Source organism: Diabrotica virgifera, chromosome 9 (genome assembly GCF_917563875.1).
Source record: "Diabrotica virgifera virgifera chromosome 9, PGI_DIABVI_V3a".
Lineage (NCBI taxonomy): Eukaryota > Metazoa > Arthropoda > Insecta > Coleoptera > Chrysomelidae > Diabrotica > Diabrotica virgifera.
In genome coordinates, this window is record NC_065451.1 from 49,907,291 (window position 1) to 50,051,469 (window position 144,179).

Sequence of the window (144,179 nt, forward strand, 5' to 3'; positions counted from 1 at the left end):
AAGGAAATAAAAAATAATTCGTATCCTTGTTAGTCTGGAGCAATCAAAAGAAAAAATCCTTTGAAATTGACGAATCTTAGTCGAGCAATACAAAAGTATACGTCCCTGAAAATCGAGAAAATAATATACAAAACATCAACAATCGGTAAATTGATGGATATTTTTCAATATCGCCGTTATTATGAAAAGGGTATAGGAGCCGTTTTTTAAAAATATTTTTTCATCGTGTTTTTACTGCATTCTTGTGAAATGTATTTATTAGCTCTCTAAGATAATTACAAAAAAACAAACGAAGGTGCATATAAAGCACGTTTCTAGACAAAAAGATAAAAATCGTAGTAAAAAGCTCTATTGGATCGTTGCTATCCAATTAAAGAAACAAATGTCTGTTTATAAGCGTTTTTAATTTGCACCGGATAGCTGTAATAGTCGGAGAAATAGAAGCGGATTTTGTGCGTGATAAGTAATATGGAAAAACTATACGGGGATATGTTGAATCGGTTGTGTACATGACTTTCACCAACGGCCGGAAACCAGAGTGGGGGCCGAGGGTAGTTATAAGGGGTCAAAGTCGCGGTTTTTATTATTTTTTTGTGACGCTCATGATCGAGATAATGCACCAAAATTTGGGAATAAATAGGTCATGACGTAACTAAGTAAAATCTCTAGGGGCGGAACGCTGCGTGGCCGACAAAGGGGTGGGGGTAGGGGTGAATATAAAAAATATAAAGGGTTTTTTGCGACGTTCGTGTTTAAGATAGTGGACCAAAATTTGGGAATAAGTAGACCATGACATTATTAAGTAAAATCCCCAGAGCCGGAAACCAGAGTGGGGGACGAGGGTAGTTATAAGGGTCAAAGTTGTCGTTTTTATTATTTTTTTTTGTGACGCTCATGATCGAGATAGTGCACCAAAATTTGGGAATAAGTAGGTCATGACGTAACTAAGTAAAATCTCCAGGGGTGGCACGCTGCGTGGGCGACCAAGGGGTGGGGCAGGGGTAAATACAAAAAATATAAGGGGTTTTTTGCGACGTTCTTGGTTGAGAGAGTGCACCAAAATTTGGGAATAAGTAGACTATGACATAACTAAGTAAAATCCTCGGAGCCGGAAACCCGTGGTGGGGGACGAGGGTAGTTATAAGGGGTCAAAATCGCGGATTTATTTTTTTTGTGACGTTCATGATCGAGATACTGCAGCAAAATTTGGGAATAAATAGGTCATGATGTAACTAAGTACAGTCTCCAGGAGTGAAACGCTGCGTGGCCGATAAAGGGGTGGGGGTAGGTGTGAATATAAAAAATATAAGGGGTTTTTTGCGACGTGCTAGATTGAGATAGTGCACCAAAATTTGGGAATAAGTAGACCATGACATAAATAAGTAAAATCCCCAGAGCCGGAAACCAGAGTGGCGGACGAGGGTAGTTATAAGGGGTAAAAGTCTCTTTTCCGCACTCGACTGCTTGCCGAACTCCCGCCTCGCGTCGTTCAGCAAACTGCAGTCGCGTGCGGAAAAGTATGACTTTCTGCACTTGTTAGGAAAATAACTATTTCATTTTGATGCATTAGTGTCCGCAGTCATATAAACCAGTGGCGGCTGGTCAGGGTTGGCAGGGTCGGCTGTGCCGACCCACACATTTATGAACACATTATAGATTTTGTTAAATATATAAGTTAATCAGAGTTGATGATATTCGTTTCTGTGAAATAAAAAAATATCTGTGAGATAATACAGACTAAATTTTATTCATTGTTTTTAAAAGAATTCGAACGATCTGATACGTTAAGTCAGGGCTTCCCAAACTTATTCGTACTGTGACGCCCTTGGGACTTTGCTATTTTTTTGCGACGCCGCTCAACCCAACCCCCAATAATACTTACCAATTTTAGTACTAGCCTAGTAACAGGTTATTTATAATTTTTATAGAAATTAAGAAAGAAATCAAAACATAGGCACAAAAATAAAAAGGGATATTTATTTATGTAACTGTCTGGTTAATGTGAGGGGTGTGCTTGCTTTTTTGAGCATAGCTTATGAAACCGGGGCTCCAATTTGGAAATTGTCACTCTAATTTCTTTTTCTAAGCTTATGTTTGACCTGTACTTGTTTTTAATTACTGCAACTGCAGAAAAGCCCGTTTCGCACAAGTACGAAGTCGCAAATGGTAATAAAACCTTTAATGCAGCAGTGCCGATGGCATGATATTCATGAGAAACTGAGCTCCAAAATTCAAACAGGTCCTTGTCGTGTTGAAGCTTTAGGCTGGAATCACAGGACAATAATTCTGTCGGTTGTTCTTCTTCCTCTGTTGAAAGTGTCGATGGTGTGAATGACTAGACTAGGGAGGGATTCTGTCTGACCCAGTCATATTGCTCCAGAGTTTTGGGAAAATATTTCTGTGTTCGTTCAATGATAACATGTGTTGTGTAAACATATTTTTTAAAGAGGAACCGAGGATTTCTATCGATTTTTCTTGTAGAATACTTTGTAAAGCAGGAACACAGTAAATTTCTTGATCTTCTAATTTTCTCTTCCATAAGAGCAACTTCTGAAACCCAGTAATTTTATCTGCCAATTGCTGGATATGAATATATGAGTATTATTTCCCTGTAATTTAATTTGTTAAATATGTCACAGGGGTATGCTAATTTTATTATAAACTCTGAATTACTAAAGTTTTGATCATTATGGGATTATGTATGGCATGTACGTTGCCTTTGGACAGCCAACGAGAGTTGCAATAATACATTAAAGAGGTGTGCTCGGCCCCCATTTCTTCACAATGTTTATGGAAAAGGCTTGATTTCACGGGTCATGTTTTAATGTAGTTCACCACTTTAATAATGCTATCCATCACAACACGTAATTCAGGTGTAATGTTCTTTGCTGCTAAGGCCTCTCTATGTATGACACAATGTGTCCATTTTACACTTGGAGCCTTGGTTTTGATGAGAGCTTGTAGTCCTGCATACTATCCAGACAAATATATTTTATGTATTAAAAGTCCGCGCTGAAAAGCGACGCCCCTGGGACAACGCCACGACGCCCCAGGGCGTCGCGACGCACAGTTTGGGAAGCCCAGCGTTAAGTGATCCCTGTGCGCTGTGCGTAAGAGACATTTCAAATTAAGGATCCTAGCCAGCCATACACCCGACTGCGATTGTGTGAATTCATGGCCCGCTTCGGCTCATGCTTCGGCTAGCCGTACCCAGTTGAGCATTTGCTTGTAATAAGACGCTATGGAATATTAGCCGATAGGCAACCAATTATACATTCACCGTATTTATTTGAATGACAAGTACGGCAGAAAAACAATCTGCCGAGCACAGAGGTGATCTGCAAACGGCAACAAAACACGTACTTAAACGTTGAGATTTAATTTGGACGTTGAGAGGTGACTCATATTTGTTTGCAGAAATTGCTTGAAAATAACTCATATAATAATATTTGAGTTATCCTCCCACTCAAAAAGGTCCGAAACATTGTTTAAATAATCAAAATGTCAAAAAATAAAGGAAAATTTCGATTTTTTCCTTCATTTTTTGATTATAACTTTAAAAGTATTCATTTTGGAGAAAAGTTGCACTGACATAAAAGTTGTGTAATTAAATTTTCTATAATAAAAGATTAGCTAAAAATTTTAAAAATTGTCACCCTTGTTTCAAAATAGCAATAAATGCGAAAAAATCATAAAAAACAAGTATTCGCATTTTACGTTTTTCAACCGTTTATGCTACCCTTAAGACCTTCATAATTTTACCCAGAAAAACTATATCATATAATAAAAAAATACTGTGAATTTCATTAAGACCAATTCAATAGATTTGGCAAGATAAATTTTGCAATCCAGCTTTCGCAAAAAAATTAATTTTTTCAAAATGTTGCAGAACTGAAAATAAAGCAGACAGCAAGTTGAATTTATTTTTACGTATAGAAGAATACCGTACCTTTCTTCTATATGTAAAAAAATTCAACTTGCTATCTGCTTTACTGTCAGTACTGCAACATTTTGAAAAAATTAATTTTTTTTGCAAAAGCTAGATTGCAAAATTTATTTTGCAAAATGTTTTGAATCGATCTTAATAAAATTTACAGTATTGTTTTAATATATCATAAAGGTTTTCTGGTTAAAATATGAAGGTCGGAAGTGTTAGCATAAATGGTTGAAAAACGTATAATGCGAATACTTATTTTTTATGTTTTTTTCGCAATTATTGCTGTATTGCAAAAAGGATGACACTTTTTAAAATTTTTAACCAATCCTATATTGTAGGAAATTTACTGCAATTCATTAGGTACAACAAACTGTTCCCGAATTTAATAAATTATTGTGCTCAAATGTGGGCAAATTCTGCCTCAAATGAACGGGATTTCTCTTGTCTCAAAAAAGTCAAAACGTATTGTCGAAACACCATGAAACAAGAGAGAATGTCAAACTTGTCTCAAATGTCAATAGAAAAAAAAAACTTTTAAAACCTCTCCAAAACAATAATAAATTTTACAATGATGTTATAACCCATTTTGCTACTTCGAACCATCATAGACTAGAGTTAATTTATAAACAGGTTTACAAAAAAAAAAAACAAAAAAAAATAAAAAAAAAATAAAAAAAAATCAAAAATCTTCTATGAAATTGAAGCCTTTTAATTAGATGGCTTACCTATCTGAGGAGACAAAACCTTGCCGACCCTGTCCCTAAAGCCACGAGCCGCCACTGATATAAACCCAAAAAACAACAAACATTTTGATGCAAAATAAAATTTTAGTTTTATTTTAAACGATTTTTTCATAATATTTGCTAAATTTGAAGTAAAACGCGTCACCTATATTCATGCAAATCGATGGAGGTTTAAAAAATAGGAGGTGAAAACCTTTAATGACTGCACTAACTTTCCCCTTTCATCCCTTATTGCTACTTCCTATATCCACTGAAGTGTCCGCCTGAAAGTGGTCATAATTGTCAATATACAATGGACACATTTCACAGGAAAAACTCCATATTACTTATGACGATGATTTTTCGGCTCTAGCTCTCCGTCTATTTGGAAAAACGCTCATAGATTGGACACAAAAAGAGCAAAGAGTAGCGATCAACAGGTAGCAACAAACGAGTTCCAAGATTGCGGCTCTAATTTTGAATATTTTGTCGAGATATTTGGCACACATATTCGTAATATAATAAAGAATGGCGGTACAGAGCCCAATTTCAGAAATATGTTTGTATGTGGAAATTACTCTATAACTAAATAAAATATTGAAAAAAGGAGCCTGTACCGTTATTAAGAAAGACAAAAAAATATACACGTTCATCAAATAAACTTTTTTCGCGCCTATGTGTATAAAAATTGTGGTTTATCTACTCTACCGGGTGGTGAATTGGAAAGCGGGCCATAGGAAACTCAATGTAAAATTCTAAGCTGTTAAATTCCTGCTTCCCTAATTATTTTACATCAAAAGTCATCAGAAACTATTTGTAGAGAATTGAATTCTCTATTGAAAACAACTGTTAATATTGTTCTATGAACAATAATTATTCAAAATTTTGTAAAAATATAATACAATTTTCAGAGTAATACGCCAAAGCTAGGCCACACACAATACAATAATGTGTATAAGATTGCATTTGTTGACAATGAATTTATTATATTAACAATTAGAACTGTCAATTTTTTTAATTATTTTATCATTTTTTGTTTAAAACACAATAAAGTTGATAAGATACCCTTAGTTAAGGAGAAAATATTAATAATAAAGATATTTTCTTCAGTCAATAATGTGCTCACTGTCAGTTAAATAGTAACGTGTGGCCTAACATACCCACACATACCTACTGCGGTAAATACATTATATTTTTCAAAATTTTGGAATGTGTTTAAATCGTAGAACAATTGTAACTTCTGTTTTTAATACAGATTTCAATCCTCTACAAATAACTTCTCATGACTTTTGATGTAACATAATTAGGGAAGCAGGAATTCAACAGTTTAGAATTTTACATTGAGTTTCCTATGGCCCGTTTTCCGATTCACCACCCGGTATGTCATAATATGTATAAGTTTTTAGTTTGTGAAAACTGTCATTATAGATAGCAGTGCGTGAAGGGTTTAAAGTGTGCGTGAAGTAACAATGTATTTTAAATAGGATTTACTTTTTCGCACACTTTTAATCGGTTTTTTGGCACACTTTCATATAATCAAATACCCTTAACTTTCGCGTTGTCATGGTGATGATAATATGAGCAATGACTTACAACAAAATTTTTGACAGTTTTGTGTTTTGAAAGTAGTTAGGATTTTTAAATGTCAAAGTTCTAAAAATTGTAGAATAGGGCTTTTCATCGATTGTCATTTGTTTCGAACTTCTGTCATGTGTCACATAATATTAATATATCTATGCCATGTGTATTTGGTTTGTATCATTGTTATACACCAATAACGTATGACGTAGATATATTATTATTATGTGACACATGACAGAAGCTCGAAACAAATGACTGTGAATGAAAAGCCCTATAGAAATGAATTCTAGTGACGAAGAGTTACAGTTTATTTATTTGTTTACCATAGATAAAATATTGTATGAAACTGTGCGTGAAGTACTTTTTGCGAACTTACGTGATTTATAGCACTCGCTCCGTTGTCGCTCGTGCTCTAAAAATCGCGTGCGTTCGTAAAAAGCATACTTCACGAATTGTTTCATAAATTACTATTTTGATAGTATAAACGTCACTGTCAGTGTCGAATTACCGACGCACTGTTGCCTCACTTTTGAAAGTTCGCAGAACTTTCGCAATCTTGGACCGCGTTTGTTGCTACCTGTTGATCGCTACTGTGTGCTCTTAATGTGAAACAGTAGCGATCAACAGGTAGCGAAAACGCGTTCCAAGATTGCGGCTGTAATTTTGAATATTTTTTCGAGATATTTGGCACACGTATTCGTAATATAATAAAGAATGGCGGTACAGAGCCCAATTTGAAAAATATATTAATATGTGGAAATTACTCGGTAATTAAATACAATATTAAAAAAACGAGCCTCTACGCCATTGAGAAGAACAAAAAAATACACTTTCTTCAAATAAACTTTTTTATCCGATGCCTACATTTTGTGTCATTTTGGAACTACTAATTAAATAAAAAATTTTAGTAGTTCTAAAATGACAAAATCTAGGCATCGGATAAAAAATTATATTTGAAGAAAGTGTATTTTTTTTGTTCTTCTTAATGGCGGTACAGGCTCGTTTTTTTAATATTGTATTTAATTACAGAGTAATTTACACATACTAATATATTTCTGAAATTGGGCTCTGTGCCGCCATTCTTTATTATATTACAAATACGTGTGCCAAATATCTCGAAAAAATGTTCAAAATTACAGCCGCAATCTTGGAACGCGTTTTTGCTACCTGTTGATCGGTACTGTTTCCTCTTAAGGCAGACCGTTAAATGTAAATAAGAAACTTAATTTTTGCGAATAAATACTTGATTTATAAAAGCATATCGCATAATACTTAGAAAAAATAATTGTTTGTCATTTACTATTAATATTTAATATTTCCTCCTCGGGCTCATACGATAGGCTGCACATAATATGTATGTCTTGGCATTCTAGTAATTAAATTTTGAACGTGAAGTTGGTGCAATTCATCCCACATTGTTTAATGAATCCCAATATGCTCAGGCAATTTGTTTGCGCAGATTAGCCAAACCTGAATTCATCTTCCTAGTGGTTCTCATAGATGTTCGATAGATATTGGGTGGAATGCATAAAACGTAGTAGATACTATTGCTTCAGCAAATAGTATCTAATTTGTAGCATTTTCTTTTACATAAAAGTAGGTGCTTTGCTGAGAAGACAGTACTACACAACCGAAGTACTTGCTATTGACCTGAAGGATCTACTACTAAACGTAGCGCCAGCCGTAGTGCCCTTGTGCGCATCACACCAATCGTATTAGAACTAAATAGTTTTTCATGTGCTTTTGTGTTTTGTGAATTCACGTTTTTACGTACCAAATTATTATTAGAATAAGTGAGTAGTGAGTAAACATGAGTGGGCCAGATTCTGAAGCGACAAAAGAGTTAGGCGAGGATAAAAATGAACAAGTATTGTTTGTTAATCTGCTTGAAAACTATCAAATTTTATTTGATAAAAGAATGGTCCCAAAAATTAAAAATGAAAAAGAAGCTACATTGAATAAATTAACTGTTGCCTTTAATGAAATAATCGAAAAAAACCTAGATTCAAAACAGATTTTGAAGAAATTCAACAACATGAAAACAAAAGTTCAAAAAATTGTTGACGTAAAAAAAGCTGGTAAAAAATCGAACTGACTTTCAAAGAAAATTCTATGAGTTATGGAACATTGGAGAAAATTCAGTCTTGCACAGAGTACCAGGTGCTTGTCAGGCTGATGTAACAGAGGAGATTGGAGTTTCATCACAAAAAAAATGATGAAAACGTTCTTTTAGCTCCAATTCTGGTTGCCAAAAACTAACAGGCAGAGCTCTAAAATATCCTAGTGCGAAGGAGGAGTCGCTGATTAAACTACAGAAGACCTGCTTACGAAAACGAATTGAAGCAGCCGAAGCTCAAATTTCTTGTACTCGAGCTCAACAGTCTTCGGCAGAAGCTCAGAACGAGCCGCCAATGCATTGATAAAGTTTGCTGAAGCTGGTGAGCAGTTAGTCAACCATATAGAAATGTTCTTTTGGATGATATACCTATTTGAAATTAAAAATCATACTAAATTTTCTCTTCGTTTTCACCCCTGTAACTTATTTAAATAAACAATATAGAAGTTTTTATATGGACTTTCGGCCCTCGGTAATAATTGTAATCTTTTATTCTGCGTTTAAAATTTTCAAAAATTCTTATTAGTTTTCTCAGGATTGAATGCTGCCATTTTTAACAAAAAACACCTACGCCGAAGTCGTTCATCCACCAACTTCACCTAAACTGAAGCAAATTCTACTAAACTAGCAAATACTTCAAAAGCGTAGTACATCCTTCTATGTATCTGGTAAATAGTAGCAGATGCTAGGGAGGAAAGCAAATCCTTTGTAAGTGTAGCAAATTCTTCAAAAATGTAGTACGTACTCGAAGCATTAGCAGATACTACGTTTTATGCATTCCACCCATTATATAGATAGATAAAGCATTCTGTAAAATTTAGATACAATATCGCACTAATAATACAATAGTGTCGTAACTCAAAAAAGATGATTTTTCAGAATCAACGTAAAACTTATTACTCATTTCCTATTGCAGGCAAACAAAAAATTAATGCATAATATGTTTCTAATTAATATTAAAGGAAGTTTCTTTGTATTCTTAGTTAAATAAAAAATACTGTCAGTGAAGTTATTTAAGAATTTTGAGTTAAAACGGTATTGTTCTAAGCAAAATATTCAAAATGAAATATTATTTTTAGTTATGATATTATTTATGAAATATTTTGTGTTACTACAATTTGATTTACTAATTTTTTTTTTTCGGTTTACATCACTTTTTGGGAAATTTTGCGGACTCTTTGTCGCTCATTGTAACATTAAAACAGTTAGTTCTACTTTTATAAAAAAATAATAATGAAACTTGGCCTCTTGGTACTGGCAGCACAGCTTGCAGGTCATATACGGCGAATATTTTTGAATCTATGTTAGCATTTTTGTCTTTTTCTTTCTCCTTTCTGGGCAGTTCTTTTTCTTTCAAGTGGTTTTCGTACGTCACAACAATACTGTTTCTCCATCCTCATCAGCATTTTTGAAATTTTCACAAAGATTACATTGATCTTTTTTGTGTATGGAAGGAGATGTTAAAATATTTAGTAATAATGCGGTTAAAAGTAGTTGCAGACGTAAATGATTTGAAGTTTTCTTCTGTATATTTATCTTTGTAGTCTCGATATAAATCAGCTAAATACTTGTCACACTGGATATATTCCCGTGACGTCTGAGCTCTAAGGTAATGTAATTCGACGCGTGGTATAGCGTTTATAAAATGTTTGACACCTTCATCCATCTCCGGTTCCACAGTATGTTGTTTGCCATGTTTCCCGCGTAATTTGCCATGTTTTCTGCGTTTTCCAAGAGCTACTAGTAAAAGAGCTACTCGATGAAGAGCTTCTTGAAAAAGAGCTTCTTGAGGAAGAGCTACTTGATGGTTTTACTGTTCGACCTCAAAACAAACTATAGGTTTTCCTTTGTACAACAGGAACGAAATGCGGATCTTGGTCGGAGTCATCGGAATCAAAGTCGCTCTGGTCTGAGTGCACCGGTGAAATGTGATATTGCCTTTGGTTGGATTCTGTAATAGGTTTACCGTTACTGACCTTACTAAAGGTTACCGTTTACGTCAATTTCTTGAAGTACTTTGATGACTCGTAAATGGTGAAAGTATAGGTGCTGGTTGTACTTTCGTAACGTGACTGTTCTCTATCTGGGCACCAGGTTCAATATTTGTAGTCACCAGTGGGAATACCGACGGTGAAGAGTTTTCCTGCTCGCCATCCTCAACATTTGTTGCCATAGCAACAAGTAATCGCCCACGATAACTTGTTGCTATGAATCGAACCCTTAAAAATGAATTAAGTAATTATTAACATAGGTAATTGACGAAATGAACAATGTCACGAAGAGTGTGGTAACTCTAAATTTATAAAATAGTTAGTATTTAGTAAGCTTTTTTAATAACGCTGCTGCACATTTTAAATGAGTTATTCCTATACGTTGATTGACAAACAGATAATGATTAATAAATGTTTTACAAACAACAAAAAAATGGTTTAAAGTTATGATTCAGCAATAGTGTAGCATGTCAAAAATAATGAACTGAACCAATAATAGTGTCAGTAAAAATATTATTTTAAAACGTGCTTGTGTAAATCAGTAATAGTGTAAAAAGTAGAAAAACAACAATGTTATGGTTAGGTTCAAATCAACAAAAATGCAATAACTCAAAATATAGATATGCAAATTACATACCTGATTCAGCAATAACGTGGAAACTCAAAATGATAAACAAAGCGATACGTACGTTTTCGATCACTGTTGGCTGCACCTAAAAATGGCGCAATATTTTGAGGGGGATAACGACAGTCGGTCAGTCATGAATAACGTCTTATGGCGCCATCCCTTATCCATTTTTTGCACTATTAAAACGACGGTTTTATTGACATATAGGGAATTGAATTTTACGTCTGAATATGGTGTTATGTCAAATTCGAAACATTTTGAGTTACGACACTATTGCATTATTAGTGCGATATGAGTTTCATTAGGATACTTGAGAGCTATCCGACTAAAGGAGAATAAAAGAAATGATACTTGTTACTTCATACTTTGTTAAAGAAGACGTTTCCTATATGACACATCATCAGTTCATCTTCTTCTTTAAATGCCATCTCCGCGACGAATGTTGCCAATCATCATGGCTATTCTGGCCTTCGTGGCAGCTGCTACGAACAGTTGCCTTGAGGTACAACCAAACCATTGTCTCAGGTTCTTCAACCAGGGAACGCGTCTCCTTTCTACGCTTCTCCTACCCTCTATTTTTCCTTGAATTATAAGTCTCAAGATGTATCTTTCGCCTCTCATTACAAGTCCGAAATATTGCAAACTCCTTTCTTTTATTGTGTTTTCCATTTTCCTCTTTCTGCCGATTCTCCATAACACTTCTATATTCGTGACTTTATCTACCCATCAAATCCTTAACACTCTTCTAAATGTTCACATTTCAAACGCGTTAAGTCCATTTCATTGCTCTTCATCTAAAATCAGTTAGATGTGTATATGTTACAGTTCAAGTTGATTCTCAGTTAGAGTTGACTCCAACTAGTTGGAGTCAACTCCAACTGAAACGAGCAGTAAAAGTTGATTTTAAAAATTTAAATCAACTTTTACTAGTTGGAGTTGACTCTTCCTGGATCGATTCAGTAAATGTTGATTATACGAGAATCTCAAGTACATTTTTGATGAGTGTGCGTTTCTTTGTTTTGACCGTTTCAACTTCTTATTAGTACAGTCTGTAACGTCGCCCCCGTTAGGTAAATTATTCTGATTCGATTTTTTGCACAAACTTACTCAAAGAAATACATCCGTATAACAATCCTTATAACAAATACACAGGGTGTCAAGCGGTACCGCGGTCGAAAAATTGTTTAACCAATTTTAGTAAAGTCAGTCAGTAAAGTGACTCTTTATCGAACGAGTCTGATATTACGAGCAGAGGAACAGACGCGTTCGATAAAGAGTATTGAGGTGGTGCGTACAAAATTGTATCGTTAATCATAAAAAACATTAACACTTACTTACAACTTTGAGGAAATTTTTTTAATTTTAGATGAAATAAAAAATTCGTATGACAGTAATGACAGTACTGACAGATGACTTTTGCATGATGGTCGGTTTTGATGTTTAATCGATAGTTATCAATATTGTATAGGGTTTTTCATCGATTGTCATTTGTTTCGAGCTTCTGTCATAAACTGTATAATCTGTGTATAATATTAATATACACGGATTATACGACATATGACAGAAGCTCGAAACAAATGACGGTGAATTAAAAGCCCTATACCTACCTAATTACTAAATCTGTAAAGTTTTGATTTATTTTGTATGAATATAATTAGGAAATACTACAGAATTTTACTTTTTGACATAAATTTTATTAATAATAAGATAAATTTTGGACAATATTTTTAATAATTAAAGTAAATAAATTTTAATTTCACTCAAATAAATAATCGATTGCTGCCATTGACCACTTACATTCAATCTCGGTTAATTTGACTAATTATCGCGGCAGGTAAAGTAACATTCTTCTTTCAATACAACAAAGTGTTACTTTACTGCCGAAAATGAGGGCAAATGAGTACAATAATGAATGATTTTAGTGAAGTTTGGCGATAAACAATGATTTTAAACAAATTCGCAAAAATACATAGTTTTTTCACTTCGTACAATTTTTTTTAGATCCGTTGGGCCTTTTTTTTTCTCTAAAATTGACTGTTGTCGAGTTATTAGCGACTTAGAATTTGAAAAACGTCAAAATAATCATTTTCAAGGTTTAATAACTCGGTTAAAGATAATTATTGTGAAAGTCGAGCGAGCGGCCGTAGAGTAACGGCATAATCGCTGGCCTCATACGCCAGTGCACGTGGGTTCGAGCCCTGCTAAAGACAAACCATTTTCATTTTCAATAATGACACGAGCCGTCTCACCGTGCCTCGGAGAGCACGTTAAGCAGTCGGTCCCCCTGGGCTAGTGTACATCGACACTAGTTACTTGAATCAGGGTTAAAGATGTAATTGGCGCCGGAACTGTCCGAAAGGCAAAAATGCCATACGATATTATATATTATGAAAGTCAGAAACTAAAAAAATCAAAGATTAAAGCTACCTCTATAAGATCCTGAAGAAATTTTTGTCATTATTTCATTAATAATATATTATTTTTAATTATCAACAATGAGCGCTAACCGTGTATTGAGGCGCCGTCAATGTGAGTGCGAGTGAGATTCACCATTGGATGGCTGGAATGGTGCATCTCTTTAGCACTCACCATTGACGGCCGCCTAATACGCACTTAGCGCTCATTGTTAATAATTAATGATAAAGCTTAGTAATAAAATAATGACAAAAATTTCTGCTGGATCTTGTAGAGGGGGCTATAAACTTTGATTTGGTCACTTTCTGACTTTCATAATAATGGATTTTAACCGAGTTATTAAGCCTTGAAAATGGCTATTTTCGCATTTTTCAAATTTTAAATCGCGTATAACTCGTTAAGAATCAATTTTAGAGAAAAATCACAAAATACCTTTTTTTGCTCAGAATAACCCAAATGATCTAAAAAAAAAATTGTTCGAAGTGAAAAAATTATTTTTGTGAATTTGTCTAAAAAAATTGTTTAAAAAACAATTTATCGATCAAGGTACTGCCTGGCACCCAGTAGATTTGTTATAAGGACCTCCTTTTGAGTAAGTTTGTGCAAAAAATTCGAATCGGAGTAATTTACCTAACGGGGGCGACGATACAGTCTAGACTAATTTGAACATATTCAGTAATATTTAATTTCTAGAATCGGCTGTTTGTGTGAATCAGAATCAACTTTTACTAAATGGCATTGGGAAGAGTATACTTTTCCTAGTTGGAGTCTACTTTTACTAGTAAATGTTGAATATAAATCTTCATTTTATATTTATAATCAACTTTTACTGAAACCAGCCGTTAGAGTTGACTCCAACTAGTTGGAGTCAACTCCAACTGGATAATCAACGAACTGTAACATATACATTCATAAAAATTTTTTTTTTTAAATTTATAAGGTAAATGGACCAGAATTAACAAATAATATCGGTATTATCAAAAATTTATAAAATAAAAGTAAACTAATATAAAAACATCAAACCTATGATCGAAAGGAGAATTTGATTGAATGCTAAAGAGATTAGAAGTAAAAGAAGAAAGTGAAGACCGAAGATGCTGCATTATTGTATTAAACACACAACTTGCAGAAATATTTCATTTTTCTATCTATCTATCTATATATCTATGCATCTATCTTTATAATAGGCCAGGGTAATAAGACAAAAATATATCCTGTTCGTGACACTTCAGCAGCCAGGGTACTGAAGCGTTTTTTTGGTGTCAACAATTAACTGTCAAAAAAATGGCATTTTCCCGTTTTTTTTTCAAATCAACGGAAAACAGTGAAACTTATGATTTTTTTAGTACAAATAATTTCGAGATTATGGAAAAAGCTTTAAAATGACGTATTACAATTAGTGTTGCCCAAATGCAAGACCAAGACGAGACTTAGACAGTCTTGGTCTTGGTCTTGCGCCAGTACACCTGGTCTTGGTCTTGGTCTTGGTATTGCGCTCCCGGTCTTGGTCTTGGTCTTGGTATTGCAGCAAGAGTCTTGCAAGTCTCGCAGTTGCCTATTAGCCTATTACATATCTTTGAACAACGTGACAGAGGTGTACATTTTAAGCTAGAATTTCATAGCCATAGTAAAGATCAGCCAAATTAATAAATATCTAGACCAGCGGTTCTCAATTTGGGGTGCATGTACCACTGGTGGTACATATCATTATTTGCGGTGGTACACAAAACGCAAACACAGCTAAAATCAGCACCAAAATTATTATTATACTTAATTAGGTTACCTAGCTAGATACCTATTTCAGTTATTTTGTTAACCAAAATAATACAAAGTATTTTGTGGTTCATGACTCAAAAATATTGAGAATTACTGATCTGGACAACTACTGATACCGGGTGGAGTTTGAACTCATGATCTAAGTAATCCGTGCCTATGTTCTAACTAACTACAGTTTATTAGAAACTTATATATTTTATTATATTAATACAGGGTAGAAAAGCCATATCCATGATGAACGGCATTCTGTGGGACCAGGCAATATCTAAAGCGAACAAACAGCTCATATACAATAGCATACTTAAAAGTATAATCACATATGGCAGTGAAGTTTGGCCACTGAAACAAAGAACGGAGAAAATGCTACTAGTAACAGAAATGGACTTCTGGGGAAGAGCAGCAGGCAAATCAAGAAGAGATCGGATACCAAATCAAATGAGAGAATACGAGAAATGATGGGAGTCACACCTACAATAATTGATGACATAAAAACAAAACAACTAGTATGACAGATGACAGGATCCCTAAGCAGATTTTTTCATGGACACCACAAGGGAGAAGAAAAAGAGGAAGGCCGAGAAGAAGCTGGAGGGAGGTAATTGAAAAAGAACTAGAGGAAAGAGAAATCCCTCCAGGTCTATGGTTTAACAGAGAAAAATGGCGGTTAGGAGTCATAAGGCGTCGAAGAACCCTGTAAACCGATAGTAATAGTAGTAGTAGTGTATTTTATTATCCAAAATAAGCGAATGTAATGTCCAATATAAGCGAAAATGTGAGGTTATCGTTGTAATTTCAGTATTTTATAAATGCTAGAATATTCCACAAAGCGATGCTAGCTCTGTGAAAAAACACACTTTTATTGGTATACCCGGTCTACAGTGACAATAATAATTGACCTGTATAGCAACAATATTACACAGCGGTATTTATAAAAATAAGACAACGTATTAAAAAATCACTTAAATCGAACAACAGGCTTAGGAAATTCAAGACATTATCAATGACCTGTTTTTAAGGTGGTGAGTAAATTTTTTGGAGAAATGTATATCGTTAATTTCGGTATTTTATTTACACTGTTCCTTTGTCTCGTAATCATACTTTTAAATAATAGTCGCGCTGTTTCGGCAAATTTTCTGTAGCCCAGTGATCTCGTAGCATAGGTCATAGCACATTCAGCAAAAACAATAAATAATAGTCTTACTATTCTATATACCGATAAGATTAAATTTATTAGGTATATTTTTTATAAGCAAGGTGACATATTTTTAAAAAGTTTGGATACGATATATCATATTACTGTCGGCGTCGCAAAGCAAGAATGTTATGTTATGATTAGAAGGCGACTATTCTAATAATAGGTCTGGATCCCGCGTATGAAAAAAAGTTGATTAATAGCAACCTGAAAATTTGTTAAGAGCTTAAGGGTGTCTAGTCGGACAAACTTTGATATATGGGAACACTGGAACAGGGGAAGTTTTAATTGTTGAACAGGTTAAAAATTTGGAACGGTCAGACCACGAAAACGTCACATGTATTTTGTCCGACAGAACTTCCAATTGATTTGTTACCCTTTCATTAAACTCTCATGTAAAAATCAGACTGCTATTTATCACCTGTCATAATTCCTGTCATTTGACATGTTCTACGTGTTCCACTCATTATCATGCCATTTGGTGGTAAATAGCACCCTGATTTTTGCATGAGAGTTTAATGAAAGGGTAAAAAATCAATTGGAAGTTCTGTCGGACAAAATATATGTGACATTTTCGTGGTCTGACCGTTCCAAATTTTTAAACTGTTCCACAATTAAAACTTCCTCTGTTCCAGTGTTCCCATATATCAAAGTTTGTCTGACTAAACACCCTTAAGCTATTAACAAATTTTCTTAATCAACTTTTTATTCATACGCGGGATCCAGACCTATCACCCGGACAACTAATTTCAGAGAAGTCGTCTGATGGGAAGGAAAGTACACAATATTTTATTTTTACATTGTAATAATGACCTGAGTACGTGTCAAATGTGTCAAGTGTTCTTTAAATGAATATTTTGACTCGCTATGTATGTTTATGGTATTGTTCGTAGTGAACATAAGTCCAATTTTCAAAATTTTTGTTACAAATTTTTTCTTGTTTCTCATAAAGTATATAAGAATATAGCCGAACTAATATACATACTGCCTAAAACGACCCTCAGTTCTAACTGCAAGACGCAAGAGTCTCGCAGGCTAAGTATTTTTCTTGCTCAAGTCTTGCACGGTAAGTCTTGGTCTTGGTCTTGCTAAAATTAGGCGGTCTCGGTCTTGGTCTTGGCCTTGGTCTTGCGGAAACGCAAGAACAAGACCAAGACTGCATGACCAAGACCGATTTTGGGCAACACTAATTACAATGTTTGATATACTCATTTATTGTTAATATAATTGCGAAAAAAGGTCGAAATTGCAAAAAAAATTATTTTCGCAGTAACTGTTCACTAAAAATTAGTGTACAGCTCTGATATTTTTGTCAAATGAAAGTTCTTTGGTGCTTAATATGTGATAAAAATTTCAAAGCGATTCATTTAATTGTTTAAATTTTATTCAAATTGTTTATCCCAGAACCATTTTTGGCAATAACATAAGTCAGAAAAAAATGACGTTAGAACCATTCCACAGGTGTCAAATGAAAGAGCATGAGCTACACTTTCAACATGGTTTAAAAAAGTGAATAAAACATGCATTTATTAGTAATAAATAATTATGCAAAAGTATCTTCAATTTTTCTTTATAAACTTTTTGAATAACTTTTTCCAAAAAAAAATATCTTTTTTACCCTGTTTTAAGTATACAACTACCAAGTAATGTTATTTATAGCATAATTGATAAAAAATTGAAATAAATATATATAATTTCTTATATAACAAAATAAAAAGTTTAAAACGATAGATTTACGATACTTTTGCATAATTATTTATTACTAATAAATGCATTTTTTATTCACTTTTTTTAAACCAAGTTGAAAACATAGTTCATGCTCTTTCATTTGACACCTGTGGAATGGTTCTAAGGTCATTTTTTTCTTACTTATGTTATTGCAAAAAAAATGCTCTCTGGGATAAACAATTTAAATAAAATATAAACAATTGAATGAATCGCTTTGATTATCACATATTAAGCACCAAAGAACCCTTATTTGACAAAAATTTCAAAGCTGTACACTAATTTTTACCACAGTTATTGCGAAAATATTTTTTTTTTCAATTCCGATGAGTATATCAAACAATAAATGAGTATATCAAACTTTGCAATACGTCATTTTTAAGCTTTTTCCATAATCTCGAAGATATTTGTACTAAAAAAACCATAAGTCTCGCTGTTTTCTATTGATTTGAAAAAAAAGTGAAAAATGTCATTTTTTGACACTTAATTGTTTATAAATAGGGAGCGGATTTGTATGCGTTCAATTCTGATGAAATATGCGCATATATATGCAGTAAAAAATTACGAAATATGCGCAAGTTATGCACAAAAATTCAAAAAATGCGCATTTGGAGAAACCACAAATTGTCTGTTCTATTCTATTCTAGAGGTTCTTTTATAGGGGGTGGGCGGCAATCTTATTTATTATCTTTCAAATAACATCATTATTTTTTATATATTATGCAATTTATTCACATTTTCTACAAAAACTGATACCAATAGTTACCTATTTAAAATAAAGCAACAATATCACTATATATATCTTCGATTATAATTCACTGCACTGTGTTTTTCCAAATTTTTTACGAGGAAACGTTGTCTTGGATCAGATAAAATATTTTTATAACTTGAAAAACTCCTTTCAACATCAACAGAAATAATTGGGGCTATTTAAAATAACTTGTTAAAGCCGAAAATTCTGCACCAAAATCAATTTCAAAATTTCCATTAAAAATTTCGCATATGTCCTCGAAAGTTTTAAAGCCGTTTAAAGACGGGATCTGATCTAAAGCATGAATATTTCAATTTCCGTTAGAAAATCGTAAACCTATGGTTAAAGGTGTAAATTCTCGTAACAATAGGGGATTTAAAAGAATCACCAGAATTATAGGTACCTACCTAATAACTTGGGATACAAATTGTACTAAATATAATAAAAGTAAATAAAATTCGGATTTCGCGGTAAACTGTCCTTCATCATTTTAACCCTTGTAAGGCGGTGCCTAGATTCTTACGTAAATAACGGTGCGGGGTGCAATTGCACCCCATCTGTATATCCATGTTTTTTTATATGAACGTTGGAGAAATTGATTTGAAATATAATTAGGACTTGTTTTTCAAATTATGAAACATAATTTTAAAAACAAAGTACTCATTTCTTCTTAAAAACAATATTATTGCTGCAAAACAAACACATGGAATTTTTCACAGTGTGAGCAACACATAATTTTTACACACAATACAGTTATGCCGGGACTTTCGGTCTTTTTTCTCTGACATAATTAACACCGACATTGTCCCATAGTTCCGTTAGTTCCAGCAGAAACGTTTAATTCAGGATGAAATTCTCATCATTTGCACCTTGCAGTCATTTTTCCAAAAAAAAACATGTAAACGCAAAGAGTTTTAAATGCTGTAATGGGTGGAATGCGTTGAGAATTGAATTTAATGCGAATAAAAAAATTAACAAAAATCAAAAAAATATTAAAAAAGATAGATGAGAAAAACGAGGTCTGGGGTGCAGCCGCACCCCGCACCGCCTTACGAGGGTTAACATCATACAATCATTTCATAACGTCGTATGTACTATAAGCACTATTCGCTCCGAGCCTTAACAAAGTGTTAAAGCAAAATCGACCGACCTGCTCATGGTGGCGGTTGCTTGAATCTTTGTAAGGACGCTTTATTGTATGTTTAAATGGGACATTTAAAAAAAGTGCCATATCACGTTATTTGCTATGTTGTTCACTGTAAAAATACATGGAAAACTAGTGATGTGAAATACTTTTATTTTCCTCATTCCCAAAAAAAATAGATCAAAGAATAAAATTAATTAACGCTGTTATAAGGATGAAGTGAGGTTAACTTTTTCTATATATACAAAGGATGTGGCAATATACACATGATATAATAATATGATCTAGGTTTTTATAAGTTTTGTACATATTACTTACACTTTTTAGCTCTGATAAATCCGAATTTAGTCCAAATAGTACGGATACGGTACCTATGTCCTGTATAACCTCACTATCGCAAATTATATCAATAAATCTTTATTAACTACAAAAAATATTTTTGTTGAACTATAAATGACATTATAAAAGAATAACTAATGAATTCTAACAATTTGTATTTGTTTATTATCACTAGAAAATAAAATATTCAAGTTTAACAAAATAATCCCATAAGAGTCAATACTGAAACGTCCTTACAAAACTGACAGCGTGTCACGTGACTGTAAATTTCTGTAAATAGAGGGGAGACGCACGGAGCCAATAAGCACATTGTGTAAAGATCGGGAATTTTCTAAGTAAAAATGAAAAGGCAGTGAATGAGCCGTCTCTCTTCAGGTAGTTCTCGAATTAATAGATACGACAGCCTGTGCGGGGAAATATTTTGTGTCGAATTAAAAAATTAATTATTACTTAAATGTTTTTAAATAGGCTCGAAATATGCATGTTTTTTAAAAATATGCAAAATTGAGTAAAGTTCTCAAATATGCGAAATATGCATGCAATATGCATTTAGCATAAAATCCGCTCCCTATTTATAAATAAAAACGGCCGCCAGATCCTACGCAGGAAATAGTTACAATTTGCTCTTATATGTACTACCTGTCGAAAAACCGCTTCGGCACCCTGGCTGTTCAAGTGTCATGGAAAAAACCTTATTACCCTGGACTATAAGGAGTTTTAAGCTTTCGCCGCCTTCCTTTTATCAGCCAACGTCTCCAGTCGTTTCTGTTCTGCTATTCTCCGTCTATAAGGTCTCGTCTTTCTATGGCCTCATCCACTTTATCCCCATATGATCTTTGGGGTCTACCTCTTCTTCTCTGTCCTATTGGGCTCCAATCCGAAATCTTTGATATCCACCTTGTACGATCTAATCTTCTCACATCGCCGGTCCAGAATAAGAATGACGTAACTGCAAAAAGACAAATTTTTCAGGAGAGCAAGAAAATCGATTTTTTAATATTTAAAATAGAGATTAAATGAAGAGTAATCGTCGAGCAGCATCCAGTGGCGTGCTGCAACTTTTCAAGCGGCCCGGTGATTTTATAGAAAAGCGGCCTTCCATTATCATTTTACCTTCTATTTTCAGAATTTTTTGTCCGTTATTTATCAAAAAATATATATAAATTATTTTTAAATTAAACATAAAATTTTGAATTTTTAAATTGACTATGTCCTCTTATTTAAGAATAAGCAATCTTACAAATAATAATAATAGATAAATATCATCACATGAATTTCCTGAACAAATATATGAATTTAATGTAATTTAAAAAATAAAATTTTGAGAATTACATAAAATTTTGAATTTTTAAATTGACTATGTCCTCTTATTTAAGAATAAGCAATCTTACAAATAATAATAATAGATAAATATCATCACATGAATTTCCTGAACAAATATATGAATTTAATGTAATTTAAAAAATAAAATTTTGAGAATTTTTCAATTATCTAAAGTTGAATATTAGTAAATCAATTATACAAGAGAGTACATATTCAAGTACAGTATAAATACTTTAATTTAACAGTATTTAAATATTAATACAACGCAATAATCTAAACATTCTTTTGCAATTATTTTATAAAATAATTAACTCTCGATTAATAATTTTCGCAATAAAGCAAATTTTTGAGCCAATTAGTCGATTATTTCATCATTTTTAAGCTCATACAAAGCTTCTTTTTCTATAATAGCCATTAGCATAAACGTTTCCAAGTGATCTTGTGTTAAAGTACTTCTTAACCAATTTGTGTTTCAACGTTGAATAGCTTCTTTCACAAGATACTTGTGTCACCAAAAGAGTAAATAAATACTTATATACTATATTTAAATTTGGATAAGCACACTGATATAAGTTGTACTTATGCAAAACAGCGTAACAGCAAACTATACAACTATACAACCTTTACAATTTTTAGTACCACACGGAGGTAAAGTTTTCGCGGTATCAACAACATTATCATTTGTTACTTGCACAATCCTATGTTTTAATACGATTTATCATTAAAATTGACAAAAAGTCATAGCCTGTGATCTGTCTTTAAAAAGACAACCACATGCTATGAATTTTTTGTGATGGATATTCTTGAGTTGATTTCATGTAATCGAATGAACTATCTCTCAATAAAATCGTCCCAGGAGCGCAACTCATAAATATTGCCAATATCTTTTTGAAGTCTTCTACTTTAAAATAAGTATAATATATGTCTGAATTTCCGATAGAAATGAATCAGATTAAACTAAAATGTTAGAAGAATTTTTTTACTAAGCAACAACATTTTTGTTTAATTTATTAATATTTTTTATTTTGACAACGACGTCCGATCTGGTCATCGAAACGTTAATAAAATCAGTTTTTTTTGTTAAATTGTGGCTTATTTCCCATTTAAAATAGTTAATTACAAACATGCCACAAATAAACAGCTTCAAACCAACATCATTCGATTAGAAATTAAAATAAAATATTACATCTAAAATTTTTTGTAAAAAAGACTTATTTATTTGACCGGCCTCAAGAGGCCGCGGCCTCTCGGTGATTACACCGATTTATTTATAGGGCCAGCACGCCACTGGCAGCATCGGTATATTGTTTATTGTTACAATGACGGCTTTTATTTTTATCCTTAATGGTTCGAATTTCATTATCTTAATTTAATCCCCCCATTTCAGCCTTTTTACAGTTGCGTCATTCTTCGTCTAAAAATTTTTAAATATTTAAAATAGTGATTAAATAAAGAGTAAGAGCATCGGAATGGCGTTTATTCTTACAGTGATGGCTTTTAGTGTCATCCCCATTGGTTCGAATTTCATTATCTCAATTTAATCCCGCCATTTTCAACCCTCTCTACTCCACAGTTGCGTCATTCTTGATCTGAAAATTTTTTTGTACAAAAAAACTATTTTTAAATATTTATTATGCCGTTTATTCTTACAGCGATTGCTCTTATTTTCATCCCTATTGGTCCGAATTTGATTATATTAGTTTAGTCCCACTTTTTCAACCCTATTTACAGTTGCGTCATTCTTCATCTCAAACAAGGTCTAAAGTGGTGCGTATTTCAATAACGACGAATCTGTCCTGTGGTGGCTCAGCACATAGTTACAGTTCTGTCGCTTTTGTATCATCTGTATACAGTATGTTAGAAGTTAGTTAGGCAATAAACAAGAATGGACAAAATTTGCAGTTACGTTATTCTTATTCCGGACCGGCGACATGTCCATACCAAATTAAACCTTTTTTTTTTTCGATGTAGCTGATAATGTCTTGTTCTACTGCCATTGTTCGTCTTATCTCCTCATTTCTAATGCGATATATTCGTGTTACTCTGCAGCTTCTTCTCATGAACTCCATTTCAATTGCTGTAATTTTGGACCTGTTTCGTTTGTTTATTTTCCAATTCTCTCCGCACTTCTGCCTTGGCATTATGTTTTTCGGTCGCGGAGTTTGGAGCACCAGTTTGGGCAAACTCTGCTCACGCAAAGAACGTCGACGTGGCTCTAAATGAAACGGTCCGTATAATATCGGGTTGCCTGAAACCGACACCTATCGAAGAGGTATACCCCATAGCTGGAATTGCTCCACCACCTATCAGGAGGAAGGTCACGTCAGAGGTAGAACCGAAAAAGCAGGAGACGGACCGAAGACACCCCTTATATAACCACCAAACTCAGCCAAGCAGACTAAGATCTCGGAAAAGCTTCCTGAAAACATCAAGATCCATCCCCGAAGCGCCAGAGACGCGCCGAATACACCTATGGCAAGCGTCAGCTACCGCGACACATTTTCCTACCTCAGAGTAAATGGCTGCTGGACACAATTTACCGTATCCGACTTGGAAAGCGCTAAACAGACTAACGGCCGGTTTCACAAAGTAAAGTTAACTTGTGGTTAAGAGATAACCTCAAAATTACCCCAAAATATGCGTTTCAGGTTCATAATTGTTACCCTCTAGGTATACCCATAAGGGTAACCCACTCCAACCTCTAGTTAAAAATTCTGTAAGTTAATCATAATTCGCCGTTGACCTGAAACTAAAACGCATATTTTGGGGTAACCTCTGGTTATCTCTTAACCACAAGTTAACTTTACTTTGTGAAACCGGCCGTAAGAACCGGCGTTTCACGTTGTGCTAGTAAGCTGAAAAAATGGGGATACCAGGAGGACGATACCTGCGACTGTGGCGCGGTTCAGACCAGCCGGCATCTACTATAATGCACAGAGATGAGAGAGACCTACACAGAAGAAGACTTAATTATAGCAAATAACAGGGCCATCTATGTGGCCAACCATTGGAAATACAGGATTTAAAGTTGTTGGTGTTCCGGACACGGAAAATAAGTAAGTAAATTACCCAATTCTCTGCTCCATAGGTCATTACACTACGTACCAAGGTGTTATATATTATTCTCTTCTTTGTATACCCCGTTCATTTGTTTAATACATTTTTTATCTGTGCTAATCTGCTCATTTTTCTGTAAACTTCTGTAGCCGGTAGCAGGTAGGAACTCCTTTTGGATAGTCCTATCAGGGAAATTGAATCAATCCCTGCCTTCTGCAGATTCCAGGTGTTTCCTGACCCGGGAAACTAGTACCTGCTAAAGGTCCCCTGTCCAGGGTCACGGATGAAGCCCACAACGGCATCCAGGGCGGAGAAGAAGGTCTTCACAACGGTCTGGAGGACGGAGGTGGCAGCCCCCTGGTTTTAGGGCTTGTATAAAATCGAACCTGGAAATCGGCAGCTGGTTTTTCAGTATCTGTATTGAGCGGAAGTCATTTAGGCCAGAACGGTCAATACAGAATAGTACTCGGTGCGGTGGCAACCACTTAAACAGCGTGTACACAGCGGTGTAGAAAGCCAAGGGAATGACTACTACACTATTTTTCCCAGGTTAATCAATATGGCTGAGGAAATAAACGATGGCCCCGAGTACGGGCGCTTCTTAAATGGGGCAGGGGTGCGAAGAATCTCCCGCTTGGCCAAATTTGATATACAGAGAAGTTGTAGAATAGGCACATGGAATGTGCGGAGTTTATATGAACCAGGAAAAACACACAATGCCATAAATGAGATGAAAAGGCTGCAAATATCAATTCTGGGTATCAGTGAAATGCGATGGCCCGGATCTGGCCAATGCCATGTGGATGATCATGAAGTATCAGGAGAAGAGAGTAATTACCATCGTCATGGTGTAGGATTCATAGTTTCAAACGGGGTTAGCAAATGTGTTAGAGCGGTATGCCAGGTATCTGAACGAGTCATAATGATTCAGTTGAACGCGAAACCCAGAAACAAATTTAATACAAGTGTATGCACCGACAGCGGAAAGTGAACTGGAAGAACTTGACAAGTTCTACGCCGATGTAAAAACTGTTACCGACCAACTCAAGACTAGAGATCTCACCATTCTGATGGGTGACCTTAATGCTAAGATAGGAAAAGGCAGACAAAGTAATATTATTGGCTGTTATGGACTGGGCGATAGAAATGAAAGGGGAGACTATTTCGCAGATTTTTGCAAAGAACATAATCTATGTATAATGAATACCTTTTTCAAATTACCTAAAAGGAGATTATATACGTGGAAATCTCCAGCAGATCCCCCAATAATATCGTAAGAAACCAAATTGACTACATAACCATCAGTGAGCGTTACAGAAATGCAGTAAAGTCTGTAAAAACCTATCCTGGCGCCGATGTGCCATCTGATCACAATCTATTGTTAGCCGAAATAAAATTAAAACTTAAACGGATAAAACAACCACGATCCTCTAACAAACTGGATACCGATTTTATTAGAAACAACAGTCAGGGGATTTCAAACAATTTAGAGAGCAATTTTGAGAATAGCGAACAACAAGAATCCATCGAGGATCATTGGAACCAAATCAAAACGATTATAAGCAACTCAACTCCAAACTTCAAAGAGAAAAATCAAAAGAAGCAACAGTGGATGAACGATGAGATTTTGAATTTGATGGAAAAAAGACGCAAATTTAAGAATCAAAACATCGAAATGTATAAACGCATTAATAAAGAGATAAGGACTAAAATACGAGCGGCAAAAGAAACATACTTTGAAAAAAAATGTTTAGAAATTGAAGAGTTGCAGAGAAAACATGATTCATTTAATATGTATAAAAAAATAAAAGAACTCACCGGTCAGAACAAAAAACATGCAAATAACATCGTTGATAGAGACGGAAAACTGATTATCACTGATTTGGATAAAATAGACAGATGGAAAGAATACATTGAGGAACTGTTTAATGATGAAAGGCCCGAGCTTGAAATTAACGAAATAGTTACAGGACCTGACATAACTATGGACGAAATTGAACAAGCAATAAGATTAGCAAAGACCAGAAAAGCGACGGGACCAGACGAAATACCGAATGAAATAATAAAGCTCTTCGAAAATTCAGGTAAAAGATCTCTCCTTCATCTTTTTAATAAAGTTTATCAAACTGGCTATATACCAACGGATTGGCTGCTGTCGACTTTTGTGACGATACCTAAAAAAGCAAACGCGAAAAGATGTAGTGACTACCGAACCATTAGCTTGATGAGTCATGTTTTAAAGATATTTCTACGAATTTTGCACTCTAGGATGTACCAAGAAATAGAAGAACAGCTTGGTGATACACAGTTTGGATTCCGCAATAACCTTGGGACCAGAGAAGCACTGTTTAGTATTCAGGTTATGGTACAGAGATGCAGAGATGTCGGACATCCGGTTTATATGTGTTTCATTGACTTTGAGAAGGCCTTTGATCGGGTAAAACATACGGAAATGATTGCTATTCTTCAGAAAGTGGGTATTGATGATAAAGACCTACGCATTATCAAAAATCTTTACTGGCATCAACGTGCAAACATCAGGATTGGCTGGGACACGTCTGAAGAACTTCAAATACGAAGAGGAGTAAGGCAGGGCTGCATTTTGTCCCCACTAATATTTAACATCTATTCTGAGTTTGTTTTCAATAAAGCAGTGGATAATGCTCATTGTGGTATCAAAATGAATGGCGTCAATATTAATAATTTGAGATATGCGGACGACACGGTGTTAATTGCGAGCAATTATGAAGAACTTCAACATCTGATTAATAGGATTACCACAACGTGTGATGAATATGGACTCAAGCTAAACACCGCAAATACCAAGGTGATGGTTGTCAGTAAGACGCCAATACAACCGGAAGTAGTAACAGCTTATGGTGAACAATTAGAAAGAACTAACAGTATCACCTACCTTGGTTGTAATCTAAATGAGAACTGGGACATGAGCAAAGAAATTAGAATACGTATAGAGAAGGCCAGAGCTGCATTCTTTAAGATAAAGAAATTTTTATGTGGAAACAACATTACTTTAAATCTTAAAATTAGATTAGTGAGATGTTATGTGTTCTCTACTCTTTTGTACGGTGTCGAAGGTTGGACTTTAACAGATACTCTTCTCAAGAAATTGGAAGCCTTTGAAATTTGGGTATACCGAAGAATCCTACGAATAAGTTGGGTGGATAGAGTTCGTAACGAAGTTGTTTTGCACCGGATGGGAAAAGTCACAGAAGTCGTCAGAACAGTTAAAAATCGAAAACTTGAATATTTTGGCCATGTTATGCGACACTCAGAGAGATATAATATACTCCATTTAATAATACAAGGCAAGGTAGACGGAAGAAGAGGGCCAGGTCGAAGAAGAACGTCATGGCTTAAAAACCTGAGAGAATGGTATAACAGATCCTCTGCATCCCTTTTCCGAGCTGCCGTTAACAAAATTACTATAGCCAATTTGATAGCCAACGTTAGATAATCGAGCACGGCACATGAAGAAGAAGAATAGGTCATTACACTACGTACCAAGGTGTTATATATTATTCTCTTCTTTGTATACCCCGTTCATTTGTTTAATACATTTTTTGTCTGTGCTAATCTGCTCATTTTTCTGTAACCTTTTAGTTTATCTTTTATTATTTAAACATCATTTAAAAGATATTTAATGAGTATTTCACATTGATAGTTTAGTCTAAAAGTGAAGGTAGGTAACGGAAAGGTGTTCTTTAGAATTCGTGATATTTTAACAACCATAAAACATTCAACATCTAGACAGATAATCGAACATATAATTAACCATGAAGACGTGTACATTTTTAAACACCGAAACATAAAATTATAATTTAATTACTACTTAGAAAGAGAGACAGAATAATTTCAAATCGCAATTGCTTTATGATAATTACCAATGAATAATGAAGACTGTGTCTTACAAAAAAAAAAACCTAAAAAAATAATGTGTGTGTACTTTGTACGCACGTAAGAAGTTATACTTCTATTATATATGATTCCAACGAAATTAATATGTAATTTCAACAGTTTATTTATATTTTATTTCAAAATTAAACTAATTTTAATACTTAGTACTTTCCAAAAATTTTTAATAAAACACACACAAACACAGAAAAATGTCACAAAGAAATGATTTCTGAACAATAATTGTTGGCAAAAATTTTAACTAAATACGCATTTTCTGAAAAAACATTATATAACAAATATACTTACTTACAATCATAAAATGTATAAAAAAATAAAAAAAATAAAAGATTTGAAAATGAACCCTCTACTCATTAAGCCACTTTTACTTTTTGACAATTTTGAATTTAATCAAATTAGTTTTATTTTTGTGGATTTAAAATATTAAAATACAACAAAACATAGAGTAAGAAAACACTATATTAGATGAAGATATGTACAAATTTTGTTGGTAATCAAATTATGTAAATCAAAGCATTACCTACTAGATAGGTACATACATTTTCCAAATAGGTAAGTACCTATGTAATTTTTTATTTCAATACTGAAACATTTACAATTACGTACCTGTTGCTTTTAAAAATTATTTTAAAAGTCGCTACAATTATAAACTTGCTTTTTTCTCTGTCCTCACAACAATAAAAATTAATATACACAACACTTGTTTACCCATAACCGACATATTGAAAAATTGTTGACAGGTAAAATTGTGTTGTAATTACCCAATCAAAGCCCGTATAACGTATGAGCTGCGCCCAGGACCAAGACTATTGATGAATTCGCGCACATATACATTTACTCCCAAACGCGCCTAAAGAAGTATAATTTCAAAAATATTTAAATAAATAACACATCGTATGTTGACAACAAAAACTCATTAAGTGGTGTCACAAACTATTGAAATTGGGATTTAAACTGTTTTTATGTACCTACAATAATTTCACTTTGAATATGGATTTTTATAAAACTTCAAAGTTTTCAATATTTAACATTGCTTAATTATAATAAAAAGGTAATAACTTCTCTAGCGTTGATATTTCTGAAGTTTTTGGAGATTTAGTAGTTAATAATTTTTTCCTGCATCCAAATGAACTAAATTATAAAAAATAAATACAAACCAAAAATATAACTGAAATTTAACTGAAAATATTCTTCTTCAATAACACTGGGGAACAATTTGAAACTTAATTTCTGTTGAGTTAGATTTTTTAGCTGTTTTCTATAGAATTAGGTATGCTGGTTTTAAAACTGTTTTTAGTTTTCTTCTATCACGTCACGTTCGTTTTCTATGTGGGTGGGAGGAATGACGCGCTGATAACTGCAACTGGTCTAGACATGCATGTTTTTTTTTAGTTACGTCTGTTATACTCAGTTAATATTGTGGTAAAACGTTGTGTGTCGGTTAGCAGTATTTACTATTTCGTTACTGAAGTGTATAGAACTACTTAGTGTGTTTGAACCGAATCGTTTCCTTATGGCTACCTCTGCTCCTACACGTCGTAAGTGCGAAAATAGGCCACATTCGTTTTGTTATATATGTGGCAGTTTTACCATTCCCAGTCAAAGGACAAACATCAGGACGTTTATCAGACAAGCATATTTGGCCTATTTTAAAGTGAAACTTGGTGATAAAGATAAAGCATGGGCACTAGGGTGGGCCGAAAAAATTATTTGTTTAGTTTTAATACACAATACCCCCAAAAAGATGCCTTTTGGTAAGTATAATCACTGTATTTTTTTTAGGATTTTTAAAAAAACATCTTCAGCCCTCTACCACCCCTAAAGTGAACCCTAAATCAAAATTATTTAATTTAATTAGCAATACCTGTAAAAAGTTTCAATTATATGCAAAGAGTTCATGTTATTTTTTTTATACATTTAGAATAAGATATTCTACCCTCTACCAACAGATAATGATCTTGAATCAAAAATAAAAATAATAAATTCACAATTATTTCTGAAAAATTGTGTGTAAATATGGGAAACTACTGCACATTTTATAGGGTGTTGGGAAATAAAACAAAATTTGAACTGAACTAAAAGTTTATTGGAAACCGAAAACAAACAAAAATATAAATATCCTATTTTTAAACACACTAAAATGCGAAATAAAAATCAATAGAAAAATGCGTTCAGTCAATTTTAAATTGTGCTTTGTTATCGTAAGTTACAAGAAAGTCTTTTGATTTTATTTTAGATCGAATAAATCCGTCTCTGCGTTCTGGCCCTGTAACTAGCAAAGATGATTCCGAAACCAATTTCACACATCTCTCCACAGCTTGCGTGTGGCATGGATATTTTGGAAAGTCAAAGTCTGCAATTATAGAGCTATCAATTAACTGTTTCAGCTCATCATCTGGTATGTCAGCTAACATTGGTGGGGCCGTTACTTCACATTCACTCCAGTTTATTAACTCAAAATACTCCGCAGCATTAAAGTTTATTTCTGGTATTTTAAACTGCCTTATTCCGACTTTTTTCTCTTTTCTGGCTTTAATAATTCTCCGTAAAGCTAATTCTCGTACCCATTGACGATTATCTGTTAACATACATAAGAGAAGATTCTCCGGATGAATATAATAGGAGTTTCGTTGGATAACTGCATCTATAATATTTTTAAGATCATCTCTTAAATATCTTGATAGTGTAATGGATTTGAAAACATGCAAACTGGCTTGTGTGCAACTTGGATTAAGCTTTATAAAAAACCACATTGGTGCATAGACTTTAATTATAAATTGAACAAGATCTTTCAATCTTGATGTAGGATGTTCGGTTCCAACGTAGAGGCGGAGAACTCTATTTGCCATTGTCAGCCATCTGGAATGAGCTAACTTTCCAGGGCTACGATTTGCTAAATTTTCATAGACGTTGCCATTTGATATTGCTTGGCATATGTCGTACAGATATGACTGGTCTGAGCTTAATTCTTTAGATGGTATTGTTAGTTCTGGGAGATCACTTTCAATTATTTCAAAATCTACGATTGGAAGGTGTTCGCATTTTTCCAATAATTTCCCGATCACTCCAGAGAATTGACGAGGTCCAGTAGTAGCTCCATCCAAACGTTGAAATAAATGTCTCAATGGCAACTCATTAGCATGTAAGGCACACACAAACCATTGCAAAGGTCGCTTAAGTTCATTTTCGATATATGTTATAACTCCATTTTTATGTCCAGTATTCACTATGGTTCCGTCACAACCAATCGCCACTAAATTATCCAAACAGAAGTTATTTGAAATGAGAAAGTCTATTATTGCCTTTCCAATTGACTTGGCTGAGCCTGCAGATGGGGTAACGTGCCCCAAATAAACAGAATTCGGTTCTTCTATCAATGACACATGTTCTTCTGCAATAGTTCTTTTATGATATCTCTCACCTTTCTTTTCCTGCACTAAGGTTTTGTCCTTCCTGCCATCAAAGTAAATACTCTTAATGGGTTTATTTGTAGACTGAAACTCATTACTAAGGATATTTCTGTTCTTTTGACGAGCTCTTCTAACTTTATTTTTATCGATTACTTTTGAGGTATCACTATCGCAAATAATTCCCACATCTTTTAATACAGCTGTGGCAACAGCAGCTGCTGACCTGTCAGAAATTCCATATTTGTCACATATGGTACCTAATGTGGGCAACTTTATCCTCATTTGACTACAGGATGGTTTCGACGGTAAATCAATATTTGCAACACTAGGTGAGGCTTCAGATGAAGAAGAATTGTCAGAGTCTGTTGATAACCTAGTGACCTCAGTAGAACAGCTGGGCATAGAAATATTGTGAAATTCAGATTTGAATTTTTGTACTCGTTCTGTTTCTTTTGTTTGTCTCTCCGTCCTTACATTCAACTTTTTAGTTGTTTCACGATCAACAGTTCCTATAGCCATATCTCTAGTGGACCGTTGATCCAAAAGAAATTCCTGTTCCTGCTTTGGTACTTTTCTTGATTTATCACACTTGCATGCAGAAAAATCACACTTACAGGCAGCAATGTCGAACAACTTATCCCTTGTTTCCTCTTTGAAGCTGGTAATCTTTAACTCATATTGAACATTTCTTTTGCTTTTTGGATATCTGATAAGGTTTAAATATTTATTATGATATTTACGTAATAATTGCATGATGCGGTCCTTTGACACGGTTGGAATTGACGCTGATTCCCATATACTTTTGATTTTTGGCACAAGCACTTCACAAACTTCATTAAAACTTGGTTCCTTTCCAAAATATTTAGTAAACTTCAGTTCATAACGAATAAACAAATAACATCGAAGCACATGTTCTATCGTTGGTAAAACATGACAGTTTAAGTCGACTGGGTTACCGAAAATTGGACATTCTACTTTACTTCTTGTAATATTTAATTTTAAAGCAGCCATATTTATGGTCGTGCTAGGTATTCACGCAAATACAACAAACACAATCTATTCGTCTTGGCTTTCAACAAATAAACAATAAACATGCGTTTCACCCGAAAGCTTATTTCGCACTAAGAAGATAAGCGACGACAAGTACCATAACTCTCGACGATCCATCTCAGCCGGGACTGTTCGATTGTATCCGAGGCTTCACGACCAAGACCATCAGTATTAAATACTTTTATATTATATTATTATACTTTTTATGCTTTAAAGTTATACGGAGTTAATTTTACATTTTGTGTTTGGAAAAAGTTGGAAAATTGAGATTTTATTTTAGTTAGAGGGTGGTAGAGGGCTGATAAAATCATTTTAAAATAATAAGAAAAAAACAAAAGATTTATACACGGTAAAAGACAAACTTTGAGCGGTATTGTGTTCCTAATTTATTTATTTATTTTTCAAGGTCACTTAAGGGCTGGTAGAGGGCTGAAGACATTTTTTCAAAATAAAACAAAAAATCACAAGTATTTTTTACACATATACGCATCTTTTTACGGGTATTGCGTTCCTGTTTGATTCGTTTTTTTTCTGAAGTCCAGTTTCGGCCCACCCTAATGGGCACCTCATAAAGTAAGATATGGCCACTCAATGGGCACCTCAGTTTAAAAAGTTGACGTGATAGACAAAATCTGAGGTTATTCTTAGATTCGGTCGCCAAAAATTAGCGAAAAACAAGTGTCAGATCTAACTCAACAAAAAATGTGTTCCCCAGTGTAATTTATTTAATTCAAAATAGGTTCTCTACTGTTGTCAGAAAACAAAAAAATGTTTATTTGACAAATAAATATTGTTTTTTGCTTAAATTCAATGTTTATTTTACAAATAATTTTTTTCTGTTTTCTGACAGTAGCATAATGCATTTAGAATTAAATAAATTACATACATTCTTCTTTTTTTGTCAATTCCTCAGCCGTATGCCGTTTTTGTCAGCCGTATAAAATAGCCACGACCATTCTATTACGCCAGTCAGTTCTATCCATTGCCAACTGTTGCCAGTTTGCTGCTCATATTTTTCTGCTATCCTCATGTACACTATCCATTCAGGATGGTGTACATGAGGATTCACATAAGGATTCTTCTAGGATGGTTGTTCTGCTGTGATCTTGCTAGATCATTTTCACAGGTGACATCGAATATTCATCTCAGGATCCTTCGTTCAAATATAGGCAGAAGGTTTTCATCTGTCTTGGAGATGGTCTATGTCTCCGATCCATATGTCAACACTGATTGTATAAGTGTTTTGTATATGGTTATTTTTGTTTTTTGTTTTATGTCAATTAATTTAATCTAAAAAAAATGTTTTTCTACAAGCGTGCAAAAATGTCTACTTTCGCGCACTCATTTTAGTTTAGAAAGTTTCACTTTTCCGCACGCGTGTTACTTTTCCGCACGCGGTTTTTACTTTTCCGCACGCGTGTTAATTTAGATATGTTAATATGGCCTTAAAGTAATTATAATACATGCAATAAACTAATATTTAGATATTATTTACTAATTTATTTCCAATATATCTTTTTGTGTTCCTGTTTTAATGAAATTAACGCGACAATTCGATGAAATAAAATTATTTTGACATAATATTCGAAAGTCAAATCGGTAGACAATAACAGTCGTTTTGAATCATCGTCATGGAAACTAAGATCGTCGTCATGCTAACTAATTAATTTGAAAATTTGGTTTTGACAATATTGTCAAAGAATTAATTTGTGTATGTATTTTCATATTAATTAAATTAATTGATTAAGGCCCAGTTTTTCAGTGACCGGTTAAAATTTTGGTTAGCTAACCTAGTTTAAACTTTAACCAATATTTTAATCCTCGTAGCGTTTTTCAGTGCTTTAAACCAAGTTAAGGGAATCTCGGTTAGCTAACCACTTTTTTTCTTCTCTTGGTAGCAGTGACTGTACTTGCGAATGTGCAATTCGAGAAATAATGATCAGTTTGACAGAAAAATAAATAAAAAACAATTTCATAGCCAAATTAAAAAAAATATTAATGCAATATCAAGTTCGGAATCTTTATTTAGTTCATAACGTCTACATTGGTGTCATAACAGAAGAGCATTACAATTACTGGGACGATTTAGATTTTTTTGTCGATTTCGTTTGTCAAAGACCACGGTGTTATCACTATTTGAACAGATTGGCCAGGAAATAAGGAGTCAAACTGTTTGGTAAATAATTATTTTGCTGTATAGACAAATATAAAATTATCTTTTTAAAATACTACTAAGAATCATGCATTAAATCCTGTTACAGATGTGTAACCATAGGTACCTATTAAAGTTATAATATATTTCCTTATAATTCCTTCCTATGTAATAACGATAATAATTTATAATTTAAATAAAAATATATTATAATTTCTTTATAATATTAAGGAGGTAATATAGGTAAATAACATAACCCAACTAATGTCTTATGTCCGACAGGTACTCAAAATAAACATCTGATGCATTCACTGCATCCATGCGCAAGCTTAACCGCAAAATTCGGAGTTAAGGTGATACAGTAGCGATCAACAGGTAGCAAAAACGCGTTCCAAGATTGCGGCTGTAATTTTGAATATTTTTTCGAGATATTTGGCACACTTATTCGTAATATAATAAAGAATGGCGGTACAGAGCCCAATTTGAAAAATATATGAATATGTGGAAATTACTCTGTAATTAAATACAATATTTAAAAAACGAGCCTGTACCGCCATTAAGAAGAACAAAAAAATACACTTTCTTCAAATAAACTTTTTTATCCGATGCCTAGATTTTGTGTCATTTTGGAAATACTAATGAAATAAAAAATTTTAGTAGTTCCAAAATGACACAAAATCTAGGCATCGGATAAAAAAGTTTATTTGAAGAAAGTGTATTTTTTTGTTCTTCTTAATGGCGGTACAGGCTCGTTTTTTAATATTGTATTTAATTACAGAGTAATTTCCACATATTAATATATTTTTTAAATTGGGCTCTGTACCGCTATTCTTTATTATACTACGAATACGACTGCCAAATATCTCGAAAAAATATTCAAAATTACAGCCGCAATCTTGGAACGCGTTTTCGCTACCTGTTGATCGCTACTGTTTTCTCTTAACGAATCTAACGATCTAACGACGATCGGTTAAAATCTTGGTTTAGTTAAACGAGTTTAAACTCTAACCTAGTACTGAAAAACTGATTAACCATGAATATTTCGGTGACCGAAAAATAAATAGGTTAACCCAGCACTGAAAATCCGGCTATTAGATTTGGTAATTTTTTAAAGACTCTTAGAAAAAATATTGTTCCTAACTCTTGCAGAAAGTCTATTTTCCGCACTCGACTGCTTGCCGAACTCCCGCTTCGCGTCGTTCGACAAACTGCAGTCGCGTGCGGAAAAGAATGACTTTCTGCACTTGTTAGGAAATTAACTATTTTTGACACTCTGTATAAATAATTATATTAATGTTTGTATCACTAAATAGAGAATTGCATACCCTATCAAATGAGCTACCATACCCCAATTCTCATTTAAAAAATCATCGACTACGTCAGCACGTCCCGATGTATGACATCACTAGTATGATATATGTATAGGCCAAAAAATCGTGATTTCAAAATAAAAATCGACCTCTTTCCGGAAATTCTATAATTGCTATCTCAGCGAATTCAGTTGTTTATTTAGCTAATAATGAATTTATTCGATACTTTATGGACGCACTGTATTTAAAAATATTGACGTAAAACTAAAAATAACAAACACTCCGTAGATTCTTTCAATTACGAGTTTGATATCCGGATAAAATTTCCTCTTTCTTGGCACTAACAGAACGAGAAAGGATCCTGTTACAGCATTCACGTTCCCCCTCATCCAACACGTTGAGTGAATTCCGAAGTGACGTTAATAAAATATCAGATACTCTAACCAACCGATTCTATAGAAAATAAGGAACAAGAAAATTAATTTAGATGATATTCTTCTTCGTACTCACCCAAATATTTGGAAATAAGTAAACTTTGAACTAGAAATGGGTCAAGTAATTTTTTTCAGTGATCCGAAATAATGCTGATAAATCATTGGATTCATCATCAAGCAAACATTGGATTCTATTTATGGTATCGAATGCTATGCTGAATAGTAATAAATTCGATTTTTTTAGAGACGAAGTAGTTTTCAATCCTAATAGTAAATTATTAATATTGAAAATATTAAAAATATTACTAAAAGATTTTTAAATTGAAAACTTATTGGTACACTTTCCTGGTGACACCTCCAAGACTTCTACAATTTGCAAGTCAAATGGATGCTGCAGTGAAGACGAGAGGGAAGGAATTCTACACTATGCAATTCACATCCCCCGTCTGCAGCTGGTAAAGTTCCAACGGAAAAATGCACCTAGTTACTCTACGGAGTAATACGACTATAAAATAAAATAAAAATGGTATACATTTTTATTTTATTCGATTTTTTTACTTTGAGGTCGTTATCTCAAAGATGGTTCGATATAGCGAAATGCCGTTTTCAGATTTGGATTCAGGAGACAAAACTTCAAATGAAACCATCTGTCATAAATACGTGTGATGTTAATGCCTTCTGGTCCCAAATAATTAAAGCTCAGTTTATTTCGATAACATTATATTTAAATCGAACTGTCGATGATTCAACCATAAGTATAATATTAACTTGACCTATCCTATACGTGAATACTTTCCAACTACAACAATAATCATCATCTCTTTCTCGCCCGGGTTAATGTTTATATACACCTTTAAATAATAACAAACATGACAATCCAATGTTACTAGCGGTTATTGAATCCAAGAACAGATACTACATGGATTAATGACTTTGAATGAGTTTTAAACATATTTTATACAGAATGTCCTATTTTATATTACACATCAGTAGATCGGCTCCAAATATTGTAGGGCCGGCGACTCACAAACGAGCGAACGAACAGACTTTGCGAATTTATATAAATGTTATATAATTCTATTGTAAGAGATGTTATTCCATTCCATCGAGTTCTGCTGAAGCCCGAAAATAGTCGACTTTACTGAGTAGCAAGACATTTACTCAAAACATACACACTACAAATTACATTATAGTCTAATTGGAACTGGCTGAATGTATAATATTTCTGCCATTAAAAAAGTAGTTTACTAGTTCAAATTCTTAAAATTTAAAAGTTTAAAAAATTTCAAAGTTAATATCACAAGAAAGTGAGAATAAATTAAAAATAATGCGACAATTTTTCGAAAACTTGAGTGACTATTGACGAAAGGCAACAAGTTTGAGTGTTTCAATATTCGTTTTAGTATTCGAGAAGAAACTTCCTCCTCTGGGCACCACTGAGCTGTTTTGGTTAAAATCTGCTCTCTTTGTGGGTCTGTTAACATCAGCCTATTTTCAAGTATCGCGTTGATCTAGTTGCATGCAGTAGCGGATATCGCTTTTGATCCTGATGCATCATAAAGAGAATTTGGTACATTATTAAATGCGCCTTCGATATCTAGAAAGGCGATTAATGCAATTTATCCATTCTTAATGGAGTGACTGAGTTTCTAACCTATTTCGTTAAGTGAATTTTCTGTCGATTTGCCCCCTTGATATGCTTGCTGGTTGTCCTTAAGAGAATGATCTTGCAATTGCCAATTTTTTATTTCTATGAAACTATGGAATTTTTTTACGTAAAAAAATAAAAAACGATTGATTTGAAGTGAAAATTTCTTTAGGGACGTTATGCACTTTTTGGATGGGGAAAAAGCATTGAATTCGCGACAGTCATTGCGACCGTCATCGCTTCGGCAAAATAAATTTTCTACGTATTATGTGTATTGATATATAAATTATGTAGAAGTATTTAAATTTAAAATAAATGTAAAACCTATTTTTTGATAAGGAAAAAGGATTGATTTGAACATAGTATATATTCATAGTATATATTCATCGAGTATCTTGTAAAGGGAAAAGCCATTGACAGCGACTGTTACATTGCATTATTGGAGCTTTTGACGGAAAAAGTCGCGAAAAAATGGTCCCATTTGAAGAAAAAGAAAGTGCTAGTTCATGAACATGTTTTATTAACGGACCGTGTCACAAATCAATGAAAATTATAGCAAAATTTCATGTACTGAGCTTCGCAGCCACCGTGTTCACCAGATATGGTTCCCAACGACTGCCACCTGTTCGCTGACCTCAAGAGAATACTAGCACCAAATCTAGCACCTATTTAGAGATAATGGCCGACTCTGAGGCTTATTTTGAGGCTTAAGAGAAACTTTATTATAAAAATTGTATTGAAAAGTGGTATGACCGCTATAATCGTTGTATGCCCTTCGAAGGTCATCGAATAATAAAATCAAATTTTTTCAAATGTTTTTTCTATATTAGCCTACGATCTTTTCATTCAAATGATTATAAATAGGCTATTGATTATGTTCAAAATAAGAGAGCTAAAAGGAACTACAACGTTAATGGGATTTTATTATCTCATATGGTCAATGAACCTCTAAATTTGAAAAACCCGCGGAGTGCTACCATTTAAATGGGTGCGTTTTTGAGAAACGGGGTGAATTAGTCCCTAGGCACAGGGTGAATTAGGGTGAGTTCTATGCATATTTAGTACAAACACGTCTACAGGAAAATTGTTCCAAGTTAAATTTACTATCGAAATATCACGTGTAAAGTCAAAAATATTTATTTTTACAAAAATATACTCAAAAGAATAACAAGAAAACAACACAAAAGAAAGCAATTTTGTTTCTTGCCCCATAACTTTTTTCCACGGGGATATAGGTATACCTAGTCGTTGCTTCAACGAAAACTAACTACCATCCTTTCACGTTAAAATGACGTTTGGTAGAGGTCTCTAGGATTTATAGTTTCCGAAATAGGATTTTTCAAATTTCGCCGCTTACAGCATTTTTTGGCCATTTTCCCCATTATTTCGCAAACATTGTTCTGTAACTTTTTTCTACGCATTTCTAGGTATATACAGTGGAACCTCGATAACTCGGATTAATCGGGACCGCGACCGATCCGGGTTATCGAAAATCCGAGATAGCCGGAGAATATGGTAAAAATTAATAAAATACGGTATACTTACAGATAAACTCCGTTAGAATTGAAATAACATGAAATATATTTATAAATATGCACAGTATTACCTACTCATTAAAATTACTAAAAAAAACACCAAACCCAAACGTAAGCAAATGGAAGCGAACAATACAAGACACACAATACTAAAGACCATTGTTTATAAAAGAATTTTTTAAATAGTCTTTCCTAAACAATGCTGACAGATTGAAATAAAAAGGAATAGATACTACAGACAGATGGCTGTTGTTTCTGCGGCGTGTGCTATGAGTCATTTTTAATATCGCATAGTTCAAATTACACACATAAGTACATATTATCTCTCAAATATTATATTACATACATTTTTATTGTTGAAAGGTTTGTCTGATAATTAACTATTTTGATTGGAAATAAGCCACAATTAAATTGAAAAATACAAAATATTGAAAATCAAAATGTTTATCTGATGAAAATCGGTCCGGGTTAGCCGGACTTCCGGGTTATCGGGGGCCGACTTATCGAGGTTCCACTGTACAATGGTACATTTAATAGAAAGAGAAGTCAATTGCCTTTAAAATGGTCTATTGTATAAGGTTTTACGACTATTTTTGAGCAAGTTATGATTTTTCAAAGTTTTATACTTTTATCTAACAATAAAAAACTGAAAACGTTTGTTTTCTATACTTCCACAAAATTTATTATATCTAAGTGACTACAGCTGTTTCGGCGGAGTGCCTTTCTCAAGTAATATAGTTTACAATGTGTTTGCCTTTTTAATCTTCAACTGAAGAGGTTGAGGAGTGGGGAGCTGTTTGTCTCGAGTTGGTCATTCAGAATTATATCTGTATTTTTCAGTTTATTCATTTCCATAGATTCTAAAAAAGATAGCTTAAGGCCTTTATTTTGAATATGTAGAATTTTAAACTCTTCATTGAAAGAATGATTATGATCTAGAAGGTGAAGTGCGTATGTAGAAGTGTCTGTTTTTCTATTGTTGAATGCCCTTTTGTGTTCTGCTATCCGTTTGTCAAAAGTTCTGCCAGTTTGACCGATGTACGTTTTCGGACAGTCACCACAAGTTAGTTTGTACACACCACTCTGTAGTTGCTTTCTCTTTCGGCTTTTATTGTTCTTAATATATTTGCTTAAGTTGTTGTTAGTTCTGAAAGCTGGTGTTATTCCTTTCTTTTTTATGTATCTGGCTATTGTTGTTGTTATCTTGCCAGTATATGTGAGAGAGCAGAAGGTACTGGGTTCTTTCTGTGGTGGTGGATACACTAATTTCAGGGCTTTCTTATGGAGTTTTTGGTTTAAAATTTTGTTAACTGTTTGTTCGTTATAGCCGTTGTTTACTGCTATTTGTTTAATGATGTTTAGTTCTATTTCGAAGTTATTTTTTGTCATGGGAATTTCTGTCAGTCTATGTATCATGCTATGGTAGGCTGCTAATTTGTGTTGTGTAGGATGGGATGATGAATTGTGTATAGTTGTGTCAGTATGGGTAGGTTTATGATATATGGAGAACTCATGTTTGTTGTGTAGTCTGGAAATCGTTACATCTAGAAAGTTTATAGAGTTATTCTGTTCTGTTTCTACTGTAAACTCAATATTATTATGAAGTGAATTAATATATGATAGAAATTGGTCAAGTTGTCTGTTAGTTCCTGTAAAGCATACTAGTATATCATCCACGTATCTCCACCAATATAAGAACTGTTTAAATACGGGATGATTAGAAATTGTTGTTTCAAGTTGGTTCATAAATATATCTGATAGCAATGGGCTTAGAGGATCATCCCGTATTTAAACAGTTCTTATATTGGTGGAGATACGTGGATGATATACTAGTATGCTTTACAGGAACTAACAGACAACTTGACCAATTTCTATCATATATTAATTCACTTCATAATAATATTGAGTTTACAGTAGAAACAGAACAGAATAACTCTATAAACTTTCTAGATGTAACGATTTCCAGACTACACAACAAACATGAGTTCTCCATATATCATAAACCTACCCATACTGACACAACTATACACAATTCATCATCCCATCCTACACAACACAAATTAGCAGCCTACCATAGCATGATACATAGACTGACAGAAATTCCCATGACAAAAAATAACTTCGAAATAGAACTAAACATCATTAAACAAATAGCAGTAAACAACGGCTATAACGAACAAACAGTTAACAAAATTTTAAACCAAAAACTCCATAAGAAAGCCCTGAAATTAGTGTATCCACCACCACAGAAAGAACCCAGTACCTTCTGCTCTCTCACATATACTGGCAAGATAACAACAACAATAGCCAGATACATAAAAAAGAAAGGAATAACACCAGCTTTCAGAACTAACAACAACTTAAGCAAATATATTAAGAACAATAAAAGCCGAAAGAGAAAGCAACTACAGAGTGGTGTGTACAAACTAACTTGTGGTGACTGTCCGAAAACGTACATCGGTCAAACTGGCAGAACTTTTGACAAACGGATAGCAGAACACAAAAGGGCATTCAACAATAGAAAAACAGACACTTCTACATACGCACTTCACCTTCTAGATCATAATCATTCTTTCAATGAAGAGTTTAAAATTCTACATATTCAAAATAAAGGCCTTAAGCTATCTTTTTTAGAATCTATGGAAATGAATAAACTGAAAAATACAGATATAATTCTGAATGACCAACTCGAGACAAACAGCTCCCCACTCCTCAACCTCTTCAGTTGAAGATTAAAAAGGCAAACACATTGTAAACTATATTACTTGAGAAAGGCACTCCGCCGAAACAGCTGTAGTCACTTAGATATAATAAATTTTGTGGAAGTATAGAAAACAAACGTTTTCAGTTTTTTATTGTTAGATAAAATGAACTTCCATCAAGTAACGGTGGAATCCATCAATTTTATACTTTTATGATTTTTGATATTTTTTATGATTATTTTTAGAATTTTTTATTATGACTTTTTTTCTTGTACATTCAGGTATATACATTGTGAAATAAAGAAGCATATTTTATCTACTTTAAAATGTTGTACTGCAAAAAATTCTAGGACTACTTTTAAAAAAGATAGCCGTGGGATAACCAAGGGTATCCGTAATTTGAGAAAAATTTTAAAAATTTTCATTTTATTTAATTATAAGAATGTAATGGCATATTCTAACATAATTTTTAGTTCCAAATAACTTTTCTTAATAACACTTTTCGATATTTCGAAATATAAAGCTACTTTACTCTTGCGTGAAATTCATATTTTTTAACATATCTCGTACACTATTGACAAGATTTTATATCTGATGATTGTATCTTAGGTTTTAGTTATAAAAAATAACTTTTTTTTTTTCATAAAGTTGATAATAACAAAGTTTTCCATAATATGGTTCCAGCTTAGTGGGACCTATTGCATGCGTATGTGACATTTTGAAAAAGCATATCTTGTTTAACAACAGCCCTAGAGTTTTTTACAATACACAGTTTTAACGTAAATAAAATAAGTTTTATTTTTTATTGCACAATGTATATACCTAAATATACAATAAAAAAGTTATAATGAGAAATTTAAAAATAATTTTAAAATATATCAAAAATCATTAATGCCTGGTTGCACCAACAGATCTTAAGCTCCAGCTTAGCTAAGCTCTACTTATAGATAGGGCCTCCTTGAGTATCACTTAGGTTACACCTAATTTTAGATTCTTACCTTATTATCAATTATATCTATTATTATATTATGGTATTCTTATTGTAATATATTATAATTATATTATATTAATTCTTATGATATTCTCGACTTAAGCCTAATAGGGGAGTGCAATTAGAACGAAAATATACAATGTTTCGGAAAAAATCAAACAAGGTTATATTTTTCTAAAACTTTTTTTGTTAGTTTATAAATATGTTAAAGTAAAAAGTTCTACTCACAAATTTCGCCGCTAATTGTTTATTAATTGTTTAAACAATAACAATTGTTTTGTATAAATAATGTTAAGAATATGGGTGAATTCAATATTTTATTTTGATCAAAAATGTTTTCATTTTATAGGTCTGGATCCCGCGTATGAAAAAAAAGTTGATTAATAGCAAGCTGAAAATTTGTTAATAGCTTAAGGGTGTCTAGTCGAATAAACTTTGATATGTGTGAACACTGGAACAGGGGTAGTTTTAATTGTGGAACAGGTTAAAAATTTGGAACGGTCACAGCACGAAAACGGCACATTTATTTTGTCCGACAGAACAGACTTAAACTTTTCGAACAGAGATTAAACTCTCATGCAAAAATCAGACTGCTATTTATCACCAAATGGGCGTTTTAATGAGTGGAACATGTAGAATATGTCAAATGACAGGAATTATGACAGGTAATAAATAGCAGTCTGATTTTTTCATGAGAGTTTAATCTCTGTTCGGAGAGTTTAAGTCTGTTCTGTCGGACAAAATAAATGTGCCGTTTTCGTGCTGTGATCGTTCCAAATTTTTAACCTGTTTCACAATTAAAACTACCCCTGTTTCAGTGTTCCCATATATCAAAGTTTATTCGACTAGACACCCTTAAGCTATTAACAAATTTTCAGCTTGCTATTAATCAACTTTTTTTTCATACGCGGGATCCAGACCTATTAGTTTTGATTAGGCTGAATCCGAATCTGACATTACAATTTGCAAATTCAAAATGGCGGATTTTTTCCTAAAAATCCTTAAAAAGTAGTTGTAATATCCGAATTTTTTTTATAAAACGTGTTTGTTTGCATATATGTGGATATTTTTGAGAGGTTGCTGAACCTGAATCAAATTTTGATAATTTAAATTATAAAATGGCAGATCCAAAATGACGAATAACTTAAAAAATAGTTCTGAAATCATAATTTCTGTACAAAAGGTATTTATTTCTACATATATTTATTTTTGAGTGCTTTGATAAACCTAACTTAAATGTTAACATTATAAACTATAAAATGGCGGATTCAAAATGCGGATTTTCTAAAAAGAACATAAAAAAGAACATTTTTCTAAAACATTTACTGTCTTTATTTTTAACAGGTTGATGAATCTGAATTAAAGATTAAAAATTTAAATTTCAAAATGGCGGATCCAAAAACAAGTAGAATCCAATCAAACAAATATGGAATTTCATTCTAAAAAAAAGATAAACAAATAATTTTCACAGTAATATTAAAAATTAAAATGTATTAGAAAGAATATTAAAAAAAAAACAAATATTCGATTAGAAGGATATAATTACATATTGGAACATAGTTTTTAATTCAAAACAACTTTTCTTTATAAAAATTTTCAATATTGTGAAATATAAAGGTACTTTACTCTTGAGTGAAATTCATATTTTTTGACATACATCGTAAAAAATTAACAAAATTTATTATTTGATGGTTGTATCTCATGCTATATACGATGCAGAGTATTTTATAAAGAATAACTTTTTTCGTAAAGCTGATATCAAAAAAGTTATCAATAGGTTCCAAGTTACGCAGACATACTGTATAAGAGCTAAAAAAATTTTTTTGTTGAACATTTATTATTGTTGAAGCTTATTATTAAATGTATTTTAGGTAAGTTTTACAGAAAAAAGTTTTGATCACTCTGTATATACAGTTTTTCAGCTGGTAATTTTCGGTTTTTGTATTACATTTTTGTTATCTTTCTTAGTTTTCTCAAAAATAAATTGTTTATTTCATTTTTAAACTAAAATAATTCAGGGTTTTTTAAATACTACATCCCAAGCTTTAAAAAAATAGCAAAAAAATTGTATTAGATTTATTCAAACTTGAGTAATACCGTCTTAAAATGGTGGAAATTCTGTATAACTACGAAGTTTTCAAAAATTACATTTTTTGAGACATCGTATTATTTGAATTAAATTTTTGAGATTTTTTTTGAATAAAACATCGTTTAGTAAGGTGATTGAGAGTTAAGTTGTGCAAATTTGAGAGTTTTATAAGTAAAATTTTATTAGTTACACATTTTTAAATCATTTTTAAACAAAATTCATGTAAGGCTCACTTTCCGCTCACACCGTACTTATGTCCATACATTTTATTTCTTTTTATTACAACCATAAGATAGCTTATTTCATCTTATTTCAGGTCCAATTTGTAAAATTTCTTTTGATCCATTAGTTAAAGAATTACATTAAAAAAACTCAACCGTGCACTTCTTCCAACGCTAGTTTACACTGCGCCAATGTGTGTGAGAAGAATGACTTTAGCGTTAGAAATAAAAAATTACAGAAGCTAGAGATTTAATTTTAGAAAAAATTTTATATAAGGTTTTTCTTGTAAAATTTTCTGATTTTTTCAATGGTCAAGTCATTTTTTTTCTAAAGATTATATTTTCGGAGTTATTTAAAAAAACATCTAACTTCGCCGTTCATTTGTTTAATAAAAAATGAAGCACCCACTTCTCGAGTAGAACTTTTTGATATGTTGTTTATTAAACATTTCTTAATGAAATTACAAAAAGTTTTATCTTGTTTGATTTTTTCCGAAGTGAAAATCTAAATGCACTCCCCTATAAGATCTGTTGGTGAAACCGGGCATAAAAGTATACAAATTTGAAAAACCATATCTTGCTTAAAAATAGGCCCACAGTACTTTACGATAGACCATTTTAAAGATATGTAATTAATTTTTCTTCCTATTAAATGGAACATTGCTTGTACCTAAAGCTGCGTAGAAAAAAGTTACAGAACAATGTTTGCAAAGTAACAAGGAAAATGTCCCAAAATAGCTGTGAGTGGCGAACTTTGAAAAATCATAATTTGGAAACTGTAAATCATAGGGACTTATACTAAACGTCACTTTAAAGAAAAAGGATGGAAGTTTTTTTCTGTAAAGCAATGCTTATACATATTTCCCCATTGAAAAATGTTTTGGGATAAATAACAAAATTGCTATCTTTCGTGTTTTTTTTCTTGCTTTTTTTTTGAATATATTTTTGTAAAAAAAATATTTTTGACTCTAAAATAAGATAATATCTATAGTAAATTTTACCTGAAACAATTTTCCTGTAGACATGTTTGCACCAAATGTGCATAAAACTCACCCTAATTCGCCCTGTGCCTAGGGACTAATTCACACTTTTCTCAAAAACTCACCCCCTTTAAATGGTAGCACTCCGCGGTTTTTTCATACTGAGAGGTCCATTGACTATATGAAACAATAAAACCCCGTTAACGTTGTAGTTCCTTTCTAAAATACATAATAAATAGCCTAAAAGGGGGATTATTTTTATTACTTTATGATCACTTTTAAGGGGCCATTAGGATATGAAGTTTCTATATCTACAAAAGGATATATCAGTAACGTTTCTATTTAACGACTCTCTTTGAAGTGACTTATAGTCTAAGAGCTAGAGCCGAAAAATCATCGTCATAAGTAATATGGAGTTTGGCATGTGAAATGTGTCTATTGTATATTGATAATTATGACCCCTTTCAGGCTGACACCTCAGTGGATACAGGAAGTAGCAATAAGGGATGAAAGGGGAAAGTTAGTGTGGTCTTTAAAGGTTTTCACCTCCTATTTTGTTGAACCTTCATCGATTTGCATAAAATTTGGTGACTAGTTAGAGCATACCCCAAGAAATAAAAATGATTTGGTGCCAACTTGCACTTTTACCCTGGGGGTGGATACCACCCCTTCTCGGGGGTGAAAACGATTTTATTAAAAATAAACCCACAAATCGATAGACGGACAAATTATAAATAAAATTTGTTATATCATGTTATTAAAATAAATCAATACTTTTTGAGTTATTAAAGATCAAAGATTTGTCTGTTTAAGAGCACATGCGTGAAGTTACGGATGATGAAAAGAAAATATTAATTAATTGTATTTTACTAAAATATTATTTATATATTATGTCGATATTATAAATTTAGCTACCTAACCTAACAATAGAAAAACAGACACTTCTACATACGCACTTCACCTTCTAGATCATAATCATTCTTTCAATGAAGAGTTTCAAATTCTGCATATCCAAAATAAAAGCCTTAAGCTATCTTTTTTAGAATCTATGGAAATTAATAAACTGAAAAATACAGATATAATTCTGAATGACCAACTCGAGACAAATAGCTCCCCACTCCTCAACCTCTTCAGTTAGAGACTTAAAAAGGCAAACACATTGTAAATTATATCACTTGAAACAGGCACTCTGCCGAAACAGCTGTAGTCACATAGTTGTAAATAATAAATTTTGTGGAGGTATAGAAAACAAAAGTTTTCAGTGTTTTATTGTGAAATATTTGTCTGTTTAAGAGCACATGCGTGAAGTTAAGGATGATAAAAAGAACATATTAATTAATTGTATGTTACTAAAATATTATTTTTATATTATTTCGATATTATAAATTTAGCAAAAGTGTATTTGAATATGTCAAATGTACCCATTATTGGACACCCCCAGTTTCTGGACATATTTAGTCTATATTGATAGAAAAAATTCAATTAAATATCGAAATAATATAAAAATAATATTTTACTAACATACAGTTAATTAATATGATCTTTTTAACATCCCCAACTTCACGCATATGCTCTTAAATAGACAAACCTTTGATCTTTAATAACTCAAAAAGTATTGATTTATTTTAATAACATGATATAACAAATTTTAATTAAAATTTGTCCCTCTGTCGATTTGTGGGGTTATTTTTAATAAAATTGTTTTCACCCGCGGGAAGGGGTGGTATTCACCACCAGGGTAAAAGTACAAGTTGGCACCAAATCAGTTTTATTTCTTGAGGTATGCTCTAACTAGTCACCAATTTTCATTCAAATTGATGGAGGTTTAACAAAATAGTAGGTGAAAACCTTTAATGACTGCACTAACTTTCCCCTTTCATCCCTTATTGCTACTTCCTGTATCCACTGAGGTGTCAGCCTGAAAGGGGTCATAATAATTGTCAATATACAATGGACACATTTCACAGGGAAAACTCCATATTACTTATGACGATGATTTTTCGGCTCTAGCTCTCCGTCTATTACCTCTATGTGATCGAAATGAATAGTTCGACTGGAGGTGTAGGCGTAGGCTAAGAAGGATTCCTTTCTGAGCTAAGTGCTGTAATCCTTAAAGCTAATATGCTAATATTATATATCTCATACACTCGATGTGTGGGAGAAAGTGAAATTTCACACAGCATCAAACTCATGTTATAATTATGTTATTAAGAAGAAAGGAAAATAATAAAATTAGATAATGGCTTATAATCACATAACTGACTATTAGATGGTTTAACATTAAAATAAAAAAATATGAAAGAAACCTTTTTAGGAAACGCTTTTCTTTAGTTACGAGTGACTAAAATTAAAAATATTATAAAAAAATCAACTAAAAAACAAACAATATAAAAAATTAAAACTCGAAGGAATATTAGAAAAAACAAAAAAAGTTACATTCACCCTCGTAAGGCGATGCGGGGTGCAGCTGCACCCCAGACCTCGTTTTTCTCACCTATTTTTTAATAATTTTTTTTTATTTTTGTCCATTATTTTATTCGCAATAAATTAAATTCTAAACGCATTCCACCCATTACAGCATTTAAAACTCTTTACGTTTACGTGTTTTTTTTTTTTGGAAAAATGACTGTAAGGTGCAAATGATGAAAATTTCATCCTGAATTAGACCTTTATGCTGTTCCACCTGGAACTAACAGCTATGGGACAACGTTGGTGTTATTTATGTCAGAAAAAAAAGACCGAAAGTCCCGGTATAACTGTATTGTGTGTAAAAACTTTGTATTGATCACACTGTGAAAAATTTCATGTGTTTGTCTTGCAGCGATAATATTGTTTATAAGAAGAAATGAGTACTTTGTAAATTTTGTTTCATAATATGAAAAACAAGTCTTAATTATCTTTCAAATGAATTTTCCCAACTATCACATATAAAAAAATGGATATACGGATCGGGTGCAAATGCACCCCGCACCGTTGTGTACGTAAGAATCTAAGCACCATCTTACGAGGGTTGAATATACAAAAATCTCACACATTCGTTAAAAAATTGAAAAATCTTACACATTAGTTAAATAAAAGCGTGGGGCGCGTCTTAATCGAATAAACGGTTTGTCATAAATACTTTTTGTATTTTTCTCGCCCCACGCTTTTCTTTAACGAATGTGTAAGATTTTTTCAATTTTTTAACGAATGTGTGAGATTTTTGTCTATTTATTCTGTCTAACAGTTTTTTCGAATAATCCTTCGAGTTTGTATTTTTTATTTTTTTCTCTTTAGTTGATTTTTTTATAATATTTTTAATTTTAGTCACTCATTGCTGAAATTGCGTTTCTTAATTTTTTTTATATTTTCTTATTTTTTACTTTTTAGTCTCACACTTTTAGTCTCAACATTAAAATATATCCTTATGTTTAAAAAAATTATGTATTTGGTAGACACAGTTTTTGCATTTATTTCAACATTTGATACATACATTGCATATTTTCTATAATTTCTTCATACATTTCTTAAATCAAAATCATTATTTACACCTATTACAGTTTCGCAGTCTTTCCATCTCTTCTAATGCTTTACTATTGCACGGTGTAGACCCTGTTAATTTCTCGCGAATTACGAATTCTAATGTCAATTGTAGAACGAAACGTGTCTACAGGTGGTTTTTCTAAGAATACGTAAAAACACGAATTTTTTGAATTCAAGTTTTGTTTCGTATCGTATTGAAATTTGGCACGAATAAGCGCCGATGTTTATATAAACGAAGATATGAGCGTTCAAAATCGTCGCCGCTTAGGACGTTTATAAACATGATATACAAACATTAAAAGTAATCGGAATGGGCAAAAAATTTAAAATTTTATTGTGTATTTATGAAGCATAACGAAAAACAATTAACGTAAAAAGTGAAATTATGTATAGTTCATATAATTAGCTACGACCTGTAAAAGTTTCTAGTTTCTACAATGTAAAAAACAAGTAAATTTAAGCATTTTCCTTAAAATAGTTTTTTTTTATTTAAACAATTAATTAACATAAATAAAATTTTATTGACTATTCGTGTATTGTTCCCGCGAATGCATGTCTGCAAATTTTCATTCATTTGCATTGAAGAAAAGGCAGTCAAATTAACGTCTAAAGATTTGACCCAAACGATTGAACTAAAGAAAAGCGTTTAATAATAAGATTAAAAATATATCATAATGTTTTGTTTGAAATACATAGTAATATATAAGTAACTTACTTACTTACTTATCCTCTTCGTTACCACTGGAACATAGGGCATCTACTGCCATTCTCCATTTTTGCCGATATTGTGCTTTTTCTCTAACTTCTTTCCAGGTTAGGCCGACGTTTTCTGCTTCTTTAATAATTGTTTTCTTCCATGTATTTATCGGCCTCCCCTGTGAGGTTGGAATTCCAATGCTTGCTTTGTTATGTCTGTGTCTGGTTTCCGCAGAGTATGGTCCATCCATTTCCATTCTATAGGTAACTAGAGACCGGAATATATCCAAGATGGATGTTTTTGCACATCAGATATATTTTCCATCAATTTTATATATTTACAAGAAATCACATATCGTCGCTGTGAAATTAAGCCGGCATAAATGCAAAAGAGGCATTTTTCACCAGAGCGTTACAAAGATTTTGCAATTATTTTTTTATCGCTTACTACCTTATAATTCACACCGTGACCAGACACCTCGTAACGCGGCAGTTCGTAACCGGACAGTTGGTAACGGACAATTCGTAACAGCGACAGTTCGTAACGGCGACAGTTCGTAACTATACAAATTCGTAACGTCCAAATTGAATTATTATGTTTATTTTTGTTAACGTGGAAACTGTTATTACAGTTATAATTGAAATTATGTTTATCAATTTAACGAATCAGTACGGATAAACATGTTTTTGTGTAAACGGATAAACACATTTTATATTTCGTGTTTCAGAATATTTAAAAGTTTTTAAACACAAACAAATATATTTAAATAATTGATGGATTCGACCGTTACTTGATGGAAGTTCATTTTATCTAACAATAAATGAATTTTTTAGAATCTATGGAAATTAATAAACTGAAAAATACAGATATAATTCTGAATGACCAACTCGAGACAAACAGCTCCCCACTCCTCAACCTCTTCAGTTGAAGATTAAAAAGGCAAACAAATTGTAAACTATATTACTTGAGAAAGGCACTCCGCCGAAACAGCTGTAGTCACTTAGATATAATAAAATTTTGTGGAAGTATAGAAAACAAACGTTTTCGTGTTTTATTGTTAAATATATTTAAATACATAGAAACTTTTAAAATTATTTTTAAAATTTTATCACTCTTATTGTTTCCTAAATTTTCATATACCTAGACAAAGAAACAATGAAGTACTTAATTCCTGAAATCTTTAATCTGGCAAATGTCTTTAGACATTCCAAACTTTTTAAATATAAATATTTTGTAAAGGAAAGATTACAATTACATGTTATTATAATAAACCTTGTGATTGGTAATAGCTTTGGGGCATTGAACCAACGGTTATAGTTGATAAGAGAGATGGCTTGTAATACTTTAATACTTAGTTTAACTACTTTTATTATATTCTGAAACACGAAATATGAAATGCCTTAAAAATGTTTATTCTGATACTGATTCGTTAAATTGATAAACATAATTTCATTTATAACTCTAATAACAGTTAATTTCCACTTTGACAACAATAAACAGAATAATTCAATTTGGATGCTACGAATTCTCCGTTACGAATTTGTATAGTTACGAACGGTCGCCGTTACGAAGTGTCGCCGTTACGAACTGTCGCTGTTACGAATTGTCCGTTACCAACTGTCCGGATACGAACTGTCGCGTTACGAGATGTCATGGAATCAGTTCACACTAAGGGGTACGATTTGCTTGGATCAAAATATGAAAATTCCTGCTTGTTGAAGTATTGGTAGCAAATAACCGGGTTATTAAGTAAATCCAGAGAAATATGCAGATATGCCACTATGACTTTAAAATGTGATTACTGTTTGAACTTAAGCCGCAGTGTGAACACCCTTTTGTGAAGACACCTTTGAGAACACCCTGTAATGAAATAAAAAATTTTAGTAGTTCCAAAATGACACAAAATCTAGGCATCGGATAAAAAAGTTTATTTGAAGAAAGTGTATTTTTTTGTTCTTCTTAATGGCGGTACAGGCTCGTTTTTTAATATTTTATTTAATTACAGAGTAATTTCCACATATTAATATATTTTTCAAATTGGGCTCTGTACCGCCATTCTTTATTATATTACGAATACGTGTGCCAAATATCTCGAAAAAATATTCAAAATTACAGCCGCAATCTTGGAACGCGTTTTTGCTACCTGTTGATCGCTTTAAAAGCTAGTTTAAAATGTTAGTTATCCTTCGCTCTTATTATTGAGTCAATTGATTTAGTTATGTTAAAGTTATTATGAAATTGCTGAAAATAGTGAATGGCTCCAATTCGTCGGGTAATAGGAACCACAATTTATTTTAAGTTTTATCTGTATTAAATTTTTAATTTTCATAACAAAAATAGTAATACATTGTTTTTAACTCATTTTGTTTAAAAGTCACAGAGATAATCTTTAGCTGTGTCAACCCCCGAACAATCTGCATGTACCCATCGACCACAAGCTGTACAGCGATACCACAGTTCGCCGCTTTTCCCAGAATCGTAGCAGATAAAAGATATTAATACAATATTAAAGATATATCATATTATGAATATTAATTGTAATTAGCCTGTGATTAATATTATATTTAATAGCTATTTATGATATAAGTGTTAAAAGTACAATTTTAAGGCACGCATGTGAAAGTTTGCAGAATGAACGAAGCGAATTCTGCAATTCATATGAGTGCCTTAAAAATTTACTTATTAACACATGTACATACTTTGTACGCACGTAAGAAATTATACTTATATTATATGATTTCAACGAAATAAATATACTTTCAACAGGTTATTTGTATTTCAACATTAAACTTATTTTTACTTACTACTTTCCAAAAATTTTTATTAAAACAATACTAAAAATAAAAAAAAAAGTTAGACAACACACGGATTCGAACGCGCTACCACCGAGCTAAACTCCATTTGCTTTGACAGCTTACAAGATTTCTCATACATACTGACAAATTTAATAGACCAAGTGAGATATAAAAATACTTTAAAATTTATTTAATATAAATATTAATATCTCTTGGCAACATTGTTCTTCCTAAGAGTCTGTACTGAAAGGCGACCGTGGAACGCAGTATAGGAGCATAGTACAGTCACTGAAGGTGGATATGAGCTATTATCTCCGATTACGTTGAACCTCCATCGATTTGCATGAAAATTGGTGAGTGGTAAGAGGATATCTCAAGGAACAAAGGTGACATGGTGCCAACTTCCGCTTTTACCCTGGGGGTGGGTGCCACCCCTTCTCGAGAGTGAAAATTATTTGATTAAAAATAATCCCATAATTCGATAGGACAAATTCTAAGCAAAATTTGTTATATAAAGTTATTAAAATAAATCAAAACTTTTGAGTTATTAAAGATCAAAGATTTTAATTTCTCGTGAGAAAAATGCATGTTTTTAACCGATTGTTCATAATTCATAAATAATTCAAAAACTATAAGCTTTTATAAAAAAAGTTATGATTACCAAAATTTAAGCTAATAAAAATGAAATAAACCCCTTACTAGAAAAATTCTTTAATGTTAACTTTAACTGAGTTATAGTTAATTGAATGTATATTTTTTTCAGCGGGTACCCAAATATAAGTATTCAAGCTTAAATTACGGGAAAATTATGCGTTTTATAACATAAACTTATTAAACATTTGTCAAATTACTTAAAAATATCAATCAAATGAGTTCTCGAACAAGTTGATAGCATTAAAATTTATGTTCCAAAAATTGTTCAAAATTTATCTTTTAAAATTTTTTCCAAAAAATGTTATTGTTTTTTTTAATAACTCCGTTAATTTTTAGGATATCTAGTCCGCCTAGAAAACCATTTGAAAGTTAATTTCAAGGCCTATTAAACGACGTTGAACTTAATATTTTAAACCCCCTATTTTTTTAAATAATAGGTTAAATGACCCCGGTTACATGGTACTCGCAACAAAATTTAAGCTTTAAACATTTCTATCTCGGGTACTTTTTACCCTACAGAAATAAAAAAAAGTAAAATATTTGGTGTAGAAAAACTAAAATTTGGTTATATATCATTGTTTACGTATATTGAGTATTTTTGGAGTTATTATCAAAAGAAAATGAAAATTATGATAATTTTAACCTTCCGTTACTCGCGCCAATTTTTTGTGATCGAATACTCGCGCACCGTGCAGAAGACCGGGTCCAAAAATATGAGTCAGCAATATTTGAAAATTTTTTTTTTTTTGCAAAATTGTTTACAGTTATATTATTTAATGCATATATGATCATACAATTTTGTAGATATGCGTTTGTGTCAACATTATATTACTTTAATAAAAAGTATCTTTGTTCATCATCATCTTCATACGTTTCCTCGTCAGTCGATACTTCGTCCAATAATTTTAATAATCTTTTCTTCTCCTTCTCGTAATCCATATCTAAATACAAATAAAAAAATATATAAACATTAAAAATAAGAAAAATATCTCAAATTACCTTATAGTCCTGTCGCCAGGGGGTACAACGGCCTCCTGTATTCAGATGGACTTACCCAAGTTTTTTTTATGTATTTTGACCTGTAGAACACGAATTTTTGGGGTAACAGTTGATCCGGATGTCGATAAGATTGTTATAAACCAAGAAGTTGAGGAATCACATAACAGCGATTTCTCGCAAAACAAAACATTTTTTTGTATTTTTTGGGCCATTCTAACCAAAAAATGTTCCTACAAATTTTTTCGTAGGATGCATAGTTTTCGAGATAAACGCGGTTGAACTTTCATAAAATCGAAAAATTGCAATTTTTGAACCCGAATAACTTTTGATTGAAAAATAAAATAGCAATTCTGCTTAATGCATTTGAAAGTTCAAGTCAAATTATATCGGATTTAATTATTTGTATTGCTAAAAATTTATTATTTTATTGTTAAAAAAAGCTATAAACACCTAGTGCTTGAGTGATGTTTTCAATGATTTCTCATTTAAAATCGAACGAGTAGGTAGAAGAGGTAAAAGTGCAAGTGGGGCTATTTCTACGTAGCACGCATTAAAACGCATGTATTAGGCACGGGAAACACTATGTGTTTATAGTTTTTTTAACAATCAAAAAATAAATTTTTAGCAATGCAAATATTCAAAACAGATATAATTTGACTCAAACTTTTAAAGGCGGTAAGCAGAATCGCTATTTTATTTTCTATTCAAAGGTTATTCGGGTTCAAAAATTGCAATTTTTCGATTTTTTGAAAGTTCAACTGCGTTCATCTCGAAAACTATACATCCTACGAAAAAACTTGTAGGAACATTTTTTGGTTAGAATGACCCAAAAAAATATAAAAAAATGTTTTGTTTTGCGAGAAATCGCCGTTATGTAATTCCTCAACTTCTTTGTTTATAACAATCTTATCGACATCCGGATCAACTGTTACCCAAAAAATTCGTGCTCTACGGGCCAAAATACATAAAAAAACTTGGGTAAGTCCATCTGAATTAAGAAGGCCGTTGTACCCCCCTGGCGACAGGACTATTACTAATTAAAACTTACTACTTTTAATTACCTTACTAATTAATAGGTGTTGCCTAATAAACAAAGCACAATACTCTTTTTTACACTGCACGTGGACTTCACATATAGTTGACTGATCACTGAAGAGGTATATGCAGCAGCAATTCAAAATCTCCACTCAATCAGAGTTAAAGAGGTTCAGCCTTAGCCTTAGGCTGCACCTACATTGGATCCGTTTTTCTCCGATCAGATCAGATCAGATCAGATCCGACGTCGGAATAAAAAATAAACCCATAGTATTAAATGAGGGTGCCTACATTGGATCCGTTATTCTCCGATCAGATCAGATCAGATCAGATCCGATCAGATCCGACGTCGGCTGACGTCGGAATAAAAAATAAACCCATAGTATTAAATGGGAGTGCCTACATTGGATCCGTTTTTCTCCGATCCGATCAGATCAGATCAGATCCGATATCGTCCGACGTCGGGAGTAGCTTCTCCTATTCCCATCGAGAAGTGTTTGGTTTCATTCCGGTTTTTGCATATAATTAATTGAATTTTTTGTTTTAACTATTTCATGAAATAAATCAACAATAAATAGTTTCCAAATCTTAATATTTAATTTTGTAATAATGTATCTCTACAAGATAGATACTTTATAATGTTGTCTTGAATATAATGGTTACAAAATCTCTTTATTTACATTCTCGCACAGAATAGGAAACACCCTATTCTGTGCCTCTAGGTAAATAATTTTATTGGGATGGATACTAGTTTGTAATAAATCAATATATTTTTTCTTTTCTTATGAATTATTTTACATTCTTGTGACGAAAAAATGGGAAATAGGATTTTAAATTCATCAGGATAGTTACGTAGATTTTTGTTTATATTAAATTCTCCTAAAGATCTGTGTTTATTAAATGTATGCATCCATCTACTTTTTTTTTCTGCGTCTTTTAAGAAAGTTGCTTTCCAACAACAGCCAACAAATTATAACACATCTTCATCATTGTCGGTGCTCGGTGGTCGGTGGTCGGAAGATTAAATACTGAACCAATGTAGGCACCCTCGCCGGAAAACCGGTCTGATCGGATCTGATCTGATCGGAGAAATACGGATCCAATGTAGGTGCCGCCTGTCGGATCGGATCGGATTTGATCTGATCTGATCTGATCGGATAGGAGAAAAACGGATCCAATAGGGTTTTTCATTCACAGTCATTTGTTTCGAACTTCTGTCATGTGTCACATAATATTAATATATCTACGTCATACGTTATTGGTATATACCAATAATACAAACCAAAGACGTATGACGTAGATATATTAATATTATGTGACACATGACAGAAGCTCGAAACAAATGACAATCGATGAAAAGCCCTATGTAGGTGCGCTGTAATTTTCCGTCGACGAAGTGTTCTCAACCAACTTTCCTAGACCCCATTCAATTAACCACTTTGAATTAACATGAATTTAGTTCTTTTAGTGAGGAGTGTATTCAGTTTTTTATTATTTTCTATTTTGGTAATAATAACTTGTTTGTAAAAGATTATAGTTTTTGAGTTATACGTGAAAAACAGCTTTAAAACGTGCATTTTTTACGAAAAAGTAAAATCTTTGATCCTCAACAACTCAAAAAGCATTGAATTATATTAATAACTTTATATAACAAATTTTAATTAGAATTTGTCCCTATATCGATTTGTGGTATTATTTTTGATAAAATAATTTTCACCGCCCGAGAAGGGATGGCTTCCACCCCCAAGGTAAAAGCGCAAGTTTGCATCATGTCAACTTTATTGCTTGAAGTATTATTCTCTAACTACCAGTTTTCATGAAAATCCATGGAGGTTCAACGAAATCGGAGGTGAAAACCTTCAGTGCCTACACTAGCACTCCCGAATCATAATTTAAAATGTATAAACTTCGGAAATCATAATTTGGGATTTACAATGTGTATATATGTTATAGTCAAAGCCCGAATTTCAGGCACTCCTAGGTTTGACTAGGCAATTCTCAGCTCTGACTGACGGTCTTAGTCAAAGCCCGAAATAAATTAGAGTTTCGGCCTTTGACTAGTCAAACCTAGGAAAGACTGAGTTGGTCAGACAAAGGTCGAAATTTAATTTTATGGAATCGGGGTTTGACTAGTCAAACCCCGATCAGCTATTAAAATGTCGTAATTTGTTAGATTAGGTTTAATAAAACGTTATTTTTTAATTTTAATATTTATTATTTTTATATTGTCGCAATTAAAATAAAAAAATAGTGTTTATTCCCACATGTTGAGGCATAATGGCATTTAGAGTTGCACAATACGTACCTTTTAGGTACACTTACATAATTTTGAAGAACAATTCTTATTGCAGTAGCATTTTATAAAGCCTTGTCCTGCAAATTTAGAATTTTTTTTACCAATTTCTCTTTGAGACCGCTTAACGTCTGGAACATCTTCGAAACTAGAAAATTCTCTTTGTATATTTGATTTCTTGAAAAAAGTGTGTTTATTGTTCCTTATTTCGTACCAACTCTATATAAAACGTCAATTGTTTTATCTTGTATGATATCCAAAATATTTCGAGCATCTCCTTTGACCCTATCAAAGCTGGGGAGAGGTACTATTACAGTTTTTCCGATCGAAATTGAAGGAATTTTTTTCACTTAATTGGTCCATAGTATTATCCTGGGCATGAAGACCTTCAATCGCCTTTCCTTTATTTATTTTAATCTTTTCTATCTGTGCACAACCCTTGCATGTACCTTTTCTGTCAAAACATTTAAATATACACCAAAAGTGTGCTGTCAGCTCACACAACATAATTATTACAAGCATTAGTGTGTGTCAGCGCACACAACAAATACAACAAACCACGTCTGAAAAAGTAATCTGAATTGTTTGACAATTTTCTTCCTCTCCTAGTGACGACGGTCCAGGGGCGTCCTTAGTATTCTGGTGATCCTTAGTTTTTTCTCCGATTGCAATATCTTCTTTCACAGTTGACGATGACATTCCCATTCTATCTGTTTGTGCTAAAATAAAATCCATATACTTAGTCAAACCAAATTACGTTTTTCAAGAAATCAAATAAGAGAATGCAAAGAGAATTTTCTTAATTTCGAAGATGTTCCAGATGTTATGCTGTCTCTATAAAGAGAAATTTGTACAAAAGGTTCTAAATTTGGAGGACAAGGCTTTATAAAATACAACTGCAATAACAAATGCTCTTCAAAATTATGTAAGTGTAAAAGGTCTAACGTATTTTGCAACTCTTCAACTCTAAATGCCATAATGCCTCAGCATGTGAGAATAAACTCTAATTGTTTTATTTTAGTTAAGACAATATAAAAATAATAAAAATTAAAATAAAAAATGACGTTTTATTAAATCTAATCTAACAAATTACGACATTTTAATAGCTGATCTAGTCAAATAGCTTTGACATTTTAATAGCTGACTAGTCAAACCCCGATTCCATAAAATTAAATTTCGACCTTTGCCTGACCAACTTAGTCTCTCCTAGGTTTGACTAGTCAAAGGCCGAAACTCTAATTTATTTTGGGCTTTGACTAAGACCGTCAGTCAGACCTGAGGATTGCCTAGTCAAACCTAGGAGTGCCTGAAATTCAGGCTTTGACTATAACATATATACAGACATTGTAAATTATGATTCCGGAGTGCTCCTAGTAGCATTTAACGTGTCTTGGTTTGTTTATTTCTACTGCATCTTGATTGTAAATTAAGTGTAGATGAACTTTCTGTCACACTATTAGTGAAAGAGTAATAATAAAGAAAAACCTTACGTCATACATTAAATCATATATTCTGGGACCAAAAATAGTTCGATCGAACCTGACTTACCTTAGTACAAATGTGCATATAAAAAAGCCACAGCTCTTTGAAGGTACAAAGTGAAAATCGATTTTTTTTTTCAATATATCGAAACTATTAGGATCTTTTATTGAAAATGGACATGTGGTATTATTAAGGTAGGAACATGTTAAAAAAATAACAGTGAAATTTATGCACCTTATAAAAACTTGAGGGGTTTAGTTCCCTTAAACCACCTCCCCTCCCAAGCTTTTTTGTACGTTCCAATTAAATTATTATTGTGGTACCATTAGTTAAACACAATGTTTTAAAACTTTTTTGACTTTTTTCTCTTAGTAATTTTTCGATAAGCCAATTTTTATCGACATATTTTCAACATTTTTAAAAATCCATCACATATATATTATGTAAATGGTTAAATAAGATTATAGAGACCTAATAATTATATGAAAATTTATTTATAAATTACATTTTTGGTATATTTTGAAACAATACTATATTTTTTGACAAAAATTAAAACAAACGACACCACTACGGCCAACATACCCACACCAGGAGGAATCAGTCAGGGAGACAGCCTCAGTCCATTTCTGTTCAATATGCTCATGAATGAAATAATAGAATATGTGGAATCGCTACAACTAGACAGTAGAATCAGTATAGTGTGCTATATGGATGATGCAGCCCTGATTGCAGAAGACGAGGATGACTTACAAAGACAACTTTATCGATTCTATCAAGCATGTCGACGACTCAACATGAACATATCTACGCAGAAAACAAAATGCATTACCATTGCGAAAGACCCAATTAGATGCAAGGTCGTGGTAGAGGGGAAACCAATAGAACAGCTAAACCAGTTCAAATATCTAGATGTAGAGTTATTATGTTATCATGACTTAGCCAGAGACCTAAGAGGACAAATTAACAAGGCCGCTGTCTTGTCCTGATGTTTGAGAGATGTGGTCTGGAATAACCCATAAATGAGAATGCACAGCAAAGTTAGAATTTATAAAACTTGCATTAGACCTGTTATGACCTATGTCATTGAATAAATGGAAGACACCAATAAAACCAAAAGCATGCTGCGAACAGCCGAAATGAAGACACTAAGAGCAATAGCAGAGAAGACAAGAAAGATAGAATAGGAAACAACATCATCAGGGAACAATGAGGCGTGCAAGATGTAGTCAGATGGGACAGGCAAAGACGAATGGAATGGTTCAGTCACGTAAAAAGAATGGAGGAGCAAAGACTACCCAGAATTGCGCCAGAAGGAAAACCAGCAGGCAAGCGTCCACCGAGAAGATCACCAAAAAGATGAAGTGATAGCTGGAAGTCTACCTCTCCAGAAATACTTCAACGTCGGAATTAATAGATCGACAGATCTATAACAAGTATAAATAGAAAAAGAAGAATTTTTAAACATATTAAAAATATGCCAAAACTAAATAAAAACTGGAGTATCGAAAAAATACTAAGAGACAAAAAACTTTTAAAACATTGTGTTGAACTAATTGAATCATAATATTAACTAAATTGGAACTCACACAAACATTTGAGGGGTTTAAGGTAACAAAACCCCCATAAAATATTTATGTAAACATATTACAATAGAAGCCACAACTCGATAAAAACTGGCTTATCGAAAAAATACTAAAAAACAAAAAAGGTTTAAAAACATTGTATGTAACTAACTGTATCACAATAATAATTTAAAGGGAACGTACTCATTGGAAGTGGACGTGTCAAAATTTCGTGGACTGCCCGGGTCACAAATAAGGAATACCTCAGAAAAATGAAGAAGAACCGAGAGGTACTGACCACCATCAAATCTCGAAAGTTGGAATACTTTGGACACATTATGCGAAATGAATCCCGATATGCCCTCCTACGGTGGCCATCCTGCAAAGAAAAATATTTCGAAAGCGAGGTCCAGAATAAAGAAGAGCATCCTGGTTAAAGAACCTCAAACCTGATTCAACACAACATCTGTGCAGCTTTTCCGCGTTGCTGCAGAAAAAATAAAGATTTCCACGATGGTCGCCAACATTCGTCACGGATAAGCACTAACCCTTTCAGCCCTGATGGTGGCAATTCCGAAACCTATGAGATATGTCCGAAGATGATTTATACAGAGAGGTCCTAAATTATGGAATAAATTCATTTTCTCTAAAATGGACTACTATAGAGAAAAATCCGGAAATAGGTCGATTTTTGTTTTTAAATTAAAACTTTTTGACATATATTTCATACTAGTGATGTCATCCATCTGAGCGTGATGACGTAATCGATGATTTTTTTTAAATGGGAATAGGGGTTGTGTGGCACCTCATTTCAAAGGGTTTTGAATTCTCTATTGAGTAATATAAACAATAATATTATTATTTATACAGGGTGACAAAAAAATATTTTTTGAATTAAATTAATTGACGCAAAACGAAGAATGTATGCAATTTATTTTACTCAAAATACATTATAGTGCTGTCAGCAAATACAAAAAAAATGTTTATTTGACAAATAAACATTTCTTTTCGCTTAAATTAAATCACAAACAGCCTCCCACCTACCACTTGGCAGTTTGAACATTTAATTTAAGCGAAAAGCAAGGTTTATTTGCCAAATAAACATTTTTTTCTATTTCGTGACAGCGATAGAATGTATTTTGAGTTAAATAAATTGCATACATTCTTCTTTTTTCGTCAATTAATTTATTTCAAAAATTATTTTTTTGGTCACCCTGTATAAATAATGATATTAATGTTTGTATTACTGAATAGAGAATTGAACGCCCTTTCAAATAAGGTGCCACACGACGCCTATTCCCATTTAAAAAAATCATCGATTACGTCATCACGCTCAGATGGATGACGTCACTAGTATGAAATATATGCCAAAAAGTTTTAATTTAAAACAAAAATCGACCTGTTTCAGGATTTTTCTCTATAGTCGTCCATTTTAGAGAAAATGAATTTATTCCATAAATGAGGACCTCTCTGTATGTATTTAAGGCATTTGAAATGTAAACAAATTTTGTTGTTCTACTTGAAGTAATCGCGGGTGAACGAGATCCGTTTTTTCTTGGTAAGTATTTGTTTTTTGCTCTAATATTGCTATTGCGTTCAAAAAAGCTTTATGTAGCTGTTGGTATTTACTAACTAATATTATGAAAAGTTCATTTAACAATAAATTGTAATTGTTACTACATTTGCTAATTTTTGACAGGGTGCTTAAAAGCCGTACGCAAATGCCACCAGTAGGTGTGAACAGTTACAAAAGTGGATTAAATAGATTAGAATTTATGACACCATTTTCAACAATGAATTCCTTTCAGGTAATATTCCTACAATTGTATTTTACGGGAAAGGGAAAACCGAAGTTAATGCTACTCTTGCCCAAGCAAATGAAGCATTTGCTGCCCTGAATGACGACTGTTCTGATATAGAAGATGATGAAGATCCAGATTATGAAGGGGCTGATCTAGCAACATTACATGAGGATGAACTAGCATTAAGAAAAGAAGACTCAAAAGACTAAAAAAGTGAAGACACAAAAAAATATTTTGAGGAATTGAAAGGTGTACTTCCAAATCGTCCTTTCGGTCGATCAAGTGAAAGTAATTTTAGTTATGATGAAATTGATAGTTCAGAAGAGCCGGTTGTCCTGCATGGGAATTATTAATTCTCCGAGACTAAGACTTTATTGGGCTCCTTGTACTCAAATGCGTTTGATGAACGATATTGGTATGTCCCGAAACCAATTTGAAAGTTTACGTAATCATCTACATATCGCAGATGTCAACACTGACAAGAATACCAATAGTCTGGGCTGATTATCGGAGAATAGGCCATTTTTGGGAAAAGTTATTTACCAGCAATTTTATTGCTGGAATCGAATTATAAGATCCTATATATTAATAATATAGGTATGCAAAGTCCGCAGATAGTGTGCTACTTTTTTTATTAACAAAATGGCGCCCCCAAATCGTGTTTTTTCAATTTTTGCTCCATAACTCCGAACATTTTAACTTTACACCAAAAATACTCTAATAAAAATTCACCGAAATTAAATTCTGCATAAAGACATGCTTTTCCCGATCTGCTCCGATGTAAAATTTCCTCGGAAAATGCGGGTTTTCCCAACAAAATCTTTAATTTTCAACTAAACTTTTAGATAAGTAGTTGTTAATCAATAATTAAATAACTTGGCAACATAAAAGCTCTTTCCACATAAATTATAATTCCAGAAGCCGATGGAAATTGAATGAACAGGTTAGCAACAATTGAAATGTTAATTAAAAATTTACGGTCGCTATAATAACGACAATAATTATGATGCATAAGAATAACTATGATTTTTTCATAAAAAGACACTATACCTATCTAATGTACTTTACAGAATTGAAATTGGACTATTTTGGCGGCCTTTGAATGAACAGGTTAGCAACAATTGAAATGTTAATTAAAAATTTACGGTCGCTATAATAACGACAATAATTATGATGCATAAGAATAACTATGATTTTTTCATAAAAAGACACTATACCTATCTAATGTACTTTACAGAATTGAAATTGGACTATTTTGGCGGCCTCAGGAATATTTTAAAATTATAAACAATTTTTTGGCTTATAAACAAATAGAATATCTCGGGAACTGTTAAACTAAATTAAATTGTGAAAATGGTATTCGAAAGACAGTGGCAGGACGCTTCTTGTAAAGGAAAAAATGTTTAATTATGATGAGTGGTTCCTGAGATAAAACCGGTCAAAGTTGACCGAAATTTACAGCAAAGATATAAACAATAGGATCATAATTTTTAAACCATCACCTTTTTATTTTTGTTCTCTTTCTCCGCACCAATTTTCATATCTTTAAAATCCTCATAACATATATTATTATAATAAAAACTATCGATAATACGTGTGAAAATTGCCAAAAATAGCAAAATTCCAATCAAAAATTAGGTTGGAGAAAATGTAACCCTCAAAGTTCAAAATCGGTATACGTTAACAAAATGCATTTCCTCGGCTTCCCATGGAGCAATTTCCTTCATTCTTTTTTTGTTCCCAAGTAACTCGAGTAGAGCCATCGAATTAACGCATTATTAAATGTCAAACTTGCTTTTGTTTTGTTATAATAAATTAATTTATTTATTATAACACAATATTTTCAATTGTTTAAATAAAAATTGTTTAAATAATTATACAGCTTTCAAATGAGAATATTTATATTTTAACTTTAAAAGGTACACTTGTAGTAAGTTTATCTAAAAAAAGCCTACAACTGGAAAAAATATGTAATTTTCTGTTCTCATAAATTCATGTGTATGTTACACTTTGTATAGATAGTGCAAGCTGGTCGTGAAACACCTTGTATAGATATTTACCTCATGTATTCGTGACAAAAAATTATTTTCAGAAGACATTTTTTCACACCTATTTTTCACCTTTTTTCACTTTAGATTTCTTAATTATAATTACCAATTTATATTCTCATTTTAGCGGTAACTTCCCATTGTGGTACGAATAAATATTGGTTAAATTTAGATTTGAGGTTTTATATAATTCGATAATCGAATTTTTTTGCATTGACATTCATGACTGTGTTTGTGTTAAGAATAATTTCATTTATAATGGTGACAAAATAAATTCTGAAAGACTTTTACTTACTTTGGGTGTATTATAGAGTGTCACAACCAGGGCCGGATTTAAGGGGGCCCGGGAGCCCCACAAAGCCATAAACTTCAGCACATCATTCACATAGAATAATTTTTGTCAATCAATTAACTTTGATATTTCGTTACATGGAAGGTTTCTCCCCTGTTGAAAATGTATTTTTGCGGAATCATCGTCATAAAGCAAAGATATAATATATGTATTTAATTCTCTAATCACATTTTTGCACGAAGATGATATTGATTTGAAAAACTGCAGACTGCAGCGAACAGTCCTGCGAAAACATGTCAGTTATGAGTAGAAAGTACAATGGTGTTCACTGTTTTCAGGCTAAAATTAAATATACAGGGTGTAACAAAAATACAGGTCATAAATTAAACCACATATTATGGGACCAAAAATAGTTCGATTGGACCTAACTTACCTTAGTACAAATGTGCACATAAAAAAGTTACAGCCCTTTGAACTTACAAAATGAAAATCGAATTTTTCGAATATATCGAAAAATATTGGAGATTTTTTATTGAAAATGGACATGTGGCATTTTTGTGGCAGGAACATCTTAAAGAAAAATTATAGTGAAATTTGTGCACCCTATAAAAATTTTATGGGGGTTTTGTTCCCTTAAACCCCCCAAACTTTTGTGTACGTCTCAATTAAATTATTATTGTGGTACCATTAGTTAAATTCAATATTCTTAAAACTTTTTTGCCTTTTAATATTTTTTCGATAAGGCAGTTTTTATCGAGTTGAGGCTTATTTTTTAATATGTTTACATAACAATTTTATGGGGGTTTTGTTCTTTTAAACCCCTAAATGTTTGTGAACGTTCCAATTATAATATGACTGAGGTACCATTAGTTAAACACAGTGTTTTTAAAACTTTTTTGTCTCCTTGTATTTTTTCGAGAAGGCACCTTTTATCGAGATGTGGCTTCTTTTATAATATGGTTCAAAATATACCTACAAATGTAAATCATAAAACAATTTTCATATTACATATTACCAAGTCTCCATAATCGTACTTAACCCTATACAAATATGTGGTGGATTTAACAAATATTCAAAATATCTCGATAAAAACTGACTGTTTGAAAAAGTACTAAAGGGCAAAAAAGTCTTAAAAACACTGTCTTTAACTAATGGCATTACAATAATAATTTAATTGGAACGCACACAAAAGTTTGGGGGGGTTTAAAGAAACAAAACCCCCATAAAATTTTATGGGGTGTCCAAATTTGACTATAATTTTTTCTTAAGATTTTACTGCCATAAGAATGCCACATGTCTATTTTTAATAAAAAATCTCTATTAGTTTTCGATATATTGGAAAAAATCGATTTCCATTTTGTAACTTCAAAGGCTGTAACTTTTTTTATGTGCACCTTTGTACAAAGGTAAATTAGGTTCAATCGAACTAATTTGGTCCCAGAATATGTGATTATATTTATGACCTGTATTTTTTTTACACCCTGTATAGAATAATATCTTGGCGTTGTGGATTCAGTGTATCGCCCTCTCTCTAAATGTAGTTAAAAAAGCTGTAGCTGAGTGTTGTCCTGCTGCTACAGCGTTCTTTGATTTATTGGAATGACTAGGTATATGAACTATATAATATGTATTTTTTACTTCCTCTACATATAGATACAACTTGTAAATTTTGTTTTAAAAGGTCTCATTTTCTCTTTTATTACTATCTCAAAGCCAACCTTCAGTTTAGTAAAGCTAGCCCGAATTCTCACTTGAGATTTTGTCTCTCTGGGCGTTTAAATTTTTTCCTCTGAGCTAAGCCACTCTTCAATAACTTCTCTCCCAGCGTTTCTTTAATTTGCAAGCTCTTACTCTTTCTAAATCACAATACCCAGAGTATTGTGTTACAAATTGACAAAAAGCAACAAGCAAAAGTGTCTTTAAGCGAGAGCAACGCTGACCCTGGCAGAAATATTATTGTTCCTAATAGAGTAAATGTTACTAGATGGTCATCTAGAAGTGACGCCTCAAAAGAACTAGTTAAAGGTTATAATCAGATTAAAGGAGAATTATCCAACATTTCAGAAGACGATGAGCAACAATTTGAAACTCGTAGCGATGCAAATGATTTGTTTAATCGAATGGGTTTACTGTAAACAGGAATATTTGCAATATTTTGGAATGAAATGTTAGAGAGGACAAATAGAACAAGTCGTATTCTCCAAGATCCAAATATTTTAGCTGAGTGGCGGCACTTCGATCACTTAAAGAATTTATATTCTTTTTTCTACAACCGTGTTAAAAATGCAATTTTTAGCACTCCATACGAGCGTTAAAAATGCTACTTTACTTTCCACGGGCGAGAAATTGCCGTAAAACGAACTTAAGGTTCCGCGGAACGGAATAGGAATAGCCGAACTGTACCGACTACAGGACTTGTGCGTAGTCGGTTCAGTTCGGCTATTCCTATTCCGTTCCGTGGAACCTTAAGTTCGTTTTACGGCTACTGCTAGCGTCAATTTCTCGCCCGTGGAACCGTAGCAGGCACTAGTGCTTTAAATTTTTTATGGCACTGCAATTCGTATTGACCGTATAGGAAATTTTGATGTAATATCAAAAAAATATAAAAATGGAATGTCAGTCAAGTTCAAGTAAAAGTTTTTGTAGATATTGTCCTGTAATTACGTTTGTAGAAAAAACATTGTATGATGTGCGTGTTAAAAAGTACATTTTTAAGGCACTCATGTGATTTGCAGAACTCGCTATCGCGTGAAACTTTTACATGCGTGCCTTAAACGTGTACTTTTAACACTTATATCACAAATAAATTATATTAAGGAATATTTGAGAAACTGAAACGACAACATCAGAGAAATTTAAGATTTAAAATTATGACGCTATTATAGATCTCATTTCTCTATGAGAAAATTAGTGAAAACAACCCCCTAACTACTCTCCTAATTAAAAATTAGTCTTTGCCTTTCATTACTTCCTTTTACATTTGTATTATCAATACACCCAAAAAGTTTGACCTATTTAAAGGGCCTCTTTTTAGAAAAATTGGAGTTTAAAAAAAATTAATTTTTTGGAATTTCCCATTTTTCACATTTTACTTCAAAATATCTCCGAAAATACTGGAGATACGAAAAAAAAGATAGACTACTAAATTGTAGCTTTTTTAATAACTAAAATTCCTTTGTACATAGATTTTCATTACAGTGGACAGTTAGCGAGATATAGCTGTTTAAAACTTTTATTTACGAGCAAACACCCCATTATTCGAGCAATTTAAACCCACCCCAATTTAAATTCTAAGGGATCTTGCGGAATTTAGTTTACACAGTCTTATAACTCTTCAAAAATCCTACAGTTATTAAAAAAAAAATATCGCCAACAATGAAGGAGCTGTGTTTATAAAACGATTTTTTTTTTTTTTTTTGGAAAATTCGGATAGTCCGCTTATGGACAATTTTCAATGTATGTATAATACCACAGAACCGGTTCGTGTACTGGAAGATGACTAAAAAACTCTTTGTATTTCTATTTGTACATATTTGTAAATTCGTATTTTTGTGTAAATAAATGTTTTTGTAATTCTTTAATTTTCCTTTTTTTTTTCTGTATAGATCTATTAAAATATCTACTTTTAAAAAATGTAATGTTATTAAGGGTGGTTTTTAAGGGTTGAAATATTATGATATTATCTCCTAAAGTATAAAACAATCATTATTTAACCAATCAAAACCAAATTTTACCCATATTATAGTTTACAACGTTTTTATATAATTTTTTAAAATAAGGGGTAGTTTACACCCCTAAAAATAATCAACGCCCTTAAGCATAATATAGAATATGAAGTACAGGGTGAGATGATCCTAATCCCAAATTTTTATATCAATCGGTGCAAGCCGAAATTATTATTTTAGGATAAGTAATTTTTTTTATATATAGCTTCAACAAGGGTGGTTTTACGAGTTGAAATATTATGATAGTATATTAAAGCATAAATCAATCATTATGTAACTAATAAGAACCAAATGTTGACAATATTAAAGTTTAAAATGTTATTTTATAATTTTTTACAATTAGGGGTAGTTTTCACTGTATAACTAAAAGCAAGCACAAGGTCCATGGTTTATTGACGTCATATTTTTTTATTTATTGTCAAAATTTTCGTAAATGTTTTGCTAATTTTCTTTATATTGAATACAGGGTGAGTCAAAACGCAAGTACATTATTTTCTCAGTAATTTTAAATAGAACACCCTGTATTTTATATCATTATCGAAAAGTACCATTACCATACTATAATTTTTGTATAACATTCCCTATGTGTAATTTTATTAGTTTTCGAGATATTTTCATTTTTCAGAGCAACATTTTTAATAATTACGGGTCTAAACCTTTCCAAATTTTAAGCAAGCCATGACTGAATAATTGTCTATAACTTACAATTTACGATTACTGATTATCAATCTGTAATCAGAGTTGGCTACAATTTTTGTTATTATATTTTATTACTATATATTACTTATAACGGATCTACAAAGCTTTACTGACCAATCACACTGTATGGATAAATCGTTTTTTTTTAATTTCAAACTATTTTAAAAATGTGACTAATGCAATGATATTTTAAAGTACGTTAATAAATCGATATCTACAAATTGATGGTGCCTCAGTGGTATTAGACTGCAGATCGAGAGGTCCCCAGTTTAGGGGTCGACAAGACAAGAATTCTTGTCTTGATAACAACTTCTTGTCTTGTCTTGAGAAAAAATCAAGAAATTTAAAAAAATCTTGTCTTGACGTTTTCTTGACATGTTATATCTTGTTTTGACTCAAGAAATTTCAAGATCTTGAAATTTCTTGATTACCTGGTCCGCTGATTCCCCGGTGACCTTTTTATTGTGATGCGTGCTGACACGGCCTAATAAATCCCAGAATGACCTACAGAATCTAATATAGTGGAACCCCGATAAGTCGGCCCCCGAAAACCCGGAAGTTTGGCTAACCCGGACAGATTTTCATAAAACAAAACAAACATTTTTTCAGTTCGATTGAATTTTTTACCAAGAAATGAACAATACTGTATACAACTATACGTAATTTAGATGTATTGTGCATATATGTATTTCATGTTTTTGGAATTTTAATGGAGTTTATCTGTAAGTACACCGTATTTTATTAATTTTTACCATATTCTCCGGCTAACCCGGATTTTCGATAACCAACTTATCGAGGTTCCACTGTACCAGAGTCACAAATACTTAAATGAGCCTAGGTCAGAAGATGCTGAGAATCTACTTAATTGGTAGAGAAGACACGAGAATATCTGCCCGTTATTATCTAAAATAGCCAAGGATTTTCTCAGAACGCCAGCAACATATGTACCTGCAGAAAGGCTATTTTCAATAGCAGCTTTAACAATAACAAAGTCAAGAAATCGGCTAGACGTTGACTCCATAATGATGGGGCCACAGGAACGTCTAATTCCGTTACTGTGGCCTAAGCATAAGAAGTATTATCTGCCTTAATTCATGGCTTATTAATTCCGATTTAAAAATTTATGTTACATTTACATGATTTACATTTTGTAAATAATTTTAGCAAAAAAATTGTTCAATACATTAAAATACGCGATTTTATGTTAAAATATGTTGTCTTTTTCACAAATTAATACCTAATCAAGATATTTCAAGATTTCTTGATTTCTTGACAAGAAACCTTGGTATTGACAAAAAATTTCTTGCCTTGTCTTGAAGTCTAAAATTACTTCTTGTCTTGATCTTGTCTTGAAATCAAGACAAGATCAAGACAAGAAGTAATTTTAGACTTCAAGACAAGGCAAGAAATTTTTTGTCAATACCAAGGTTTCTTGTCAAGAAATCAAGAAATCTTGAAATATCTTGATTAGGTATTAATTTGTGAAAAAGACAACATATTTTAACATAAAATCGCGTATTTTAATGTATTGAACAATTTTTTTGCTAAAATTATTTACAAAATGTAAATCATGTAAATGTAACATAAATTTTTAAATCGGAATTAATAAGCCATGAATTAAGGCAGATAATACTTCTTATGCTTAGGCCACAGTAACGGAATTAGACGTTCCTGTGGCCCCATCATTATGGAGTCAACGTCTAGCCGATTTCTTGACTTTGTTATTGTTAAAGCTGCTATTGAAAATAGCCTTTCTGCAGGTACATATGTTGCTGGCGTTCTGAGAAAATCCTTGGCTATTTTAGATAATAACGGGCAGACATTCTCGTGTCTTCTCTACCAATTAAGTAGATTCTCAGCATCTTCTGACCTAGGCTCATTTAAGTATTTGTGACTCTGGTACAGTGGAACCTCGATAAGTTGGTTATCGAAAATCCGGGTTAGCCGGAGAATATGGTAAAAATTAATAAAATACGGTGTACTTACAGATAAACTCCATTAAAATTCCAAAAACATGAAATACATATATGCACAATACATCTAAATTACGTATAGTTGTATACAGTATTGTTCATTTCTTGGTAAAAAATTCAATCGAACTGAAAAAATGTTTGTTTTGTTTTATGAAAATCGGTCCGGGTTAGCCAAACTTCCGGGTTTTCGGGGGCCGACTTATCGGGGTTCCACTATATTAGATTCTGTAGGTCATTCTGGGATTTATTAGGCCGTGTCAGCACGCATCACAATAAAAAGGTCACCGGGGAATCAGCGGACCAGGTAATCAAGAAATTTCAAGATCTTGAAATTTCTTGAGTCAAAACAAGATATAACATGTCAAGAAAACGTCAAGACAAGATTTTTTTAAATTTCTTGATTTTTTCTCAAGACAAGACAAGAAGTTGTTATCAAGACAAGAATTCTTGTCTTGTCGACCCCTAAACTGGGGACCTCTCGATCTGCAGTCTAATACCACTGAGGCACCATCAATTTGTAGATATCGATTTATTAACGTACTTTAAAATATCATTGCATTAGTCACATTTTTAAAATAGTTTGAAATTAAAAAAAAACGATTTATCCATACAGTGTGATTGGTCAGTAAAGCTTTGTAGATCCGTTATAAGTAATATATAGTAATAAAATATAATAACAAAAATTGTAGCCAACTCTGATTACAGATTGATAATCAGTAATCGTAAATTGTAAGTTATAGACAATTATTCAGTCATGGCTTGCTTAAAATTTGGAAAGGTTTAGACCCGTAATTATTAAAAATGTTGCTCTGAAAAATGAAAATATCTCGAAAACTAATAAAATTACACATAGGGAATGTTATACAAAAATTATAGTATGGTAATGGTACTTTTCGATAATGATATAAAATACAGGGTGTTCTATTTAAAATTACTGAGAAAATAATGTACTTGCGTTTTGACTCACCCTGTATTCAATATAAAGAAAATTAGCAAAACATTTACGAAAATTTTGACAATAAATAAAAAAATATGACGTCAATAAACCATGGACCTTGTGCTTGCTTTTAGTTATACAGTGAAAACTACCCCTAATTGTAAAAAATTATAAAATAACATTTTAAACTTTAATATTGTCAACATTTGGTTCTTATTAGTTACATAATGATTGATTTATGTTTTAATATACTATCATAATATTTCAACTCGTAAAACCACCCTTGTTGAAGCTATATATAAAAAAAATTACTTATCCTAAAATAATAATTTCGGCTTGCACCGATTGATATAAAAATTTGGGATTAGGATCATCTCACCCTGTACTTCATATTCTATATTATGCTTAAGGGCGTTGATTATTTTTAGGGGTGTAAACTACCCCTTATTTTAAAAAATTATATAAAAACGTTGTAAACTATAATATGGGTAAAATTTGGTTTTGATTGGTTAAATAATGATTGTTTTATACTTTAGGAGATAATATCATAATATTTCAACCCTTAAAAACCACCCTTAATAACATTACATTTTTTAAAAGTAGATATTTTAATAGATCTATACAGAAAAAAAAAAGGAAAATTAAAGAATTACAAAAACATTTATTTACACAAAAATACGAATTTACAAATATGTACAAATAGAAATACAAAGAGTTTTTTAGTCATCTTCCAGTACACGAACCGGTTCTGTGGTATTATACATACATTGAAAATTGTCCATAAGCGGACTATCCGAATTTTCCAAAAAAAAAAAAAATCGTTTTATAAACACAGCTCCTTCATTGTTGGCGATATTTTTTTTTAAATAACTGTAGGATTTTTGAAGAGTTCTAAGACTGTGTAAACTAAATTCCGCAAGATCCCTTAGAATTTAAATTGGGGTGGGTTTAAATTGCTCGAATAATGGGGTGTTTGCTCGTAAATAAAAGTTTTAAACAGCTATATCTCGCTTACTGTCCACTGTAATGAAAATCTATGTACAAAGGAATTTTAGTTATTAAAAAAGCTACAATTTAGTAGTCTATCTTTTTTTTCGTATCTCCAGTATTTTCGGAGATATTTTGAAGTAAAATGTGAAAAATGGGAAATTCCAAAAAATTAATTTTTTTTAAACTCCAATTTTTCTAAAAAGAGGCCCTTTAAATAGGTCAAACTTTTTGGGTGTATTGATAATACAAATGTAAAAGGAAGTAATGAAAGGCAAAGACTAATTTTTAATTAGGAGGGTAGTTAGGGGGTTGTTTTCACTAATTTTCTCATAGAGAAATGAGATCTATAATAGCGTCATAATTTTAAATCTTAAATTTCTCTGAAGTTGTCGTTTCAGTTTCTCAAATATTCCTTAATATAATTTATTTGTGATATAAGTGTTAAAAGTACACGTTTAAGGCACGCATGTAAAAGTTTCACGCGATAGCGAGTTCTGCAAATCACATGAGTGCCTTAAAAATGTACTTTTTAACACGCACATCATACAATGTTTTTTCTACAAACGTAATTACAGGACAATATCTACAAAAACTTTTACTTGAACTTGACTGACATTCCATTTTTATATTTTTTTGATATTACATCAAAATTTCCTATACGGTCAATACGAATTGCAGTGCCATAAAAAATTTAAAGCACTAGTGCCTGCTACGGTTCCACGGGCGAGAAATTGACGCTAGCAGTAGCCGTAAAACGAACTTAAGGTTCCACGGAACGGAATAGGAATAGCCGAACTGAACCGACTACGCACAAGTCCTGTAGTCGGTACAGTTCGCCTATTCCTATTCCGTTCCGCGGAACCTTAAGTTCGTTTTACGGCAATTTCTCGCCCGTGGAAAGTAAAGTAGCATTTTTAACGCTCGTATGGAGTGCTAAAAATTGCATTTTTAACACGGTTGTAGAAAAAAGAATATAAATTCTTTAAGTGATCGAAGTGCCGCCACTCAGCTAAAATATTTGGATCTTGGAGAATACGACTTGTTCTATTTGTCCTCTCTAACATTTCATTCCAAAATATTGCAAATATTCCTGTTTACAGTAAACCCATTCGATTAAACAAATCATTTGCATCGCTACGAGTTTCAAATTGTTGCTCATCGTCTTCTGAAATGTTGGATAATTCTCCTTTAATCTGATTATAACCTTTAACTAGTTCTTTTGAGGCGTCACTTCTAGATGACCATCTAGTAACATTTACTCTATTAGGAACAATAATATTTCTGCCAGGGTCAGCGTTGCTCTCGCTTAAAGACACTTTTGCTTGTTGCTTTTTGTCAATTTGTAACACAATACTCTGGGTATTGTGATTTAGAAAGAGTAAGAGCTTGCAAATTAAAGAAACGCTGGGAGAGAAGTTATTGAAGAGTGGCTTAGCTCAGAGGAAAAAATTTAAACGTCCAGAGAGACAAAATCTCAAGTGAGAATTCGGGCTAGCTTTACTAAACTGAAGGTTGGCTTTGAGATAGTAATAAAAGAGAAAATGAGACCTTTTAAAACAAAATTTACAAGTTGTATCTATATGTAGAGGAAGTAAAAAATACATATTATATAGTTCATATACCTAGTCATTCCAATAAATCAAAGAACGCTGTAGCAGCAGGACAACACTCAGCTACAGCTTTTTTAACTACATTTAGAGAGAGGGCGATACACTGAATCCACAACGCCAAGATATTATTCTATACAGGGTGTAAAAAAAATACAGGTCATAAATATAATCACATATTCTGGGACCAAAAGTAGTTCGATTGAACCTAATTTACCTTTGTACAAAGGTGCACATAAAAAAAGTTACAGCCTTTGAAGTTACAAAATGAAAATCGATTTTTTCCAATATATCGAAAACTAATAGAGATTTTTTATTAAAAATAGACATGTGGCATTCTTATGGCAGTAAAATCTTAAGAAAAAATTATAGTCAAATTTGGACACCCCATAAAATTTTATGGGGGTTTTGTTTCTTTAAACCCCCCCAAACTTTTGTGTGCGTTCCAATTAAATTATTATTGTAATGCCATTAGTTAAAGACAGTGTTTTTAAGACTTTTTTGCCCTTTAGTACTTTTTCAAACAGTCAGTTTTTATCGAGATATTTTGAATATTTGTTAAATCCACCACATATTTGTATAGGGTTAAGTACGATTATGGAGACTTGGTAATATGTAATATGAAAATTGTTTTATGATTTACATTTGTAGGTATATTTTGAACCATATTATAAAAGAAGCCACATCTCGATAAAAGGTGCCTTCTCGAAAAAATACAAGGAGACAAAAAAGTTTTAAAAACACTGTGTTTAACTAATGGTACCGCAGTCATATTATAATTGGAACGTTCACAAACATTTAGGGGTTTAAAAGAACAAAACCCCCATAAAATTGTTATGTAAACATATTAAAAAATAAGCCTCAACTCGATAAAAACTGCCTTATCGAAAAAATATTAAAAGGCAAAAAAGTTTTAAGAATATTGAATTTAACTAATGGTACCACAATAATAATTTAATTGAGACGTACACAAAAGTTTGGGGGGTTTAAGGGAACAAAACCCCCATAAAATTTTTATAGGGTGCACAAATTTCACTATAATTTTTCTTTAAGATGTTCCTGCCACAAAAATGCCACATGTCCATTTTCAATAAAAAATCTCCAATATTTTTCGATATATTCGAAAAATTCGATTTTCATTTTGTAAGTTCAAAGGGCTGTAACTTTTTTATGTGCACATTTGTACTAAGGTAAGTTAGGTCCAATCGAACTATTTTTGGTCCCATAATATGTGGTTTAATTTATGACCTGTATTTTTGTTACACCCTGTATATTTAATTTTAGCCTGAAAACAGTGAACACCATTGTACTTTCTACTCATAACTGACATGTTTTCGCAGGACTGTTCGCTGCAGTCTGCAGTTTTTCAAATCGATATCATCTTCGTGCAAAAATGTGATTAGAGAATTAAATACATATATTATATCTTTGCTTTATGACGATGATTCCGCAAAAATACATTTTCAACAGGGGAGAAACCTTCCATGTAACGAAATATCAAAGTTAATTGATTGACAAAAATTATTCTATGTGAATGATGTGCTGAAGTTTATGGCTTTGTGGGGCTCCCGGGCCCCCTTAAAAGACAAGATCTTGAAATTTTCAAGAACTTGGCGACCTCTACCCCTGTTGCAACCCGGTTGTTGCGTATCTTTTTTTAATTGTTTTAATAAATAATTAAAACCGTGATATTATAAAAAGTACTTTTTCTACTCTATGACATATTATGTATAAGTTTTTAGTTTGTGAAAACTCTCATAGATAGCAGTGCGTGAAGGATTTAAAGTGTGCGTGAAGTAACAATGTACAGGGTGATTGATTAGTAGGGTAAAGCTCAATAACTCCGCTATAGTAATAGATAGCAATAAAAGTTAATAACAAAAATTTTAGCCACCTTTGAGCTTCATATTAGAAAATTAGTTAGAATGTTACAGGGTGTTTGATAACACAGTGGCAGACCAAACTTATGTTTTTTTTTTAATGGAACACCCTATATTTTATTTTAAATTCGAAATCCTGTTAACTTCTCCATCACAAAAATATAAAGGTTTGTTATGTTATATAGGGTATTTACAAAGTTATAACCAATTTTATATGAAAATCGTAACAAGTTCAACTCCCTGTATAAATAAAAATAAGCAAAACAACAATGGTTTATTAATGCCATATTTTTTAACGTATTGTCAAAATTTTCAAGAACGGTCGATATGGCTAATTTTCTTTATATCAAATACAGGGTGAGTCAAAACGCAAATACATTATTTTCTCAGCAATTTTAAATGGAACACCCTGTATTTTAAATCACTATTGAAAAGTACCATTATTTATTTATTAAGCGCAACAGGCCTTGTAGGCCTAGGGCTAAAATGTTTACATTTCTGATTACATAAATAATATAGTAAATAACTTAATATAACTTACATAACTTATAAATTTTATTTAAATACACTTCAGTCTTTTTATACACTCCTTCACAACCTCTCTCCATCTCCTTCTGTCCAATGCTAGTTCTTTCCATCTCTCAATGTTACTTTTCTTCAAGTCTTCATATACACTGTCCTTCCATCTTTTCCTTGGCCTGCCTTTCCTCCTCTTTTGTATTGGTCTTCGTGAAAGTACCATTTTTGGCATTCGTTTACTTCCCATTCTCTCTATGTGCCCCAAGTATCGTATTCTCTGTGCTTTGATCGTCGTCGTAATCGTTGGCTCTTGATATAGTTCTTCAAATTCTTTATTGGTTCTTCTTCTCCACTGACCTTCTATTTTCACACCTCCATATATTGCTCTTTGCATTTTTCTCTCCCATCTTTCTAACAGGTCTGTTTCTGACTTTTTGAGCACCCATGTTTCGCTTGCGTATGTTACTGTAGGTCTGATAACAGTCTTATAAATTCTTATTTTTGTTTTTCTTGATACGTATTTGGATTTCAATAATGTGCGTAATGCTCCATATTTTTTATTTCCTTTAGCTATTCTTGCCTTTATCTCCCCTTCTTCATGACCATTTTCATCTATTTTGGCTCCCAGGTAAATAATTTCTTTGGCTCTTTTAAACGAGTATGTTTTTTCTCCATCTATTTGTACTATGATGTTATTCTCATTTTCTTTTTGGATCTCTCCCATTATCATATACTTTGTCTTTTCTTCAGTTATTTTAAGTCCGAATTTTTTGGCTTCTGTTATTATGTTTTTCATTAACTTTTGTAGTTCTTTTTTGCTTGTTGCTAATAGCGTCAGATCATCTGCAAATACTATGCATTGGTGGCCGTTTTTAAATATCGTTTCTTGCATGTTTATTCTGCTTTTCCTGATTATTCCTTCCAATGTTAGATTGTATGCCATTGTTGATAGTGGGTCTCCTTGTCGTAATCCTTCCTTGGTTTCAAACTTTTTGGATGTATACCCTTTCCAAGCTATTTCGTTTGTTGTGTTTTGCATCGTCATCTTTATCATCCTGACAATTTTACTTGGTATCCCCAATTCTTTCATCAGTTCGTACATCTGCTGTCTATTTACTGTGTCGTAAGCCTGCTTGAAGTCTATGAACAAAGCATATAGTACTGTTTTATGTTCGTAACAGGTAGTCTGTATTCCTTTTAAGGTAAATATTTGGTCAGTCGTTGATCTGTTGTTTCTAAAACCTGCCTGGTATTCCCCCAGTATTTTTTCCGAATAATGACTTAGCCTTTTACTTATACTTTGTGCCAAGATTTTGTAAACTATTTCTAATAGTGCGATGCCTCTGTAGTTTTCGCATAGCATTCTATCACCTTTTTTATGTATAGGGCATATTCTTGCTATGGTCCACTCTTCTGGCATTTTTTCTACTTCCCATATTCTTTTTATCAGATCATATATCTCTTTCTGTAGTCTTTTCCCTCCTGATTTTATCATTTCGGCCGATATTTCTGTTATTCCTGGGCTTTTGTTATTTTTCAAGCTCTTTATTTCGTTCTTTATTTCTTGTTCTGTGGGTATTTCTATTGCTATTTGATCATCTTCAATTTCATGGTTTGTTTCCTTTTGTACTTCGCTCTTATTTAGCAGTTCTGTGAAATAGTTTTGCCAGTTTTCTTATTTCTTTTTTTTGAAATTTTTCTTCTATTTCTTTCAGTTTGTTCTCGTTGTATTTTCTTTTTTTGCTTCTACATTTTCTTTTCATGATTTTTCTCAATTCTCTGTATTCTTCTCTAGTGCTTTCTTCGTCATTTGTGAGATTTTTGAGTCTTACTTTTCTTATTGCTTCTGCTATTTCTTGACATTCTTCATCATACCAATCTTTTGTTTTGTGTTTTCTTTTGGTTTTCGCTAGGATTGCTTTACTTGTGTCCAAGATTGCTTCTTTGATATTTTGCCATTGTTTGTCTGGGCTTGACGTTTCTTGTTCCCTGATTAGTCTGTTGGTTATTCCCTGTTCATACTTCTTCTGTGTGTTGTTATCTTTTAGTAGTCCTATGTTAAATTGTTTTCCAATTTTTTCTGTTGTTTTATTGTTTCGCTTTATATTATGCTCGATTTTATATTCTGCTCTCACCAGGTAGTGGTCAGAGTTACAGTCCGCTCCTCTCATGCTCTTTACATTTATTACATTGTTTGCATGCTTCTTCTCTATTAAAATATGGTCTATCTGATTTACTGTCTTCTTATCAGGGGAAATCCACGTTCCTTTATATATATCTTTTCGGCGTAATTGTGTGCTTCGTATCACCATTTGTCTTTCTGTTGCAAAGCCTATTATTCTTTGGCCATTATCGTTCGACACCTCATGCTTACTATATTTCCCTATTATGTGTTCGTATATATTCTCTCTTCCTACTTTGGCGTTGCAGTCTCCCATTATTATATTGATGTCAAACCCTGGTAATTTATTATATTCTCTTTCCAATTGCTCGTAGAATGCATCTTTTTCTTCTTCTGTGGCATCTTCAATCGGTGCGTGTACATTTATTATACTTATGTTTCGTTTGTCCCCTTTTAATCTTATTGTGCATAGTCTATCTGATATTGGTTGGAAGGCCATTACTCTTTCCTTCCATTTTCGCTGTATTATAAAACCTGTTCCTAGCCTTCTGGTTTCTCCTCCGCTTTTAAAAAATACCACGTCTTCTATTTCTACTATTTCTGTTTCCAATTGTTTTGTCTCTTGTAAAGCTATTATTTCTACATTATATCTTTTAATTTCTCTAATTAATTCTTTGAGTTTTCCTGTTTCGTATGTGCCTCTTACATTCCACGTACCCAAGTTGACTTTAGTTTTCTTTTTGTTATCTTTACTTATTGCCTTGTCCATTGCCTGCGTCGTTTCCTTCTTATTTATCCCTGTTGCAAAATGTATCTTGTCATTTTTCGGCTTTTCTTTTTTATTGCTGTCTTGATTTGTTTTATTTCCATAGTTCGTTTGCATTTTTCGTCGTCATTTGTTTCCTTTCATTGCTATTGCTTAGTTTTTTGCTTTGGTCTCTACCACCAACGTTTGGTTCATTCCATCCCAGCGCCATATTTCATGATCGGCATATATTTTCTTATACCCTACTTTCACTTTTCTCCCTTCCTTTCTTAGTTCTTGCGCTTTTTGTCTGACATGTTTCTGTACAATTCTGTCGTTCTTTGATAGGTCATCGTTGATATAAACTAGACCTTCTTCTCGATTTCTCAATTTGGTTTTGTTTCGCATGATTTTTCTTTTATCTTCTTCCTTTTCAAGCTCAACCAGACAAACTTTTTCTCCTAACTTCAGAGCCTTCTCTATTTGTACATCTACTTTTAATTCTGTCTGCATAAAATTTTTCATTGCATGTTTTAGGATATCTGGCCCATTTGTATCTATGTTCAATCCCTGTATAATTATATTTTTCCGCCTTTTTTGATTTTCTAAACTTTCAAGCCGTTCTTCTATTTGATAAACTGCCTGTTTTAGTTTCGTGTTTTCTTCTCTTAATGTTACATTCTCCTGGCGTAGCTCTCTTATTTCATCTCTATATTCTTTCTGCTCTCTACGCATCTCGCTAAGTTCTCTTGATTGTTCCTCGATTTTTAGACTTACTCCTGCCATCATTTCCATAATTTTTTGTATATTCTCCTCCATTTTCTTCTTTCTGTAGGAGGGAGCTCTGCTTATTTTTCGACTTTTGTTAAAAGCCGGTTCCAATTCTTCCTCTTTTCTCTTCTTGTCGTTTTCGTCTGTCGTGGTACCGTCACTTTCTGTTCGAAATAATAGCTCTTCGTATTTTTTATCTTCTCTGCTCATTACAACTGATTCGTTTTACTGCGATAAAGGTCTCGTTCGGACTATCTCCGCGGAAACTTAACCTTTCTCAGTGTAGCGTCTAACTTTTTTTTCTTTTTTTTTTTTATAAAATTATATTGAGCAGTATATACTATTTCGCTCCTCCCTACTTACAGGACTTCCCTGTCGACACCGCGTTCCAATCAAACAAGAATCCACTTCGAATATCGTAATATCGATGACGTTTTATTTGTTTATGTGTTACGCTTACCTTTGATTTTTGCCAATTTGGAGCACAATTTCAATATTTAGTTTATTATTTTTCGTTCAGCGCGAAGATTACTCACTTAACTTCACACTTTAGCGTTTGCTGTAATTGATTTACTCTGCATTTCGCGAAAAACGGGTTTAATGCAGGAGCAAAATACAATTAATATTTACACACTCAGCGCAACGTTGCCAATCCTGAAGTAAGAATTTTAAATAGAACACCCTGTATTTTATATCATTATCGAAAAGTACCATTACCATATTATAATTTTTGTATAACATTCCCTATGTGTAATTTTATTAGTTTTCGAGATATTTTCATTTTTCAGAGCAAAATTTTTAATAATTACGGGTCTAAACCTTTCCAAATTTTAAGCAAGCCATGACTGAATAATTGTCTATAACTTACAATTTACGATTACTGATTATCAATCTGTAATCAGAGTTGGCTACAATTTTTGTTATTATATTTTATTACTATATATTACTTATAACGGATCTACAAAGCTTTACTGACCAATCACACTGTATGGATAAATCGTTTTTTTTTTAATTTCAAACTATTTTAAAAATGTGACTAATGCAATGATATTTTAAAGTACGTTAATAAATCGATATCTACAAATTGATGGTGCCTCAGTGGTATTAGACTGCAGATCGAGAGGTCCCCAGTTTAGGGGTCGACAAGACAAGAATTCTTGTCTTGATAACAACTTCTTGTCTTGTATTGAGAAAAAATCAAGAAATTTAAAAAAATCTTGTCTTGACGTTTTCTTGACATGTTATATCTTGTTTTGACTCAAGAAATTTCAAGATCTTGAAATTTCTTGATTACCTGGTCCGCTGATTCCCCGGTGACCTTTTGATTGTGATGCGTGCTGACACGGCCTAATAAATCCCAGAATGACCTACAGAATCTAATATAGTGGAACCCCGATAAGTCGGCCCCCGATAACCCGGAAGTTTGGCTAACCCGGACCGATTTTCATAAAACAAAACAAACATTTTTTCAGTTCGATTGAATTTTTTACCAAGAAATGAACAATACTGTATACAACTATACGTAATATAGATGTATTGTGCATATATGTATTTCATGTTTTTGGAATTTTAATGGAGTTTATCTGTAAGTACACCGTATTTTATTAATTTTTACCATATTCTCCGGCTAACCCGGATTTTTGATAACCAACTTATCGAGGTTCCACTGTACCAGAGTCACAAATACTTAAATGAGCCTAGGTCAGAAGATGCTGAGAATCTACTTAATTGGTAGAGAAGACACGAGAATATCTGCCCGTTATTATCTAAAATAGCCAAGGATTTTCTCAGAACGCCAGCAACATATGTACCTGCAGAAAGGCTATTTTCAATAGCAGCTTTAACAATAACAAAGTCAAGAAATCGGCTAGACGTTGACTCCATAATGATGGGGCTACAGGAACGTCTAATTCCGTTACTGTGGCCTAAGCATAAGAAGTATTATCTGCCTTAATTCATGGCTTATTAATTCCGATTTAAAAATTTATGTTACATTTACATGATTTACATTTTGTAAATAATTTTAGCAAAAAAATTGTTCAATACATTAAAATACGCGATTTTATGTTAAAATATGTTGTCTTTTTCACAAATTAATACCTAATCAAGATATTTCAAGATTTCTTGATTTCTTGACAAGAAACCTTGGTATTGACAAAAAATTTCTTGTCTTGTCTTGAAGTCTAAAATTACTTCTTGTCTTGATCTTGTCTTGAAATCAAGACAAGATCAAGACAAGATCTTGAAATTTTCAAGAACTTGGCGACCTCTACCCCTGTTGCAACCCGGTTGTTGCGTATCTTTTTTTAATTGTTTTAATAAATAATTAAAACCGTGATATTATAAAAAGTACTTTTTCTACTCTATGACATATTATGTATAAGTTTTTAGTTTGTGAAAACTCTCATAGATAGCAGTGCGTGAAGGATTTAAAGTGTGCGTGAAGTAACAATGTACAGGGTGATTGATTAGTAGGGTAAAGCTCAATAACTCCGCTATAGTAATAGATAGCAATAAAAGTTAATAACAAAAATTTTAGCCACCTTTGAGCTTCATATTAGAAAATTAGTTAGAATGTTACAGGGTGTTCGATAACACAGTGGCAGACCAAACTTATGTTTTTTTTTAATGGAACACCCTATATTTTATTTTAAATTCGAAATCCTGTTAACTTCTCCATCACAAAAATATAAAGGTTTGTTATGTTATACAGGGTATTTACAAAGTTATAACCAATTTTATATGAAAATTGTAACAAGTTCAACTCCCTGTATAAATAAAAATAAGCAAAACAACAATGGTTTATTAATGCCATATTTTTTAACGTATTGTCAAAATTTTCAAGAACGGTCGATATGGCTAATTTTCTTTATATCAAATACAGGGTGAGTCAAAACGCAAGTACATTATTTTCTCAGCAATTTTAAATGGAACACCCTGTATTTTATATCACTATTGAAAAGTACCATTACCGTACTTTAATTTTTAGATAACATTCTCTATGTCTAAATTTATTAGTTTTCGAGATATTTTAATTTTTCAATGGACCAGTAGCGTGGCCAACCAAATCATCAGGATTTAATAAACTGGACTAATTTTTTTGGGGTTACGTTAATAATGAAGTTTATAAAATACCTCCAACAACAAGGGATGAGATGAAAAATAGAATACAAAGTGTATTTCGATGTGTTAATTTACAAATGCTCCGTAGAGTAAGTAGCTCATTCAATGATCGTTTTTAGGCGTACATAAATGTGTTAGGAGATAATTTTGAACACCTTATGTAATTAAATATTAAAAATATTTTATTAAAAGTAGCTTCTAATTTTTTCAAACATGTTTTTTTGCAAAATGTATTACTGATAAATTATGTTTTGTTCTTTATTTGTTACATTGTTACATTTACATACAAAAGTAGTGTTTAATTGTCTTCACAAAATATTGTATTTTGTGTTTTTGTGTTTTTTTGTAAAATTTATTACTAATTTTCTTTGTTTATTTGTTGCATTTACATAAAAAATAGTTTTTAATTGTTTCAAAAATGTTGCATGTAGTGGTTGTGCTTTTGTTTGTAAAATGTATTACTAATAAATTATTTTTATTTCTTTATTTGCTACAGTGTCACATTGATTACCGGATTGATAATCGGTAATCTTCAATTGTCAATTTAGTCATGGCTTACTTAAAATTTAGATAAATTTAAACACCTAAAATAATTTGCTCTGAAAAATGAAAATATCTCGAAAACTAATAAATTTGGGCATAGAGAATGTTATATAAACATTAAAGTACGTTAATGTTACTTTTCAATAATGATACAAAATACAGGGTGTTCCATTTAACATTACTGAGAAAATAATGTACTTGCGTTTTGACTCACCCTGTATTTGATATAAAGAAAATTAGCAATATCAGTAATTCTTAAAAATTTTAAAAATAAATAAAATATGGCATTAATAAACCATTGCTCTTGTGCTTATTTTTATTTATACAGGGAGTTGAACTTGTTACGATTTTCATACAAAATTGGTTATAACTTTGTAAATACCCTGTATAACATTACAAACCTTTATATTTTTGTGATGGAGAAGTTAACAAGATTTCGAATATAAAATAAAATATAGGGTGTTTCATTTAAAAAAACATAAGTTAGGTCTGCCACTGTGTTATCGAACACTCTGTAACATTCTAACTAATTTTGTAATGTGAAGCTCAAAGGTTGCTAAAATTTTTGTTATTAACTTTTATTGCGATCTATTACTATAGCGGAGCTATTGAGCTTTACCCTACTAATGAATCACCCTGTATTTTAAATGGGATTTACTTTTTCGCACTGTTTTTAACTTTCGCGTTGTCATGGTGACAATCCTTAACTTTCGCGTTGTCATGGTGATGACAATATGAGCGATGAATTACAACAAAAGTTTTGACAGTTTTGTGGTTTGAAAGTAGGTAGGATTTTTAAATGTAAAAGTTCTAAAAATTGTAGAATAGAAATGAATTCCAGTGACGAAGAGTTACAGTTTTTATATTTGTTTATCGTAGATAAAATATTGTATGAAACTGTGCGTGAAGTACTTTTTGCGAACTTACGCGATTTATAGCACTCGCTCCGTTGTCGCTCGTGCTCTAAATATCGCGTGCGTTCGCAAAAAGTATACTTCACGAACTGTTTCCTAAATAACTATTTTTATTAGAGTGTAATTTTTGGAATTTTAACCATTTTATCGTTAAATCGTTTATCGTTAAATTATTTTTTATTCTCTCCTATAAATAATAAAAAGGTTTGATTATAAAAAAGTTCTTTTTTATAAAAGTGTAATTATTTAATATTTCACTGTAACAATATGCAGATCTTGTATATGCAGCAGAGCACATTCTAAGTCAGTGTGACAGTCTGGCAAATGTGCGGTTCTTTGCATTAGTAGAACAAAATCCAACGACAAATAGCTACATGGAAGGTTCAGTCTCGAAGCTATGAAGACTTTAAAAAGGGTCAGGCTAGAGAATGTTATCTAGGACTAGAGGGCCACAATAGATCTGAAAAGGTTGCAGTGGAATAGGCCAGAAAGCCACCTCTTTATATCTATCTATCTATCTATCTATACAGGGTGTCCCAGACTAATTTAGCCCCGCTATATCTCTTACACGAAGAGAGATTTACGAATGGGACAGAAAGTGGTCTATTCTACTTGTAATACACTTTAATATGGCGTACAAAAAAATCATTCCCTAAATATTCATCCGTTAGTTACAACCCCTAACTTTAACTTTTTTAATAGTACCCTGTACATTTTTTTATAGTTTTGGATGTGGTTCTATCTTCTATTCAACACATTTTTTGAAAATAAAATCGGTTCGTAAATAACCAAGAAAATATCAGTTAAGTTTTGTTAATTATGTGTCCCAGACTAATTTATCTAGGCTATATTTCTTAAACGTATAGAGATTTTCGAATGGGGCAAAAACTGATCTATTACATTTGTAATACTCTTTAATATGGCTTAGAAAAAAATTATCCCCTAAATATTCATCCCTTAGTTACAAACCCCTAACTTTATTTTTTTTAATAGCACTCTGTAAGTTAGGGATAAATATTTAGGGGATGAATATTTTCTACGCCATATGAAAGTGTATTACAAATGGAATAGATCAGTTTTTGTCCCATTCGAAAATCTCTATTCGTTTAAGAAATGAGGCGCTCAGAGCAACTCTGGCCTAACCCACATCCTACAATTTTACCAAAACGCTTTAATTACATTTTTGCACGATTAATCATTTTTGACTGTTTACTGTGACAGATTTTACGTCAGTAGGTGACATTTACTAGCAACTCGACGGTAAGTAATCCAACTCGACGGTAAGTACTCGAACTCGACAGTAAGTAATTCACTTACCGTCGACTTAAAAAATCTCTTAATTTTAATTTATTTTTTGAAAGAATAAAGAAAACTAACGAATTATTTATTAATATTGAAACTTATGGTACAATTTGTTAAATTATTTAATGAAATCCCACTTGTTTGGGCTGTGGTTTCACTTCTAACAGAAACTCCTGCAGAATCGCATACATTAGTAGTATCCAACATGTTTTCTCTTCAAATACGCGATCAAAGTTGAAAACTTGGAAATATCAATGCCATCGTAAAGAAAAACGGTGGATTTAATCATTGAATATTCTGCCCAGAGGCTTCCAGGAGCTTTCAACTGCATATGTCTTTGAACGAAATATGCTAATAGAGTCTTTTCTTCGATTCTTAAATTCTTGCCTTCGCACCATTTTTTAAAACTTTGGTAGGTATTTTGATAACGGATTTTGGATTTTTCGGGAATTATTGCGGAACACCCTTCTTCCCAGGCCCGTTCAATTTCTTCAAATTCACTTTCGCTCATATTTTAATTTATAATAATCAAAATTGTACTTAAAATTATTGACAACTAAAATAAAAACTCAATTCTCCATTTTTGTTATGCATCCTAGTTACTACCTAACAACCAAAGTACCTATCTTGATAAAATGAATGAAACTAGTCAATATGACGAAAATGTTTAATTTTATAATTTATAATGGTATTAATCGTGCAAAAAACGTTATAAGCATGTCGAACGTTAAGGGTAACCGATCTCAGACAATAATTGGAGTCGTCGCTCCGCTCCTCCTCCAAACAATTGTCTACGATCGGTATAAAACCCTTACCGTTCTCCATACTTAATATACTATAAAGTTATCCCTTATTTAAATATTTTTAGATGCAGAGTAGATCAACCAATAGTTGCTTGAGCCAATCTGCATCTGAAAATACTTAACTAATGCATAACTTTAATGTAGTAAAAGCGTTTTGGTAAAACTGTGTGATGTGGGTTAGGCCACTGTTGCTCTGAGCGCCTCAAATATAGCCTGGATAAATTAGTCTGGGACACACAATTAACAAAATAAATTGATAGTTTCTTGGTTATTTACGAACCAATGTTATTTTCAAAAAATGTGTTGAATAGACGATAAAAGACCAAATCCAAAACTATAAAAATATACAGAGTGCTATTAAAAAAATTTAGTTAGGGGTTGTAACTAAGGGATGAATATTTAGGGGATGATTTTTTTGTACGCTATATTAAAGTATCTTACAAGTAGAATATATCACTTTTTATCCCATTCGAAAATCTCCATTCGTTTAAGAGATATAACATGGCTAAATTAGTCTGGGACACCCTGTATATGGGGCCAACAGACTAATGAATACATGGAAACATGTATATGTTTTCTTTTTGACAATCCGTTAAAAAAAAGGGGTTTTGTTATTTCACAATTTTATTATTTTAAGTGCACTTTATCCATATCTATTGACACATATCAAAGCTCAAAAATATAAACTATATTACTTCAATTTACCTTTTATTATTGTGATAAATAATTTATACTCCCATCTCGTTGATTGAACTTTGACGCTGATATATTTTAATTGCATTTTAAAATATTGTTTTGCCGTGCTGTGTATGCAGACATGTATATCTACATTTTATTTATTTACATATTTCTCTATATTATAGACTATAAATAAATTGATAATTTAAAAATTGCGATGATGCAGAATAGTCCTGTCGCCAGGGGGGGTACAACGGCCTCCTTAATTCAGATGGACTTACCTAAGTTTTTTTCATGTATTTTGACCCGTAGAATACGAATTTTTTGGGTAACAGTTGATCCGGATGTCGATAAGATTGTTATAGACAAAGAAATTATTTATATGGGAAATAAGCCACAATTAAAATGAAAAAAATAATTTTATTAACGTTTCGACGCCCAAATCGGGTGCCGTTGTCAAAATCATTTTGACAACGGCACCCGATTTGGGCGTCGAAACGTTAATAAAATTATTTTTTTCATTTTAATTGTGGCTTATTTCCCATATAAATAATTAACATAAAAATGCCACAAGGAAATAGCTTCAGAACAACATTAAGAAACCGGTATGGGCCTATCGTGTGTCAAAATTTTAGGAAATTGGAAACCTTCTACGAGAAACTGGCACATTGTCAAAATTCAATAAAATTTTTAAGAAGATGTAGAAATAACAACATAATACCAAAGGGCTTGAGGTTACGGCCAGCATACTCAAGCAGAAGACTCCAAAATATTCTACATAGAGCCAGTTTGTCGATGATCCGGGAAAGGTTGCAATTTCACAGGTCAAATTTATTTTTTATCGAACAAGACATCGTAAGTATTGAAGATTTACTTTTCGGAATGATATCAAATTCTGATTTTGATCGAATTATTTTTAGTTTACACATAATTTATGAAAATTCATATCAGAAACAAAGAAATAGACAAAGAACTTGAGGAATTACATAACAGCGGTTTCTCGCAAAACAAAATATTTTTTTGTATTTTTTGGGTCATTCTAAGCAAAAAATGTTCTGGCAAGTTTTTTCGTAGGATGCATAGTTTTCGAGATAAGCGCGGTTGAACTTCCAAAAAATCGAAAAATTGCAATTTTTGAACCAGAATAACTTTTGACTAAAAAATAACATTGCAATTCTGCTTACTGCATTTGAAAGTTCAAGTCAAATTCTATCGGTTTTGATTATTTGCATTGCTAAAAATTAATTTTTTTAATCTTAAACAAAGCTATAAACAGTAATAAACACCTAGTGCGTGAGTGATGTTTTCAATGATTTCTCATTTAAAATCGAACAAGTAGATAGAGTAGGTACTAGTGCAAGCGAGGCAATATCTACGTAGGATGTATTAAAACGCATGTATTAGGTACGGGAAACACTATGTGTTTATAGCTTTGTTTGATAATAAAAAAATAAATTTTTAGCAATGAAAATAATCAAAACCGATATAATTTAACTTGAACTTTCAAATACGGTAAGCAGAATTGCTATTTTATATTTAAATCAAAAGTTATTTGGGTTCAAAAATTGCAATTTTTCGATTTTTTGAAATTTTAACAGCGGTTATCTCGAAAACTAGGAGTCCTACGAAAAAACTTGTAAAAACATTCTTTGCTTAGAATGACCCAAAAAATACGAAAAAATGTTTTGTTTTGCGAGAAATCGATGTTATGTAATTCCTCAAGTTCTTTGTTTATGACAATCTTATCGACATCCGGATCAACTGTTACCCAAAAAATTCGTGTTCTACGGGTCAAAATACATATAAAAAACTTGGGTAAGTCCATCTGAATAAAGGAGGCCGTTGTACCCCCCCTGGCGACAGGACTAGAACTACTACTTGCAAAACATGACACTTTCAACTTCCATAAAAACTCAAAGTCATAACTAATGGTAGGGGATCCCAGGCGGGGATTTTTGCAGTTACTCGAGTGCGTAAGATTATCATATGGGGGTAAATCTTGTACCCCATAAAAGTACCCTTACCATATATTGGACCTTAACACAGGGTAGTTCATTAAGGGTGGTCCGAAAAAAATATATCCTTAGAAAAACTCGAAATCGTCAGATACGATAAGTTAAATACATGCAGAACAGTGTATATTTCAAAAATCAAAATATAGTTTATAATTTAAACTAAAACAGCAATGAAACGTAATTCAAAAAGTTTTATGGAAAATTTCAAGTTAAAATATTTAACAGGAAAAAAGTTATGTGACTTTATAGGCGAGTGGCACTCCCCCCAAAAACGCTTATTTGTCGGGATATTGACCACGATGTGGTGAATGGCTAAATTTAGTATTACATAATGTTTTTGATGGTGCTGAAAACGAAAATGAGGTTTATTTTGAATTTTAGATATAGGAACATTGTCAAAATCTCAATTTTACTTTAAAAATAAAAACAAATTAAATCACATTTTTCTTAAGAGGATCGGTACGTATTTTCGGCTGCAATGCTATTCAAATGGGGATTCATTTTTTTCAAATCCTGAGAAAACTAATAAGTATTTTTGAAAAATTTAAACGCAGAATGAAAGATTACGTTATTAGCGAGGGCCGAAAGTCCCTGAGAACTTCTATAATGTTTATTTTAATAAGTTACAGGGGTGAAAAACTAAGAGAAAATTTAGTGTGATTTTTAATTTCAAATATCTCATTCAAAATAAACTTTTTATTTATTCTAAGGGACTTTCGGCCCTCGGTAATAATTTAGTCTTTCATTCTGCGTTTAAATTTTTCAAAAATATTTATTGGTTTTTTCAGGATGTGAAAAAAATGAACACAATGCCGTGGTAATATTTTCCAAATCTGTCTTTGTCTTACAACGCACTCAACCGAATATAATATTGTCAGCATATATTGTCAGTCAGACACTGACAATCAGTGACAATTTTAAATATTTGACATTGCATCGGGAATATTTTGAGAAATTGATTAAATATTATTGATATATAGTGTATTTGATAAATAATTGATTTAAGACGTGAACTTAATACAAAGTTATTTATTGTGTATTATTTGTGGAAGATCCAAGCAGAGAATACATCAGATATATCCTGTGATCCAAGTATTTTGTTGTTAGAGATGTTCAAAATTGTAAGCGTTCCAAAATATCAACATAATATTAAAAAATCACTTTAACACTTTTCCTCTTTTCTCGATTGATTATTAGTTTTTTTTTGTACAAATAAATTATTACAATCACTGAAAACATAGTTAGTGAAAACTGAAAACAGTTATCCAAGAACATTCAAAAGCCATCTCTTTAAATTAATTATGACATTTTCAAGTAGAATGACATTCTAGTAATGTTTACATATCCACACCAGTGTAAATTCTACTACACGTAATTTGCCGTGTAAAGACAGAAAAAGTAGGGATACACGTAAAATATTTGCGAATTATGTACCCATAGCCTTAAAATTGAAAGTTGCACCATTTTTTTTCTATAAAAGATTTTATTCTTTGTACCCCATATTTTAACATAAACTTGATTAAAAAGCTAAATTTTCAAATTTTTTTCACTAAATTTTGCGATTAAACTTTGCAATTCAAGAATCGGCAGTATTTCACTTTAAACAAGTCATAACTTTTATTATAATCAGAGAAACAGATTGAAACAGGTACCATTATCTTCAGAAAGGTAAGAAATGTATACTGTAAAAATTTCAGAAAAAAATATTGTTATAGCGAGTTAAACGCAAAAAAGGTGATTTCATTTTTTTTTATTTTTAGGGTAAAATTGTTATTTTGTCAGTGTTCCACCACGTAAAATTCAAAATAAACCTAATTTTCGGTTTCAGCACCATCAAAAACATACAGTATTACCAAAATTAGCCATTCACCACACCGTGGTCATCACACCACACACTATCTCGAGAAATAAGCATTTTTTGGGGTGTTACGCACGTCTATAAAGTCATATGATTCTTTTCATGAGCATTTTTCAGTGCGTCACAAATGATAGAAAAAAAGGTTAGTCCGTGCTAAATACACATTTATGGCATTTATTCTAACATGACATTTTAGTTAAATCTGACAGTTGTCAGATTTTATTTGCAATTTGGTATAAAAACAAATCAATTGTGTTTATTGAATTTATAAAATGGTATTTTCTTTGATTTGTATAGTCTTATAAATTGTACAGATTAATTTTTTTTATATAGAATAATATAATATTATTTAATATTATGTCATTAGCGCCATCTATTGACAACTAGATTAAATGATATAAATGTCATCGACGAAGTGTACTCAGCGACGTGCGTTTTTTTCTGTCACATACAATTTAGTGCGTTAGAGAGAAATCGAGAAACTGTGACGCACTGAAAAATGCTCATGAAAAGAACCATATAACTTTTTTCTAATTGAATAATTTGACTTGAAATTTTCCAAAAAACTTCTTCATGAATTATAATTTATAGCTGTGTTGGTTAAAATTATGAACTAAAAAGTTTGTCACTCAACTTTTTTAAATAAACATGAAACTAACGAAATTTGACAACAAAATGTTTAAAATTAACAACTCTATTAATTTGTTTAAACATTTTGCACAAAGCTCGTTGTTATCTAAATACTTCAAAGATGACACAGTAGAAATTTCAAAAGGAAATATTTATAGCGACCAAAGATAAAACGAGGAAAATTTGAAAAATCATCAAAATTTATTTTTCGCATTTTTGCATAAAGTTTGATTTTTGAATATGTTCCACTAACTATATACAGGGTGTCCAGAAACTCTTCCGACAAATGAAGACCGAAGATTCTTCAGATGATTTTAAGACAATTTAACCCAATTCATCTAGTCCGAAAATGCTTCCTAAGGGAGCTAGAGCTCTTTGAAGATAGCGTCTTGGAATTAGTTTTTCTTAAATATCTCCAGAACACTTCTATTTAGAAAAACGAAAACTGGTACTCTTGTTTAATTTCCAGAGATAAATCGATTCCATCCATTACGAATTTCTAGTACCACTCATAGGCGCCGGTTTTGGGTAGGGCAACGGTCATTTTATCGCATAACTTTTTTGTCTTTAACTTCTAAGCATTTCTGATACTATATTATTAAATTGTAAGGTATTCCAGTACTAAAAGGTACTCTTGCTTTTAGTCGGTAGGATTCACCGTTTTCTAGAAAAATCGATTTAAAAATTTTTCGTTTTTTTAATTGGAAAAAAATTTTAATTTTTTTTTCAAAATCGGTGTATTGCACACGGTGTGTTTTACCGACTTCAAGTAAGAGTATATTTTAGTAATAGATAAATTAATCATCAAGTGTCAAAAATGCTTAAAAATTAAAGACAAAAAAGTTATGCGATAAAATAACTGTTGACCTACCCAAAACGGACGCATATGACCGGTACTAGAATTCCGTAATTGAGGAAATCGATTTATCTCTGGAAGACAAATAAGTGTACCAGTATCCGTTTTTCTAAATAGTTTTTTTTTTGAAAATTTTAATTCAAATTCAGCAAACGAAAAATTTTCAAATCGATTTTTCTAGAAAACGGTGCCTACCGACTTAAAGCAAGAGTAAGTTTTAGGACTAGAATACCTCACAAATAAATAATCCCGTATCAGAAATGCTTAGGGGTTAAAGAAAAAAAAGTTATGCAATAAAATAACGTTGCCCTACCCAAAACGGGCGCCTATGAGTGGTACTAGAAATTCGTAATTGATGGAGTCGATTTGTCTCTGGAAACTAAATAAGTGTACCAGTTTTCGTTTCTCTAAATAGAAGCGTTCTGGAGATATCTAAGAAAAACTAATTCCAAGACGCCATCTTCAGAGGTCTAGCTCCCTTAGGAAGCATTTTTGGACCAGGAGAATTGGGTTAAATTTTCTTAAAACTATCTGAAGGATCTCCGGTCTTTGTTTGTCGGAAGAGTTTCTGGACCACCTGTATAAAAATAAACTTTATAATATTCAATTTCAGCGACCTCGATAACATAAAGAATCACCAAAATTGGCCATTCACCTTAAAGTTGATTTTCGTGGTCGGTATAATGTAATTTTAGGGGTTGCTGCCGCTCGCCTATAAAATCAGTGAGTTTATATTAGAATATAAATAGGTATATATGTTAAACTATTTTTAATGGGAATAAGCCACAATTTTACCAAAAAAATGATTTTATTAACGTTTCTAAGCCCAAATCGGGTTTCGTTGTCAAAATACAAAGTACTATTAAAATAAACAAAAATGTTGTTGCTAAGTAAAAAAATTCTTCTAATAATTTATTTAATCTGACTCATTTATATTGGCAATTCAGACGTATATTATACATTTTAAAGTAGAAGACTTTAAAATAATATCGCCAATATTCATGAGTTGCGTTCCTGAGACGACTTTACTAAAAGATAGTTCATTCGATTACATGAAATCAATCCCAACTCAAGAATATCCGTCACAAAAGAATCATAGCATGTGATCTGTCTTTAAAAAGACAATGAAATGCAACGATGACGGTAAAATTCTCGCGTTAGAGATTCCATAGTAAATCACGAGGGAAAACCAGAAAAAAACCTCGTGATACTATCCCGACATCGTAAGTATTTAGTCTTACATTTAATTTACCTTTAAAAAACTAATACCAAATTCTGACTTTAATATGTTTAAATTATAAATAATATTAATAATACATAGATATACAATAAGTTATACTAAAATATAAAATTTGTACTAACTCGATATGTTATTTACTTACTAATCGTGGTATTTTCTTTCTATTGACTTCCTCTTTCAATATGGGTAACCACATCCTACTGCATTCTACCGACATATCAATACCATATAGAAAAGGACTATCCGAGAAACTTAAAACAATTGAAAATAAATTCAACATTTCAACAACATTCAAAACAACAAACACATTGAGATCTATTCTATCTAAAACTAAACCTAACAATGAACAAGAAAGAACAAAGAATTGCATTTATAAAATACGTTGCGAATGCGAACAATTTTATTTAGGTGAAACATCAAGACCATTAAACGTTAGAATAAGTGAACATCAGTCTTATATTAAAAATAGAGAATTTTATAGATCTCAAATATGTCAACACGCATGGGAGAATGAACATAGAGTTTAGTGGAGAGATTCAAGTATAGTCCTGAAAGAATCAGATAGTAAAAAGAGAAAAATCAAAGAAGCGGCTCTAATTATGCTAAATGAAACCAATTGTGTCGCAAATTCCTCGGTAGAATGCAGTAGGATGTGGTTACCCATATTGAAAGAGGAAGTCAATAGAAAGAAAATACGACGATTAGTAAGTCAATAACATATCGAGTTAGTACGAATTTTATATTTTAGTATTACTTATTGTATATCTATGTATTTTTAATATTATTTATAATTTAAACATATTAAAGTCAGAATTTGGTATTAGTTTTTTAAGGGTAAATTAAATGTAAGACTAAATACTTGTCGGGATAGTATCACGAGGGTTTTTCCTGGTTTTCCCTCGTGATTTACTATGGAATCTCTAACGCGAGAATTTTACAGTCATCGTTGCATTTCATTGTCTTTTTAAAGACAGATCACACGCTATGATTTTTTTATGACGGATATTCTTAAGTTGGGATTGATTTCATGTAATCGAATGAACTATCTTTTAGTAAAGTCGTCCCAGGAACGCAACTCATGAATATTGGCGATATCATTTTAAAGTCTTCTACTTTAAAATGTATAATATACGCCTGAATTCCCAATATAAATGAGTCAGATTAAATAAATTATTAGAAGAATTTTTTTACTTAGCAACATTTTTGTTTATTTTAATAGTATTTTGTATTTTGACAACGAAACCCGATTTGGGCTTCGAAACGTTATTAAAATCATTTTTTTGGTAAAATTGTAGCTTATTCCCATTAAAAATAGTTTATTATAAAAATGCCACAAGGAAATAGCTTCAGAACAACATTAGGTATATTTATATGTAATGAAAATAAAAGCAAATAAAAAAGTTTTAAATATCCATTTGTTTTATAACTCTTTCTTCCCCTTTTATCTTTCAGTTAGTGGTCTTTGTGAGATTTTCAATAACAGTCGTCTGATGTTGACTTAGTGAGCTTTTCTGAGAGATAAAATATTGTCTTTGTTGTAAAATAGAAGAACATCGTAAAAGTTACGACAGGATGAGGTTTATTTTTGGAAGTGTATAAAAAGGAAGCAAACAAACAGTATTGTTCTTTCGTGTGAGCTTTATGTCCTCAAGAATAATGTTTAAATAGTTTATAGGTATTTTATTTTAAAATAAATTTATATTAATCTTAATATATAACTCATTATCACACTTGATTTAAAATTAGGTACAATTATTATAAAATTAGTAATAACTACTTTATTTGCAGGAATAGCCCGATCAAGGAACACAAAACTTTACGAAAACCTCAAAAAAAATAAAGTAAGGATGAAAATTTGGGAATAGGTAGTCGAAATTTTACATTTTAACTTTTTTTAGAGTGTTTAAAAAATGGTTTATTTTTGTTTTCTAAAAAAACTTCTAATATTAAAAGTAAGTGAATTACGCTCAAAATATTCTTGGTCGCTTTTATTTTTTGGTAAAAAGATTGCGAGAATCCCCCCCCCCCAATTAGCATCCCAAATAAAATTAATCGATACCGCCTCACAAGTTACTTTGCTTATATATTATTTATATGATTTGTAAGTTTTATTGGTTCAAAGTGCGTGTGTTTGAAAAGGCTGTAGTTAAAATGGCTTGAATGGGTCACTAATCACGAGTGTATGCAAACTTTTAAACAGTCATAGCATAACCTTTTTTGTCTAACATGAAAACAAATGAAAACAAATAATCCAAAATATTCAGAAAATCAAAACGTACATTTTATTACTCTTTGAGATTTTTAGTATTACTAATAATTTTTAAGTTATGTTGAAAAAAAAATCGTGATTCGTATGGTGGAAAATGGATGCTAAGGGGGTGATTTTCGCAATTTTTTTACCAAAAAATATAAGCGACCAACAATATTTTAAGCTTACTTATTTTAATGTTAAAAGTTTTTTTTAAAAACAAAATAAACATTTTTTAAACTTTTTAAAAAAGTTGTAATGAGTTTTCTTCGGGAATTGCTCAGTTTTTTGGTTATTTCACTTTGAAATATTCGATTTGAAATTGGACGAATAAGCAACTTTTCTTTAGGTATAACTCCGCTGTTATTACTGGGTATTAGTGCGTTCTTTAACGGTAAAATATTGCAAAACCTCTAAATTTTAAAGAACCACTTGGATTGACATGAAATTTGGCATACACGTAGCTAACGAGTCAAAGAAAAAAAGTGATATTGTGCCGATGTATGCTTTTGCCCTGGGGGTGAGTTTCACCCCTTCTACTGGGTGAAAAAAATATACTTCCAAAATAAGTCCGGAAATGGATAAACTGACTAATTTTAAGCAACTTTTATTCTACAGAGTTTTTTCATTAAGTCAATATTCTCGAGTTATTTGCGAGTGAATATGTTTATTTTTCAACTAGATAACCACGTTTTCAGACGGTTTTTAGCAAATAACTGAAAAAAAGTATTTTGTCGAGAAAAACATCCTTGACAAAAATATAGCCTGTAAAAAAGTAATAAAAATGTTGTACATATTAGGTCTCTAGATCGAGTAGAAGCAGAGATATAGCTAATGAAAAATAGGTTCATATTCGTCAAATTCCAAATCGAATATTTTAACGTTAAGTAATTAAAACACGAAGCACTTTTTGGGAAAACCTCACTACAACTTTTTTAAAGTGTTTAAAACAGCTTTATTTTTGTTCGTTAAAAAAAATTTCTAGCGTCAAAAGTAAACAAATGACGCTCAAAATAAAGCTGGTCCCTTTTTTTTTGGTAAAAAATAGTAAAAATTGCCCCCTAATATCATCTCAAATGAACTTAGTCGTTACCACTTCACAAGTTGATTTACTTGCTTATGTATTGTTTATATGATCTGTAAGTTTCTTCGGTTTAAAGTCCTTATTTTTGAAAGGATTGTAGCTGTAGATGAAAATGCTTGAAGGAGTCACTAAACACGAGTGTACTCAACATTTTGAACAGCCATATCTTTACCAATTTTTGTCCTAGAGGAAAAGCATAATCCTTTTATTGGCGAAAACCCGTCTAAAAACGTGTATATTTTGTTAAGAAATGATCATATTAACTCACAAATAGCTTGAAAAGTATTGACTTAATTAAAAAACTCTATAGGACAAAGGTTGATTAAAATTAGTCAGTTTATCCATTTCCGGACTTATTTTGGGCGTATATTTTTTCACCCGCGAGAAGGGGTGAAACCCACCCCCAGAGCAAAAGCACACATCGGCACAATATCAATTATTTTCTTTGACATGTTAGCTATGCGTATGCCAAATTTCATGTCAATCCAAGTGGTTCTTTAAAATTTACAGCAAAATCCGTGAAAGAATGTACTATATACAGGCTTCACGCATACACCATTTTGTTCAGTTTTTAAACGCCATATTTTTACTAAGAATATTTTTTTCGATAAAATTCTTACTTTTTGAGTTATTTGCGAAAAACTGTCAAAACATGTTTGTTTTTTTTTGTTAAAAATGAACATATTCACTCGCAAATAACTCGAAAAGTATTGACTTAGTGAAAAAACTCTATAGAACAAAAGTTGCTTAGAATTAGTCATTTTACCAATTTCGGACTTATTTGAATGTATATTTTTCACCCCCGAGAAGGGGTAGTGCCCTCCATTTTTGTAAAAAGGGGGGCTGTAGAATTGTAAACTTTTTCTTATATGACAATAAATAATTTCATCTTCCTATTCCCAAATTTTCATCCTTCTTTTATTTTTTTTGGGTCAGATTGTTCCTTGATCGGGCTAGAAAACAAATAAATTTTTACGTCCTTTTGTTTGTTTATTGTATATATAACAGCGCTACAGGCTTTAGAGGCCCTTCGCTAAATGTAAATTGAATAGTTTATTAGCTAAATGTGAGCTAAATGTGAATTGTTTATTGTAAATTGAATAAATAGTCCAGAAAGCCACTGCGCATCCGCTAGGAAAAATATTCTAATTCGGATTTTTTGCACAATCTTACTCAAAAAGGACTCCTTTTAACAAATTTGCTTGTTGCCAGGACCAAAAGGTGGTCAAAAATTTTTTAAAGGTTTTTTTGTTTTTCCTAATATTATTTTTTTTGCATGGGAAAAAGTTTTTTTAGATTTTTTAAATCATTCCAAACAGAAAAGGTCTTTAGTGACTTTTCTCTAAAAATGATAGTTTTTGACATATTAGCGATTAAAAATTGAAAAATTGCGAAATCGGCCATTTTTAACCCTCAAAAACTATGTGAAAAACTAAAAATTTGAATGTTGCCAAGGTAGACAGATATTCTTTAAACATCGATTGATGAGATCCCGAAGAGTTTTTTGCAATACAATATTCAAAACTCCTTTGTTTTGTAATTGCTAATCAAGCGCGCGCGACACTATTTTCCACCGACAGTATGGTGCAAATGAAAGGAATAAATTCGTTATTTCGTAAACCGGCGACTTTAAGGAAAAATCCCGAAATAGGTCGATTTTTATTTTTAAGTTATGATATTGTGGCTTATATGGGATACTAGTGACGTCATCCATCTGGACGTGATGACGTAATTATGATTTTTTTTAAACGAGAATAGGGGTCGTGTGCTAGCTCATTTGAAAGGTTATTCAATTCTCTATTCAGTAATATAAACATTTACATAATTATTTTTATAGGGTGTCCAAAAATTTTTATTAAATTAAATTATTTCACAAAAAAAGAAGTAGAAGGACACCCTGTATAAATAATTATGTAAATGTTTACATTACTGAATAGAGAATTGAAGAACCTTTCAAATGAGCTACCACACGACCCCTATTCTCATTTAAAAAAATCATCGATTACGTCATCACGCCCAGACGGATGACGTCACTAGTATACCATTATGCCACAATATCATAACTTAAAAATAAAAATCGATCTGTTTCGGGATTTTTCCTTAAAGTCGCCGGTTTACGAAATAACGAATTTATTCCTTTCATTTGCACCATAATGTCGGTGGAAAATAGTGTCGCGCACGCTTGATTAGCAATTTAAAAACAAAGGAGTTTTGAATATTGTATGGCAAAAAACTCTTCGGGATTTCGTCAATCGATGTTTAAATAATATCTACCTACCATGCCAACATTAAAATTTTCAGTTTTTCACATAGTTTTTGAGGGTTAAAATGGCCGATTTCGCAATTTTTCAATTTTTAATCGCTTATATGTCAAAAACTATCATTTTTAGAGAAAAGTCACTAGAGACCTTTTCTGTTTGGAATGATCCAAAAAACCTAAAAAAACTTTTTTCCATGGAAAAAAATAATTTTAGGAAAAAACCAAAAAAAAAAAACGTTTAAAAAATGTTTGACCACCTTTTGGTCCTGGCAACATGCAAATTTGTTAAAAGGAGTCCTTTTTGAGTAAGATTGTGCAAAAAATCCGAATTAGAATATTTTTCCTAGCGGATGCGCAGTGGCTTTCTGGACTAAAATATTTTTACGATCAGACAAGAGATGGTTTTGAAGGGTATTGATATTAGTAAAACAAAATATGGAAATGTACAAGGAAATGTCAGTGGAGGTGTCGGTTTCTTTATTCATAAAATAATTGTCAATTAATCAAATCTTAACAAGGGTGGTCTACCTAAACCTCAAAATAAGCGCAATATATATCCTTAGATCATTCAAGTATACGCCCCTATTACAGAATATCCAGAAGAAGAAGTCCAAATATTCTACGATCAAATATCCTATGCATCAAGGAAAATCTTGGTCACTTCTTAAGAACCTTAAGTAATTAGTTTTTTTTAATACCTCCAGAACGCTTCTATTTAGAAGAACGAAAACTGGGAGGCTAATTTTTGTCTTCCAGAGATAAATCGGTTCCATCAATTGCAAATTTTTAGTACCGATCATAGGCGTCGGTTTGGATAGGGCAACGGGTATTTTATCTCACAACTTTTTTGTCTTTAACTTTTCAGCATTTGAAGACGCCATCTTCAAAGGGCTCTAGCTCTCTTAGGAAGCATTTTCGGACTAGGTGATTAAATTGTCTTAAAATTATCTGAGTAATCTCCGGTTTTCTTCTGCCAGCGGCGGTTCTGGACACCCTGTATATAAATTCACAGACAGGACGTGTGTCGGATCAGCTAGTGATGTCTATTTAAATGACACACGGTGAGTAACTCGCATTAACAATAATTATTATTATTCGCAGTATTACGAGTCATTCTAACAGTAATTTAAAGCATATCATGGCGGTTTTGTTTGAAGTAAATATTAAACACCAATTCCAGCTAAAAACTAATAACTCATTAGACTGATGAGTTGACATATACGTACACATAACACAAATCAAACAGCGTTAACTCAATGGTGGCTTCTGCTTAAATACAAAATAGTACAGTCACTGTGGAGGAAAACAGGTCAATACTTCTAAATGGTTTATAGTTGAATCAATTTTGCTATAAATTTGGTATGAGGGTCATCTTACCTCCCTTTTCTAAAGTTATGCGTTAGGGGAGCTTTTTATTTTTAAGGGGTGAAAATTTCCCTTTATTAAAATAATTAATATTAAAGTATGTTATTGATTTAAGGGCAGCCAAAGTCCTAAATTGAGTTTTTAAGTTTTTTTGGGTTATGATTTAATTATTCTCTGAAATCTTCTCTTTACAATGATATATGACACAATATAGTAGACCATGTAAATATATGACACAATATTATAATCAAATAACTTACCGTGTAGGTACAGGCCAACGGCGTAACCAGGATGATCCTAAGAATCCAGAAAGCCACTGCGCATCCGCTAGGAAAAATATTCTGATTCGGATTTTTTGCACAATATCAATCAAAAAGGCCCTTTTTAATAAATTTGCATGTTGCCAGGTCCAAAAGTGAGTTTTGTTTTTTTTTCTTAGTTTTTTTTTTGCATCGAACAAAGTTTTTTTCAGTTTTTTGGATAATTCCAAACAGAAAAGGTCTTTAGTAACGTGTCTCTAAAGTTGATAGTTTTTGACATATATAAGAGATTAATAATTTAAAAATTGCGAAATCGGCCATTTTTAACTCTGAAAAACTATGTGAAAAACTGAAAATTTTAATATTGCCAAAGTAGGTAGATATTATTTAAACATCGATTAATGAAATCCCGAAGAGTTTTTGGCAACACAATATCGAAAACACCTTTGTTTTTTAATTGCTAATCAAGCGGCCGCTACACTATTTTCAACCGTTGCATGTGAATACATAGTAATATACAATATTGTATGTAATATGTGTAAATACATGTGTAGAAAAATATTCTGATTCAATTTTTTTCGCCATCTTGCTTGAAAAGATTCCCTATTAAAAATTTTGCATGTTGCCAGAGTCAAAAATGGGTGAAAAAATTTTTAAATTTTTTTTTAACTTTAAATGTTTTTCGATTACATGTAAAAACATGTAACGGCTAAAAATAGTGTCGGGCCCGCTTGATTAGCAATTAAAAATAAAAATGTGTGTGTACTTTGTACGCACGTAAGAAGTTGTACTTCTATTATAATATAATCTAACTTCATATTATGATTTCAACGAAACCAATATACCTATCTACTTTAAACAATTTTTTTGTATTGTATTTAAATATTAAACTAATTTTAGAAAGAACAAAAAGAATACCAAAAATAAAAAAAGGATATGACTTTTTCAGGATTCGAACAGGGGACCTCTCGATCCCTAGGCGAATGCTCTACCGATCAGCTACCACCGCTTTTGTATTCAGTCGATCATTTCTCGGACATAATTACAATCACGGTGACAGATACATTAATTGAAAATAAACATTTTTCTACAACCACTATTCAAAGTGCACTTTTCTGCACGGTTTTATGTTAGCAAACTTGATATTTTCTCACAGTATAAGATATTTGACATTAGTGTGCAGAAAAGTGACGTTTCTGTGCCGCAAAGTGACGTTTCTGTGCCGCAAAGTTCTTTTCTGCACAGTTGACTACCTCATTCTGAGTAACGTTATATTCTGTTTACATCCGTGGACTACCGCATTCTGAGTAACGTTATGTTCTGTTTACATCCGTGGTTAAACTTTAGACAAATATATAACCTATAAGACAATTATTATATTTAACTATAGCATAGAAACTAAATTATGGATGTTACAACTGTTTTATTTTACAATTTTATTCTTATTAAACATTTTATAATTATCAAATAACCAATAAGGATTTAGCAACCTGTGCAAGAGACGTCGAATGAAGTAGGTTTTGTGTAAATCCGTGACTGCATAAATATAATGTCAATAATGTGTAATAATTGTTTAAATTTAAACAAATTAAGGCAGTGCATTAATTTTTTAACTGATTTCTGTGCAATTTATTTAGGTATAAGGAATTTAAATTGATTAGTAAGTATTAATTAAATACAGTTTAAAATTTATCACATAGGTACCTATTATAATTAATCGTCGTTTGGAAATTGTGATTTTTATTTTTAGGAAAAACTGTGCTTGTAGAAAAAGTATAGTGTGAAACACGTGCAGAAAGGTAATTTCTCACTCGTTTGAATTGCGGCACTCGCTTGCGCTCGTACCGCAACTTTTCAAACTCGTGAGAAATTAGTACCTTTCTGCACTTGTTGCACAATATACTATTTTCTACGGCCGTGCTAAAAGAGCCACATTTCGTTTCCGAAACTTGCACTTTCCAGCACGGCGTGCGTGAAAGTAAATTCTCCCGCACGGAGTGAGGGAAAGTAAAATACCTTGTAATTTAGCATTATAATATATTATAATACATGCAATAAACTTATATTTAGATATTATTTACTAATTTATTTCAAATTTATCTTATTGTGTTCATGTTTTAATGAAATTGGCGCGATAATTCGATGAAATAAAATTATTTTGACATAATATTGTAAAGTCAGATCAATAGACAATTACAATGGTTTTGAATCGTCGTCATGGAAACCAATATCGTCGTCGTGGTAACCCATTATATTGAAAGTTTGGTTTTGACAACCTTGTCACTTTCCACACTAGTTAGGAAAATAACTATTTCAATAATACTTATAAGGAGGAAGACAAATCCACAGACATAAAATTTATAATAAATATATTTACTAAAAACACTAATATACTCTTTTCACGCACACCTTTATTTGCGCTACATAACTTAAAAGATGTAGCGACTAATACTATACTGTCGGTGTGCGCATGCGCCAGGGAATGTAAAAATTCACGTTCGTGCCAAAAGAAGTATAACTTCATCAAAAGGGTTTTCGATGTTGTATTGCAAAAAGCTCTTCGGGATTTCATCAATTGATGTTCATGGAATATCTACGTGCCTTGGTAACATTGAAATTTTCGGTTTTTTTAATAGTTTTTGAGGGTTAAAATGGTCGATTTTGCAATTTTTAAATTTTCAATCGCTTATATCTCGAAAACTATCCCATTTAGAGTCACCTTAAGATCCTTTCTATTTGGAATGATCCAAAAAACCTTAAAAAAATTTGTCCGATGCAAAAAAATAGTTTTAGGACAAACAAAAAAAAAACGTCTAAAAAATTTTGGACTGTTTTTTGATCCCGGTAACATAAAAATTTGTTAAAAGGAGATATTTTCAAGCAAGATGGTGCAAAAAAATTGAATCAGAATATTTTTCGCACATACAGTGCTAGTCATAAGTCCGTACAGCCCCTCGTATCTTTTGAACGGTTATACCTATAATAGTGAAATTTGGAGGGAGGAAATAAACGGACGTAAGCTTCTTAACTAGTTATGACAGGTGACTTAATAGTGACAGGTGACGTTACAGAGCCACTGTGACCGATAATTTTAAATGGAACCTTATGGCAAGTTATACCTCGTTTGAACGGTATTTAAAATACCTATTCAGTCATACTAATTTTTTTGGGTTTAAGTCGATTTTGATTTTGGTGAATACATTAAATAAATATAATATTGTAGTTTCGAATTTAATTAATAAAAATTCAAATGTCCGCCTATGAATTTTTTGTCAAAAAAGTTGACGTTTTTTAATTCTCTAGTAGTTTTTACGTCAACGTCAACCTGTTTGACAAGTAATCATAGGCGGAATTTTGAATTTTTATTAATTAAATGCGAAACTACAATTTTATATTTATTTCATTTGTACATCAAAATTAGCTTAAACTCAAACAAAATTAGTATGACTGAATAGGTATTTTCAATACCTTTCAAACGAGGTATCACTTGCCATAAGGTCCCATTTAAAATTATCGGTCACAGTGGCTCTGTAACGTCATCTGTCACTATTACGTCACCTGTCATGACTAGTTAAGAAGCCTACGTTCGTTTATTTGCTCCCTTCAAATTTCACCATTATAAGTATAACCGTTCAAACAATACGAGGGGGGTACGGACTTTTGACTAGCACTGTATATTTACGCATATTACATATACAACATGTTGTAGGTACATGCAACGCACGCGCACGCACAGTGGTGAATTTCGCCGAAAACCTGGCCAAAATGTAAAAATCTAAGTTTACAGGTATACCCTGAGAAATTTTATATGAACCTTGCTCTGTAGGTTTTTGAGAATCATAAACGGCCGTTAAGGGTAGAACAATACAAGCAGATCATGCATGGGCGCCCATCTAAAAATTTTTTAGAGGAGGGGCCAGACGTGAAGGTGTTGCACATTACATTTTGTATACTTTGGATGACAATATATTATAGTTTAAATTAAAGCAACAGAAAAGCTAGGGGGGCCGTGGTCATGCCCATGGGTATGGGCGCCTATGAGATCATATATTTATATTAGTGTAAAGTTGTGATTGAGCGACAGCGGACCAAATAAAAATTAAGTGTGTTATACAATAATATTGGGGCATTGTTTGTTTTTCATTTAGAACTATAGACGTGTATTATTTTGTTAGTTTATAGTGGATGCTGTATCTGGAGTCTGGAGATAAGTGGAGTATTTTAATATACTTTTTAGACTTTTTTCGTAGTAAAATAGACTTTATTTACAACATGTTTGCAAATTGGGAAGCATTTTCAATCGTTTTAAGTTTTCCACGATTTAAAAAGGGAAAAGTAAAAAAGTCTACTTTGCTCGGCAAAAATATTTTGCTTAATAAATGGTTCAAGATGTATATAAATATTCCTTAAAAAATCATCTGCAGCCAAATGCATCCTTAGCGGAATTTTTCATTTTAAAAAAATATACGTCGGCTTACTGCCAAAACCAACCAACTCCATTTTAAAAGTTTTGGGAAATCTACCTTTTAAACTTTAATTTGAAATTGAAAATCGACTGAATTTAAAAAAATTATTTAATAACTGAAAAATATTTTTGTTATACTTTTCAATTATTAAATCATTATTTAAATTCAGATGATTGTTCATTTCAAATTAAAGTTTAAAGGTAGGTTTCTCAAATATTTTAAAAATGGAGTTGGTTGGTTTTGGCAGTAAGCCGACGTATAACATGCTGGAGAATTTGTACATGATAAGACTTTAATGTTATATGGTCAGTTAATAAAGTAAGAACAAAATATGAAACATCTGATCCAGTAAATTTACAGTTTTTTTACACAAGAGCCGCCGTTTTTTGTTATTTTTTTTTGGCTTTCTTCTTCTTTTCCTTAATCTTTAAGTCCTTTTACTCTTATGTATAATCCTATGTTTTTGCTTCCTTACTTTTATATTTTTTAATAATTTTGGTCGTGTGAGCCAAAAATTTTAATTTTTTAAAAATGAAATGCATAAACGAAACTTCTTGTTAAGAAGCCACATATTGGTAGGTAATAATTATAATTAATCGGATCCATTTACAAAACAATTAAGATGTATTAAGAGTTGACCTACCTATTTTTGGCTTCTTAATATAAAGTATCGTTTATGCATTTAATTTTAAAAAAAAATGCAAAATTTTTGGACTCACACGACCAAAATTATTAAAAAATATAAAAATAAGAAAGCAAAAAGATAGACCTATACATAAAGGTAAAATGACTTAAAGATTAAAAAAGAAGAAGAAAGCAAAAAATAACAAAAACTGCGGTTCTTGTGTAAAAAAACTGTAAATTTACTGAATCAGCTGCTTCATATTTTGTTCTTACTTTATTAACTGACCATAACATTAAAGTCTCTTAATGTAGAAATTCTCCAGCATGTTAAAGTTTTTTAAAATGAAGAATTCCGATAAGTTTGCAACTTGTTGTAGATGATTTTTTGAGGAATATACATATACATATTGAATTATTTATTAAGCAAAAAATCTTTGATGACCAAAGTTGACTTTTTTACTTTTCCCATTTTAAAACTTAGTAAACAGAAAACGATTGAAGATTCTTGCCATCATTTTGTACATATGTTGTAAATAAAGTTTATGTTAGGAAAAAGAATCTAAAAAGTATATTGAAATACTCCACTTACCTCAAGAAATAGCATCCACTATAAAATAACAAAATAATACAGGTCTATAGTTTTAAACGAAAACCTAACAATACCTCAATTGTATAACACACTTTAATTTTATTCGATCCGCTTTCGTTCAATCCCAACTTTACACTAATATAAATATGTGATATGCTTGTATTGTTCTACCCTCAACGGCCGTTTATGATCCTCCGAAACCTACAGAGCAAGATTCATATAAAATTTCTCGGAATATATAAACTTAAATTTTTGCATTTTGGCCAGGTTTTCGACAAAATTCACCACTGTGGCACGGTTGAAAATAGTGTCGCGCCCGCTTGATTAGCAATTAAAAAACAAAGGGGTTTTCGATATTGTATTGCAAAAAACTCTTCGGGATTTCATCAATCGATGTTAAAAAAATATCTATCTACCTTGGCAACATTGAAATTTTCAGTTTCTCACACAGTTTTTGAGGGTTAAAATGACCGATTTCGCAATATTTAAATTTTTAATCGATTATATGTCAAAAACTATCCACTTTACAGAAAAGTTATTAAAGACCTTTTCTGTTTGGAATGATCCAAAAAACATAAAAACTTTGTTCAAAGCAAAAAAAAATAATTTTAGGAAAAAACAAAAAACACCGTTTAAAAAATTTTTGGCTCACTTTTGGACCTGGCAACATGCAAATTTGTTAAAAAGGGTCTCTTCTGAGTAATATTGTGCAAAAAATCCGAATCAGAATATTTTTTCTAGCGGATGCGCAGTAGGGTGGGCCGAAAATGGCAAATTTTTTAAAAGTCGCAAAAAATAAAGGGCGCTAGTTTGGAAAAGGTGCATATGGATATTACTCATGCAGGTAGAAAATTTTAATTTTTTAAAAAAATATTTAACCGAGCCCAGGGGCCACTTTAGGGGTCAAAATTTTTTTTCCAAAAAAATTAGGGGCGCTACCTTAAAATCTTTTTTATTTAATCAGTAATGTTACTAGAAAAAAATTAAAGAAAATAGAAAGCATTTTAACTGGCCCCATGAACCAAAACAAATTTTTAAAAATTCAATATATACCATAAATTAACATATTTGTATAAATGTGCAGTCTTTCGCTTGATTAGTATAATTTTTTATATAAAAATATACTAATCAACCCAGAACCCACCACGCGGAGGTATCTGCACCTTTTTTTTTTTTTGTTATCGAAAATGGGTAACATTTGTCGACCTTCTAACTTTAGTCGAACGTATCCGTCTCTGGACTCATCGCCACATACTTTAGTGGAGGCCTCAGTCACCAACTTCACACAGCGTTCCACTGCCTGAGTGTGACATGGGAATTTATCAAACACAAATGTGCCTTTTAAAAAATTATCTAAATCTTCATTTTTTAAAGAAACTGTCAAAGGTGGTTCTGAAATCACTGTTTTTTGCCAGTCTATTAAATCTATGTAATCCTCAGCGGCTAAGTTGATTAAAGCTACCCTAAAGACTCTCACTTCATTACTTGGGTGCATTCTGCATTTTTTTATCCTCCTTACAGCCAGTTCCTTTATATGAGGCCTTGGGTCGGTTAGCATAGCTAAGAGTAAGTTTTCAGGATGAGCAAAATATCCATTGTCGGCAAAGACTTTGTTCACTATTTTGGTAACTTTAGGTGGAAAAGTTCTGGAAAGACTAATGGCTTTCCATAAATGTCGTGCTCCATCATAGATCAGTGGTCGTGTTTTAACATTAAACCAAACAGGGGCATAAACTTTCATAATAAATTCAGATAAAATAACTAGGTTTGATATGGGTTTTTCGGTGGCTACATATAGTCGTAGTATCCTGTTGGCTGTAGTAAGCCAGCGAGCATGGGATAACTTTCCAGGATCTTTATTTGCCAAACTTTCAGAAAAATGTCCATTTTTAATAGCAGAACAAATGTTGTACAGATATTGTTGGTCAGTACTTAGAATATCTGCTGTTACTTCTGGAAGCTCCGTGTCTATAATTTTAAATTTTTTTACTGGCATTTGTTCTGGCAGTCTTTCAGTTGGGAACCCACTGGCCCTGAAAAACTATAAGGTCCCTTGGTTTCGCCATCTAAATTTTGAAGAAGATGACGTAAAGGCAATTCATTTGTATGGAGGAGACATATACTCCACTGAAGGGGTCTTCCGATATGAGTTTCCATAAGACGAATTATGCCTCCCTTCCATCCCGTATTTACATTTGTTCCATCGCAACCGATTAGAGACAAAAAACTTATATCCGTCTGATAATTATCTAAACATTTTAAAAGTTCATTTTTTATATTCACTGCAGTAGAAGCTCCTTTTGTAGATATATGTGCGAAATATATACTACCAGGTTCTTTTATAATTGAAATGTGTTCTTCTTGTTGAAGATTTTTTTTATTATTTACCATAGAAAGAGTTTGGTCCTTTCGCCCATCAAAATATAGACCTACAATAGTCTTGTTTTCCTGATTTTGTTGTAGTTTTTGTCGACTTTTACGTAATTCTCGTCTTATTTTATTTTTATCTATTACGTTCGTTTGTTCACTTGTTGAAATTAGATTAAAGTCTTCCAACACGGCATTAACAATTTTAGCTACAGCCCTGTTAGAAGTTCCAGTCTGATCTGCTATTCTGGCAGTGTTGGCTAAGCTAAGTCGCATCTGTTTGGGTTTCGACACTGATACTTGAGGATGGGATTCTTGTTTTGCTGAAACTGGACATTGGTATTCCTCCTCGCTTGAACTTTCATTAGAACTTTGGTTTATATTCATGATGTATTGCCTAGTAGTATTTACATTTGTAAGGCCACTTGTACTTGGAATTGGCTCTTCGGTTTCTTTCTTTCTTTTCAAGATGTTGTATTTTCTTTCTTCTTTTTTTTGTATCTGTTTTGTCACAAGTTGGTCAATCCCTCCAAATTGCATTTTTCTCTCAGATCTTTGGTCTTGTAAGAAGGGCCATTCTATTTTCGGAATCTTCCTATTTTTTTCGCAACAGCAAGTTTCCAAAACGAGACACTTACAAGTTGATATATCAAAAAGCTTTTTCGACTCTCCTAGAAACTTATCTAACTTAGCTTGCAAAAACTTTGAAATTTTTCCTTTTATGGGTTTAATAATGTTTTGATATTTTTTATTATAATTCAAAATTAGTTTAATTATTCTTTCATGAGTTATTATAGGTAGAGAAGCACGTTTCCACACATGCTCTACTTTATTCGCAACAATCTTGGCAACTGTAGCACTTGGCGGTTGCTTACTACCGTCGCCTTTTAACTCTAATCGAACCTCCAAATAACATTTCATCACATCCTCGTACGTCGGAAGCTGAGATGCATTTGGAAGAATGTCTTTTGAATTGCCAAATATTGGGCACGTGGCACTAGCACGAGTTTTTACTAAAGTGTTTGGCATTATAACTTTATGTCACGTTCTAATCACAATTAGAATTTATATGTCCACAAAAACACTAAAAACGTACAAAAAACAACTAAAAGTCCACAAAAACAGTCAAAACAACTACTTTTAAACGATTTGCACTCCGCAACAACATTCCGCATTAGACAAAGACTCGCAGGGAACTAAATTAAACTTAAACCAAAGGCGTTGGTCCGACTACGCATAGTTCAACGACCTTAAAATAATAGGCAGATCATATTAGAGGGCGGACTGATATTATCAGCTTAGAAAATTCGTCATGGGCCCGGCTTAAAATATTTTTTTTGTATAATATTTTTTTTGGGTAATAAGGAGGTTAAAACAATGGTTTTTTTCAGTAGCGCCCCTAAAAAAAATAATATTAAAAAAATAGCCCCTTGAAGGGCCCCTGGGCCCGGCTAAAAAGGTTTTTTTTACGTAAATTTTTTGTTAATTATTTTTTTTACATAAAAACGCACCTTTTTTGCTATAGCGTCTTTTAAAATAAAAAAAAAAGTTTTTTCGGCCCACCCTAATGCGCAGTGGCTTTCTGGACTATAAGGGCGATCATAAGATTAAGAAATAGTTTTTATTATCAACTTTTAGGATGCTGTAGGGACATCTCTTAAAGAAAAGATGAAAAGTCCAGATACAAAATATATTAAAAATAATAATTTAAAACTGAACTTTTCGTGAAAGTTTTTTATAATTCTGCTTATATACACAGTTTGGTTTCTTTTCGTTTCAGAGGTGTTAAGGTAGATCCACTGAAAATGTCTATTGACAGAAACAGTTGTCTGAGGATGCTGAACCACCTCTGAATCGAAAAGAAACCAAACTGTGTATATAAGCAGAATTATAAAAAAACTTTCACGGAAAGTTCAGTTTTAAATTATTATTTATTATTTTTAATACATTTTGTATCTGGACTTTTCTTTAAGGCAAGTCGCTACAGCACCTTTAAAGTTGATAATAAAAATTATTTAATCTTATGATCCCCCTTAGGATCATCCTGCTTACGCCGTTGACATGTACACGGTAAGTTATTTGATATACGGTTTACTATATTGTGTCATCTTAAAAATGCATTTGTTAACATATTTGCACAAAATTGTAACAGAAGAATGATCACCTATAACTCTTTTTGGTTGCAAAGTTTCAATATAATCGAACCTACCATATTCTAGAAAAAAAATAAAATGTCGCTTGGTCTACTTATGCTTTAAATATATTTTAGGAAGCTTAGCCGTTATACATTACTAGACCAACTACCATTTATGTCGTTTGGTCTATTAATGCAAAACAAAATATTGCTATATGCCATATGCCTCTTGTAAGCACTAAATAAATAAACTAGTATTTTTTTTTTATTTTTTATGTTAAACGTGTATTGCTACAACATAATCAATTAAATTATAATTAAATATATTTTTTGCATTTTATTGCTCTAAATTTATTTTACGATTCAATAGCGTTAATTCCTATGCAGTTAAAATTATATCAATAAAAAATTGGAGTATACAGAGTCTTTAAACAGGGGAAAACTAAAACTATCTAAATAGTGGTAAAATCTTTTTTTACATCTATAGCTGTTTTTATTGCCAAGACTGTTGTCATGTAACATGATATTTATTTATCTATTAACTTGCAGTAGGGACCATTGACAATTTATAAATTGAATTTTGTTGAATTGTTAAAAAGCTGTTGATATTCGAAGAGTTAGTGTACTAAACAGCGGTACATAGATACCTTTTTTATTGCTCAGCCAGTGTTAAGACTTTGTAAAATGAGATTTATTTTTTAATAACTTGCAGTCCGAACCATTTGACAATACGAATTAAATTTTGTAGAATTTTCAGTATTTTGTTTTTATACAAAGCGTTAGGGTACTTGAAGCAGTCTGAAGTGAATCGTGTTTTTTTTCTTAGAATTGTTTTATGTCTTATATATAGAAATTTTATATAGATTATTTGTATTTTTGAATTTAATTATACATAAAGACAACATTTTCACTTTAAAAAATTCGATCATTTTTTGACCGAAACTTCAAAATTAATGTGTACATTAAGGGGTACAAAAATGTTATTCTGGCCAAACGCTTAGTTTAGCATAACCAGAACAAAGACGTTTAGTCTACTATGGCGAAACTAAGAATGGCCGTCTTGTTATGCAAAACTAAAAATCCTTAATAGACAGAATGTCGCTTGGTTTAATTTTGTTTTTCTTAGTAACCGTTAACGTGACAATAACAGGGATTTTTTCCAAGATAGTTTTAGCTATGTGTGACCAGAATCCGCTGTTATCTCGATTTTAAGGAAATGGCGCTGGGTCGAGTTATGCATAACGCGTATATCGATGGAAAGAGAAGATTTCAGAGAATAATTTTCAATCACAACCCAAAAAAACTTATAAACTCAATATTAGGAAGAAGACTAAATTTTCACTCTAATGGCATATAAAACAACAGAATGCTATTCTACATCCCACCAGAATGAAAACAATGGGAACCTTCTCTGGTTACACCTCCGAGGCTTCTACAATTTGCAAGCCATACGGATGCTGAGACTAAGGAAGATGAGGGAATTCTACAATTTGCAATTCACGTCCCATCTGCTCAGCGCGGTAAAGTTCCAACGAGAATAGGTCCCTTCGTACTCCAATCGGAGTAAATGTAAATCAAAAATGAATAACCATTTTCAATTTCGTTGCAAAACGAAAACACAGCCGAACCATATTCCAGTCCAATCAGAGAGTGCAGCAAGCACCTCTACCGGTTTCGAAACTTATTAGTCTCTCATCAGGAGGCACATATGCTGCTCTCCCTGATCCAACCAAAACAATACCCCGGCATGCACTCCCGATTGCAACGAACGAAATGGCATAGATGCCCTAGCGGCAACTGCTAGCAAAAAGACTAAGTTTTCACTCTAATGGCATATAAAACAACAGAATGCTATTCTACATCCCACCAGAATGAAAACAATGGGAACCTTCTCTGGTTACACCTCCGAGGCTTCTACAATCTGCAAGCCATACGGATGCTGAGACTAAGGAAGATGAGGGAATTCTACAATTTGCAATTCACGTCCCATCGGCTCAGCGCGGTAAAGTTCCAACGAGAATAGTTCCCTTCGTACTCCAATTGGAGTAAATGTAAATAAAAAATGAATAACCATTTTCAATTTCGTTGCAAAAATGTGCCTCCTGATGAGAGACTAATAAGTTTCGAAACAGGTAGAGGTGCTTGCTGCACTCTCTGATTGGACTGGAATATGCTTCGGCTGTGTTTTCGTTTTGCAACGAAATTGAAAATGGTTATTCATTTTTTATTTACATTTACTCCGATTGAAGTACGAAGGGAACTATTCTCGTTGGAACTTTACCGCGCTGAGCAGATGGGACGTGAATTGCAAATTGTAGAATTCCCTCATCTTCATTAGTCTCAGCATCCGTATGGCTTGCAAATTGTAGAAGCCTCGGGGGTGTAACCAGAGAAGGTTCCCATTTTTTTTTTTCATTCTGGTGGGATGTAGAATAACATTCTGTTGTTTTATATGCCATTAGAGTGAAAACTTAGTCTTTTTGCTAGCAGTTGCCGCTAGGGCATCTATGCCATTTCGTTCGTTGCAATCCGGGACTGCATGCCGGGACTTTATTTTGGTTGGATCAGGGAGAGCAGCATATGTGCCTCCTGATGAGAGACTAATAAGTTTCGAAACCGGTAGAGGTGCTTGCTGCACTCTCTGATTGGACTGGAATATGGTTCGGCTGTGTTTTCGTTTTGCAACGAAATTGAAAATGGTTATTCATTTTCAATATTAGGACTCTGGCTGCCTTTAAATCAATAACATACTTTACTGTCTTTCACTTTTATCTTTAGTAAGATTTTTAAGTACTAGGAACTATCTTTCGGATATTTTCCTAGACGGATGAAGCGAAATATGACTGCATATTGTAGAATCCTCTTCGTCTTCTTTATTCGTCGACTCTTGTCTGAAAAATTGTAAAAGTCACATATTTAGGATGTTATCACAAAGTAGTTCCACGAAAAGTTCAGTTATAAATTATTATTTATTATTTTTAATAAATTTTACATCTGGACTTTTCATCTTTTCTTCATGACATTTTTTGTTTAAAATTTGTTTCTCTATCACTTCTGGGTATACCAATTATTTTGAGTGCGGTTGTTTCGAAGTTGAGTTCCATTAACTATCTAATTAGAAATTTAAAATATGTTTTGACGGAAAATCAGCTAATTATGATGTATTATGCACTCGTGGAGTCCAGGCTAAGATACGGGATATATTTTTGGGGTATGTCTGGTTATGCAAATTAGTCCTGTCGCCAGGGGGGGTACAACGGCCTTCTTAATTCAGATGGACTTACCCAAGTTTTTTTTATGTATTTTGACCCGTAGAACACGAATTTTTTGGGTAACAGTTGATCCGGATGTCGATAAGATTGTTATAAACAAAGAAGTTGAGGAATTACATAACAGCGATTTCTCTCAAAACAAAACATTTTTTTGTATTTTTTGGGTCATTCTAACCAAAAAATGTTCCTACAAGTTTTTTTCGTAGGATGCATAGTTTTCGAGATAAACGCGGTTGAACTTTCAAAAAATGGAAAAATTGCAATTTTTGAACCCGAATAACGTTTGAATAAAAAATAAAATAGCAATTCTGCTTACCGCCTTTAAAAGTTTAAGTCAAATTATATCTGTTTTGAATATTTGTATTGCTACAAATTTATTTTTTGATTGTTAAAAAAAGCTATAAACACATACTGTTTCCCGTGCCTAATACATGCGTTTTATTGCATGCTACTTAGAAATAGCCCCGCTTGCACTTTTACCTCCTCTACGTACTCGTTCGATTTTAAATGAGAAATCATTGAAACATCACTCAAGCACTAGGTGTTTATAGCTTTGTTTTAACAATAAAATAATACATTTTTGGCAATACAAATAATTAAAACCGATATAATTTGACTTGAACTTTCAAATGCGGTAAGCAGAATTGCTATTTTATTTTTTAATCAAAAGTTTTTCGGGTTCAAAAATTCCAATTTTTCGATTTTTTGAAAGTTCAACCTCGTTTATCACGAAAACTATGCATCCTACGAAAAAATTTGTAGGAACATTTTTTGGTTAAAATGGCCCAAAAAATACAAAAAAATGTTTTGTTTTGCGAGAAATCGCTGTTATGTGATTCCTCAACTTCTTGGTTTATAACAATCTTATCGACATCCGGATCAACTGTTACCCAAAAAATTCGTGTTCTACAGGTCAAAATACATAAAAAAAACTTGGGTAAGTCCATCTGAATACAGGAGGCCGTTGTACCCCCCCTGGCGACAGGACTAAATGGTATTTTCGGCATACAAAAGAAAATATTGCGTTGTGTCGCAGGTGTTTCCCGACTAACTAGTTTTAGAGAATATTTTAAAAAATATAAAATTTTAACATTGGCGTGTCTATACATTTTTGAAATATGTACTTTTATTTTTAATAACATCAGTTTAAAACGAGTGGTGATATGCATAATTTAATACTAGATATTGTAATAAACTTTATATACCATTTTCAAAAGGTGTAATTAAATTTAAATCGCCCAGGATATACAGGCTACAGGTGTTTAATCGTTTGCCCACAGTTGCAGATCTTAGATATTAGCTGTATTTCATTGAACTTTTAAATTCATTTCATGTCATGTTTAGTCTAGTTCAGTGTTTAGTTATTAGCAATGTATATTTATCACTAATTCTATACAAACTATGTTTGTCAGAAAGAAAATAAAGAATTCGAATTTTGAATTTGAATTTGACATCGACACCATATAACTTTTTGACTAATTTCCTCCCAACTGGACTAATGGTGCCCCCTCTGGTTAAATACAAAATCGATAGGTCAAATGCTTTGGCCACAGATTAGTGTATTAATACCCGAAGAGACGATTCGTGTTCAATGAAACAGACATAATTTCGTTGATTCAAAGGGGCAGTTTAGAAACTTAGGGAAATATCCCGGAAAATATAAATGGACCTCTCTCCCGGTTTCCACTTAACTCCAGAAGTTACGGTAGGTGTTGATTGAAACAGGATTGTTTTAATTAGAGAGTCCAGAGAACCGCTGAGGGGTTGCAACCATCTGGTCCAGGATAATGCTTTATTTAAAATTGGGTTCTATAACATTGACTGTGGGGATGCTTAATAATTAATACTTTTAACACGTTCACTGCCAACTACGAGATTGCGTCCTTTTCTAGTACGCCTGTAGTATTAGATTAGTAAGGACGTCTCTTAAAAACACTAAGAAAATACTATACAGGGTGTCCCGAAAAGAGTGGTCATAAATTATATCACACATTCTGGGGTCAAAAATACTTCGGTAGAACTTAACTTACCTTAGTACAAATGTGCTCATAAAAAAAGTTACAGCCCTTTAAAGTTACAAAATGAAAATCGATTTTTTTCAATATGTCGAAAACTCTCAAAGATTTTTTATTGAAAACGGGCATGTATCATTCTTATGACAGGCCCACCTTAAAACCAAATTATAGTGAAATTTTTCCACCCCATAAAAAATTTATGGGGATTTTGTTCCCTTGAACCCCCCCAAACTTTTGTGTACGTTCCAATTACTTCATTATTGTGGTACCATTAGTTGAACACAACGTTTTTAAAACTTTTTTGCCTCTTAGTATTTTTTCGATAAGCCAGTTTTTATCGAGATGCGGCTACTTTTTTACTATATTTACATAAAAAATTTATGGGGGTTTTGTTCCTTTAAACCCCCCAAATGTTTGTGTACGTTCCAATTAAACTATTATTGTGGTACCATTAGTTAAACACAGTGTTTTTAAAACTTTTTTGTCTCTTAGTCTTTTTTTGATAAGTCAACTTTTATCGAGATGTGGCTTCTTTTTCAAAATATACCAAAAAATTTAAGTTATAAATAAATTTTCAGATTATTAACAGGTGTCTATAATCATACTTAACCATATACAAATAGGTGGTGGATTCGAAAAATATTCAAAATATCTCGATAAACACTGCCTTATGAAAAAAGTACTAAGAGGCAAAAAAGTTTTAAAAATATTGTGTTTAACTAATGGTGCCACAATAATAATTTAAATGGAACGTACATAAAAGTTTGGGGAGGTTTAAGGGAACAAAACCCCCATAAAATTTTTATGGGGTACACAAATTTCACTATAATTTTTTTTTAAGATGCTGCTACCATAAAGATTCCTCATGTCCATTTTCAATAAAAAACCTATAGAAGTTTTCGATATATTAAAAAAAATCGATTTTCATTTTGTAACTTTAAAGGGCTGTAACTTTTTTGTGTGCACTATTGTATATAGGTAAGTGAGGTTTAATCAACCTATTTTTGACCCCAGAATCTGTGGTATAATTTATGACCAATCTTTTCGGGACACCCTGTATATCTAATTATATTATATTTAACAGATCGCAATATATATTTGTTTTCAATAGAAAAACTAGAGCACACATATATACAATGCGTGTGTTGTTTCATAACATTTAGGTGCACTTTATGTCAACCTTGCCTAATCAGCAGTGTTTATAAATGAGGAGGTTTAAAGCAAATCCGAATAAATCCACTAAAAACGATTTTTGAAAAAATAGGATTTTTCTGGGACGCAAAAATAATTAGGTTTTTGTTTATCTTGTTCCCAAATACTATTAGAGAAGTCATAATAAAACTTTTCCTAAAATAAAAATTTAGAAAAGTGATATTTAGTACAAAAGAAATTTTAAACAAAAGTGGATTTATTTGGTTTTGCTTAAAATTACTGAATTTATTTCATTTTGCTCAGAACTTTATTAGCAAGAATTAATAAAAGTACTATTTTTATTACTAATACATATATCAAAAGCATATGGCGTTTAGTAGACTAACAGCACATCCAATAGTGCATTTAAAAGTGAAGGCAAACTCTTCTTCTGGACAGTCACACTCATTTTTTAGCCCTTCTTCTTCCTGAGGTATTTCCTTAGTATGTTCAACTTTATTATTTTCACATAAAAGATTCGTGTACTACAAAAAAGTTTGGTCACTTTTCCACTCCTTTCCAAATTGTTTTTCCATAAGTTGTTGAACACTTTTTGGTAGAATTTGGGCAATTCGCATGTTGACTTCGGATAACAAAAAATTTTTTAAAGAGTTTTCCTTTTTGTAAATTGTGCACTTAAATACAGATTGGGCTTCAAATCGATAATGCTGAAAGCATGAAATTAAAATTTTAATTTCTTTTGTTTTTTGAATATGTGTCTTTTCCAAACAGATTCTTTTTAAGTCTGATATTCCAACAATCTTGTTAAGGTAATTTTGCAGAGGCGAATCAATCAACGACAAAATATCTGACCACCCATATTACATCGTGGCATCTCTAATAACTCCCTACTACCATTTATTGGTCGAATGAAATATTTGCATAAGAAGATAAAGTAAAAAACGCGTATTTGTTCGGTTTTGCATGAAAACATTAATATTACCATTAAAATTCAGTAGGATTTATTCGTTTTTGCACATAATATATATTTTTATACAGTGATTAGCGCGCTAATAACCGGCAAAATAGCGCGAAAGATGGAAAACTTATTAGAGAGATATTGCAAATTTAACACAGCCTACGTTGCGCTATTTACACCGCGCTATTTTGACAGAATTGACATTTCTCAGACATGTCATAAATACAGATGCTGCTCAACATTTTGGTTGCGGTATTTTTGCGGCTCGATTAAGGTTAGTTGTTTGTCTAATTTGTATGCAATTTTTGATGCAGATTTAGAAGCTCTCATTTTGGCCAAAGCTAATATTATGAAGAAGACATCGAGTTTATCATATTTTATAACATTCTGGGAGATGAACATTTAACTTATTACTATTACATGCTCAAAATAAAGAATTTGATTTAAAAATTTAAATGGAAGGAAGGTTGGAATTTTATTCCAAATATCGAGCAAAAGAAACAAATGATCCCTTGAGTGTTCTTAAAATAAAAGATTTTCCAGTTGTACTCTTCATGTTTTCCTGAACTAGGAAAGGATAGGTCAATTGATTTTGATCTAAAACTTATTTTAATAAACACAAATCGTCATTAGACGTAAATATGATTCGTTTTCTACTGTCTGAGGTACTCATTTTAGAAAATTATTACAAATAAACTCGGTTTGAATAAAATAAAACAACAAACATAACCTGAAAAGAACATAGCGCAACGAATACCGCACAGCGTAACGGCTCCCTTAATAACGGCAGGCACTATTTCCAATAGCGCAGCGTAAGCCTAATATCACAACTGCGCATGCTCTACTGTCAAAATAGCGCGTGCTGTAATACAGCAAGTGCAAAAGTGACTGTACAATATCTCTCTATTAGTGATGAACCTAGTGGAGGTGTTAAATTTAGCGACAGTAACTTACAGATTGACATTATATTGATTGATTCCCACTTTTAGACGTATATGAGGAGTATGTCAACTAAAACTGTCACTGTGAGAGTGGCATTTCTCAAACCCGTCCGATAGGTCTAAAGGTGGGAAACAGTCAATATAATGAAAATCTATAAGTTACTATCGCTAAATTTAACACCTCCACTAGGTTCATCTCGTTTTATCTCACAACTTAATATGTTTTCCATCTTTTGCGCTATTTTGCCGGTTATTAGGGCACTTATCACTGTATATTAGACCGGGAGATATTATACAGAAGTTCAGCCACGATTTTCTCAGTCCTGCCTTTTGCAATACTGGAAGGGTAGATGAAGTACTTACAATCTGTGGAAACATTCACAAATTTCCTGTGATATTTTCCTGTAAAAACTAGATTTCCCAAAAAAATAAAAATAGAGTTTTGCGATGAATTTCTGAGTCCTGCCATATCCGTAGAATGACAGGATACTATCGATTTTACGAAGAAAATTTTTTGGGCAGGAGGGTTTCAAACGGGCTAACGGAGTATACTTATATGTATACAAACATGTAAGGAAAATAATGAAATTTTCATGATTTTCTGGGTCCTGCCAACTAAATAAATTAAAGATATTTATTTTAAAATGATCAAAAAAATATTGGCATGACGTCTCCTAATGTTTAAGTATCCTTGTCGCTTGGAAAATTCTGCGGAAAATCCTCACCCAGATTCCGTGATTTTCTGAGTCCTGCCTTTAAAAAGTTTTAATACTCAAATGCAATCAATACTTTTTCAGTACTCGGTAGGAAGGTTATACGGTTCTAGTAAGATGGCAGGAGTCCTAGTATTGTAAGAAAATTCGTGAAAAATTCCACGATGTTCTGAGTCATGCCATTTTGCATATGTTTCAAGAATCTTAATATAAGTCTATTTACAAAGAGGCAGGATGGTTTTATAGTTATTTCGTATACAGGGTGGGCATTAGTGTGACAAAGTCCAATTACTCGTTTGTCGTAAGAGATACGAAAAAAAGTTATTTAGGTAAAACGTGGGGCAAAGATAGGATCATAATTTAAAAATATTTTGTAATACACAGGACTACCCGTATTGACAGGGAGACACAAACTTATGTTTTTTTAAATGGAACAACATGTACCTATATAGTTTTAAGATTACTAAGACCATTTTAAGACAATTTAACACAATTCACCTAATCCAAAAATGTTTCCTAAGGGAGCTAGAGCCCTTTGAAGATGGCACCTTGTAATTAGTTTTTTTTTACTTCTCCAGAAAGCTTCCATTTCGATACACAAAAACTGGTCCGCCTTTTTATCTTCCAGAGATAAATCGATTCCATCAATTGCGAATCTCTAGTACCAGTCATAGGAGTCCGTTTTGGGTAGGACAACGGTTATTTTATCGTATAACTTTTTGTCTTTAAGTTTTAAGCATTTTTGACACTATATTATTAAATTGTGAGGTATTGTCCGTTCGCTAAACTCAGACTCAACTGGCTAGTAATTTAGGCTAGTAATTTTGCCAATTTGATAAAATTGCCAAAAAAATAATTACTAAATATTTAATAATTACTAAATATTTAGTAATTTTGCAAATTTTGTCGAAATTGGCAAAAAACAAAAAAGTTACGTACTAAAATCTTTAGCCATTTGCGTCTGAGTTTAGCGAACCGACTATATTCTAGTACTAAAAGGTACTCTTGCTTTAGGTCGGTAGGATGCACCGTTTTCTAGAAAAATCAATTTTAAATTTTTTCTCCAGAACGCTTCCATTTCGATACACAAAAACTGGTCCGCCTTTTTATCTTCCAGCGATAAATCGATTCCATCAATTGCAAATCTCTAGTACCGGTCATAGGAGTCCGTTGTGGGTAAGACAACGGTTATTTTATCGCATAACTTTTTGTCTTTAAGTTTTAAGCATTTTTGACACTATATTATTAAATCGTGAGGTATTCTAGTACTAAAATGTACTCTTGCTTTAGGTCGGTAGGATGCACCGTTTTCTAGAAAAATCAATTTTAAAATTTTTCGTATTTTGAATTTAAGAAAAATTTTAATAAAAAAATTTAAAAAACGGTGTATTTATCGACTTAAAGCAAGAGTTACTTTTAGTACTAGAATACCTCATAATTTAATACTCTACTGTCAAAAATCCTTAAAAATTAAAGCAAGTTATGAGATTTCGTTGATCTACCCAAGACGGACGCCTATGACCGATACTAGAAATTCACAATGGATAAACTCGATTTATCTCTGGAAGAGAAATAAACGTACCAGTTTTCGTTTTTCTAAATAGTTCTTTTTTATTTTTATTTTTTCAAATTCAAAAACCGCAAAATTTTTCAAATCGATTTTTCTAGAACCTGGCGTATCCTACCGACTTAAAGCAAGAGTACCTTTTAGTATAAGAATACCCCATAGTTTAATAATCCAGTGTCAAAAATGCTTAAAAGTTAAACACAGAAAAGTTATGCGATAAAATATCCGTTTCCCTACTCTAAACGGACGCCTATGACCGATACTAAAAATTGACAATTGATGGAATCGAAATTTCGTTTTTCTAAATAGAAGTGTTCTGGAGCTATTTTAAAAAAACTAATTACAATACGCCATCTTTAAAGAGCTTAAGCTTCCATAGGAAGCATTTTCGGACTAGGTGAATTGAGTTAAACTTTCTTAAAATTATCTAAAGGATCTCCGGGCTTCATTTGTTAGAAGAGTTTCTGGACACCCTGTATAATAGGTACAATCCCTACTATAACCAATTAATTGTAAAATTATTGATTTTCTTCCTACTACTTTTATTACGTTTACTTAGATACAAATATGATCCAATCGCTTAAAATAAAAATCTTACAGTTTGGTATTAGATTTGAAAGGTGTGTAAAAATCCGAGACATTACTCAGGAAACTAATAATACCGTACGATTGTTTTAACGACATAGAAATTAATTTTTATGTATTAAATATCTTTGCGATTATCCTGCCACGTTGTAAACGGTTTTAGATTAGTGGTTTTTAAGCATACGTGACATGCCTTCACTCAGAAAATTTTGGTGATATGAATGTGTTTGTATAACAACCAGCAATAATTTTACAGACTTAAAATTTTATTTTTATATAAGAAATAACTACACAACCATCCTGCCTCTTTGTAAAGAGTTATATTAACATTCTTGAGATATGTGCAAAATGGCATGGCTCAGAAAATCGTATAAATTTCCACGAATTTTCTTACACATTTTTTAACTATTTATAGGAAAAAAGGTGTAACTAAACATCCTGCCATTTTAAATAATGTCTACTTAAATTATTTATTTTATAATAAAATTTATTTTATGACTCAGAAAATCACGGAACCAGGGTAAAAATTTTCCACAGTATTTTAAAAGGGACAAGTGCAGTTAAACATTAGGAGACGTCATGCCAACTTTTTTTTTCGATCATTTTCAAATAATTATGTTTAATTGATTAAGTTGGCAGGACTCAGAAAATTATAAAAATTTCATTATTTTCATTACATGTTTGTATATCTATATACCCCCTTAGTCCTTTTGCAACCCTCCTGCCCAAAAAATTTTCTCCATAAAATTGATAGTATCCTGTCATTCTATGTATATGGCAGGACTCAGAAATTCATCGCAACTCCCCATTTTTTCCTCATGAAAAATTTCCTGTGACAGGAAAATGTCACAGGAAACCCGTGGATTTTTCCATAAATTGTAATTATTTTTCTAACCTTCCAGTTGTTGGGTTATTACTGTACTGTCATGTTACATGTGTTACATGTCACGATATTGCCGAAGAAATTCCCTTAATTTCCTTTTCTCCACTTGATTTAGAGATTGGCCTGCAACTGCAACCATTTGGTCGAACTTGTGGTTGGAATTATCTGATGTTGTTGTCTGACGGATTATGGACGTCACGGGTACACAAGTTCCTACTTTTGTCTCCTTCTTGATGGTCACCGGGTAGTCATTGACATTAATCAATCTCACGGGAATTTCTTTAGCAGAAGTAACCAATTCCTTTCCAATTATGATTCCTCGGCCAACCTCCTCGTCGTGGTTCCATGACTCCATCATAACAGGTGTTCCTTCTTCTACAATTCCCTGTAGCCGCGCTACGATGATCGTTTCACTCCTCGCAGGCACAACTGTATCTTCTTTAATGGCTGTTAGCACAGTGCTGTCATCATGTGGATGAAGAAATACCTCCTCGTTGCCCACTTTGATTACCCTGTTCTTAAAATCCAATTGAAATCCATGCAAATTCATTACGTCCATTCCTAATATAACATATTTTTCGATGTCTGCAACTATGACAGTATGGACGAACTTTTCTGCTCCAATCCCTAATTGTATCTGGATTTCTCCGTGGGTGTTGGCATTTTCACCTGTGGCAGTCCGCAGTCGCAAGCTCGTTGGTAAGATTTTCTTACGGCTGTTTATAACTGACGGTCGTATAATGGTCCTGGTCGCTCCGGTATCCACCAACAATGTATACTTTTTACCATTTATTTCTCCATCTACATATACACTATCTTCACGACATTTCAAAGAAGCTATTAGTATGAGCGGGTCTTTGAAAAATTTGCGGGTCAAAGCTGCCCCCCTAAGGCCGACCCGTTCTAGTTTTCCTGCTGGTGAGTCTCTTGATTGTTATTGTACCTAGGGTACTTACATGAACTCCGTACGTGTCCCATTTCACCACAATTCCAGCACCTTATGGTCTTCGTTTTCTTGTATGAAATGCCCTTTATCATATTGACAATCTGGTCCAGTTTATCTTCATCCTCTTCATCTTTCACAGTCCTAACTTTACTGTACCCGCCAGAGGCCTGGGTAGCTGATTCGTATTCGAGGGCGGCAGACAAGACATCGACCAGCATCTTGTGACGAGCTAACCGCAGTGTTCTTTGCATTTCATGATCACGAAGACCATCAATGAATGTTTGAACAGCCAACTTTTCCATCATGCCTTCGGGAGCTGTTGGATATGCATACCGTACTAACCTGGCAATATCGACCTCGTATTCTTGAAGAGCTTCATCTTTCTTTTGTCTTCGATTTTTAAACTGCGACTGATAGACATGCTCTAAATGTTCGTGCCCGTATCGCATATTCAGTCTCTTTTTAAGCTGCTCGAAGTCTCGAAGTCATCTGTCTCCTTTACGGCTATGGTCTGAAGGACATCCAAAGCGTCGCCTCGAAGAGCAATAGTGAGGTTTACAGCCTTTTTTTTTTCGGACAATCCGTTCGCTCTCCGCCGCCGATTCGAACTGTTTCATGTAGTTGTTCCATGATGACTTTCTGTCGAAATTTGGCACCTTAACACGAGCATGACCTACACTCCCTTCAACTATCGACCGTGGCTCCAACTTGTATTTGGTTTCATCATCTTGAATATCTGTTAAGATGGGTTCCACCACTTTGTCCACTTTTTCCGTTTCCTCCAGTTTCTTTTCTATTTCCTTGATCTTCTCTTCAAAAGTAGATTTTATGGACGATATCTTGTCGCCAAAATCCGAAGTGACTTTAGAGATCTCGTTAGTCATTTTGCTGTCAAGGGATGAAATATCACCCGAAACTTTCTTCTCTAACGATGCAATGTCTGTCGAAACTTTCAAAACATCCGAGGAAACTTGGGAAATTTCACTAGAAACCTTTTTCTCTAACGATGTGGTCTCTGTTGAAACTTTGTTCTCTAGCGATGTAATGTCTGTCGAAATTTGGGAGATTTCACTAGAAACTTTGCTCTCCAACGATGTAATGTCTGTCGAAACTTTCAAAACATCCGAGGAAACTTGGGAGATTTGACTAGAAACTTTGGTCTCTAACGATGTTATTGACGAAATTAAAGCAGCATGCTTGTCTTCAAACACGTAAGTTTCTGGATCATGACCCTCTTCTTTTAGTGCGTTCTTCAGACATTCAACTAGATCAGCCTTTTTCCCAGTAGAACTCAGGTCCCTTTCTTCCAATTCAAGTCTCAGGTCTGCAATTGTTAGCTTACACAGGCATGATCACACACTTTATTTATTACGATTTATATTTAGATATTATTAAAGATTCCACACTGTATTAAACCGAGCTTATATTACTTATTTATTTTTTATCCACTTCTGACCCATTTGTTGGGTTATTACTGTACTGATTTATTTATTTGTGAACTATTACGCGAATTGACTTTTAATTATTATTAAATAAATAAAAGACTTACTTGAAATTGTTTAATTTATAACACTTACAATTTAACACTTAATTTTACAACAATATATCTAATTTATTTTACACTTACATACTAACTTATTTAATTCATTTGCAAACATTTATTTATCTACTTTAAAAATACATTTCAAACCCGTTCACAAAAACGTAACAATATAATATCGCGTCAAAATTGGTAACTGAACTCACTAATTTCAAATCCCCTATTTATATATTTTATGACAATGTTTCAGAATAAGAAAGACTATCACGGAAGAGCCCATCCCATTCTAGAACAACAATCGAAGGGTTATTTACACAAATATCAAATAAGCATTTTCTAGAAAGAAATATCGAGGTTAATATACCTGTTAAAAAGGTCTCGGTCATAAATCAAATTATGTAAACAACCTCTCACAATAAATAAATAGGCAAGGAGCTGAAAACAGTTGCGTGACAAAATCACGTCACACAGTATTGCAAAGGGCAGTACTTAGAAAATCGTGGTTGAAGTTCTGTTAATATCTCCCGGTTTAATATGGTGTAATTTAACAAAATGAACCGATATTGTCCACTAACGAAATTTTCGTAAAAAGTGGATTTATTCGGTTTTGCTTGAAACCTCCTCAAATACACTTGATCCAGTAACGTGGTAATGTGTCATACAACCTGACGGTATAAAAAGGAAACATAGGAGATTCGGGCCACTCCATAATACTAATCTCAGTTACGCAGAGTAAGCAGTCTCTCCATGCGAAGTCAAGTAAATCGCGGTACATCTTCAATTAAGTACTAATCTAACCATAATGTAACAACAGAGTGTATATCTATTCTGACTCTCCACACCGGCTAATATGGCAGAACTACCCCAAGTAAGTTCTACCCACTGTTCCACCATTTATAAAATTATAGTTTATTGAAATAGGAGTAGGTTGAATCTATGGGCCTTGCAGAGAAGAGACAACAGGAGAATGGAGAAGAAGACACAATGATGAACTCCAGACAATATATGGAGATGAAAACATAGTACGCTACATTAAATCAAACAGAATACGATAGGCGGATCACGTGCTAAGATCAAGTGACGAAAGACTTTTTAACGCCACATTCTGGGAAAGGCCCGATGGAAAAAGGTCAGTTGGTCGCCCAAGAAAGATATGGAAGGACGCAGTAGCCAGCGATCTACGCAAAATGGTAGTACAGAAATGAGAAATAGCTGCACAGGACCGACAACAATGGAGGAAAATAGTAAACGCGGCCAAGACTCACATAGAGTTGTAGAGCCAAATGATGATGATGATGAATAGGTTGAATGCTCGAATACTTGGAATTTATGGGAATAAAAGGCAGATATCGAGCACCTAGTTTATTATATTTCTGCCCAAGTATAGTTTCGCTCCTAGAACATCATCAGGGGTGTCTGAAATAAGCCAAAAAAGCCATTGTAACAAATGAAATTGTTGTAAAAATATTGACAAAAAATCTAACTTGAAAATGTGTGAAAATAAAAAAATTACAATAACGTAGACTTACTTCGTCAAATCAGGAAGGTAGATGTAGTAACACTTGTTTAGTAAGAGAGATAGCTTGGCAAATTAACACATGACATAAAACACATACTGGAAAAAGGAAAAATTAGATATTAACAAGTGCTTTTGACTAAATTTAACCTAACTTTTTAATGAATTCATCAAATTAAAATTTTCAAATTGGAAATGAAAGAAGAACATTGGAACTATTTTATAGTTACATTACAAAAAAAATGTGTGCACAAGTAAAGCTAAAAAAGCCTACTATCAAAATCGTATGGAAAGCTCTAAAAGTGTTGCAAAAGAAACTTGGTCCATAATAAACGATCTTCGAAATAGAACTCACGCAGTTCAAACATTTGCCCTTCCAGACCCGGAAAATCTAAACGAATATTTCGTTAATGTGAGTAAAAATATAACTTCTACTATTTTGCCACAAAAAGATCCCATTTCCTATCTCCCCAATTCAGGAGTGTTCTCGAATTCATTCTTTTTAAGACCAATCGATATATCTGAACTGATCCAAACTATCAATAGTATCAAAAGCAAATCATCCTGTAGTACTGATGGACTATCCATAAAAATCTTCTGAAATCTCACAGAAAATGTGTTGGAAAACCTCGTCTCACTAATTAATGATTCCTTTGAAAGAGGCAAATTCCCACAGTGCCTAAAGATAGCCATTATTATTCCCCTTCATAAGGGTGGTGAAAAATCTAATGCTTGCAACTATAGACCTATTGCCCTACTACCGGTACTTTCAAAAATTATTGAGAGACTCATAAAAACCCGTCTTATGTCCTTTCTCATTGATAACAACATCTTATCCCAAAATCAGTTCGGCTTTTTAACTAATAAATGTACCACTGATGCCTTGTTTTCTGTGTTTCATGAGGTTTACCAAGCACTAAACAATAATCTTTATACTGCCACTGTTTTCTGTGACTATGCCAAAGCTTTTGATTGTGTAAATCACGACATTTTGATTAAAAAACTAAATTTCTATGGGATTCGAGGTATTTCTTTGAATTGGTTCCAATCTTACTTGAATAATAGGAAACAACTAGTTAGAGCAAATGATACTGACTCTAGTCTCAAAAACATTGTATGTGGAGTACCACAAGGTTCAGTATTGGGTCCTCTACTGTTCCTTATCTTTATAAATGACATCACTAACTTAAAAATCGATGGAAAAATTTTTCTTTTTGCTGATGATACCAGTATCACTTGGAGCAACTCAACTATTGCATCTCTTCATGCAACTATAACTTCTGATTTGCTTACGATAAAAACCTGGTCTGACTCTAATTTACTCTCTTTTAACGTGGATAAGACAGTAGTATTATCCTATAAAAGTGCTCTTCAACCCCTGCTTGTTAATAACAGCCAGATCTTTACCGTTAATTCTGTAAAATTTCTTGGTATTTTTTTAGACAGCAACCTCAAATGGTCCCTTCATATCGATGTGTTAAGTAAGAAACTCGCCTCAGCCTGCTATTCTATAAGATCTGTTTCGAAAGAACTCAATTTAGCATCTTCTAAACTAACATATTTTTCTTTGTTCGAGTCTCATCTTCGATATGGTCTTCCTTTTTGGGGTTCTAGTACAGCTGCCCAATTAGATGTTATTTTTAAATTACAAAAAAGAGCAATAAGGTATCTGTTTGGCCTCAGAAGGACAACACATTGCAGAAGTTACTTCAAAGATCACGGCATTTTAACCCTTACATCTTTATATATTTTAGAAACTGTTTGCTTAATTCGTAAACATATGCATGTCTTTCCAGCAAGGCCTCGTCATGACTACTCCACCAGAAATTCAAATTTTGATGTCTATTTACCGATCCCGTCCTCTGAGTTAGTAAAGAAATCTATATTATATTCTGCAAAAAAACTATACAACCATCTTCCTTTACAACTCAAATCTGCAACATCTTTCCCCAAATTCCGTAAAATGACAAAAGCTCATCTATCTAAAAGACCATATTATTCATTAGAAGAGTTTCTTAATGACTAACTAAGAAATTACAGTGTAATGTACAAGTAACCAAACTTATCTATATTTGGGTGTCACATGCAGCAGCTTAAACTTATTAGTTCCTATGTCTATAAATAGTTTACTTTGTTGTATATTCACTTTGCAATTTCTATAAATTGTTGTAATATATCGATTTTGTTTTTTTTTTTTTCTTTACTTTTTTTTTTTTTATTTAAACAAAAATGACCCTGCATCAACTACTAAGAGTTATTAGCAGGGGGTACAAACACAAATTACAAGTAGTCAATTTCTTACAATGTAAACATATTCTATTAAACACTGTAAAATTTAATGTCTTTCAAATATTTCAGCACTTGGTTGAACTGGCAGCTTAGTACATCCTTCATGTTGGTAGAGAGGTTATTTTTCCTTCTTTCTTGGGTGTATGTTTTGCATTCTAACAGAATATGTTTCACAGTAATTTGGATCTTGCAGTTGTGGCAGAAAGGGATGGCTTCTTTATTTATTAAGTGAATATGGGTTGGTATAGTATGTCCTAATCGCAGTCGAGTTATTATCACTTGTTCACAACGTTTGAGTGGGAGTGGTAAGGTGGTGCCGACCGTTTCTATAACCTCTTTTAATTTGTTGGATGTGAAATTCCAGTAATTCTGCCATAAGCTGGTAATATGTTTTTTGATGGAGATTTTATGGTCGTTTCTTGTTAGCATGTTTGACACAGGGATGCTTTCATCTAGTGCAGCTTCATTTGCAAGTTGGTCTACTGCTTCGTTTCCCTTGATTTCCACGTCTGATGGCACCCATAAAAAAGTTATTTTTATGTTTTTTGTTGATAGTAGTATGAGTTCATTTTTTATTAGCATTATAATTTCATTTGATGGATACAATTGCTGTAAAGCTTTTAGTGTACTTAATGAGTCAGATATTATAATGTAATGAGGTGCGGATTTTCTTCTGCAAACTTTCAGTGCCTCTAAAATAGCCAGTGCTTCTCCAGTAAATATGCTACAACTCAGAGGGAGTCGTATTTTAAACTGGTCTGTTCCATGTATGTAAGCCGCTGCTAGTCCTGATTGAGTTTTTAATGCATCAGTGTAGATATGTTCAGAATTTGGATATAGGGATATTATCTCATGGTATGATTGATGTATTACTGTTGGGTTAGTGGATGTTTTGGGATAGCGAGTAAGGAATGTATTTACAATTGGTGGACTAGTTGACCAAGAGGGAAAATTTTGGGTTGGATTTATGATGGCACTAAACTGCTCACAGTCGTAATCACTGAATTTTAATCTTTCATGAAAAGGGAGTGTATTCATAGGTTTATTTTTGTAATTACTGATAGATTTAGGTTTTAAGATATTTGAATGCATGGGATTTTGATGATTTGATGATACACGAGTTGCATAATTTAATGACAATTGTTGCCTTCGTAAGTGTAAAGGTAATTCATTAGCTAATACTTGAAGGCTATTGGTTGGGCTAGTTCTAAATGCGCCCAGAGCAATTCTTAGTGACGTTGTTTGAATTGAGTTTAGTTTTTTTAATGTAGTTTTTTTGGCAGTATCATAACATATTGAGCCGTAGTCTAATTTGCTACGTATAAGTGATTGGTATAAGTTTAATAGGGTTCGTGTATCTGCTCCCCACGCACGGTTTGAGAGAATTTTCAGGAGATTTATTCTAGATTGACATTGTTTTTGCAAGGTATGTATATGGCTTTTCCAGTTTAGGGTGCAATCTAGAGTTAACCCCAGGCAATTTATTTCGTTTGTTTCTTTTAGAGTATGTCCATTTAAAGTTAGATTAACGTTCTTTATATTTTTCCGTTTGCTGAATATTATGTACTGTGTTTTTTCAGGAGAAAAATTAAAACTAGTTTTAAGTGACCATTTTTCCAGCGTGTGTAAAAACTTCTGTAGTACTTCAGCAGCACATTCCACACTTTTGCTTTTGTGGTAGATAATCAAGTCGTCTGCGTATAAATTGGCTTTAATCGGTAATCTCATTTCGTCCAAGATGTTATTTATTGCAATGAGAAACAATGTTGGGCTTAAAATGGAGCCTTGAGGAATTCCATTTTCAAGAGATCGTGGACTAGAGTTATAACCGTTAGCTCTTACTTCAATCTGTCTATGAGTTAAAAAATTTTGTATAAAAGCTAGTGTGTGACCTTCAATTTCAAATTTTTGTAGTGTTTTTAAGATATTATATTTCCATGCAGTGTCGAATGCTTTATTGATATCAATAAAGACAGCTAGTAATTTTTGATTGTGTAAAAATGCTTCATGGATTTCAGACTCAAGCGACACTAAGTTATCGGTAGTGGATCTGTCTTTACGAAAACCACTTTGATAGGGGGATAATAACTTTGAGTTTTCTAGATGCCATACTAATCTGTTATTTATAATCTTTTCCATTAGTTTACACATACTACATGTCAAGGAGATTGGACGATATGACAGGGGATCGTCTTTAGATTTGTTGGGTTTAAGAATTGGGATGATAATTGCATGGCACCATATCTTGGGAAATATATTATTGAAAAATATTGAGTTAAATAGGTCTAGGAGGATAAGTTTAGCTGATTCTGGAAGATTTTTCAAGAAAATAGGTGGAATATCATCTGGACCGGAAGTAGTATTTTTAAGGCAATTTAGAGAATAATCAAATTCTTGTTGAGTTATGATTTCATTTAGGGGCGATTTGCTGTCATGGATTGAAATTTTAAAGGATTCTTCATGATATTTGTATTTAATGAAATTTGAGTTTAGGTTGCTATCACTAGAATTTAGTTGATACACATCGGCTAATACGTTAGATATGTCTTTTTTGTCGGTAATAAGATTATTATTGTAAGAAAGAGTATTAATATTGATGTAGTTGTTTGATCCTTTAAGGTTTCGGATCTTTTTCCAGATGGTTTCGATAGGAGTTGAGGGGTTTATTGAGGCAACATAATTATGCCAAGACTCCCTTTTGCTTTTTTTAATTAAATATCGAGTTTTTGCCCTAAGTTTTTTAAATTCCAGGAGATTAGCATCTGTTTTATGTTTTTTAAGAATATTCAGTGCGTGTTTGCTTGCAGATAATGATTTTGCAATCTGATCGTTCCACCAGGGGACCGGTGTCCTATTACAAGTTTTTGTTTTACCGACAGCTTTATGTGCTGCCGATATAATTATATTATTTAATGTAGATATGTTTTTGTCAATATTTCTATATAATGTGAAGTTGTGTAGTTTTTCATCAATATACTGCTGAAAAAGGTCCCAATTAGCGGTTTTTATTTTCCACGTCTGGTAAATTGGATGTGTTGTTTCTTGTTTGTCATTTATGATGTCAATTATGATTGGAAAGTGATCACTGTCATATAAGTATTTTAGTGTCTTCCATTGTAATATAGTTGCCAGTGATGGACTGCATAGTGAAATATCAATAGATGAAAGATTCCCATTGTAGGAATTAAACCTGGTGGGTTCCCCAGTATTCATAAGTATTAGATTTGAATTATTGATTGTGTTTTGTAATAAGTTCCCGCATTTATCTGTTTTTGAACTTCCCCAAGTGGTGTTATGGCAGTTTGTATCCCCTAATAAGATTAGTGGAGGCTGTATCTGATGTAGTAAATTAGTTACCTCTTGTATTTGTCTCTCATGTGGGTGTGGAATATATATATTACAGATGTTTATTTTCATTTTGTATATGACCTGAACTGCAACAGCTTCGAGATTGGTATTTAGATTAATAGGCTTAGCTTCAATATCATTTCTGACAAAGATAGCCACGCCCCCACTGGCATGTTCTGTACTTCTATTTTTTAGAAAGGGAGTATAATTTTTTAAGTTAATTACAGAATTCTCTTTGAAGTGAGTTTCTTGTATACACAGTATTAGTGGAGAATATTTTTTAATTAATAGTTTGAGTGATTCGAGGTGAGCGAAATACCCATTTGGGTTCCATTGAAGAATTAGTGATTTATCCATCGGATTTTTCGGTCTCTTCCGTTGAAGATGTGTGAGTGGGGTTAAGTTTTTTCTTTAATCTGGTGATGTTGTTTTTTAATTTAGAGTTGTGAGAGTAACAATGAATAAAGTTAAGGATATCTGTTAATTCGGAAGGTTCGTTTGAGTAGTTCTTTGAGATTGTTTCAGGATATTTAGCATGAAGAGTATTAACTAGGAAGTCGCATATTTCATTAAAATTTAATGTGAATGGGGGTGACCGGTTTTCAATTTTGTCTTTTATTAATTCTAGAGAACAAATAATGTCGTCGTCAGAGGTTTTAGTTTGTTTTTTAGGTTTTTTTAGTTTATGTGTGATAAGAGCAGCAAAGATTTGTGAGTCTGTTTCTGGGTTATTTTGGTCAATGTCAGGTGAGGATAAGATTTGTCTTTTAACTTGAGTAGATACTTGAGTAGGTTGTTTGTTAATATTAACTGAAGGTTGCAGAGTTACAGTTTCGGCAGGATTATTAATATTATTTAGATTTGATGATGTTGTTTCTTTTGGTGAGGAGGGTAGACTTATGTTTTCTATAGTTTCAGTTATGCTGGCGTTCATTTCCATGTTTTGTTGTGTTTCAGGACCTCTATCCTCTGTTTCATGTGTAGTATTTGGAGAGGTCTCTGAGGGTACGTTTGAGGAGTTAGCAGTTGTTATGATGGGACAATCTGTATCGTTATGTCCAATAGTGTTGCACTTAGAACAGTTTAGTCCATCAATAGAGAGGAATAAACGATAAGTTTTATTGTGAAATACATTGAAGGAGTCAGGAATGGAGGTGTTATCCAAGGGAGAAATAAATATTTGCCTTCTGAAGCTTAGGACGTGGCTATATTCGGTTTCTGGCATACCCACTCTTAGGAAAGTCATCTTGGAAACTGCAGCAATGCCTAATTTTTGTAATTCTGTTTCAATGATATTGTTTGGAATTGAAGGACATGCGTTAGAAATTACAAGTCGTTGTGCTGTGATTAGTCTTCTTATCTCTATTTCTGACTCATTTATGCTAATATATTTGTGGGAATGAAGAAGCATATCGACTATGTTTTTGGTAGAGAGGTAGATACATATTCTGTTGTTTGGAATTCTAGATGCAAACAAGACATTACGTGGACCAACCAGTGATCCAATTGCTACGATGTAATGGTGAATTTTGATGCCTTCTATACTGGAGAGTACTACTGCTTGGTCCTCTGTTGGGTGTTTGAACGTATTTACTACATTGGAATAAGTGTTTTTTGGTGTATTTGGTGTATTTGAAGTAGAAGTAGTCATGTTGTTAATTGAAGTCATTTTTATTTGGTTTCCTGCTTTGCCGCAGGTCCGGTCCTGTCACCGGCCAAAAAACCGGCGTGGATCAGTTCCGAACGGTTCCAAAAAACCAGTAGGTTGAATTTGATATATAGGTTATATTTACTATTTTAATATCTTATATAAAGGTTTTTTGGTACTCACGTCGGGTTGAGTCGATTGGCATCAACACTGCACTATTATTTGTTGATAGTATTTAAGAATATCAAATTTTTGTTCCGTATTTTACATTTAAAAGTTGAAAAATAACAGAGCGGTTTAAAACGTGGTATAATCATGCCACTGTCAGGGCCGTCTCCTTTCTTTACTTTATTAACTTATATTTTGTATTTATGTATATTTTTTTTATATTGACGATTTATCAAATTTCAGAAAATTGTATTTGTTATTGTTATTGTTAGATATTATTTATTTATTTTTTTTCTGACTTTAATTAAGCTTTGTCCATAAAATTTGTATTTTCAGTGACAATAAAGCATATTTCTATTCTATTCTATTCTATTCTAAGTACAGCGTGGGCAAAAAGTGGGAATTTGGTGGCGGTTTAGAGACTTAGGAATATATCCCGAAAAATATAAATGGACCTCTCTCCCGGTTTCCACTTAAGGGGTTGGGTACGTAGTTTCGACTCTAATGCTATTTAAATGGGATTCATATTTTTCAAATCCTGAGAAAACTAATACGTATTTTTGAAAAATTTAAACGCAGAATGAAAGATTACGTTCTTACCGAGGGCCGAAGGTCCCTGAAAACTTCTGTAATGTTTATTTTAATAAGTTATAGTGGTGAAAACTAAGAGAAAATGTAGTGTGATTTTTAATTTCAAATACCTCGTTCAAAAGAAACTTTTTATTTATTCTAAGGAATCCACAAGGAAAGAAAAGTTTTCCTGTAGTTGGCTGTATACCATCAATCACAAAAATTGGAATAAATCCTTTGTAAAAGGTATAAAATTTATTAAAATCCCTAAAGGGCTACATCAGAACAAAACGTTTTCGATTTTATTACAAAATCATCATCAGTGTAAGACCTAAAAGTAAGTATAACCTATTTTATTAATGTAAAATTGATATTTAAATTCTGACTAAGGTTTAAAACAAGTGGTTATACTCACAGTCTGGATGCTAGCTGAGCCACCAAAGAAATATAGGAGTCATAACCCTTCAAATATAAAATGTATGCTTTACAGATGCATATTTACTTAAAATGCCTTGTGATGGGCAAAAGGCAACAGGAATAATGCCCTAAGGTAAGGTATTTAAATTCCCAACATGTGGGATGCAAAAAATTGAGTTTACATTTCGTTGACTTTATGGCAACTGAATGAAAGTTGAATGATGTTTCTGAAAGGTGTCAAAGATTAAACCGAACAATTTGACAATATGACATAATAATTCCCTTGAACACACAAAAAGAGAGAACACTTCCACCTTTTCTCAACATTTAAAACAAAACAGTCACACTCTTAACATTCCGGAAAATGTATCTCTAATTCACAACATACCACAAAAGAATTTTTTAAAACTGGATCTATACGAGGACTTGGAAATAATTAAAGAAAAGCAAAGAAGCCCTAACTGTGTCAACCGCCATGTGTCCTTCAATCGTGACTTCAATCTCTTACATCGTCAACTTTTTTCTTAACTTAAATCTCCGAACTTCTTTGCTGTTTATAAATCCTTTTTTTCATTTATATTAATTTTCCTCCATATCGACTTGTCTCGCAATTGACATTTAAAATATTAACTCATTACCCCTTATCTTCTACTAGTCTTCCAAATTAATCTACTTTAGCTTTATTTCTCACAGTTTTGTTAAATCTGCCAGTCACAACTTTGACACTATATTTCTTCCCCCCCCCCCCCATTCTCACAACATATCATCATTCGATTCAAGTTTTCACCCTAGGTCCAACCAAACTTCGAAACAAAAAAATTCGTTCATATCATAATACTTCCACTCTTTTACCCTTAGAGTTTAAAGTCTGGTCTCTGGGTCTCCCAGCCTTTCTCATTACACCTCATTACAGTAAATAATTTTGATATCAAACCATATATTTTTCATTAGTTATTAACTGATATTTACCAACATTGCCAGCTTTATTCCAAAACACCCTCATACATCCATCCAATTTTAAACCTTTTCAATTTAACTCAGTAACTTGTTAAAAACATACCCTAATTCTTGAAACATTTTTTAGTCCTAGATGTTTATGTTACATAAAAGGACCTCTCATTTCTACCCAAGTTACGAGTTCAATTGATACCTTGTTTTCACTTCAATTTAATACACACACCTATCTTTAGCCAACCAACCTACATATCTTTATATCATATCAGCCTCCTCCTGTAAATTATACTACTTATCATAATTTCAACACTACTTTGATATCAGACCTCCACACACAATAGACTATCTAATTTACTCTTACAATTAGTACATTTAAACCATTTTTCATTCATAGCAAACTCAACTTTCATCAACACAGTTGGACTCGCTTCCATTTTAAATTCGAACCACAATCATCAACCTTTACACATAAATAAAACATCCTAGCAAAAAAATTTTCCCACTTAATTACTGGATCCCAGATGTTCCTATACATAAATGGATCCATTTACGCTAATTAATTTCTTTTCATTATTATTATGTATAGTTGGTTGCATACAATCTGGCTACTGCTCCATCCACATTATAAAAATCATTTAATACAACCTACAAAATTGGGGTAAACTTTATTATAGCCACATCTTTGTTGATGGAAATTTTCCATCAACTCCACCATTTTGTTGATGGTTATTACTGTTGGAAAATTTTTTTAAAAAAATATCATATCAGAATCAGTTGGCTGAGGTAACACATGGTAACTATAGGGCTTTTCATCGATTGTCATTTGTTTCGAGCTTCTGTCATGTGTCACATAATATTAATATATCTACGTCATACGTCTTTGGTTTGTATCATTGGTACATACCAATAACGTACGACGTAGATAAATTAATATTATGTGACACATGACAGAAGCTCGAAACAAATGACTGTGAATGAAAAGCCCTATTATGTCACATTGTTACATTGTTCGGTTTGATCTTTGACACTTTTCAGAAACATCACTCAACTTTCATTCAGTTGCCATAAAGTCATCGAAATGTAAACTCAATTTTTTTGCATCCCACATGTTGGGAATTTAAATACCTTACCTTAGGGCATTATTCCTGTTGCCTTTTGCCCATCACAAGGCATTTTAAGTAAATATGCATCTGTAAAGCATACATTTTATATTTGAAGGGTTATGACCCCTATATTTCTTTGGTGGCTCAGCTAGCATCCAGACTGTGAGTATAACCACTTGTTTTAAACCTTAGTCAGAATTTAAATATCAATTTTACATTAATAAAATAGGTTATACTTACTTTTAGGTCTTAGACTGATGATGATTTTGTAATAAAGTCGAAAACGTTTTGTTCTGATGTAGCCCTTTAGGGATTTTAATAAATTTTATACCTTTTACAAAGGATTTATTCCAATTTTTATTCTAAGGGACTTTCGGCCCTCGATAATAATTTAGTCTTTCATTCTCTGTTTAAATTTTTTAAAAATATATATTAGTTTTTTCAGGATTTGAAAAATATTGACACCATGTTCGTGGTGATATTTTCCAAATCGAATATTGGCTCTCTTCGTCATACAACGCACTGAGTCAAATAGAATATGATGACAACACAGTGACAATTTTAAATATTTGACATGGCATCAGAAAAATTCTCAGTTGTTGGTTAAATAATATTGATAGTGTATTTGATAAATAATTGATTTAGGACGTGAACTTAATAAATAGTATATTGTACAACAAGTGGGAAAAAAGACATATTTCTCACGAGCGCAGAAGTTTGTTGCCACGAGCCGAGGCACGAGGCCAGGGCCGCAAATCAAGCGAGGGAGAAATATGTCATTTTCTCATGTGTTGTACACTGTACTTTTTCTATGGATGCGGTTTTGTTAAGAGTTCAAACTTCAAAATTATATTTTACGTGCTTTTAGGTATATTATATGTATAAATGGAAATAATAGTATATTATTCAACGAGCATGTAATGATGGCTATTACTCACTGGTAATTCATCAGAGTGAGTAATAGCCATTACATGCGAGTAAAATACTATAATTTTTCTACGACCTTTTTTTATTTTAATTAGTAAAAAATTTAATTATCAACTACTCGAGATTTACATTATAATAATTTACAAGAATACCTAAATGATATTTACCGCTAGTACGTGGCTGAATAATTGGTTGCCTACTATTACCAACTTATTATTTATTGTAAAAATACAACTAGAAATTGTCAATATAAGTTCTATTCGTTTCCGAAAAATTATAAGCTTAAATTTGTACCTACTGTCAATTAATCGAATAAATAGGAAACGGCTGTTGTCGGTGAACGTATTTCAATAGTTATAATTAAAGACCGGATTATATGTTCCTGTTTTGACTGAAATATGTGCATATATATGTCTGAAATATGAGTAAAATATGTTGAAAATATTCCCTAAAAGTTTAAAATATGTTCCAAATATGTGGAATATGTGAAAAACATTTTAAAGTACCAAGAAAATGTGCATTAAAAAATGTATAAAAGTTTTATTAAATAATAGTAAGTACATATATTAACAAAATTTACCTAAATATACAAATGTATACCTATCTAGTACCTGTTACTATTACTTACGTTTCTACATTTTATTCCTTCTTATAAAAACAATTCACAATCAAATGTTTTTAAATATTTTCAATAGTAAAATTATGTCGCCTATCCGTTAGTAGTAATTTGTATGTTGAAAATCTTTGTTCAACATCAAGTGATGTGATTGGTGCAAATTTTATAACATTAACAATCTCCGCATTTAAATTGGTATTGACATCAAAATCGCCACAAATAATTTGGTTTGCTTCCTGTAATAATAATTTGAAATCACTATTTTTCTGTAAAGTTTCAATCCATTTTTTATTTATTGATTGTCCAATTTTTCCAGAAACTTCTTCAGCGTTTTCCTTAAATTTCTGAATTAAATTAAGGGACTTTTGTAGTGGAAACGATTCAGTTTCAAGATTGAGGATGGTTTTATAAACAAATTCATAATTTAATAAAACAAAGCTCATTGTGCAGTGATCTGTTTTCTAAAATTGATTTGCATTTTGAAATCGCACCAATATTTGTTTCTTCAAAACATAAAATTAGTTCTTTTATAGGGAGAAAATGTAACCGCATAAAAACAGGCAGCTTTTAAATATACGTTCCCCAACTTGTGATTATAGGCTCCGGTGGCAAAGGAGTACTTGGTAATTTTTCTTTATATATCTGAATCCTTAAAGGCGATTTTAAAAATATTTTCTTTACGTTGCTAATTAAACTATTAAACGTAGGAAATGAATTTCGAATTTCTTCCGCCACTCTGTCTAAACCATGCGCCAAACACGTCACATGAATTAAATTGGGATATAAAACTTTTAGTTGTTGGCCAGATTTGACCATGTATGACGCAGCATCGGAAACCATAAGCAAGATTTTGTCAGCTGGAACAATGTCGGGAAGGAAAAAGTTCATGAATGCATCATTTATAAACCTAACCATTGTTACATGGTTAACTGTGTCAAGCTGTTTACAGTCAAAAATATGTCAAAATATGCCAAAATATGTTAAAAATATGCCAAAATATATCAAAAATATGCCAAAATATGTCAAACGGTCGAATATATGTTCAAACCATCAAAATATGTTAAAAAACCGAAAATATTCTAAATATGTAAAATTAAATTAGTGTCAAACGCCTTTAATTATCATAATTCGTCCACATCCTGAAGCGTTTGATTGTATCTTTGATGGTTATCGATATGCAAAAAACATATAATCCGGTCTTTAGTTATAATGTATATTTACATTTAACTATATATAATATAATAAGACATATAACTATACATAATATGTTATAACATATTTAACACAATATAACATACAAAATAAACACAATATTAGTTATAAATTCCAATTAACATAAACAAAATGAGCTAATGTTACTATCACTAAAATAAATGATAAACGTCAAAATTTTTAGCAAACAAGATATAAATGTAAAAAATATACCTACCTACTGACATTGTTACAGTTAAAATTCCCTTGAAGATTTTTCGAAGTTAATTATTGATATAAATTACAATAATTATTGTATTAAATAAACAACTTTAAGTAATTTTATTTGCAGTTTATATACGATTAATATTAAAAGTAGCATGCGTCATTTGAATCTAACTTCAGCCCGTGAGTAATGACCCGTGAGTAACTTCAGCCCGTGAGTAATGAATTATTACTCACTAGTACAGTAATGGGTGCTATTATCTATGAAAAATAGCGAATAATGAGCATGTTATTAAACGGTCGTAGAAAAAATAAATAAACATGTAAATATTTAATATTCCTAAAATTCACGTACCTTATTTTTTAAAATTCTAATTAACAGTTATTTTTGAACAGTTTTGAAACGTATCTTTCCTGGTAAGTTTTGCTTTGACACATTTGTTTGACAACATTAATTGTGTTTGGATTGTGCATGTTACCATGGAAACGGCGATCATAGTATGGAAGATCGTAGGAGAACCCGTGAGAAAAAATATTTCTCACTGCAATGGCCGACTTTTCTCACTGCATGAGGAATTGTTCGTTTTGAATGTATGTAAGTAGTTAGAGAAGTTGCATATTGTATAGCATCCATAGAAAAAAGTTAATTGTTTGTTATTTATGGACGATCCAAGCAGAGAATTGACCAGGATATATTCTGTGATCCAGGTATTTTGTTGTTAAAGATGTTCAAAATTTTAAGCGTTCCATAGTAACAATATATTATTCAAAAATAACTTTAACACTTTTCCTCTTTTCTCGATTGAGTATTAGTTTTTGTTGTACAGTATATAAATTATTACAATTGAATTTATAACTGAATATTAACTGAATTAATAATTTGCATTTATACAAGTAACAGTTATCCAAGAACATTCAAAAGCCATCTCTTTAAAGTTAATGATGACATTGTCAAGTAGTAATGTTTACATATCC